The sequence below is a fragment of the Populus nigra genome, chromosome 1 (assembly GCF_951802175.1).
Source record: "Populus nigra chromosome 1, ddPopNigr1.1, whole genome shotgun sequence".
NCBI classification, from domain to species: domain Eukaryota; kingdom Viridiplantae; phylum Streptophyta; class Magnoliopsida; order Malpighiales; family Salicaceae; genus Populus; species Populus nigra.
Window position 1 is genome coordinate 34,395,394 of NC_084852.1, and position 144,179 is coordinate 34,539,572.

At 31.6% G+C, this 144,179-nt stretch overlaps 7 protein-coding genes, 2 long non-coding RNA genes and 1 pseudogene across 11 annotated transcripts in view; 8 read left to right on the forward strand and 2 right to left on the reverse strand.

Moving 5' to 3' along the window:
- Positions 1-21,363: 21,363 nt before the first annotated feature.
- LOC133679219 (auxin-induced protein AUX22-like) lies at positions 21,364-25,263 on the forward strand. Its single transcript, XM_062101751.1, has 3 exons — positions 21,364-21,819; positions 22,338-22,431; positions 24,892-25,263. The coding sequence occupies exons 1-3, from the start codon at positions 21,465-21,467 to the stop codon at positions 25,010-25,012; spliced, it is 570 nt and encodes a 189-aa protein (XP_061957735.1). The 5' UTR covers positions 21,364-21,464; the 3' UTR covers positions 25,013-25,263.
- A 3,438-nt stretch (positions 25,264-28,701) lies between these two features.
- LOC133679208 (auxin-responsive protein IAA16-like) lies at positions 28,702-30,765 on the forward strand. Its single transcript, XM_062101740.1, has 5 exons — positions 28,702-29,055; positions 29,357-29,544; positions 29,646-29,763; positions 30,060-30,121; positions 30,457-30,765. Exons 1-5 carry the CDS (start codon positions 28,799-28,801, stop codon positions 30,492-30,494), a joined length of 663 nt encoding a protein of 220 aa, XP_061957724.1. The 5' UTR covers positions 28,702-28,798; the 3' UTR covers positions 30,495-30,765.
- Positions 30,766-42,577: 11,812 nt separating this feature from the next.
- LOC133672080 (uncharacterized) lies at positions 42,578-43,222 on the forward strand. Its single transcript, XR_009834685.1, has 2 exons — positions 42,578-42,902; positions 43,065-43,222. It is a non-coding gene; the product is annotated as an uncharacterized LOC133672080 (long non-coding RNA).
- A 1,323-nt stretch (positions 43,223-44,545) lies between these two features.
- Positions 44,546-46,804, forward strand: LOC133672069 (uncharacterized). The gene is made up of 3 exons (XR_009834674.1): positions 44,546-44,862; positions 45,029-46,161; positions 46,327-46,804. It is a non-coding gene; the product is annotated as an uncharacterized LOC133672069 (long non-coding RNA).
- Positions 46,805-47,186: 382 nt separating this feature from the next.
- On the reverse strand, positions 47,187-50,819 carry LOC133672043 (D-glycerate 3-kinase, chloroplastic). 2 transcript variants are annotated; one of them, XM_062092603.1, is made up of 12 exons: positions 50,345-50,819; positions 49,390-49,873; positions 49,120-49,199; positions 48,976-49,027; positions 48,854-48,895; positions 48,637-48,715; positions 48,530-48,561; positions 48,377-48,445; positions 47,995-48,069; positions 47,770-47,886; positions 47,628-47,678; positions 47,187-47,529 (listed from the first exon to the last, which is right to left on the reverse strand). In XM_062092603.1, the coding sequence occupies exons 2-12, from the start codon at positions 49,798-49,800 to the stop codon at positions 47,386-47,388; spliced, it is 1,152 nt and encodes a 383-aa protein (XP_061948587.1). In that variant the 5' UTR covers positions 49,801-49,873; positions 50,345-50,819; the 3' UTR covers positions 47,187-47,385. The 2 variants fall into 2 exon arrangements, with proteins under 2 accessions (XP_061948587.1, XP_061948586.1); XM_062092602.1 differs by having other exon boundaries at positions 49,390-49,775; positions 50,345-50,818.
- A 9,986-nt stretch (positions 50,820-60,805) lies between these two features.
- LOC133674653 (pentatricopeptide repeat-containing protein At2g15690, mitochondrial-like) lies at positions 60,806-62,922 on the forward strand (annotated as a pseudogene).
- A 1,229-nt stretch (positions 62,923-64,151) lies between these two features.
- Positions 64,152-72,348, reverse strand: LOC133674638 (cyclin-A2-4). Of its 2 annotated transcripts, XM_062095857.1 has the most exons (13): positions 72,184-72,348; positions 71,846-71,886; positions 70,509-70,857; positions 69,912-70,182; positions 68,616-68,749; positions 68,263-68,355; positions 66,234-66,367; positions 65,933-66,008; positions 65,439-65,515; positions 65,305-65,338; positions 65,055-65,204; positions 64,834-64,968; positions 64,152-64,634 (listed from the first exon to the last, which is right to left on the reverse strand). In XM_062095857.1, exons 3-13 carry the CDS (start codon positions 70,797-70,799, stop codon positions 64,581-64,583), a joined length of 1,449 nt encoding a protein of 482 aa, XP_061951841.1. In that variant the 5' UTR covers positions 70,800-70,857; positions 71,846-71,886; positions 72,184-72,348; the 3' UTR covers positions 64,152-64,580. The 2 variants fall into 2 exon arrangements, with proteins under 2 accessions (XP_061951841.1, XP_061951845.1); XM_062095861.1 differs by lacking the exon at positions 71,846-71,886 and having other exon boundaries at positions 72,185-72,348.
- Positions 72,349-90,388: 18,040 nt separating this feature from the next.
- LOC133672106 (aromatic aminotransferase ISS1) lies at positions 90,389-96,496 on the forward strand. Its single transcript, XM_062092604.1, has 9 exons — positions 90,389-90,733; positions 91,089-91,136; positions 91,844-91,972; positions 92,293-92,352; positions 92,572-92,728; positions 93,705-93,811; positions 93,927-93,985; positions 95,437-95,545; positions 95,787-96,496. The coding sequence occupies exons 1-9, from the start codon at positions 90,671-90,673 to the stop codon at positions 96,237-96,239; spliced, it is 1,185 nt and encodes a 394-aa protein (XP_061948588.1). The 5' UTR covers positions 90,389-90,670; the 3' UTR covers positions 96,240-96,496.
- A 4,284-nt stretch (positions 96,497-100,780) lies between these two features.
- LOC133680807 (katanin p60 ATPase-containing subunit A1) lies at positions 100,781-106,504 on the forward strand. The gene is made up of 7 exons (XM_062103803.1): positions 100,781-101,267; positions 101,396-101,879; positions 103,259-103,453; positions 103,672-103,916; positions 104,225-104,383; positions 104,531-104,618; positions 105,970-106,504. The coding sequence occupies exons 1-7, from the start codon at positions 101,107-101,109 to the stop codon at positions 106,249-106,251; spliced, it is 1,614 nt and encodes a 537-aa protein (XP_061959787.1). The 5' UTR covers positions 100,781-101,106; the 3' UTR covers positions 106,252-106,504.
- A 35,936-nt stretch (positions 106,505-142,440) lies between these two features.
- The window catches only part of LOC133693105 (gibberellin 3-beta-dioxygenase 1-like), a 1,945-nt gene continuing 206 nt past the window's right edge, over positions 142,441-144,179 (forward strand). The window contains exons 1-2 of the mRNA XM_062114229.1: positions 142,441-143,224; positions 143,624-144,179. The exon at positions 143,624-144,179 is cut by the window's right edge and continues 206 nt beyond it. Coding sequence (XP_061970213.1) covers positions 142,737-143,224; positions 143,624-144,179 — 1,044 coding nt within the window. The 5' untranslated portion in view covers positions 142,441-142,736. The remainder of the gene's footprint in view (positions 143,225-143,623) is intronic.

Below are 144,179 nucleotides of genomic sequence, written 5' to 3' on the forward strand. Positions count from 1 at the left end.
CTTATATACCTAAATAGGACTTCCTCTGGTTTTGATACGTTAATTTCCATATTTCTACTGCAAAAATAATTTCCAAGAACACAACTTTGTAATTGTAAACATATGTCTTCACTAATTTTATAGTGCTAGCTGATCTTATTCCATTTAGGTGTTATATAACCTATTGCACCTCTAGTTATCAAGGTTATTTGATTATGCACTAAAAACTTTGCTAGCTCAAAATACTAAACTACAAAGAGCAACAAAAGATTTTGTTTGAAAGGGATTTATAGTCTAGACGATTGTGTTATCAGGTTTACTGATCAGCTATATTCCCATGGCAAATTCATTTCCTTATGGATATAAGCTAAATGCAAAGTGGACTATGGGGATAATTGTGAATGTAAGTTGGAAATGGAACATAATTGAAAAATCAAGTGTATTTCACCAAACTAATTTGGTTGAGTTCTTGTTTCCACATATAGTAAAAATAGTATTAAAAGTAGAAAGGAAGAACTCTAAAGCCATGCAAGAAGGAATGATATAAAATGAGCAAAATAAATACATAAAAGAAAGCTATTGTTTGAGATTTGAGAGCATACAAACTAATTGTTAAATACATGAAAATTCTAGCAAACTTCAAAACTAAAACCATGTGAAATGAATGATTTGTTTACTAATAATAAGAAACTTAGTACAAGTCCTACCATCATAAACCCATTTTTCACGTCTAAAGCAATGCGTAATCTTATTGTCTATAACTTTTCTTAGAGTAATCTAGTATAGTTTTCCACAAAAGTCACTTGAAGTTAAATGTAAAACCTAGCTAGCTGAGTCATTATTTTAACTGCTATTTTATCAAAGTTAAGATTTTCTCAATAAAATTTCATCAACTTGAGTAGAGAAGAAATATGTTCAAGGAGAAAGAAGAGACGAAGAAAGAGAGGGGGGGTGAATATTATATATAGAATATCTTCTTCATCACCGAAACTCATATGAGGCCAAACTGACTTTTCCTAACCATCATAGGTTCTCATTGGTTTTGTATGTTGATTATATACCAGATTTTACTTTGTCCAAGCACTAGCATTTTTCTTTTTTATATTAAGCAACATAAGATATCACTTTTTTAGATTTCTAATAGCGATTTATTTTTTGTTTGAATTTTTGACATACAAAAAGAAAAACATAAAAGCATTAATGTCTGGTTTTATAACTGCCTTTATAGAAGTAAAATTCATTTTCTCTATGTCATTAACCCCACAACAACTTAATAATAGCAACTTTTTTAAATTATATAAATTCTTAAACACAAAAGTATATAACAATAAAGTATTAATTCTTCCAAATACATAATTTACTTAACAAAAAAAAACACCTATCCATGCAATTACTTCCCGAATCGAGGGTGCGAGGTACCTAGAAACACACTCAATGACACACACACACACACACACACACACACTAGGCATGATTAAAATTTACACTTTATGGTAAACAAACAAATTAAGAACTATACTCATTTAATTAAGTAGCTTATCTATAATATATTAATGTCTTTGTCAATCCTTAACTAGAGCATTATTTTCATTAACCATGAAATAATATTCTCAACTTGCCTATTAGTTAGGGCATTATTTTCATTGACCAGAAAATAATTTTTTGACTTGCTGATTCGATGGCATATTATTTTCACTAACCGAGAAATAATCTTTCGACTTGCCCATTCAACAAAGCATTAATTCAATTAACTAGAAAATAATCTTTCAACTCTTTGATTCAACAGGGAATTATTCCCATTATCTAGAAAATAATCTTTCGACTCGCCCATTTAACAAGGCATCATTCCACCTTTTATCTCATAATTTTACACTAAAACTACAATCAAAGAAAATTCCTTCTAAGAATTATTTGAAATAAACTATTAGGTTACTTCAAAATGTTGAACACCTACTTGTTGTCTGTGTATACAAAGAGATCCCCGATTGTTGATTAAGTCCTACAGTCTTCTCTGTACCAACACAAACAACATGTCATTTATCATTTGTAACCAAATGATAAAAATCTCATTTTATTTTTTAATCGGTATGACCTAATGCTAATTACATATTCCTTGATTTAATTAAGTCACATACCCTTTTAATAAGCTTGATTGAATTCCTTAGTCAAGAAGAATAAAATTATCTTTTTTTGATTTTTCATCTATATTAACTCCATAATTATCCAACAATCCACTTAATTCATTTAAAACTACCCACTCATACTATTAAAGTCCAAGTTGAAACCCTTTCCTTTTTTTTCCCCCTCTTTTCTTGCAAAAATCATTATCCATATAATCTATCAACATCAATTATATATAGTTTCATATAGTTTCTAAACAATTTTTATCAAAACTCTAGTGCCCCAATTTTCTTTTTTCTTTTTAGCCGACACCTATACAAGAAAACAAAAAAAATTCTTCTTCTTTCCTTGTAAATACCTTATTCGTTCCATCTATTAATATTTATGAGCTTATAATTTCACACAATTTTCTAAACAGTCATATCAATTTTCAAAATACATAATTTTTTTCTCTTGGCCGAAACCAACAATAAAGGAGGAGGGGTTTTTGTTTCTTCCATTTTGAGATTAGATAATTAACCAATCATAGTTCATAGTTCTAAACATGGTTCAATAATAATTTGCATAATTTAAGTGATTAATACTACAAATCCCTAATTTTGCATAATAACAACAATTGAATTTCTTCTTCAAAACACATAATATAACAATTTATCACTTTGAACATGCTTATTACCTTGGTTGGATAATGATTTAAGGAATGGTTGCAAGAAGAACCCAATTTCTCTTTTTCTCCTCTTTCAAATATGCTTATTATGTTCATCGAAACAACCCTCCAACACTAAAATCACCTCTTGATTGACTAACTAGGTTTTAATCACCTTTAGGACAACTCTTTTGGTGCATTTTTGCAAGAAATTAAGTAGAAAAATCAATTAAACTCCCCCTCTCTTTTGATTCAAATCGCTAGCCAAAGAGAGAAGAAATGAGTTATTTATAGTCTAATTTTTCATCTATTTGTACATTAACCACTTACATTTTTCTATTTCTCTTTTTGCCCTAGTAATCCCCCTTCTTATAAATTTATAACATAACACCTTTTATTTTATTCAATTTCATCCTCCTCACATTACTTAGAATTGTTTTATTTAATCTATCCTGTATTTATTTTTGGATTAATAAAATAAAAATCTCTTTTATTTTCGCTCAGGTTATATTTTAACCAGGTTTTTACAAGTTAATTATAGGTTTTTTTTATTTCTCACTCTCCAACTCCAATACCATTCTAATTGACAAAGGTCTATCCTTTCTCTTTCTTTTTATTTCCCCTTAAAGTTTCTTACCTTTCTTGCATTTTAAATTTTGATTTTATCTTTTTGTTCATTAGATTTCCAGTTACCTAATATAGAAGAGCATAAATCTACTAGAGTTTTATCTGCCACTTAATATGAACCTTATTACCACGTGGTCACGTAACTCACAACAAGATTGATAATGAATCCTGAAAAGCTGAAACAAGTTTGATAGGAGTATGAAACAATAGAACCATGTTCTAAGGCACCAACATTATTGGAATAAGAAACTTCACCCTACACATACTAATTTTAGATAAAATTAGACACAAGACATGCTTAAATGAACAATATTATTATTTGGTTGTCGTGGTTTAGCTTATTGGCTTGTTTAGTTGAATGAGACTTGTATACATTTTGCTTATGTTAAGATTTTCTTATTGGCATTCTTTAGTGAATCGTGAAAATTAGGATAAGAGGTTGTTGATATTTTGATAAAAAAGCATATGAAGTTTGTTGATGCACATATTATATCTTTTCTTAGTAGTACGAGGATTCACTACATATAAGATGCCTATTATTTTGTGTTGTGTCACATCTTCTTTTTCTCGGTTTAATTTAGTTGCCATTTATGTTTGGTTATATTGTTGCTTCAAATTTATGATACATTATGAAATGGATAGTGCCAATATGATCACCATCACCATGCAACAATCATTACTGCATCTAATTCATCTATTTCTGCCAGTTCCATTGATAGAACATTATGACACTAATAGAAGCATTGTTGCTATGAACATCGCTACCATGTATTCTAAGCAGCAGTAGTAACAGCTTGTCAACCCACGCCTACACTATTAAATTTGTCACTACTGTAGAGCTCATCTCAACCTCAAATGAGTTTAGTTAGCAATCAAAAATTGAAATATTTTCTTCTTTTTCTAAAATGATTATACATCTTCGCATTCTTGGTTTTTGTTTGTTTTATCCCTTTTTCCATGTGTTTTGCTTGGATGATGTTGGGTAATGGGATGAAATTTTGATACCCATGTTGGGATCAACTTATATAGTTTTAGATGATAATAAAAAACTTGCAATCTTTGGTGGTACCAAACGCAACTAATAGTGTGAAACTACTGTAACCTGCTAGACTAGTTGGTCTTAGCCACATATATGGACATTGTATTTCAATATCTCAAGGGTGTGTTAATGGTTATGAAGGTTGCAAACAACTATAGGTTTTCAAGTTTTAAAAATTTAGGCATGGTTGCAAAGGACTAAAGCATATGCCTTTTTATGGGTTGTTATTTCTTTATAGTTATTTATTATTAAAGCATAGAGTCATGGAGATTGGAAACCATGTAAGATTGGAGATGGTATAACAAATTGCTCAGAATGAACATCCCTTGTCAAGGCTGCGGTGATGTCTAGGCTACCATGTTAATTGTTTCGTAAATTTCAGGTTGTCTTGTAAAAGAATGAATTGCTAGTTGAAAAGAGTTTAGAGCCCAATTGAGGAGAGAGAGAGAGAGATTGATGTGTCTCCATGCTAGCTATAACCTGTAATTATTAAACTTATCAGTGCTAATTTGAACCCACTTACTCAAAATATGGGATGATGTGAAACTACTTGTAATGAGACCTAAAACTTAATTGAAATAAACCTAAATAATATTGAATGAACCCCAAACATTTAAAAATAAAGGTTTTTTATGCTGTCACAAATAACTAAATGGAAATAAAAGAGATAAGTCTGATTTCCCTAGTATAAAAAGATGTTATAATTGAAATAAAAGAGTTTTCACCTCTAGATGTCTCAAATAGACTAGGAAAATCTGATCTGAATGTGGAATTAATTATGTCGCCTCTTGCGTTTCTTTGTAGAGCTAGGTTTCCTTGTAATACTTGGACAATAATAAATACAAATATCTTTATTTGTTGCTGCCTTATTAGTTTCCTTCATAGATTAGAAGAATCATTAAATAATCTTTCATAACTTATGAATCAGACCTGACCGAAATCTTTCTTTGAATTAATTAAAGATTATTTGCTGACATAGAATCCTTATAACATTAAAAAAATCTTGTCCAAACAAGGCTGCCATAAAGGCGAATATATCATGCATATAGTTAACATGGATTGGGCCTTTCCTGCACTTGGATTAGATGGACTAAAACCTCCTTTTGATGCTACAATGAACCTCTAAAACCAGCCTTAACCAAAAACTTTATAACAAACTCATTCATTGCTTTTTTTAATGCTTTTATCTTCGACCTTGTGATTGGACCAATTGAAACATGTTATGGATCCTTGATGGTGTTTTTCGGCAGAATTGCATCACCACTAATAAGAAAGCTCAATCTTAGAAGGATGATATAATCAAAATGTCATTTAGACCACTAATTAGAAAGAGGAGCAGGGCCAGATAAACATTTAAGTTGATCAGGAAAGCCACCATGTACATTTGATTTAATTTTCCTTTTTCTTTTATTATTTCTTTTGTTGTTTTTTACATGATGTGAGAATATATGCATATACAAAAAGTCCTTGGTAGCTCTTTTTTTGAGTCCGATATTTTCTTATCATGTTCATTATTTATTTTTAAAGCTTAATCTTTGGTGACATTTTTTAGAGTCTTATATTCTATTATCATATTCATGATTTGTTTTTAAAGCTTGGTATACTCTAATGTTTACTCAAAAGGTTCTTAGTTCCTCTTCAATTTTTTTTTCCAAATGTGTTTAAGCCTAGCTTTCTATTTGCCTTCTTGGTTTGTCCAAGTGTTTTGTTTCATGGATTTGTAACTCAATTTGAGATTAAGAAAATTTGACATATTTGAAGTGGTTGATGCCATAATGTTTATTATTATCTAACTGGTAACATAACACAAAAACATGACTAGTTTAATATATTAGAATAAACCAAAAAATTAGTTTGGTCGATTAAGATGAATACAATTTGTCGCACGTGTGCAGCTTTGCGACGATCGCTCGACCACCCTCAATCATCGGTGTGTTATGTTTATCTATTCTGGAAAATATGGTGAGACAAGAAATTCTTTATCTCTTAGAGGTGAAAAATGGAATGGAAGTCGCCACTTAGTATTTTGGTCACTAGGAACCCTAATTGGTTTCAGAGATTGGGTACGGTGACTGGTTGCGTAAAAGGAAAGTATTAGCACCCCAAATATGTCCTATTTAAGGTAAACTGCATTGTTTTATTGTCTGATAAAGAAAAAAACTAAGGTCTTATCATGTTGGTCTGTCTAGGGTTCAAGAAAAGCCCTCCTCAATAAGGAGGTTCTTATCTTATGGGGTAAAAATCTAACCGGCCTAATGTCTATAAAAGAACTACCTTTTTAATATCAGGAATACGTTTTATGTATAAATTCGTAATCCCAAACATTAAAACAAAACAAAATATTTTTGATTTTTTTTGAAATATTGGCCGAGTTCTCGTGACTTTAATAAACTGGTTATTAAAGTCAAAATACATGCTAAAATATTTTTTTTTGAAGTTTTCTTTGTTGTATGAAAATATAATATGATTTTTTTTTAGTTTTGAGAGACTGAGCCGTATGCATAAAAACAAAAAAAAACATTTTTTTGTTTTATCTCAACATTTTGACGAAAATCGGGTATTTTAATACTGGATTTGTATCTTGACAGTATAAAAATACAAGCCAGTATATTAATCAAAATGGCGTAAAAAATATGTGGGGAATCACAATTTCTTTGAAAATATATCATTATTATTATTTTTTTAAAAAATATGAAACTAGGCCGGATCCGGCCCAATTATACGAGCAGGGCCTGCATTGGCCCAGCTACAAGGTTGGACTCAGCCCAGCCACGTGGGTTGGGCTGATGTTCCAGCCCAAAACGAACAAAAGAGCGGATTTCTGGTTACTGTGCTAAGTAACCAGTGAATTATAATTAGGTGGTTACTGTGCTCTACATAGTAACCACCTAATTATATTTCATACTGCATGCAAACGAAAACGAACAAAAAATAGACAGGAGAGGGGGAGGAAGGTTACCTGGAATGAGGGAGCGTGGTTACTGTCTCCGGTGGCTTGTGGTGGCGGTAGCGACGGCTGGGAACCCCGATGATTCTTCTTCCAAACGTGGTGTCTTGTGTGGTGAGGAGCTGCTGTGCCGGTCGATGTTTGTTGTTGTCGCTACAACCGGTGTTTGCTGTCATGTTCTTCTTCTTCATAGTGTAAAGGCAACTCCTGTCTTTTTTTGTTCTTCCTCCTTCCCCAAGCTGACCCACGGTGGCTACTGTATGCTTCTTCTTCTAAGTGCAGAGACACCAATCTCGGTGTCTTCTTTCCCTCTCGTCGGTTTGCTCCTCCTGTCTTTTTTTCTTCCCCGCGTCTGCCTCTCCTCCTGGCCCCTATTTTTTCGTCTGCTTTCTACTCTCTTTTTAATTCTTTTTCTTTCTTTCTCCTTCCTTTTCCTCCTTCTGCTCTACCCGTTTTTATTTCTTTTAGTTTCAACTTCTGTCTTTTTTCGTTCTTCCTCCTTCCCCAAGCTGACCTGCAGTGGCTGTTGTATGCTTCTTCTTCTAGGTTCAGAGACACCAATCTCGGTGTCTTCTTTCCCCCTCGTCGGTTTGCTCCTCCTGTCTTTTTTTCTTCCCTGCATCTGCCTCTTCTCCTGGTCTCTGTTTTTTTTGTCTGCTTTGTACTCTCTCTTTAATTCTTTTTCTTTATTTCTCCTTCCCTTTCCTCCTTCTGCTCTCCCTATTTTTATTTCTTTTCTGCTGTTTTCGTTCCTTTTATCTTCCCCTTTCTATCTCGAAAACAAGTTGTCTGTCTCTCTCTTGGTTTCTCCTCCCTTCTCCTCAAAAAACTATCGGTCTCGCTCTCTCGGTCTCCCTCCCTTCTCCCCCCACTTTCTTCCTTTTGCGACAATATTTATAGGGGTAGGGGGAGCGGGTTTGACCCTGCCCCGTCCCATCGCTGCACATGGGGTGCACCACAGTCCCCCTGCTCCGTCACGGCGCTGGGAGAGGTGGCCAATGGCGGCGTCGCATGCAGGGCACGACTTCTCTACTTCCTCATCATGAGGTGGGTGGCGTCTGTTTTTGGCTCTAACAGAGCACGTGGGAGGGAGAGGAAGGAACAAAAAGAAGAAAACAAAAACTGCTCTTCCCCTGCTGCATGTCCAGGGGAAGAAGAAGAAGAAACAATGCCGCCTCAAAACGACACTGTTTTGTCTCCTTTTTTATGGAAAATGCGTGAAATGGTGTCGTTTTTTTCCAAATCACGCCGTATCATTTAAAGGAAACTGGCGCCAAAATGTCATATTTCAAGTCAGTCCTTTAATTTGCATGATTTTCAGTTTGGTCCTTGGTTTTGGATTTCTTCAATCAAGTCCCTAATTGGTCATCAAACTTCAATATTTATGTAATTAAGCCCCCAATTTGACCAAATCAACTCTCAAAAATTATAATTTGACCCCAAAACTTTAATTTCTTCCAATTAAAATCCAAATTGACTAAAAAACAATTTTTTTCTTGCAATCAACCCTCCATAATTCAATTAAACCTTCAATAAAATTTAATTGAGTCCATAAACATTTGATTCTGCACTTTTTTTCCTCAAATAAAATTTTCTTTATCAATAGGGCTCTCACTGGTCAATGATATACTGTCAAATTTTAATTTTTGTATTTTTGAACCTCCTCAATCAATTTTTGGCCTTTTTCTGGGTGCTATGACATCCTCTTTTCACTGCTATTTTTTTTTATATATATATTTTTTTGATATATTTTTTTCTTTTCTTCTTTTTTGTGCAGGAACCCAAAAATGGGTTACAACACAATTGATTTTTTATATACAACTATGAAGATTTCTGATTCAAACTATGCATGATCACTAAAGAAGTGGAATGATTCAAACTAAGTTGTAGAATTAAATTGGAAGAGAGAGAAAAAGAAAATTCAGCCACACACCACCACTAATGGAGGCAATCTTTGGTGGCCGAAGAAAGCTGCACAAGCCATCATATTATAGTTGGTCCTCTCACACAATGGCACGTGTTCTCCGTGCGCCTGATATTTTTTGTCTATTTTATTCATTTTAGTCCCTACTTCTATAATAACATTTCAATTGAGTCCCAAATTTTATCCCACTTGAGCTTAAGCCATTTTCTTTCAATTTAGTCCTTGAATTCCATCCAACCCTAGGCCAATGAAAATCCGATCAAAAAGAGAATAAGGGAAAGGGAAATAAAATGATAGACAACCAACCCGATTAGCACATTGTGATAGTGCTCATAGCTCGGGTTGTGAATTTGACCTTTAACACGATTCGATCACGGGCGTCCAATACATTATTCTAATTTTTTAAAGTCAATCCATTTTTAATTGGTGATTTGGGTTGCTTTTGGCTCATTAAATTGACTTGGCTACATTATGGGAACTCCAACATGATTAATTTGAAGCTTAAGTTATGTAAGTAATCAGGCTTAAACGAGATTTCAAAATTGAGTCGCTGAACCAAGTTTAATTGGCAACATCTTCTTTTGGATTTGTTTCTATAGTTATCAAGTTCTGACTGTGTTAGCTTTGCACGTTCGAATATCACACCGATTACTTACAAATAAATGCCCATCAGAAATGTTATTGGCACCTCAAAATCATACCCGCATCTAAACACGGGTAACGGAACTATTACTCCCTAATTAAGATGGTGAATGCAAGCATGGCAAACATCGCATGGATCAGCTGCGTTTGCCCAACACAAATCTTAATTTCATGTCAACAAGCGAGACTCCCATTTCATATCTCCATGAACGGTTCTCGACCACCGACGCCCGCGGGACATGAGATGAAGAGGTCCACACCGAAAGATTTTTTATGGCTGGTCTCTAAAATCAATGGACATAATTGGCAGGTGATTTGATATCACGACCCGCTAGCTAGCGATCTGCTCTAAATTTAAGCATATTTTTATGATTTGAGTTTCATTCTCTAGGCAAGATCGAGCCCTAAGACATTGTGACCCAGTGATTTGCCGGAAGCAACTCAATCTCGTGTGCCCTAGTACTGTTGGACCCGCTCCCATCAGTCTCCTTGTCTTGTCCAGCAAAAAGGAAACATGTGCTCGGTTGTGAAGGAACATCTCTCTTTTAACTAATAGTTTCTGAATCAGTCACCTGCCATACATGTACGCCGTATATACATGTATAATACACGGCGGGGTATCAAGTGCAACGACAGCATATGACTGGTAAAAAAAATAGTCTACCAGTTCTCCATGTTATATCAACTTCGATCCGCTATGGAAATTTTTTTTTCTTTTATTAATACACCAATTAAAATATGGATAATTTTTTTTTAAAAAAAAATATTGAGCTCAAATAGACTTTTTTTTTTTACTCAAAATAATTGGGCCAAAAGTATCTGTTTTAAAAAAAAAAGCTGGACATCTATTCATGTATAGGCAGTCCAATAGGATAAAAATATATATTTACATAACAACGTTTCTTAGCAAAAACAATTAATGAATACACTCAAGAATTAAATAATTAAAAAGTTCAACAAAATTTCTATCCATGCCGTTGTTTCTATCAGTGAAGAATTTGTAAACTTTTTTCTTTAATTTGTGACGAAACTTGTTTACTAATTTACTACAATGTGGCCTATACATAATTGATGTATCAAAATGGTTACACAGTTTATTAAATAATAATATAAATTATAGTTTGGATTTCATTTAATAATTTAAGTTTTTATGTTGAGATGATTTTTTAATATAATATCAAAACTTTAATAACTAAATGGTTACGAGTTCGAACCTCACCATCTTCATTAGATTTATTAGAAAATAATATAAATTATATTTTGAGATCTTATCTAACAATTTAAATTTTTACATTGAAATAATTCTTATAACCAAATAATGAAGGCAATTGTGTGAATACATGTAAGTTTATAATTTAAAAAGTTCACTTGAAAAATTATATTAAAAAAATAATATAGTTTATATATTATTTTCAGCTTACGCTTAAGACATAAATTATGCGATGCCATAAATCTTTATAATATTGATGGCACGGAGTTCAGGTTTAAAACGTCTCTAGCTAAATCTTTTCAATGATTCACCATGAAAGCAAAACCGATTCCTGTCTAAACACAATCACCTAAATCTTATATTTTACTACTTTCTTACCAGCATATATATGTCACCCCAAACTTCAGAATCTTCTTTTCATCATAAACCCTAACGAAATATTGATTTAGTTGACTCTTTTATATATATATATATATATATATATATATATATATATATATATATATAAGGAGTCTAGTTCACTCGTTCGCATCTGATTTAAGTCAGATATTTGTATGCTTTCCAGCTGAACCAAGTATCTGATACTGTCCCTCCCTCTTAACACAACTTATCTCTTGTTTCTTGCTGCATATCATGATGTAGTTGGAGTAGCTTGCTCTTGCACATGTGTGTGTTATTTTTGTTTCCTTTGTTACTTAGGCCTCTGACCCTCAGTCCCATAATTATTTTCATCATAAAAAAGAAAAGAAGAAGAAGAAGAAGAAGGAAGTCTCAATTATATGTCACGGCATGAGTATCTACATAAGCACAAATTGAGTCATATGTTTGTGACGAACTCTTTATAATTATGAAGATAACGTTGGCAACTCAAGAGAGAGAAACCGTTGTCTACAGTCATGCCATTAATTTAATCTGCTGTAGTTCTCTGTTGTTTGAAATTTATTCTAGAATAAAACTTTATATTAAGCCTCTATGATCAGTGTATATATGTAATCTCTTAATACTATGTTAGGGTAAATTTATTCATTGAAAACACATCAGATCAAATCTCTTTACTCTTTTCCTAAGGTTAGGTGTTCCCTGGCTGTTTGGGCAACACCAGGCGTCTTTTATATATGTAGGGCATCAATGTTGGACATGATTTATACGCATGCTTATATACTTTTCTTTTTCTAATAACTGTTTCGCGTGCTCCATTCCCCCCCCTAAAAAGCTTCAATCACCACTTAAAGCATGACAGAAGACATGTAAAATGATGTTCTTCTGGTTTTGAAACAGATGGTCCAATGATTAAATTCAAAACTTTCAAATTGTAGGTCTCGGCTTTAAATGTTGGGGTGGATTGGAGAGTAGTATTCGTTATACTAGCATATCACTCCCACAGGTACTGCAGAAGAAAATAAACCTCTGGTTTTATTTTTTTAATTTTTTTTTGGTAAGCCATTGATTAAACAAAAGATGAATCTACCTACATTCTGGCTTGCCTTCCCTAATGGAGCCTCTTATTAATGAATTTACTTGACTTATTAGAAAACCTAAAAATCACTTGATAATTGGCCTTGCTGCATACATAGCGGGTGAGAACATATATTTTTTTAAAAAAAAAACAAATTTTAGACATTGTTAACGTATTTTCTAACTGAGAAGATATCTTAATGCATAACTTAAAATAGAATGCATACATTTAATAAAATAGATTATGAATTATATACTCTAATAAATAAATAGTTAAAAAAATCTTAATTCTAATTCAAATTTAAATGATTAATTAGGTTAAGAAACAAGTGTAATTAAAAATATCAGATCATGTGTTATGAAATTTTTTTTATTTTTTTAATATAATTATATGATATTAATATTGTTTTATGAGTAATAATTTAAATTCCATGACAATATAATTTGCTAGTAAAAATATTTTTTTTAATAATATCTTTGATTTTTTAAAAAATATGTAATAGTTTTTTCAATGTTGATTATTTAATAAGAACTAAAAGCATTTACAAGACATACCAAAAAAATCAAGTCGAGGTGACAGAGGAAGTGACATGGTGATAGGTGGCGACAACAGCATAATATTTAATACTCTCATTTAATCTAAAATCTAAAAGAATGACTAAAAAGCATTTCTTTTTAAAACACGGTCTCGTATAAGGAAAGGAAAAAAATATAATAAAGAAAAAGAAAAAGAAAACAGAAAATCCTAGCCCTAGCATCAGTCGAGGTGACAGAGGAAGTTCCATGGTGAGAGGTGCCGACAACAGCGGAGGAGGATAGGCAATCAGCCACGACACGACGGAGCAACTTCTTTAAAGAGGAAGATCTAAGCCTAGAAACAGCACCAAACTGGAGTTGCAGCTTGGAGCTACCGGGACCATTTCGTGAGGGCTGAACGTTAACAAATCTCTGGGAAACCATCAGCAGAGTCTATAATTTAAATTAATAATTAAAAAGAGTGAGTCTTCTTCTGCCATCGTGAAGTAGTCTTCTCCGCATTTGTTTCTGGTGTGAGTGAATGGAGAAGGGAAAAGAAAGATGGGGAAAGGAATTAGAGGGAGAAGGAAGGGATGGATTGATTAATTAATTAATTAATTAATTAATTAATTAATTTTTAATAATAATCTGGATTGATGAGGAAAAGCTTTATGAGGTGATATGTATAATTAGCTGGCCTGTAAACAACATGTATTATTAGCTCTTTGTTCTGTTTCCTAGGTTGTCATACTCTTATCTACCATCGATATCAACAGATGAAGATTCATATCTAGAGACATAACTAGACCCACGAGCAACTAATTATTTGAAACCATTTTAGACGGTGAAGGAGAGGCTTTGCTGTTCGAAGAAAAAACCGTGCGGGGATTTTTGGGTGATTTTTCTAGTGAGGACTTTGTTAAAATAACTAAGATTAAATACAAAAAGAGGCTAGAATTGTCAATAATCTGTTTATTATGAATGTTTAAAATTAACCTAAATATAAAGAAATTATATATAGGTTAAACTGAAAATACTATTCTACTTTTAATAAATAAGACTAAATCTTCCCTCAAACTCACGATGCAGCAGCTACAAGCATCGAGAGTTTATCAACTAGAAAACGAAAACAAGAAATGGAATGCGTTTTGTTAAAGAAATCTGCAATATGCAGGGAAGAAGAAACAAAAGGCAAAGTAATGGTGTCATGCTTGAGATAATGATGAGTAAGATGACAATCGATCTCAATGTGCTTAGTTCGCTAATGAAAAACCGAGTTGTGAGCAATCTGAATAGAACTCTGACTGTCACAATACATAAGAGTAGGATGAGAAAATAAAACTCTCACATCAGCAAGTAACCAACGTAACCAAACAATCTCTTTGTTAGTAGATGTCATGACACGATATTCTGCTTCGGTGGATGATTGAGAAACAATAAATTATTTCTTGCTCTTCCAAGAAATAAGAGAATCACCTAAAAAGATATAGAACCCGGTAACAGACTTGCGATATGTGGGATCATTACCATGATCAGCATTAGAGTATGTACGCAGCTCCAAAAAGATGTGGATGAAAGTAAAAGACTCTGAAAAACTGTACCATGAAGATATCATAAAATACGAAGAACAGCTGCCTAGTGAATAGTAGTAGGAGAAGCAACAGACTGACTAACAACATAAACAACATATGCAATATCTGGACGAGTAATGGTGAGATATACCAAACTCCCAACAATAGCACGATATAAAGTAGGATCTATTAAAGGTAAACCATCAGAAGAAGAGTACCTTGCATTAACCTCAATAGGAGTATTTATAGTTTTGTTATTAGTAAGTTTAGCCCGCTCAAGAATATCTGCAATATATTTTGACTAAGAAAAAAGGTAACCTCTATAGGTAAGTATGCTACCTCAATACCCAAGAAATATCGAAGAGAACCCAAATCCTTCATTTTAGATCGTCTAGCCAACTCTGTCTTTAAAATTGAAATACAATCAATGTCATCACCAATAATAATCATGTTATCAACATATAAAGACAAAATGATACGACCTGCATCAGTGCACTTAATAAAAAGAGCAAATTATGACCACTAGAAAGAAAGCCAAGAGATGAGATCACAATAGAGAATTTCTCAAACCAAGCATGGGGTGCTTGTTTGAGACCATATAATGCTTTCTTAATCTTACAAACATATCCAGAGTCATGTGAAATACCAAGAGAGGGTGCCATATAAACTTCTTATTGAAGATCCTCATTCAAGAAGGCATTTTTAACATCAAGCTGAGAGATATGCCATTAACAAATCGAAGCCACGACAATAAGAGTATAAATAGTAGTTATTTTTGCAACATGGGCAAATATCTGCTCATAGTCCATACCATATTGTTGAGAGTATCCTTTTCCAACCAGCCTAGCTTTGTATCGCTCAATAGACCCATTAGAATTAGTTTTGATCTTATACACCCAACGACAACCAACAACACTCTTACCAGGAGGTAGAGGAACCAAATCTTAAGTATCTGTCTTATGCAAAGCAGAAAGTTCCTCATCTATAGCTTGTTGCCAAAGCGGATCAAGAATTGCCTCTTTATAAGATGAGGGCTTAAAGAGACAATAAATAGAAGCTAAAACAGAAGTAAATGATGAAGAATTACAAGAATAAACAAAATCTAGTAGTTTTGTGGACTTACGAATACGGTTGGACTGACATAGAGGTGGATCTACAATCTCAGATAAAGCTTAAGGGGCTGTAGATGAGAATGGAGCTTCAGGTGTGCCAAAAATACTGAATGGAAGCGATCTATGACTGATGCTGGGTTTGGGTTTGAAAAGTTCAAGGTTAGTATATACATAAACAATTATTTTTTTATATATGTAATTTGATTAGTTTTTCAATTTTAATAAACTAATTATTTTTTGAAATTAACATGTATAAAAAAATTTTATTGGGAGGAGGTTAACAACGATGTGGCCAGGAGAGTTTAAGAGAATCAAAGCATCATTATGTAAGGTAGCGTGATTTCTTGTACAATGCCAAAAAAAAAAAGCAAGGAAATATGCAAAATATAAAAGTCTTCCAAACTGGAAAGACATAGCCGTGTAGAGGGATTTAAAAACCTCTGCACATCGTGAAGGGTGTATGGAATGCTTATCTCTAGCATATGATGTCAGAGAGTTTCTTGAGGCGGGCATAGTCCGGTTCATAGGATTGGACCAAGGAGGTTCATGGTTCTATAACCACGTACACTAGCGAATCCATTTTGTTTGTTTCACTTGTAAAACGGATGGTATGATTCTGTTTCATATGATAGTTTTTTTAAAAAAAATATATTATATGAAAATATTTAACTAACAATAGCTTTCTTTTGCAAACTATGGTGCTTAGGAAAAATGCAAGACTAGTTAAGTTTTTTGTTGAAACCCACATGCGGAAGGAGAACAAATAGAAAAAAGTGCAACAACTTGTGGGTAGCTGAGCTGAGAATTTCATGGTAAATAGGATTTAAAGATTTTTTTTATTTTTTATTTTTTATTTGATGACTTGTTTATTTCTTTCAGGAAACATATAACACCTGATTGCATGAGAGATATGAAGACAATCCTTCGACTCATCCGAAACTCAATCCAAATTTATAGTTGGAAGCCACTACCAGAAATTCGTTTAATACCAACGACATTACCGACGAAATAATTCTGTCGGTAATTTGCGGTCATAATTACTGACGAAATATTTTCCGTCTGTAATTCAATCGGTATATACCAATGAAATACTTTGGTCGGTATATACCGATGGAATTACAGATAGATTATTCAAAATAAAAAAAAGGGCGGTTCGCTGACATGGAAGTTTTTGCGGACGATTTTACCGATGGAATCTTCGATAGAAGTAGTCCGTCGGTGATTCAATCGACAAAAGTTAATATATGACCACTCTGCCGACCCTCTCCTCCCCAATTTCTCCTTTTTCTTCTCCATCCCAACTCTCCCCTCCCAAACTGCAAACAACCAGCCCCCCCCAAAACAAAACAAACAAATCTCCCTCTTCTCAGCACAAGTCATATTTCTTTAAGTTTTGTGGTCACAACATTTGTGTTCTGATTTACTGACAGATTTTATCATTTTTTGTAAGTAATTCTATCTTTTTTAATTTTAACATTTAAATGTTAATTTTATTATTTTTTTAGTATATGTATTTTGTTAGTATATGTACATGTTTTATTGTTATTTCTCAAACAAACTTATAGTATATAAATGTATAATTTTGTACTTATTATGGTTTGTTTTAGATTTTATAAAATTATATTTGTTTGTAAATTGTTGAAACTTTATTGAATTACCGAATTACATGTGTTGTGGTGAAATAATTAGTAGCTTATTTAACGAGTCCGTTTTAATTTTTATCAATGCTATTGCAGAGTTGTAATTTCTGTAAATTTATGTGTATAAATTTGTATGGACGTTGATAATTGATAATGAATATTTAATATTTATGAGAAGTTGTAATTAATTTGTTGGATAATCTCGAGGTAAACCAATATTTTTTCAAATTTATTTATCTAACATAGTTAATTAATACATGTTGTCATCATAATTTTATAGAGGTTCGATAGAAGTCATGGATGATCATTCATGAATGTATCGAGATTCACCCAAAGGATTGCAGAGGATGGATTATTGTAACGGGGTTCGGGGTTTTATTAATTTTGCAACATCTATTCCCAGAAATTTTTCTGGAAACGGTATTAGGTGTCCATGCAGAAAGTGTCAAAATAGAAAGTATTTGCATCCAGATGTTGTAATGATGCATCTTCTACACAAAGGGTTTATGGAGAATTACTGGCGTTGGTATGCACACGGAGAAATATTTGTTCATAATAAGAGCATAGGAGAAAGGGTGGTTGGGTTAACTTCTAGTGCTAGCAACGTGCATGAAGTTGCAAATGACAACACTAATCCTTACAGGAATATGGTTATGGATGCAATGAGAATGAATCAAGGTAATGTCAGTCAATGTCCAATCGTAGAAGAAGAACCTAATGCAGATGCAGCTAGGTTTTTTGATTTGGTGAAAGATTCTGACAAACCATTATGGGATGGCTACATGAATCATAATAAATTATCGGTTGTAGCAAAGGTGATCACCATCAAGTCAAATCACGGGTTGAGTGAGGCCGGGCATGACAAAATTATTGAATGGGTGAGAAGCATTTTACCTAAAGGGAACAGGTTGAAAGATAACTTTTATACTGCGAAGTCCATGATGAAACCCCTCGGTTTGGGATACCAGAAAATTGACATGTGATCTAACTTCTGCATGTTATACTACCTTAAAAATACTGAGCTGACCGAGTGCATGACATGTCGGCATTCCCGTTACAAACCCAGAACTAGCAAGGGAAAGACTCTAGTGGTATATAAAAAATTTAGATACTTCCCAGTCACATCTAGACTGCAAAGGTTATTAATGTCATCAAGGACTGCTGAGCACATGACATGACACCAATCACATGATGTGGTTGATGGAGTGATGATGCATCCTTCTGACGGCGAAGCGTGGAAACACTTTAACAGTGTGCATCTTCACTTTTCAGCTGAATCAAGGAACGTGCGTCTTGGGTTGTCCATGATGAAACCCCTCGGTTTGGGATACCAGAAAATTGACATGTGATCTAACTTCTGCATGTTATACTACCTTAAAAATACTGAGCTGACCGAGTGCATGACATGTCAGCATTCCCGTTACAAACCCAGAACTAGCAAGGGAAAGACTCTAGTGGTATATAAAAAATTTAGATACTTCTCAGTCACATCTAGACTGCAAAGGTTATTAATGTCATCAAGGACTGCTGAGCACATGACATGACACCAATCACATGATGTGGTTGATGGAGTGATGATGCATCCTTCTGACGGCGAAGCGTGGAAACACTTTAACAGTGTGCATCTTCACTTTTCAGCTGAATCAAGGAACGTGCGTCTTGGGTTGTGTACAAACGGATTCAACCTATTCGGGTCATTTGCTGCTCCTTATTTTTGTTGGCCGGTCATACTTACGGTTTATTAACTTGCCACCAGGAATGGTAAAAAAGATACCGACGAACTCTGAATCACAAACCGACAAAATATTTTTGTCGGTAAAACTGGGAAATCTTGTAGTGGGCTGGATCTATTAGTGGACCCTATACAAATTGAGTTTACAATATCTCTAACACTATGGCCAAAGATATAGGAAAGGGTCTTAGTGTTTTGACCATCAGGACCCCATAATTTGAACCGAGCTAGCAATCATTGGTCGTCCAGACAATTATTTGAGAATACGTTAAAGCTAAGACGGGCCAACTTAGAGTTTAGATGACTTAACTAAAGGATAAATTGAATATCATCGGAGCAATTGCTGGAAACTCTCAATGGTACATGTGCTACACCTTGTTGCCCTTTTGGTTTCTGTGAAGATCCGCCTTCATCTCCTCCTCCAGCTTTTATTACCTAGATAAATTGTGTTTAATAATATTTTTGAATTAATAATACATATAATACCAATGTTTAATTTTGTTATGTTTAAATTTTTTTTTCAATTTTATTTAATTTTTTTTTTGTATTGTTTGTTTTGATTTTTTTTTAAATAATTACATATAATACCAATGGAATTGCTATCAGTTTATTCCATTGGTAAAATACATATAAATGTAATTATCTGATAGATTAATTTTATGGGTAATATGCATATAATTACTGATGGATTTACTAACAGTTTATTCTGTCAGTATCATACATATAAATGTAATTCTTTGACGGATTAATTATGTTAGTAATATACCATATATAATCACTAATGAATTTACTGATAAAATTATTGCCTATAAATGTTCTCGTTTGAGGCAATAATTTTGTTGGTAAATCTACGGTGATTATATTCTTGATAGAATAACCAACAGAATAAAAATCACTGAAAATATATTTTTTGACAATATTTTGATGTCCATTATTTCTTCAATAATTGTACTTCTAACGGAATCAAGCTTTAAACACCAACATAATATTTCCTCCATATTTTGTTATTTTTTGGTAGTGTCTGTTAATTATAATCTTTTACACATAATAAGAAACGGCTTCCATTTGAAAAATGAAAAAATCACATGGAAAATGCAATTATCCGGGTCCTCGGCATATTTGTGTCCATGTCCTAGCATGATTATGGTTTTGTCGATCTTAAGCGATTATCTATGAGATTTTTCCGTAATGCAACCAGATTTCCCGAATTCCACCACATCTCGTTTCGATTTGAGACATCTGCTTTTTGGCAACTACTCCAACATCGGACCTATAAGAAAGATGCCACGCTAAAATAAAATATCTGGATTGGTTCTGAGTTTAAAGATTCAAGAATAATGCTCCAACGATCAATTATATTATAGGTTGATCACTCTTCCGATATTGTTTTCTCTTCTTTATTCACGAGCATAATTGACTATCAATGGTGATGATGCCATTATCTCGTATCAACTAGAAAATAAGGATCTTGAACACTTACAAATACAAGATTCAATTTCTTTTTAAGAAACGTCTTTTCTTAACAAAATTCACTATATAATTCTAGTGGGAGAGACCTACCATATTGTATGAGTGTTGACATACATCATTATTAACGTTGTTTATAGAAACATTAGTTATGTATGACTATCCAAGCCCCTTACCAGGAGACTATAATGATATTACTATCCTACTTTAACTAGGAGACGAGGATCTTAGTCACTTCCGTTTATTTTCAGAATAAAACTTACTATATAGTTCGAGTGGAACAATATTTTTTAGGAGACCTACTATACGGGATCGAGCATACATCATCAAATAGCAACATTAGATGGACATGAGTGTTGCAAAACAAACTCCCCTTGTATCATGCTGAGAATTTGCTGTACATTTTTTGTAATTTATTGCATAAACCCCCTCAATAAGGCAGATCACATGGTCTGTTTTCCTTTCACCAAATCAGACGGCTGAGGCAAATCCTACGAAATCACCTAATACCCAACAGCCATACGATCTGTCCCATATCCAACTTATGGTGCTGGCCTTTAATTCTGTTTTTAGGAGGCAGAGTCCCCACTTGTGCCTCTCATGTGACCGACCGCTAAGCCTTGTTTGACCTGTCATTGCACCCACTATGTCCTTCCTTTGCTTTCTTCTCTATGCTTGTATTAAAAAAATGATCATATATACAAATAAACCTTTTTGGTCACCGAAAATTATAGAGTTAACAAACACTATATAACACACTGAAACCGTCGAGCAAAACCTAACCAAAGTTCCAAAGACGAATATTGCAACCCTTGCCCATCACCAAGAAAAAAAAAATGGCACAACCTCTTGGACTAGAAATCACAGAGCTAAGGTTGGGTCCACCGGGCAGCGAAAATGGACCAAAAAATGAAAAGAAAAGGGTTTTCTCAGAGTTGTCCGGCGAAGCAAACAGCACAACCGATGGGCGAAAAACCCAAACAACGAGTCAAGTTGTGGGGTGGCCACCAGTATGTTCCTATCGAAAGAAGAATAGTTTCAATGAGAAAGATAGCCATGAAACTTCAAAAATTTACGTGAAAGTTAGTATGGACGGAGCTCCTTTTCTCAGAAAAGTTGATTTGGGCATGCACAAGGAGTATTCGGATCTTGTTGTCGCGTTGGAGAAGTTGTTCGGCTGTTTTGGAATCGGTGAGTCCTCTGTCATGTATTTACAGTGCTATTAATATCTAGTTTTTACGCATGGTATGCACATTAAGCTTCCTTAACTATACCTAGCTAGCATTAACTGTGAACGTTTAGCTAGAAGACAAGGTAGGCCAGAGTTTCATACATCTATAGACCATGCAACATTATATGTATGTATGTATGTATGTGAAAGAAATACATACATTGAAAAAAACCATCATTTATGTGTCATGCGCTACAAGAAACATAAGGACCTTGGCCGAGCAGGCAGTCATTATGGTAGTATAGACAAACTGTAGTGGAAATAACTCAGATAATAGTAGCTTGAGAGGTCGTACAATATATGTGAAACCAGCTGGAGTATTACAAATATGTACATGCACACTTTCTACAGTATATATAAGATTGCTCACAAGTAATTTGAAAGTAAATAAGGGAACAAGGTTTATTATTTTATGATCCTTTAAAGAAAAAAAGGTAAATGGCCATTATAATTATTTGTAAAATAATATTATTGGCAGGCAAAGCCTTGAAGGATACAGACGACTGCGAATACGTTCCCATATATGAAGACAAGGATGGGGACTGGATGCTAGTGGGAGACGTGCCTTGGGAGTAAGTCTCTTATCCAACCAGTAGCAACACCGCCCTTTCTTTTTTTTTATTTACTTGAAGAACGACATATAGTAGCATTCAATCAATTAATTGTTAGAGGAGCTGATTGCCTGGTGGCCGGAGCATTTATGCTCACTAGGGATGAAAATCAATTTTTCATATTATTGATGGGAAAGGATAGTGCTGATATCAGGGTTTGTAAGAGGGTGGTTGATATTGAGTTTCAATTTATTTTTTTATTAAAATTTTAAAAAATAATTTTTTTTAGTATTTTTATAAATTTTAAAATAAATATATATTCTGATATATTTTCAAGTAAAAAACATTTTAAAAAGAAATTATATCGTATTTTTAAATATCTCCTAATGAAACTGTTATGGTGAGGTAAATTTATAAGTATTTTTTGATCATTTTAATGCTCTAATATCAAGAATAAATTTTAAAAAAATATATTTTCAAGTAAAAAATATTTTAAAAAACAAACATTAATGTATTTCCAAACACTCAATGGCTGAAACTGCTATGCTAAGGTAAATTTCTAACATTTGTTAAAATATTAAGGGGAAAAAAAAAGAGGAAAAATCACCTCGCCAATATATTCCCTTCAAACAGGTGTGTCGGAAGTAATTAAATGGTTCATCATGACCAGTATTTTCTTTCATTCCATAGCTTTGACTCCCTCTCCACCTATGATTTCGCATCCTAATTATCCCCTCAAGAGTCACATGTGTATTTTTTGCTGCCTGTATATTCTGGAAGATGCCTCCCAATGTTCCTTCTCTGTCTCAACATTTGCGTGAATTACAAGCCAAATTGACCCTGTAATTTGATTTTTACTCTTGACTTCAGCCCTCCTTCATGCAGTCACTGCTCCTTTTTGTCTACGGTGTCCAAAGCAGACGACAACATGTTTGTAATGATATACTTTCTTGAACCTAAGCTCCGCGTGAGAATTTGTATTAATCAACGCCATCAAACTTGACTCCGTGAAATTCACATGTTACCCTACTGCACTACAGCACTTAGGAGAAAGTATATGGAGCCTCATTATTCATATCAAGCCTTTTCTTCTTTCTTCTTTTTTAATTAAGCTTTCCTTTTTCTTTTCTCACATAATTTTTTTAATAATAATTTGTGTTATCTTTAGACCAGTTAAATTGACTAGATAATATCTAAATAATTTTTACATGGTTTAATTTTAAACCCGAGTTATGTAATGAGTCAAGTTAAGAGATTTTTTCTTTTAATTTCAATTTTTTTTAATTCCATCCTCAAACTTTTTTACTGGTCACTCGAGTTGTCTTTGGACTGCCCAAGTCCACTAGGTTATGTCGGGGCTACTCTTAGATAGTTTAATTTTAAATTTAGATTAGACAAAAAGTTAAATCAATAGATTTTTTTTTGTCAATTTCATCCTTTGATTTTATTACCAGTCGACCGAGTTACCTTTGAACCGGCCAAGTCGATTGGGTCACCTCGAGTCAATTTCCACACAATTTAATTTTAAATCTGAAGTAAGTAAGAAATTACATCTAGAGGTTTCAAAATTAACCTACTAAGTTAGGTTTAATTACAATACTAAATACTCCAGAGTTTATATTTATTTGTTAAGTTGAAGAAAAATGTATCTCGCCCATAAGATTTTACATAATTTTACATAAGATTTTGCATCTCTGCTGGTCATAACTAAAATTATAATTACCCGTACTTGTTGCCTTAGAAAAGAGATGAACACAAGGAAGAGAGAAAAATGAGATTTTTATTTTTTTTTCATTTTCTTGGTGTGATTGTGATTCTCTGTGTTATTTCTCTATTTTACTCTTCTTTATCTCTCTTCTAATATCGTAAATATTGATAGTTACACTATAAAATTAATTTGTATTGAACTATATATTGAAGTAAAACTCTTGTTGCCATTGGAATCTTTGACTCTGAATAATTTCTTAATTAAGTGGATTGTTTATGGTTAACTACTGTGAGCAATGTTGCTGTTTTTTTTTTTTTTTTTTTAAGATTGTGAATTTGAAAACATTTGTAGAGAGAGATATAATGGCGATTTTGGCATTCAATGAGTCTAGCAACTTGCAAGTAAATGTAGGGTTTTTCTTTTGAAATTGTTGGGCCACATACTGCCGACAAACGCAACTTCCTTATAATTATGTTGGGTAGATGGCGATGATGTCCATAGTTAATGTCAAGGCATCGGTCATTATTATGGAGTGGTTCTTGCAACATTTTCTTTCATTCATGATAATTTATTCTTAAAGTTCTACAATAATTTGTTCTTCGCTTAGTTTATCGATCTATGTCAATTTTATGCCAATGTATTAGCCATATATATTCCAAGAGAATATACCAATTAGTTACGAATAATTAAATTAAGGAAGCTGCTCTATCGAAGGATGGTGGGATTAATTTATTTTTCCTGCGATTTATTTATTTATTTATTTATTTTTACAGGATGTTTATTGAGTCTTGCAAGAGGCTAAGGATAATGAAGAGGTCAGAAGCCAAGGGTTTTGGACTGCAGCCAAGAGGTGCTCTTCAGCAGGGAAATATTTCAAAAGATGATCGTGACTGAGAAACCACACAAAATATTGAATTCGGAAGAATTTGACTGGACTGCCTTCTTCGTAAAGAAAATTATTTCTGTTTAATTAGTGATGGTCGATTAAGATCAAATCATGGTTCATCATCCAGTTATAACTGTGAGGCCTATTTTTATATATGTTTAAATCCGGAGATAAAGAACTCTAGATAGGAAAGACAAATCTGCTTGTTTATGATCATAAATTCATGCTGTTATATTTGCTGCTGACATTTTTTCCTAAATCATGAATTGCTGCTTCTTTTCTTTTCTTTTTTTCTAATTCCAGGGAGACTTTCCTTTTCTGCTATTATTTATAATTAACCTTGTCGCCTATCAATCCCATTGTTCATATCTTCCCAATGGCACTCATTTTCATCAAAACCAATCATAAAACTTAATTAGATATGCTAGAATTGTAATTATACATGGGTTTTAGGTACACATTTTCATCAAAATCAATCATAAAACTAAATTAGATATGCTAGAATTGTAATAATTCATGGGTTTTAGGCACTCATTTTCATCAAAATCAATCATAAAACTAAATTAGATATGCTAGAATTGTAATAATTCATGGGTTTTAGGCACTCATTTTCATCAAAATCAATCATAAAATTTAATTAGATATGCTAGAATTGTAATAATTCATGGGTTTTAGATACTCATTTTCATCAAAATCAATCATAAAACTAAATTAGATATGCTAGAATTGTAATAATTCATGGGTTTCAGGCACTCATTTTCATCAAAATCAATCATAAAATTTAATTAGATATGCTAGAATTGTAATAATTCATGGGTTTTATATTTTTGTAAAGTAAAGGGTATACTCTTAAACATACCAATAATTTCTCATCATTCAGGCATCAAACATCATTTGATTTATATATTGTGATTAAAGCACTGGTCAGCATAATCCAGGACAGAAATTCAAGCTCAATAGCATAACTGAAAAGAACCTTATGCAGCTAAGCTAATTAAGGGGAGCATTTCTAGAACAAAGGCCCATGTTCTCATGTTCCGATACATGAATTAGTTGCCTTCGAGAAGATTAGAGCACATGATTATGTTTCTTGTCCATCCACCAATATAATATAATCTTTGTTCTGGGTACAGAATATATCTAATATATGCATTCTCACATAACTAGATTCTCTTAATACAGTTAATTACTAAATTAACTTACTAATTAATTATGGTTCGATTCCGACACATATAAAACATTCAAATGTGGACCATGTGGAGGTGATCAGTTTGGTTAAGGAAGTTGAGGGTCTTGGATATTAGTTAACTACTACACTTATATATGTATATATAAAGACACACACACACACACACACACACCCGTTGTCTGTCCCTATACTTTTCCTTACACTTGTGAGTTCTTAATCGACTGCGCAGAGATGGTTTTTTGCTGGGGCTTTGACCGTCTCCTTGCAATGAATTGAGCTTTCCAATATATGAAAAGAAGGAAACAAGGAGTAGCTTTTTAAGGCTTTCGTGCGATACTTTGCATGAAGTCTCCTGTAGTTGATTAAAAGAATAGTTGATGCCTGCCAATTTGTAAAGTGTGTTGCTTGAAGTAATGGGTAACGTTCACTTTGCAATTTCCAAAAAAATTAAGAAGAAGAAGACGTTCGCATTGTTTATTATAACAGTTTAATAAATTATGGAGGACGTATGTATAACAGTTTCATGACTAATTAAGTGGCCAGGAGAACTGAAAGACATGACAGAAAGGAAGGTCTAAAAACTAAACAAAATGATGAATCAAGTTCAAAACAGTGAGATCACAATGTTTACGAGGAAATCTGGCAATGCTTGATTTCCAAAAGTGCTCAAGGAAGATGAAGTGGGGGAGCAGAAACTGGTCTGGGTGCCCATGCAACTTGCGGGCAGATCAAAAATTGATTCAATCATAAAAAAAATATGGGTGATGTGAATTTAATTTATTTTATTTTTGTTGATGATGATGAAAAATATGGAGTGTGTATTAAAAGATTAGTCAGTATATTCAATAAAATTAATTAATCATCATATACATTAATAATTGTTAGAAAAAGAGACTAATGATAAATAAAAACTAAACCAGACTCCAGACGACATATGCATGCAAAGAGACATGATGTTGCGACGTGTCATGTTACATAGCATCTTTATCTAATTAATTTTTTTAAAAAAAACAAATAAAATAAAATAAAAAATCTAATTTATTTACTTTTATCTTTGACGTGGTCCCTTGCATGATTTGAGTTTAAAATAAAAATTTCAATTCATCATTAATGTTTTAACTTTTATCTAACCTTGTGAGGCTCAACTGTAAAAGAAAAAATTGGAGCAAAACAATTATAAATGATACAATAGAAAAGAGTCGTGTATTAATCTCATATCTAGCTCAATAATTACGCTAACTTGTAGATATTTCTTTGTCTGGTTGAGCGTTCTTGTCAATCTAATTACTTTCATTTCTGTTCAGTACTGCGTTTTAAATAAATTCTGAAAAAATAATTTAAAAATAACTTTTTTATATTTTATATTATTTTAATAGACTGATATCAAAAATAATTTTTTTAAAATAAAAATATATTATTTTAATATATTTTTAAACAAAAATTACTTTTAAAAACAATCACTCATGTGATCAACAATCTCAAATATCAATCCTGAATGGTAGCTTAATTGATGAGGTCTTAAGTTTGTTCTTTAATATTCACGAGTTTGAATCTCCTTAAAATCATTAGAGATTTACATAACCATTAATTTTAAAATTTATAAAATTACTCAAGATACACATAATTTAATTCAAAAATCAATATTAAAAAAAAATTCTCAAAATACCACTGCAATCATCTATAGACTTGATGTATGAATCTATCAAAGAAAAAAAAAAAGAAAAGGAAAAGGAAAATGGGGCCCAGTATCAACAAAGAAGAACATGACCACATGGTTGTTTGCGGGACCCACATCCTAATTTTGATATTTTTGGGCGGGTCTTTCTTTCATTTCTTTTCCGGTGGGCAGCACATGGACTTCTCTCGAAGAAAAGTTGGCTTCAACTCTAAGAACCCAGACATATGGGTCCCATGTTCCTCCTTTTGAACGACCTTCCTCGCACGAGCGAGCGAGCGAGAGCTCAGCCCTGAAGGTGTTGCTTCTGTACATGCAGATTAATGACGTCTTCCACTTACAAACACCTTTTTTTTAGTGCTAAAGGCTAAAGAGCTTTAAATTCTGCCTCTCCTTCATCTGTGCCTCGCCAATACCATATATACCCTCGATGATGGTTTGAGGAGGGTATTCTTGTCCTAAGAATTTCTTTTTTATTTAATCATAGGTTAAAAAACTCTTAATAACACAATTATGACGAGATTAAGCTTTAACTATTTTATCTAATTTCCCGTTTTAATCAAGTAAACCACAATCAACATATATATATATATATATATATATTAAAAAAAAAACAAACCTGAACTTGACAAATGAAAACGACCCGGTCGGACCAACCGACCACACGGCCCAAACTTTAATGCACTCAAAATCACAGGCAATCAACTCGTATATATTCTGTCACCTACCTAGATGGACAAATCGCAACCGCTCTTTCTTAATACACGTGTCAACAAGAGAGTGGTTAGATAATCGTGCCGGCCAGCTTCCTATATTAACCCACAAGTGCCAAAGTTGTTGAGTCACATAATTTAGAAGTGCCCCCCTTTTCATTTCAACACGTTAAGTGCCCTCCTAGAATTCATCATCGCGGATAGTAGCGTACAGAAAATGTCACCGGAAAATGGTTCAAACTTGCTGGAATCCGATGCGGCCAACGTGAGTTTCAAGGAGACAGAGTTGACCTTAGGGTTGCCTGGTGAGTCTCGTGGGCTAGCATTAATAGAGAAAACAAGTGGCAAGCGTGGGTTTTTGGAGACTGTTGATCTAAATCTTGGAAGTTCATCTAATGTTGATTCTGATCATAACAAATATTCTGGGGAGTCCGAAACGGATGTGCCAAACACGGCTAAGCCTCCGGCAGCAAAGTAAGATATAAAGATTATTCATTATTACATCTCTCCTTACAGTCATATTATAAAGTAAATCAGAGCTAATTCATTTTTGTCCCGTGGAATCAATAAAATCATGTAAATCCATTTTTTTAGCTGCATATAATGAGGGGCGTGTTTTTTTCTTTAATATTTTTGAATTCTTTCTCGATTGCACCTCATAAATCCCTGAAGTCACCGAACTATTTAGAGACAAATACATACATATATATATATATATGGTAAATAATTAAGAGTAGTTAAGTCTTGAATTGATTATGGGTTGATTTAATTATAGAGCACAAGTGGTGGGGTGGCCACCGGTGAGGGCGTATAGGAAGAACGCAATGAAGAGCTGTAAATACGTAAAGGTGGCTGTAGATGGAGCTCCATATTTGAGAAAGGTTGACCTGGAGATGTACAACAGTTATCAGCAGCTCTTGAATGCCCTCCAGGACATGTTCTCTTGCTTCAGCTTCACCATCCGTATGTGCTCCATGAATTAATAATTAAGATTCAGTATTTTTTTTTTTTTTCATTTGCAAAGGGCATTTTAGTCATTTACTTTTCTTGAATTATTGTTGCAGGCAACTATTTAAATGAGAGGACAATTATGGAAAAGGAAGTGAATAATGGAGTAGAGTATGTACCTACTTATGAGGACAAGGATGGCGACTGGATGATGCTGGGGGATGTACCATGGAAGTAAGTTTCCCAAAGTGCCCTTGAAAATATTCATAGCAACTTTATAGAATAGTTTTCTCTTGGGTCTTATTATTTTTTTTATATATTTTTAAATTATTTTAATGATTGATATTAAAATATTTTTTAAAAATAAAAAAATATTATTTTAATATATTTTCTGATCAGAAAAAAAAAAAAAACTCTCAAAAACCCTAAAATAACCATTCTAGTATATAATCAAGATTTTTTTTTTAACAATCAATGCTTGAATTTCTATGTATTTATGTTTAACAACTTTTTATTATTATTATTCACAGAATGTTTGTTGAATCATGCAAGCGTCTACGGTTGATGAAAAGCTCAGAAGCAACTGGATTTGGTAATTTATGAATTTCCTTGTCTTTCTAGCTAGTTGCATCTATTAATTATTTTGTGCATTGAGAGTATACTTCATGATTTTGGAGCACGCATGATCAACATGATTTATTTACTTTTTATTGATGAATAAAATCATAATTTATAATTGTTAAAAACCAAATCAAAATAATTTTTTTGACATAATGAGATCGCGTGATATATATATATATAGAAGTAAATAAATTATTGAAGTAGGAAAACATTATTAATAATCAAAGTGAGATTAACCCATGTTTTGTCTTAATCTTATAGCAAACCTGTAAAGTAATCCTTTCTTTAATTTTATTATTGTTACAGCTCCAAGGACACCTTCAAAATGCTCAAGCTCGAGTTGATGATGAAGCCAGTTTTTATAAGAACATCCTTTGGAACCATGATATAATTGCTGTACAGAGGCTTTTTGTCTTCGTTTTTACCTTATACCATTAGGTTCTAGTTGGAGGTTTTCATTAGAAATAGAGAAATAAGAGAGACCAGCCAATACATGAATTGCATTATAGTCTTGGTGCATGAAATTGATGATGTGGACTCTCCCAATTTTCAATATTTTGCTATACCTTTTCGTTGAATGCATATAATAATATAATATAGTGTTTTTTAGATCAATTTGGATTCTTGTTACTGCTGTTTCTGTTTCTAGTTAATAAAATAAAAAATAATTTCTTAAAAAATTGCTTATCAATTTATATGAAACCTTTGTATGATCTACTATTTTAAACATATTTTATTTGATGAGAGAAGCTTGATAATGATGACTTTTCCCTGTAAAAATATTTGAAAAAAAACATGAGTTTTGTCTCATTTTTTGGGTTTGAATGATTTTGGTTTTTTTGAATGATCTTGAGGTATTTGGAGGTTAGTAGGTGGTATAGAAAGATTTATGGTTTTTATTAGGTGTTTTTGAGTGAAAATAAATTTTCAACTCAAAAAACTCTACCTCATGACTTTTTAACCATCACAGTAGTGGTTGAATTTTGAGTTTGAACATAGCAAGGAACTAGTTTTTTGCCAATGTATCACATGTTTCTTTATTTTAAAAAAATTAATGAGCCGACAATATGGCCATGCATGCAAGCCTAAGTGGCCTAGCCTTAAAAATACCTCGGTTGTGTGGGTCTAGATCAAGCATGCATTACAATTACACCCCTCAAAACACACACACAATAACCGAAATTGATTTAATATGTTAACGTCAAAATATTTTGCTATACCTTTTCGTTGAATACATATAATAATATAATATGGTGTTTTTTAGAACAATTTGGATTCTTGTTACTGCTGTTGCTGTCTCTGGTGATTAAAATGAAAAATAATTTTTAAAAAAATTGCCCATCAATTTATATGAAACCTTTGTATGATCTACTATTTTAAACATATTTTATTTGATGAGAGAAGCTTGATAATGATGACTTTTCCCTGTAAAATTTTTTGAAACAAGACATGAGTTTTGTCTGATTTTTTGGGTTTGAATGATTTTGGTTTTTTTGGATTATAACGATTTTGGTTTTTTTGGATGATTTTGAGGTATTTGGAGCTTAGTAGGTGGTATAGAAAGATTTATGGTTTTTATTAGGTTTTTTTGAGTGAAAATAAATTTTCAACTCAAAGAACTCTACCTCATGACTTTTTAACCATCACAGTAGTGGTTGAATTTTGAGTTTGAACATAGCAAGGAACTAGTTTTTTGCCAATGTATCACATGTTTCTTTACTTTTAAAAAATTAATGAGCCGACAATATGGCCATGCATGCAAACCTAAGTGGCCTAGCCTTAAAAAAGCCTTGGTTGTGTGGGTCTAGATCAGGCATGCACTACAATTACCCCTCCTCAAAACACACACACACACACTAACCGAAATTGATTTAATATGTTAGCGTCAAAATATTTTGCTATACCTTTCTGTTGAATACATATAATAATATAATATGGTGTTTTTAGATCAATTTGGATTCTTGTTACTGCTGTTGCTGTTTCTGGTGAATAAAATAAAAAATAATTTTTTCAAAAATTGCCCATCAATTTATATGAAACCTTTGTATGATCTATTGTTTTAAACATATTTTATTTAATGAGAGAAGCTTGATAATGATGATTTTTCCCTGTAAAAATATTTGAAAAAAGACATGAGTTTTGTCTGATTTTTTAGGTTTGAACGATTTTGGTTTTTTTGGATGATTTTGAGGTATTTGGAGGTTAGTAGGTGGTATAGAAAGATTTATGGTTTTTATTAGGTGTTTTTGAGTGAAAATAAATTTTCAACTCAAAGAACTCTACCTCACAACTTTTTAACCATCACAGTAGTGGTTGAATTCTGAGTTTGAACATAGCAAGGAACTAGTTTTTTGCCAATGTATCACATATTTCTTTATTTTTAAAAAATCAATATGGCCATGCATGCAAGCCTAAGTGGCCTAGCCTTAAAAAAGCCTCGGTTGTGTCGGTCTAGATCAAGCATGCACTACAATTACCCCTCCTCAAAACCCAAACACACACTAACCGAAATTGATTTAATATGTTAGCGTCAAAATATTTTGCTATACCTTTCCGTTGAATACATATAATAATATAATATGGTGTTTTTTAGATCAATTTGGATTCTTGTTACTGCTGTTGCTGTTTCTGGTGAATAAAATGAAAAATAATTTTTTAAAAAATTGCCCATCAATTTATATGAAACCTTTGTATGATCTACTGTTTTAAACGTATTTTATTTGATGAGAGAAGCTTGATAATGATGACTTTTCCTTGTAAAAATATTTGAAAAATGATATAGTTTTGTCTGATTTTTTGGGTTTGAATGATTTTGGTTTTTTTGGATGATTTTGAGGTATTTGGAGGTTAGTAGGTGGTATAGAAAGATTTATGGTTTTTATGAGGTGTTTTTGAGTGAAAATAAATTTTCAAATCAAAGAACTCTACCTCATAACTTTTTAACCATCACAGTAGTGGTTGAATTCTGAGTTTGAACATAGCAAGGAACTAGTTTTTTGCCAATGTATCACATATTTCTTTATTTTTAAAAAATCAATATGGCCATGCATGCAAGCCTAAGTGGCCTAGCCTTAAAAAAGCCTCGGTTGTGTCGGTCTAGATTAGGTATGCACTACAATTACCCCTCCTCAAAACCCAGACACACACTAACCGAAATTGATTTAATATGTTAGCGTCAAAATATTTTGCTATACCTTTCCGTTGAATACATATAATAATATAATATGGTGTTTTTAGATCAATTTGGATTCTTGTTACTGCTGTTGCTGTTTCTGGTGAATAAAATAAAAAATAATTTTTTCAAAAATTGCCCATCAATTTATATGAAACCTTTGTATGATCTATTGTTTTAAACATATTTTATTTAATGAGAGAAGCTTGATAATGATGTCTTTTCCCTGTAAAAATATTTGAAAAAAGACATGAGTTTTGTCTGATTTTTTAGGTTTGAACGATTTTGGTTTTTATGGATGATTTTGAGGTATTTGGAGGTTAGTAGGTGGTATAGAAAGATTTATGGTTTTTATTAGGTGTTTTTGAGTGAAAATAAATTTTCAACTCAAAGAACTCTACCTCACAACTTTTTAACCATCACAGTAGTGGTTGAATTCTGAGTTTGAACATAGCAAGGAACTAGTTTTTTGCCAATGTATCACATATTTCTTTATTTTTAAAAAATCAATATGGCCATGCATGCAAGCCTAAGTGGCCTTGCCTTAAAAAAGCCTCGGTTGTGTCGGTCTAGATCAAGCATGCACTACAATTACCCCTCCTCAAAACCCAAACACACACTAACCGAAATTGATTTAATATGTTAGCGTCAAAATATTTTGCTATACCTTTCCGTTGAATACATATAATAATATAATATGGTGTTTTTTAGATCAATTTGGATTCTTGTTACTGCTGTTGCTGTTTCTGGTGAATAAAATGAAAAATAATTTTTTAAAAAATTGCCCATCAATTTATATGAAACCTTTGTATGATCTACTGTTTTAAACATATTTTATTTGATGAGAGAAGCTTGATAATGATGACTTTTCCTTGTAAAAATATTTGAAAAATGATATAGTTTTGTCTGATTTTTTGGGTTTGAACGATTTTGGTTTTTTTGGATGATTTTGAGGTATTTGGAGGTTAGTAGGTTGTATAGAAAGATTTATGGTTTTTATTAGATGTTTTTGAGTGAAAATAAATTTTCAAATCAAAGAACTCTACCTCATAACTTTTTAACCATCACAGTAGTGGTTGAATTCTGAGTTTGAACATAGCAAGGAACTAGTTTTTTGCCAATGTATCACATATTTCTTTATTTTTAAAAAATCAATATGGCCATGCATGCAAGCCTAAGTGGCCTAGCCTTAAAAAAGCCTCGGTTGTGTCGGTCTAGATTAGGTATGCACTACAATTACCCCTCCTCAAAACCCAGACACACACTAACCGAAATTGATTTAATATGTTAGCGTCAAAATATTTTGCTATACCTTTCCGTTGAATACATATAATAATATAATATGGTGTTTTTAGATCAATATGGATTCTTGTTACTGCTGTTGCTGTTTCTGGTGAATAAAATAAAAAATAATTTTTTCAAAAATTGCCCATCAATTTATATGAAACCTTTGTATGATCTATTGTTTTAAACATATTTTATTTAATGAGAGAAGCTTGATAATGATGTCTTTTCCCTGTAAAAATATTTGAAAAAAGACATGAGTTTTGTCTGATTTTTTAGGTTTGAACGATTTTGGTTTTTATGGATGATTTTGAGGTATTTGGAGGTTAGTAGGTGGTATAAAAAGATTTATGGTTTTTATTAGGTGTTTTTGAGTGAAAATAAATTTTCAACTCAAAGAACTCTACCTCACAACTTTTTAACCATCACAGTAGTGGTTGAATTCTGAGTTTGAACATAGCAAGGAACTAGTTTTTTGCCAATGTATCACATATTTCTTTATTTTTAAAAAATCAATATGGCCATGCATGCAAGCCTAAGTGGCCTTGCCTTAAAAAAGCCTCGGTTGTGTCGGTCTAGATCAAGCATGCACTACAATTACCCCTCCTCAAAACCCAAACACACACTAACTGAAATTGATTTAATATGTTAGCGTCAAAATATTTTGCTATACCTTTCCGTTGAATACATATAATAATATAATATGGTGTTTTTTAGATCAATTTGGATTCTTGTTACTGCTGTTGCTGTTTCTGGTGAATAAAATGAAAAATAATTTTTTTAAAAATTGCCCATCAATTTATATGAAACCTTTGTATGATCTACTGTTTTAAACATATTTTATTTGATGAGAGAAGCTTGATAATGATGACTTTTCCTTGTAAAAATATTTGAAAAATGATATAGTTTTGTCTGATTTTTTGGGTTTGAACGATTTTGGTTTTTTTGGATGATTTTGAGGTATTTGGAGGTTAGTAGGTTGTATAGAAAGATTTATGGTTTTTATTAGGTGTTTTTAAGTGAAAATAAATTTTCAAATCAAAGAACTCTACCTCATAACTTTTTAACCATCACAGTAGTGGTTGAATTCTGAGTTTGAACATAGCAAGGAACTAGTTTTTTGCCAATGTATCACATATTTCTTTATTTTTAAAAAATCAATATGGCCATGCATGCAAGCCTAAGTGGCCTAGCCTTAAAAAAGCCTCGGTTGTGTCGGTCTAGATTAGGTATGCACTACAATTACCCCTCCTCAAAACCCAAACACACACTAACCGAAATTGATTTAATATGTTAGCGTCAAAATATTTTGCTATACCTTTCCGTTGAATACATATAATAATATAATATGGTGTTTTTAGATCAATATGGATTCTTGTTACTGCTGTTGCTGTTTCTGGTGAATAAAATAAAAAATAATTTTTTCAAAAATTGCCCATCAATTTATATGAAACCTTTGTATGATCTATTGTTTTAAACATATTTTATTTAATGAGAGAAGCTTGATAATGATGTCTTTTCCCTGTAAAAATATTTGAAAAAAGACATGAGTTTTGTCTGATTTTTTAGGTTTGAACGATTTTGGTTTTTATGGATGATTTTGAGGTATTTGGAGGTTAGTAGGTGGTATAGAAAGATTTATGGTTTTTATTAGGTGTTTTTGAGTGAAAATAAATTTTCAACTCAAAGAACTCTACCTCACAACTTTTTAACCATCACAGTAGTGGTTGAATTCTGAGTTTGAACATAGCAAGGAACTAGTTTTTTGCCAATGTATCACATATTTCTTTATTTTTAAAAAATCAATATGGCCATGCATGGAAGCCTAAGTGGCCTAGCCTTAAAAAAGCCTCGGTTGTGTCGGTCTAGATCAAGCATGCACTACAATTACCCCTCCTCAAAACCCAAACACACACTCACCGAAATTGATTTAATATGTTAGCGTCAAAATATTTTGCTATACCTTTCCGTTGAATACATATAATAATATAATATGGTGTTTTTTAGATCAATTTGGATTCTTATTACTGCTGTTGCTGTTTCTGGTCAATAAAATGAAAAATAATTTTTTAAAAAATTGCTCATCAATTTATATGAAACCTTTGTATGATCTATTGTTTTAAACATATTTTATTTGATGAGAGAAGCTTGATAATGATGACTTTTCCCTGTAAAAATATTTGAAAAATGATATAGTTTTGTCTGATTTTTTGGGTTTGAATGATTTTGGTTTTTATGGATGATTTTGAGGTATTTGGAGGTTAGTAGGTGGTATAGAAAGATTTATGGTTTTTATTAGGTGTTTTTGAGTGAAAATAAATTTTCAACTCAAAGAACTCTACCTCACAACTTTTTAACCATCACAGTAGTGGTTGAATTCTGAGTTTGAACATAGCAAGGAACTAGTTTTTTGCCAATATATCACATATTTCTTTATTTTTAAAAAATCAATATGGCCATGCATGCAAGCCTAAGTGGCCTAGCCTTAAAAAAGCCTCGATTGTGTCGGTCTAGATCAGGCATGCACTACAATTACCCCTCCTCAAAACCCAAACACACACTAACCGAAATTGATTTAATATGTTAGCGTCAAAATATTTTGCTATACCTTTCCGTTGAATACATATAATAATATAATATGGTGTTTTTTAGATCAATTTGGATTCTTGTTACTGCTGTTGCTGTTTCTGGTAAATAAAATGAACAATAATTTTTTAAAAAATTGCCCATCAATTTATGTGAAACCTTTGTATGATCTACTATTTTAAACATATTTTATTTGATAAGAAAAGCTTGATAATGATGACTTTTCCCTGTAAAAATATTTGAAAAAAGACATGAGTTTTGTCTGATTTTTTGGGTTTGAACGATTTTGGTTTTTTTGGATGATTTTGAGGTATTTGGAGGTTAGTAGGTGGTATAGAAAGATTTATGGTTTTTATTAGGTGTTTTTGAGTGAAAATAAATTTTCAACTCACAGAACTCTACCTCATAAGTTTTTAACCATCACAGTAGTGGTTGAATTCTGAGTTTGAACATAGCAAGGAACTAGTTTTTTGCCAATGTATCACATGTTTCTTTATTTTTAAAAAATCAATATGGCCATGCATGGAAGCCTAAGTGGCCTAGCCTTAAAAAAGCCTCGGTTTTGTGGGTCTAGTTCAGGCATGCACTACAATTACCCCTCCTCAAAACACAAACACACACACTAACCGAAATTGATTTAATATGTTAGCGTCAAAATATTTTGCTATACCTTTCCGTTGAATACATATAATAATATAATATGGTGTTTTTTAGATCAATTTGGATTCTTGTTACTGCTGTTGCTGTTTCTGGTGAATAAAATGAAAAATAATTTTTTAAAAAATTGTCCATCAATTTATATGAAACCTTTGTATGATCTACTATTTTAAACATATTTTATTTGATGAGAGAAGCTTGATAATGATGACTTTTCCCTGTAAAAATATTTGAAAACAGACTTGAGTTTTGTCTGATTTTTTGGGTTTGAATGATTTTGGTTTTTTTGGATGATTTTGAGGTATTTGAAGGTTAGTAGGTGGTATAGAAAGATTTATGGTTTTTATTAGGTGTTTTTGAGTGAAAATAAATTTTCAACTCAAAGAACTCTACCTCACAAGTTTTTAACCATCACAGTAGTGCTTGAATTCTGAGTTTGACCATAGTAAGGAACTAGTTTTTTGCCAATATATCACATGGTTCTTTATTTTAAAAAAATCAATATGGCCATGCATGCAAGCCTAAGTGGCCTAGACTTAAAAATGTCTCGTTTGTGTGGGTCTAGATCAGGTATGCACTACAATTACCCCCCATAAAACACACACACACTAACCGAAATTGATTTAATATGCTAGCGTCAAAATATTTTGCTATACCTTTCCATTGAATACATATAATAATATATTATGGTGTTTTTTAGATCAATTTGGATTCTTGTTACTGTTGTTGCTGTTTCTGGTGAGTAAAATGAAAAATAATTTTTTTTAAAAATGCCCATCAATTTATGTGAAACCTTTGTATGATCTACTACTTTAAACATATTTTATTTGATGAGAGAAGCTTGATAATGATGACTTTTCCCTATAAAAATATTTGAAAAAAGACATGAGTTTTGTCTGATTTTTTGGGTTTGAACGATTTTGGTTTTTTTGGATGATTTTGAGGTATTTGGAGGTTAGTAGGTGGTATAGAAAGATTTATGGTTTTTATTAGGTGTTTTTGAGTGAAAATAAATTTTCAACTCAAAGAACTCTACCTCATAACTTTTTAACCATCACAGTAGTGGTTGAATTCTGAGTTTGAACATAGCAAGGAACTAGTTTTTTGCCAATGTATCACATGTTTCTTTATTTTTAAAAAATCAATATGGCCATGCATGGAAGCCTAAGTGGCCTAGCCTTAAAAAAGCCTCGGTTGTGTGGGTCTAGATCAGGCATGCACTACAATTACCCCCCCTTAAAACCCAAACACACACTAACCGAAATTGATTTAATTTGTTAGCGTCAAAATATTTTGATATACCTTTTCGTTGAATACATATAATAATATAATATGGTGTTTTTTAGATCAATTTGGATTCTTGTTACTACTGTTGCTTTTTTCTGGTGAATAAAATGAAAAATAATTTTTAAAAAAATTGCCCATCAATTTATATGAAACCTTTGTATTATCTACTATTTTAAACATATGTTATTTGATGAGAGAAGCTTGATAATGATGTCTTTTCCCTGTAAAAATATTTTAAAAAAGACATGAGTTTTGTCTGATTTTTTGGGTTTGAATGATTTTGGTTTTTTTGGATTATTTTGAGGTATTTGGAGGTTAGTAGGTGGTGTAGAAAAATTTATGGTTTTTATTAGGTGTTTTTGAGTGAAAATAAATTTTCAACTCAAAGAACTCTACCTCATAAGTTTTTAACCATCACAGTAGTGGTTGAATTCTGAGTTTGAACATAGCAAGGAACTAGTAGTTTTTGCCAATGTATCACATGTTTCTTTATTTTTAAAAAATTAATGAGGCGACAATTTGGCCATGCATGCAAACCTAAGTGGCCTAGCCTTAAAAATTCCTCGGTTGTGTGGGTCTAGATCAGGCATGCACTTCAATTACCCCCCTCAAAACAAACACACACACACACTAACCGAAATCGATTTAATATGTTAGCGTCAAAATATTTTTAAAAAACAAATGTCAACTTCAATTTAAAAAAAAAACAAAATATCATTTTTTTTCAGCCATTCAAGTTGCTTAACCTAAGCTCACGTGCTTGACTTTTTTTAAGACCTTGATACGCTGGGCCACTCAAGCATGTGCACTGATCTGACTTTTTTTAAACCTTCAAAATTGAGTTTTTAATGGATTTTTTTTTTCAATTATATCATTTAATATTGGTGTTATTGTCTTTATCTTTTATCATAAAATTAAAATAAAAACTTTTAGTGAACCTATTGGAATCCATAACTCAGGACACAAGTTTGGTGAATTAACTCAGGTTAGCTAGAATTGATCCAATACATTATCGTCTCAATATTAAAAAAAATATTTCTAGAAACCCGGACTTGGCAAGAACTTGAGTTAGGAGTTTTAAAGTTTGATTTGTTAAACTAGATTTAATAATAATATCAAATAACTCCCCGCAACTTAGATATGTTTTTTTTTTTTTTATGTTCAAGAAATTTTTTGTCCAACTCACGAGACATAATGCTTAAACTAAAGTAGTCTAATTTAAAAGACTAAAACTACCTTTTATTTAATATGACATTCTATACATGTGAATTCTATTGAAAAACTACCCTTTCTTTTTCCGTTTCATGTTAGCTATTAATTGATCATTCAAAAAAAAAATTATTTTCGATTGAAACAATTGATCCACATTTGAGAATTCTTGAATGCAATCGACCAAACTTAAGATATATAAGTTGTCATATTAATCTAATATTAATATCGAGAGAACTTAATATTAGATTTACCATGTTATCGAGAGAACTTAATATTAGATTTACTTGTATCAACTTGAACTTGAGTTAACTCATCAAATATATAATATGAGTTATGAACCCCAATGATCACTAATATTTTTTATTTAATTTTATAATAAAAAATGATTTAAAAATAATTAAATATTAAAGAATAAATAGAGTACGCGGCTTTGTCTCGAGGTCAACTCAAAGACAGAATTGGAAGATTACAAGCATACAAAGCGTCTTTTCCTGCTCCCTAAGATATGTGATATCACTATCGAAATCCAAAAGGACTTTAAATTGGAGTAATCTTTGGATTCATCTACTACTGGTAACCACGAAATGAATGAATGCAGCTTCGTAGGTTAAGCTCTACAAGACTACAAACAAAGCATAGTTTCACACCATACACTTGGAAAATGCCTGGTCAGTGATCACCCTCGTTTCATTATCATGTTGTTTAGAAAGGATTTTTAGAGAAAGGCAATCGTGCACGCGTCTGCTTAGGTTTGGGTTTTTTAGCTATGAGCATAATCTAATAAGAAAAAAACCTGAAAAAATCATGAAATTAAAGGTTTAACAGTTTAATATCAAAGAATTAATTTAATTTTTTTTAAAAAAAACCTAAAATAAATCAAAGTTAAATTACACTAATTTTTTAAATTTATGATTTAAGTTACAAGATCAAATTATCTCATAAAAACAAAAATTCAAAAAAAAAACCAATATTAAAAAATAAAATTTTTAAAAAAAATAGATTAGGCGAGCACGCCTAGACCTTAAGAAATCTCAGGCACATGGTCCTGGGGCAGGCATAGAATCCTTGAAAGTATTTAGTGTTTTTTTTAAAGGATGGATGACATGTTATTCACTTTTAATTTTATTTTTTTAAAAAAAACTGGCGTATTGCCTACTACTACCCAACCAAGAATTTGGTCACCATTATGGAGGTTGAAGAATTGAGGGGTGAGGTTTTTTGGGTTGAAATTTTTTTTTTCAATCTATTTTTATCTAAAAACACCTAATTAAATACCATAAAAACCTTCAGAAACCACCTATCAACTTTAAAAAAACTCAAAATCACTCGAAAATAAAAATCAATCAATTCAAAAAAATGAAAATTAATAAATTTAAAAAATTCAATTTACTTTTTCAAGCATGTTTATAGAAAATAAACCAAATATTAAATAATAGAATTTGAAAAAAAAAACAGACATGCATGCCTAATCCTCAAAGAATCCTAGGCACATGAGCCTAGGGCAGGCTTGCAGTCATGGACAATATTTTATTGTTCTCTTTTAAGTGTCATTTGCTTTTTTATTTTTCAAAACATGAAAAAGAAAAAGAAAAAGAAGAAATAATTGACGCATCGCCTACTACTACTATCCAGCCCAAAATCTGGCCACTACTTTGGTGGGGGGATTTGGGTTGAAAATTCATTTTTTAACCTATTTTTACCCAAAAACATGTAATAAACACCAAAAACAAAAATCAATTAATTAAAAAAAATCAAAACAGAACTCGATCTCCTTTTCCAAGCATGTTTATAGAAAAAAAATCACCACCATCGAATTCTCCTAGTCGAATAGAACATATTGACACTAAGAACGACAAGTTTCATTACTGAAAATTGCAAAAACTAATGACTTTCTCTCTCGTAGCCTTTTTCAAACGACTTTCTCACTCTTCTCTCTAATTCAAGAACTAAAATATTAAGAAAATGAACTTTCAAACCAAAGTTGGAATTTTAGAAAATAGAGGGACTCTGGAGGAAGAAAAAGAAAAGTATGAGAGGGAAGAATAACTTTTCCCTTTAATTTTAGATTGTCCATGATTTTTTTTTTGTAACATTTTGATCTCCTTGTTTTGAATTTTGTTCATTCTTAAACAAATTAATTATCAAATTAGATATAAAAAACTTCAATTAAAAAATAAAAAACAAAAAGTCAAGGACAGAAAAAAAAAAGTTTCTCAGATTGAGGGGGAATTAATCAGTGCCTCACAACCATTGGCATATCAACATTGACCCCGCGGGATAGAACATTAAACATTATCATGTGGAAGACGGCTCTTCTAAGAAGATTGACTAATATAGCTGGATTTTTTTGAGATTATTATTAGAAAAATATTGAAGAGGGGCCGTCCAAATTCGCAGTCCCTTCCAAATTCGCAGAATTGTGTGTTCTTCTTCATCCAATCATCAGCACATAAGAGATCGGCACTGCAGAAATGGATGCACCATCACAGCAAGAGATGTCATACTATGATCACGTTAAGAGACGCCACGAGGACAAAGGCTGCCTCTATGCCTTGTCAGTCTATCCATCTTCTTTCGTTTTCTTTCTAGCACCTTTTTTTTTCTTTTGTTCTCTTGACTGGTTCGTATCCAGTGTACTGTTTGATTGGTTTTTTTGTCAGTATATCTTTACTTATTCATGGATTTTGATGATGATGCTGTTGTGCTTGTGATACAGCTTCTTCGCTCTATGTTGCTGCTGTTGCTGCAGTGAAACTTGTGACGGTGAAACTTTCAGTAAAACTTTTGAGTACTGTGTGCATCTGTGTGCAGTGTCGCTGCTGTGCTTAGATCATTAGTCCAAGGAATGGAAGTAGTATGAACTTTTCCCCTGAATTTTAGATTGGCCGTGGTTTTTTTTTTTTTTTTTTACATTTCGATCTCCTTGTTTTGAATTTTGTTCATTCTTAAACAAATTAATTATCAAATTAGATATAAAAAACTGCAATTAAAAAATAAAATGTCAAGGACTGGAAAAAAAAAAGCTTTAGCTTTTGTTATAATAACTATTACTATAATTTGCCATTTTAATTACTTGTTAAGCAAAAAGGGCAAGAATGAATGAAGAACCTCCCTTCAATTCATGTGAAATGGAGAGCAAGTGGAGCTTCTTCACCAAAGGAGTTGGAAGCTCATTCTCATTCTAGAATATCTTTTCTCTCTCATGTTGATCCTCCTCTGCAAAATTTAACTTTGAAATGCCTTGATCAGCCACTAATCTATCAAGCAGGCATTGTATAAGCTCTCTCTTTTTTAATAATAAATTGGAAAACATTTTTCCCTCTCTAATGCTAATTTGTTATCCGTTAATTGGTATTCTAAAGTGATGCTCAACATTAAAAAGTCGGGGAATTAATCAGTGCCTGACAAGCGTTGGCATATTAACGTTGACATATAACTGCCTGCGGGCTAGAACATTAAACATTATCACGTGGAAGAAGGCTTAAGGCTTTTTGAAGAAATTATTTTTTAAATTTTTCTGTGTTTGTTTGCTATTAAAAAAATTGATTAATGAAAAATATTTTTCAGTCAAAAAAAAATTTAGTTTGGTTTCCATGAAAGTGTTTTCCTAAAAAATTTGGGCGGAAAATACTTTCTAGAAGTTGTGACAAATTTAGATCCTCAAACTTTTGATTGATATATATATATATATTGTTTTGAATATTTATTTTTGAATATTTATTTTTTAAAATTTAATTTTTATATTAAATTTGGTCCTTATTTTTATAATTGTTATTTACTTTTTCCTTATCATTTTTTTATTGAAATTTTTTATATATCAAATTTGGCCCTCATTCTTTTGATTGTTACTTATTTTATTTAAAATAATTTATGAAATGTTAATTATTATTATTTTAATTTCTTCATCTTTCATTTTTTTAAAATTTGATCTCTATTATTTCGATTATTATTTATTTTATTTGAGATAATTTATGAAATTATTATTTTTTCAATTTCATTCTCATTCAACTTTTTAATTTGTAAGATTTGTTCCTCATTATTTTAATAAACTTGAGAAAAATAAAACATTAATAAGTTATTTTCTAACTCATTTTTCATGACATAACCAAATACTAGAAAGTATTTTCCAATTTATTTCTCATTACACTGTCAAATATCAAAAAAATAATTTACTTTTCTATAATTTAATTTTTAAAAGGGACTTCATTTCTCCGATATAGCAGGATTTTTTTGAGATTATTATTAGAAAAATATTGAAGAGGGCCCGTCCTAGCTACTCTCCACCAACTACCATAATAAGGTGGATAGGCAAGTCTCAGACCCTCTATGTTAATTACTGCCTATATGTATTTTGGAGTCCCTTCCAAATTCGCAGAATTGTGTGTTCTTCTTCATCCAATCCTCAGCACATAAGAGATCAGCACTGCAGAAATGGATGCACCGTCACAGCAAGAGATGTCATCCTATGATCACGTTAAGAGACGCCACGAGGACAAAGGCTGCCTCTATGCCTTGTCAGTATATCCATCTTCTTTTGTTTTCTTTCTATCACCTTTTTTTTTTCTTTTGTTCTCTTGACTGGTTCATATCCAGTGTACTGTTTGATTGGTTTTTTTGTCAGTATATCTTTACTTATTCATGGATTTTGATGATGACGATGCTGTTGTGCTTGTGATACAGCTTCTTCGCTCTATGTTGCTGCTGTTGCTGCAGTGAAACTTGTGAGTGCTGTCGCCGCAGTGAAACTTGTGAGCTCCGTTGCCTCAGTGGAACTTGTGAGTGCTGTGTGCAGCTGTGTGCAGTGTCGCTGCTGTGCTTAGATCACTAGTCCAAGAAATGGAAGTAGTATGAACTTTTCCCCTGAATTTTAGATTGGCCATGGGTTTTTTTTTTTTTTTACATTTTGATCTCCTTGTTTTGAATTTTGTTCATTCTTAAACAAATTAATTATCAAATTAGATAAAAAAAACTGCAATTAAAAAATAAAATGTGAAGGACTGGAAAAAAAAAAAGAGCTTTAGCTTTTGTTATAATAACTACTACTATAATTTGCCATTTTAGTTACTTGTTAAGCAAAAAGGGCAAGAATGAATGAAGAACCTCCCTTCAATTCATGTGAAATGGAGAGCAAGTGGAGCTTCTTCACCAAACGAGTTGGAAGCTCATTCTCATTCTAGCAAATCTTATCTTTCTCATGCTGATCCTCCTCTGCAAAATCTAACTTTGAAATGCCTTGATTAGCCACTAATCTATCAAGCAGGTATAGTATAAGCTTCTTTTTTCTTTTAATAATAAATTGGAAAACATTTTTCCCTCCCTAAATGCTAATTTGTTATCCGTTAATTGGTATTCTAAAGTGATGCTCAACATTAAAAAGTCGGGGAATTAATCAGTGCCTGACAAGCGTTGGCATATTAACGTTGACATATTAACGTTGACATATAACTGCCTGCGGGCTAGAACATTAAACATTGTCGTGTGGAAGAAGGCTCTAAGAAGATGGACTTCATTTCTCAGATATAGCAGGATTTTTTTTAGATTATTATTAGAAAAATATTGAAGAGGGCCCGTCCTAGCTACTCTCCAACAACTACCATAATAAGGTGGATAGGCAAGTCTCAGACCCTCTATGTTACTGCCTATATGTATTTTGGAGTCCCTTCCAAATTCGCAGAATTGTGTGTTCTTCTTCATCCAATCCTCAGCACATAAGAGATCAGCACTGCAGAAATGGATGCACCGTCACAGCAAGAGATGTCATACTATGATCACGTTAAGAGACGCCATGAGGACAAAGGCTGCCTCTATGCCTTGTCAGTATATCCATCTTCTTTTGTTTTCTTTCTAGCACCTTTTATTTTCTTTTGTTCTCTTGACTGGTTCATATCCAGTGTACTGTTTGATTGGTTTTTTTGTCAGTATATGTTTACTTATTCATGGATTTTGATGATGATGATGCTGTTGTGCTTGTGATACAGCTTCTTCGCTCTATGTTGCTGCTGTTGCTGCAGTGAAACTTGTGAATGCTGTATGAAGTGTTGCTGCTGTGCTTAGATCACCAGTCCAAGAAATGGAAGTAGTATGAAGATGAAAGTAATTCAATATTTTCCATGTTCCGTAATTTTCCAATTGTGTGAAGTCTCATCAGCTTGTTCGCTCTATGTTGCTGCCGTGAAACTTGTGAGTGCTGTGTGCAGGGTTGCTGCTGTGCTTAGATCACTAGTCCAGGAAATGGAAGTAGTGTGAAGATGAATGTAATTCCATATATTTTCCATGTTCCGTAATTTTCCAATTGTGTGAGTCTCATCAGCATGTAAAAAGTTGGTTCTTTTTCATGTTAGTTCTTTGAAACATTAGCTTCGTGATCCATGTGAGATGTGTTCGATCACCAGTTAGGTCTGTTCGTTGATTGTAGTATGTGTTTTCGGGGATAAACTGCGGAGTTTTTTCTTATAATTCGTAAAACAGAGCAGGAAACGGTGGCCAAAATTGTTCCAAAAGAAAATCTACCTCTTGAAATTGTGAGGAGCAGTGCCAACCTGCCAATTGTTTGTTTGAAGTGAGATTACCACTTGTTCCATACAGATGAATGTTTTCACCAGGAGAAATAAAGATGTTACAACGACTGTTCACGTTTTACCCATTGCACTTGGTGAAGACGGAAAAGCTTCATTTGTAGACCTACCAGAAGCTTGATGACTAGGCAAATTCATGGGAAAAAAAGTGATTTCTTGCTGCCTTGAGCAAAGTAGGAATTCTTGGTGGGAACTGCGTGCCATCCGTGGCATATTCTGCCAATTCCATAGACAACATGATCTCAAGTCCAGACAATAACACGAGGCTTAACAAGATTTTCCATTCATTTGAGCAACCATGTTATGTTACATTGTACAATTAGATTACATTTATGCATTTACATATGAATGTTCCCCTTAATGATACAGACAAAAACCGACGCCCATGCAAAAAATTGCATGACACCACTTGAAGAAATCAAAATTGGCCCTTCAGATCAATCTTCGCTCTGAAATAGTCATCTAATTACCTAGGATAGGATTTCTTCCTTCATCAATTTCGATGAGGAGGAGATTCTCTGGATGTGAACCCCTGGGTCCTTCAGCATAAAGGGTGGGAAGGTAAGCCTTGTATGCTGGCAGGTAACGAGAAACGAAATCTTTGACCTGCACATGAACACCATAAAAAGCTTCAGCATAGAACACGGACTTCACTTTAAAATCTGTCAAAATAGTTTATTATGTTAATGGAAATGAAGGCATACCTCTTCATCAGTCATCCCAGGGTTGCCTGCCTCCCTCATGGCAATCTCTGCCTGCAAAACCCCATGACATTGGTCAAAGATGCAGCTTATGAGATGAGTTCTTTGATGGCAGCGTGAAATCATGTTAGATTTAACAAGCAACCTGCAAACGCCATTGGTAGACACAACTAGGGTCCTGAATCTTGATGACTACCCATGCCTTAACGAACTTGTCCCATGCATCATAATAAGCTTCAAGATTCTTATTTACGATCTCTAGCTGTCTCAAAAAAAAATATAAGCTTAAGCTACAATTAATGGTCAAATACCATAAGAAGAAAATGACCTGTATAAAGAGTATCCTGAGGCACTTGTAAATAAAATTAACCTGAGGATCAACTGCTTGGACGACTTCCACTGGAAGTGGTTTAAAACCAAGCATCCAACCTTCAAATAGAACCACCTACAGAATTATCCAAAGCACGTGAGAAAAGGATCATTTACAGATTTCCCGTCTTCAAAATAGAAATAAATAACGAACTAACCACTTTGGGCTCTGTCCCACCACCACACCAAAATGCAATCTTACTTCTAAACCCAACTGCTGTTGTTAACTTGGATTCAAAGCTATTTTAATGATGAATATATTAACAACCAATTTGACATAGTCAGGGTGCTGTATGCTCTATGTTTTCTTTTTTGAGCCAGTGAAAATTCATGCCAACTCACAAGCACCTATTTTGCCAGCTATAAATTCAAGATTTTCTTACTGTTAATGGTTCTTCAACCTCTGGCCATGTTGAAGGATCAGCTCTGTCACCTCTTCCACTGTATGCAGACTACAAAGAAGAACAACCTATCATTAACAACTCTAGGCTCAATTAATCGAGAACAGAGCAAAACTAACACTACAGTAAACTTACTTTATCATATCGAGGCAGCTTCATGTTCATACCTGAACACTTGATATGGGTACCAAATCAAAATAAGATAGCAAAGTGCAAAGAAGATAACTGAAGCAAACTCTTACCTGCTTTCTTCAGTTTGCTTAAAGCAGACAGCGTTTCAATTGAGAATGGAAGATCATGACTCCCAGCATTTCCTCGAAACTGGAAATAATCAAAATAAGAAAAGAAAAGAAAAGATAAAACAAGACAGAAACCAAATTGTTTGGTTTTCTGATGATTAAAAACATCTCATTAACTTCTTTTATTTGACAATTTTTTATAAAACATGTTGATTGCTACCTCTAGAAGCGCATTTCCTGGATTGGCTTCTCTTAGATTGGCCTGGAATTCATGAAAATTTGCGTCAGCAACTAAAACATGAAGATAAAGCAAGCAAATGCAAGGAAGTCCCTAAAATTTACCTGACCCTCTGCCGTTAAATAAAAATCATCTATGGATAATGTTGCGGACTTCCTGATAGGGGAAGGCGACAACTTTATTAAGAACTAACTGACAATTGAGAAATAATTTACAGCTATTACACATACTTGTATGATAGCATGTACCTGCCAGTTGTCTGGAAGAGATAACTAAGAGCAAAGACAAGTGTGGTCTTTCCACAACCTTGTGGAGCACTAAAACCAATCTACACCAAACCAGATGTCAGCATCATGAGATGAAAAGAACTGCATAGCAACTAGCATTCTTTGCAGCATGACTGCATGGCTTAATAAATACCCTGCGGCATTTCTTTCTGAAATATGCTAACGGAATGAGAGCTAGTGTAGGCACTTGCATCAGAATTGAAAACAGTTACAAGGAAATTACATGCGTACCACTAAAGGAGGTATATGTTCCGAGTCTTTGAACTGGGACACGTGCTTGGAAATCTTATCTTCACACCATACAAAGACCGGTATATAATAGTGATAAAACCTTGCTTTCTGAGGAGCAGTAAGGTACAATTCATTAAGCTGAAACAATCGGCACAAGCGCGAGCCATGTGATAACCACTTGTCGATGGAGTCAGCAATCCTTTCTGAGGTCAAACCCAACTTGCTTATAAGAGGACCCGAGCAAATAAATTCGTAAAGGTCCTCCACAGAAGAGACTTGTGCAGGTGTTGAGGGAAACACCGAACACAATGGACCCTGCATCCTTTTATTGCTGGAAGTTGAGTTCTGATGCACGGAACTGCCTTGAATCCAGGAATATCCACTGCCTGCACACAGCATTAGAAAGATCATCGCATTTTATGATATTCTTCATGCAAAACGTCAACCAAGAAAGAAACCCCATCTGTCCAAACAGCTCTACAATCTGACCATTCAAATGCGTAGACAGTTAGTAAGCCAACAGCATCACACACGACATGCAAAGAATTCATGTTGCATTTCCTTTCTCTTTTTTTCCTTGTGAGAATGCTACATGGAAATGAAATCCTTGCAAGTTTTAAAGAGACAGAAGACAGAAAAGGGAGTGACACTATGTATATAGAAACCTTAACCTTGTAACATGCAAACTAGATTGGATTAGATATTGTAAATTTCCGCAAATATTGAGGTAAACAATCACTTCTTTCGACATCAATGACTTCCTCTCCTAAAATTTTAAACTGGGAATCATCTTTAATTTAATAAAATAAAAAAACTAATGACAAATCTTCTTCAGTTTCTAAGCTTTAATAAAAACTAAAATAAAAAATAAAAAACAGAAGCCCATTATCATAATAAAACGGTATTTAAAGTATTAAGTGCAAAAAAGAAAAGGAATGGAAGGTGGGAAATTAACCTGACTTGGAGAAGAAATGGGTATCCATTTCAGAGAGCTCTCTCTTTGAAGATGATTTTGATTTGGTTTGAGAAGAGACAAGAGAGAAGTGATAAACACGAGGGGTTGGGAATTTTTTATTACTGTAATAATTATTAGAATAATAATAATAACAACAATAACAATAATTGTTAAAATAATTATTAGAATTAAAAAAGAAGAAGAGGAGGAAAGAAATGAGAAGGTAGCGCCGGCGCCGGCGGAAGTTGATAAAATATTGAAAACCGCCATTCTCTCTCTCTAAAAAGCTGCGGCTCAGATAACGTAGTCAATCTTTTAATTTTTAGGAGCACCGTTACAAAACCCATGCATCCTTTATTTTATCATTTATTTCTAATCCTGTAAGTTTTGTCATGGTGTGCACGGTGTTTAGTGCTCGGAACTAATCCTGTATGTGTTGTCATGGCGTTCACGGTGTTCAGTGCTCGGGTTTTCCTTCTCATCAATGTTAGTTTTTTTAAAAAAAAAATGTATTGAGATAAATTTTAAAATTATTATATAATATTATGTTCACTAAAAGAAATTTAATAATTTATAAAAATTTAGATAAAAAATTAGTTTAACATAAAAAAAATTTGGCTTGATTTTATTTTTTAAATTTAATTTCTATTCATTATTTTATTTAATGTTCAAGAAAAGTCTTTTAGTAAAGAGTTTTCTATCTTGTGTTAAAATCTAATTATTTTAAAGTTTAAATTTTAATATTTATTTATTTTTACTTTGTATAGATATGCTTTACAGTGTAATTTTATACCCTCAAATATTAAAGTCTATAACTAATTCCTAACATTTTATTTTGTTAATTCATTTTATTTTGTAATGGGAATATGCATTACATTGTAAAATTCATACCCCATATACTAATTAAACAAATTAGTTTTTGTGGTGTTTTTGAAATGTTGATCAAATCCTTATAAATAATCATAAATTAATTATGATACTCATTGATTGATTTTTTATATTTTTCAAAGTATGATGAAAATTTAATTTTTTATTTTTTTATAAAATATGCATGAAATGTTTTTTTAGAATATAGTTATATGCACATAAATAAAAATAAATGTGTTTTTTAACTAAGGAATTGTTTTGATTTTTTTGTAATTTTCTGAAATTTTGAAGACAAACATGTATATTTAATATCGAGCCTATATTTTACAATATAAATTTACATCCAAATATTAAATAAAACGGTTGAGAAATATGCGAGGGACTCATAAATAATTTTAAAATGATTTCTGAATTTTTTTAGAATTTTTAAAAATCATTTGGGGTTTATGTGAAAAAACACAAAAAAAAATAAACATTACTGGAAAATTAATAAGACATGTTTGTCAAACATGTCCTAAAAATAATAATAATTAAAAAAAAAAGCATTTTTCTTCCTTGTAAATTTTCATTGAACCAAACACAGCCTTAGGCAATAAAAGGGCTCAGCCCAGCCTCTTCCAAAGAAAAACGTATGGCCATCTCTTTTTAAACAAACAAAAAGCCTTGATCCAGGAAAAGAAAACGACCCAAAATCTTTTAAAGCTGAACCTAAACAAAAATTAAGCATGAGTTTGGCCACAATAGATCAAAATGAGTGATTCTGCAAACAAAAACTAAGATCCTCCATATCCTTTGGAAACAAACATTTCTGTGCCCTTTTAGGATACTAGTTTAATCAAGGCACAAAAAAGAAAGAGTTATTTTTAAAACCCTTTTCATGTCAAGAAAACCTGCATACGAAACTAAAAGAAATTAAACCTTTTGCCTCCAAAGCTTTAACAACAAAAAAGGTCAGCGGGTTTGACAATATTCTTGGTTAGAGTAGATCCTAATGCCCATGGATGGATCATAGGTCACGGTGCAACTGCTGAAGACTTTGTTGATGGAATTCTCGTCCACAACGCTGGTGCAGAAGAGAGGAGATCACGACAGCGAGCTAGAGGAGGAGAGTCAGTGCTGTGGAGATGAAGAGTTACTGGACACTGCATGGGGTTGGATTGAAACTGACCCTCTGCTGGCAATGGGAACCTCTGCTGGACTGAAACTAATTATCCGCTTATTAATGGCGTGATTCCACTAGAGGTGCAGAGAAGGTAACACCGCTGGAAGGAGGAGCTGTCATGGCTGGTGCCAGTGCAAGGAGATGCTGCTTGCTGGAATGAAGACTCTGCTCACGTTTGAAGCTGCTGGAGTGGTTAAGGAGGTCACGGTGGTGCTGGGGAGAGGCTGGTGGTGGTGTTGAGGAGGAGTGCACAGCTGCTGAAAAGTTCTGGGAGAGAAGATTTTTTTTTTTTCGTTCCAGCACCGCCTTCTTAAAAAACAATGGCTGAATGGTTTGTTATTTCACAGGTCAAACAGTACAGTATATATACAAACATAATTTTCTATCCAGAAGCCATGATCCAAAATTAGCGGGATATAACTCTGCTAATTTTGGGCAAGTAAAAATATTACTAATATTTACGAAGATATTTCTTAATACTTCTCTTCAAGTTGGAAGAGTGAATATCATGAAGTTCCAACTTGTTGCTGCGCAATGTCACAAACTGATCCTTCCCCAGTGCCTTCATAAAAATATCTGCCAATTGAAAGCGTGTAAGTATATATAAAGGACTAATCATTTTAACTTGTAGTTTTTCTCAAACTATATTACAATTAATTTCAATCTATTTTGTACGGTCATAAAAAACAGAATTAACTACAATATGTAAAGCTGCTTTATTATCATAGAATAATGGTGCAAGAGCTGTCTGTGGAATTTTTAAATCCTATAGTATAAAGAGTAACCAAGTCAGCTCTAAACATGTGTTGCCATGGCTCAATATTCAGCTTATGTTAATGATCTTGAAACATTGGCTTGTTTCTTGGATTTCCATGAGATGAGTAAATTTTTAAGAAAAACACAATATCCTGTAACCGATCTCCTTGTTGCACGACAACCTCCTCAATCTGAATCACAAAAAGCCTTTAATGTAAGATTGTTGGTGGCAGAAAATAGCAAACCCTGACCTGGAGTCTCTTTGATGTATTTAAGACCCGTATGGCGTCATCCCAATGAGATTTGCATGGCTGATGCATGAATTAACTTAACATTCGAACAGGATACACTATATCAGGCCTTATGACAATAAGGTAGATCAATCGACCAACCACCTAGTCTCATGTATTTAGATAGATCATCCAATAATTTTCCATCTATAGGAGTGAGTTTCAAATTCTGTTCCATTAGGAACTTGTATGGATGTACAGCTAGAAGTCTTAAATCTTGTAAAACATCAAGTACATACTTTCTTTGAGGCATGAAGATACCTTTCTTGGAACAAGAGAATTCGATGCCTAGAAAGTATTTCAAATCTCTGAGATCTTTGATGCGGAAGCGATTGAGAAGGAACTTTTTGAGACATTCCATTTCTTGAAGATTATTTCTTGTGAGAAATATGTCGTCAACATAGATCAGAACTACAGTATATAAAATGTCTTGAGCCTTGGTAAAAAAAGAATAATTGGTAGCCGGCCTGTTGAATGGTATATGAGAAGGTGGAAAACTAGTTTCTAAAAACTTGTTTGAGGCCATAGAGTGACTTTTAAACCGACACATAATATTTTCTCCCTGTCAGCGAATACCAAGAGGAGGTTCCATGTACACCACCTCATGTAAAGCGTTATGGAGAAAAGCATTATGGACATCTAATTGGTGGATGAACCAATGACAAGCAACAACAAGAAGACAACGTAGTGTTGTGAGTTTGGCGGTAGGGAAGAAAATCTCCTGATAATCAATACTCTCAACTTGAATGTAGCCTTTAGCAACAAGTCGAGACTTATAGAGTTCAATGGTTTCATTAGACTTGTGTTTGATTTTATAAACCCATTTGAAACTGATTAGTTTGTGACCAGTAGGCAATGGAACCAAACTCCAGGTGTTATTGTGTTGCAAAGCTTCTAATTCTGCAGTCATAGCATGATGCTAATTTGGGTCAAATCTTGTAATATTCATAACTTAAATAATCATTCTAGCATTTCCATATCGAAGTCAACATTTTGATACTCTCCTTTAAGTATTTATTATTTCAGCATACTCATCTCAGTTGTCAATTAATCTAGCATTCACATTTGAAAACCAATGATATGGTATTACTTAACGTATATCAATCAATCCAGCCAACATCTTGGTTGCCAATCAATCTGGAATTCTCATTCGAAAGCTAATATTATGGTATTCCTTAATGAATATCATTTAATCTAGTCAACCCATCTTAATTACCAATCAATCTGTCATTCCCATTTGGTAGCCAATAATCTGGTATTCCTTAATGAATACCATAGTTTTGAAATCCGACTCGGTGATTGACCCGGTCTAATGATCGGGTCATGGGTCACGTGGGTTGACCCGGGTCAACCCGGGTCAACCCAAAAAAAATTAACTTAACAGATAAGAATATCTCTAAGGGCCACTTCTTTTCAGCTTTTCGTTGATGGCATCATAGCAAGAAAGAGCTCCAAAATTAGAATGAAGGGAAAAACCTGTGAAGGTTTCAAGGTAGTGTATAGAACTCCTCACTCCTCACTCCTGGTGTCTTGACTAAAATATCTGAAGCTCTCCCACCAGTGCAGAGTGATAAGAGTTCTCTTATTTTCAATAATGGGAAATGTTGATTTATGTTTGTAGTTTTTTGATTTTTTTTCATAACAAAAGGTGGAAATTTATACATAAATTTTTCCATAATAAAAAATAAGAAATTTCAAGATATTTTGAAGATATAAAAACAGCATAAAAGTTTATTTTCAAAGTATGGTAAATTTATTTTTAAAAATAATTTTTATTTAAAAATATATTAAAATAACATATTTTTTATTTTTTAAAATTTATTTTTAATATTAAAATCAAGATAATCTAAAAATATATAAAACATTAATTTAAAACTAAAAATAATTAATTTTTAAAAAAAATACAATCGAATTGCCAAACAAGAAAAAAAGAAAGAAAAAATAACCGAGAACTCTAGATGCTATTGGATAATCCACGTGTCAAATGAAAACACTCCACGTGCACCCCAAAGTTCTCGAAATTTCTTGACGTTTCTCATCTCACAGAAACCGCTCTTATTTTGATCCTCATCTATTCCCTTCCCCACCGACACTCGAAAACTCAATTCTTCACTTCATTTCCCACGCAAGAAGATCGAAAACAAATCACATTTTCCTTCACTTTCTTGCCATCCAAACACTGCACGGCCACTAGTTCATAACTAAAAAAAGAAAGATTTGCTTAGATGTGGGCACAGCCGTACAGGAATACAATAGACATCAAAATACCATGTTTAACTTGGAGTTCATCATCGTACTAGATAGAAATAAACAGAGACGGAGATGGGCCTTACTTACACCTCTGAAATTCATGGCAGCTTATAAAGGGTTGAGAGAATTGTAGCTGAGTTACAAGGTAAATGAAGAACAGCAACGAACAGCACCGCCGCTTCAATTCTAGCCGGGTCTCAGTCGGGTTTGCCCGGGTCGATCGGGTTCCGGGTCGACCCGCCGGGTCGACTGGGTTTCGCCGGGCCAACTTCCTGGCGGGTTTTTACTTAGACCCGGACCGGTCTCAGGCCCGGATCAACCGGGTCCCGAGTCAACCCGCCGGGCCGGTCCGGGTTTCAAAACTATGATGAATACCAATCAATTCTTTCAATTTACGTATCTTTCTTTCCATATACACTATCAATATCACTATTTGTATATTCATGGATTTATAATTCATAAGTAAAGTTTGTGGGAAAATTATAAAGAAAATTACTACAAGGTATGGAGTACTTACTTGATGTCTGACAATGAGTGACTTTTTAGCTAGCTGAATCACTCCAAAAATCTCTCTTGCATTGACAGGTTTTTAAATCAATTATTATTGTATCCATAAATATTCTTTATTCATCGTAGCATCTATTATAACTCCATTCAGTTACTTGTCCACAACTAAATTATTTTCTCTTTCAATTTATTTGATACAATTCTGATTTTCATATAATTATTCAATATCTAACTCTTTCTTACAAAGTTAATCATATCATTCTTGAAAAAAAAAGGTATATGTCCCTTTCTAATCATCATTCATATATCCTAAATCATTAGTTGAACAAAAATCAATTTAGTTACAGAACAATTCACATTTATTTTTAATTCTTCATTCACTTTTAACAATATCCTCCTTTAATTCACATAAAAGTTCTTATTACATTGAATAAACATAAATTCCATTTCATCTTGCTTTAATCTCAAGAAAAACCAAAAACTCACTTTTAATTCAACCAAAAATTCATATTTGTCACATGGAATTAGAATCATTCATCAAAACCCTTATCCATGCATTCAACTATCAAAATTATAATAAACTTACAAGAATAACATCATTGCATTAAACCTCTATTTTTTCCTCTGAATGGCCGATCCCTAGAGCTTCTCTACCCATCTAAATTTCTTTGTTATTTTAACATGAATTCACTTTCACAACAACCTACAAAGATCATAGAAATCTAATTTCTAAGAAATGTACTTTCCCCTAACTTTATCTCAAAAACCCTAATTCAATTTTGATTAATTTTCTCAAAATCATTAAACTCTTGTTAGAATTGATACAAAAGAGTTTCAAGCATCTTACCTGGTTGCAAAATGTATTTTGAAAGTTGACCTGTCAAGATTTTTCCAAACTTCTTTCTTTTCCATTTCTTTCCTCACTTTCTCTCTCTAATTAAATCTTCCCTCTCTTTGATCTTCCTTGATTTTTAGTTTGAATGTGCTTTTCTCTTTTGAAATTCTTTCTTTTCACTCCTAACCAACACTTTCTAGTCCTTTAAGGTGAAAGGAAAGAAGCAGAAATGAAAATGCTCTTATTCTCCCTTAACTGCACCTCATCAATTTTAAAAGGGTAATAGCTAAAATAGTTTGATCAATTTATTAAAAAAACTTGACCATTTTTTATTCTAGAAAAATAGACATTTTTTGCTAGAAACTTTTCTTCTTTTATCTTCCTAACTCCTTTTTCTTTTCTTTTTCTTATTTCATCTTATTACACCATAATTTCTATTATGTTATTATTTTCAATTTATCTCAGGGTATGCATCTTCTCTTACAATAAATTGGGCTTCAATTAAGCATGTTTTGGTCGTATCTTGATGATTAATTTGGGGAGTTCTGTTGTAAAGATCAAGAAAGAAAACCAAATGCTGAGTTCAAAGATATCTATAATGTTATGGGAAAAGAAACCTAGAAGTTATTATTATTATTATTATTATTTTCATATTTAATTGCTGAGTAAAATCAATGAAGGTTATTTACTTGTGACTTATATTAAAAAAAAGGATGACTTTTAGGGATTTGTTTATAGAGGATTTGAGAGGAATAGTTTAGTCATTTCATTAAATTTAATTTTTTTTATTAACTAGGATGCAAAATATAATTTTTCAAACTATAATGAATAATCATAATTTAGACAAAATAACATGATATTACAAATGTAATTTTCCCTTTATGTTTTTATCATTATTTTAAACCGATATTAATTAAGCATGTAAAGTTATATTTTCTTAAGTATAAAAAAATTGTTATCATTATAGGATATAAGGGTGAGCAAAAAAATTGAAATACTAATTAAATTGAGAAAATTAAAAAATTAACCGAAAAAACTAAAATGAGAAAAAAAACCAAATCAACCAAATCAATACTTGAAAAAAAAACAGGTATGGATATTTTTTTCTAACCTTAAACCTAAATCAATATTTCTTAAGACAAAATCAGTTGCCCCTTATTTTTGCTCTTTGTGTCTCTCTTCTCTTTGATTTTCCTCTATGCTCCAAAACTATTAAGCTCCATGCTCTTTAATCCTTCTAATCAAAGGCACGCCCTTGTTTACTTTTGCTTTTAATTTTTTTTATCCTTTTTTTTCTATTTCTCACGTAACCTTAGTGAGGACAACACTTGGGAATTGGGTTTGGTTATTTATTAAAGAGACTGAGTATAAAAACACCAGGCGCTTGATGAATAGTGAAGATCTATGTAAATTATTTGTAATTGGTTTCCTCTTGTTCAAATAATAATATTTTAATGGTTTTACATTTCAATAATAAATATTTTTTATCTTCCCTTTGTTTTTTTTCAGTCAAATGCATAGTTTTGAAACCCGACCCGGTCATCGACCCGGTCAAGTGATCGGGTCACGGGTCAGATGGGTTGACCCAGGTCAACCCAAAAAAAAACCTTTTTAAAAAAAATATTTGCTTTTAAAGTTAAGGTGTTCCAAATAGCTAAATCAATGATGCATCTGGAAAACAAGTTCATGCAGAATCACACTTAAAAGGAAGCCTAACTGTATTCGCAAATATATACAATCCAACTCCGATATACTTGAAGACAATTGGATGTTCAATCAAAACGACAGTACAATTGGATGTTCAATCATCCGAGCAATACAAAGCACAAAAAGAGGGGACTGCCTATATATGAGGGAGATGGCAAATGCAATCAAAGACGAAGCAGGCTCAGCATTCACTAACATGGGGGACTACCTTTCCTACACCACAAACAGACATTTCTTGCTCGTTTTTACTACCTTCAGCAATCATGCGAAGGTCAAGCATCCCTAACATATGCATATGTCAATTATATCTGGTACCTAAACCAGAAAGCAAGATTGTCAATAGAACACAGGGTTATTTACGGCTCATGAAGGGAAAGATCAAGCAATGCAGAGCTCAAACCATCAATAATCACCAAACTTTAAAAGCAAATGTTAGGGATGCTTGTTCATAAACCAAAGCAGGTGCTTGAAATGCTACAAATATAGTTACAAACACTCACACTATACCTATATGATCACAGCTACAACGTAGAATATATTTTCGCGAGTGCTGATTGATGGCCTCAGACTCTTTTCTATCAATCTTAACCTCTGTTATCCATTAAACTTCCTTTGTAACAAGCTAGCAACCTTTTTTGACGTGTAATTCAACACAATTGTAACAAACTAACAATCCAATTCCACATAATACACTGTCATAATCTTGTTCATAAAACAGTCATAAACATTAAACAGCATAATCTTTACATATATTTTCAAATTATAAGCTAAACCTTACAATCTTTAGACACCTCCACACAATGTTTTTTCACTGCCAAATCATGGTAACACAGTAACAACATCAAAAGAATCAACGAACAACGAATCGGGCTAGAGAGTTCAGTAACAACAAAATCAGTAACAGCATTCTAGAGTTCATCATGCAAACAACAGAGTTCTTATTTTTTTGGCAGAAGTTGAAATCGGGCTAGAGAAATTGAGTTGATTGGTAGAAGAAAAGACAGAAATCGAGCTAGAGAAACATACTTGAGGTGACTGGGCTGTGAATGAATCAACGAAAAATGAATCGATGGCAGTGATTGGGCTCGATGGCAGCAGATCAGTTGAGAGTTCTGAAATTGAAATTGATGCCAGAAATGAAAAAACGATCAAGAATAAAAAAAACAAAGAGTGAAAGAAGGAGATTCAAACCTTTTTCGCGATCAATGGTCAGACGTCGATGTCCCCTGCTCCTCAGCTGGGTTTCAAAGAGGAATTAGGTTACTAATTTAATGATTTTGCTTCGTTCTTCTTCAGTCTTTCTTTAGTCTTTAGCGTTTTGTCATTTTAGAAAGCTAAAAACGACGTCGTTTAATGACAGTCAAAATAAAAAAAAATTGACCAAGTCTCACCTGGGTTTGACCGGGTAGCCCGGGTCCCGGGTCGACCCTCCAGGTCGACCAGGTTTTCCCGAGCCAATTCCCGAGCGGGTTTTTACCTTCACCCGGACCGGTCCCAGGCCCGGGTCGACCTGCCGGGCCGGTCCGGGTTTTAAAACACTTGGTCAAATGACTTCTTTTCTTCCATTTTATTTTGTGTATATTTTCGTAAAGTTTAATTTTTGAGCAAGGATCTAACAAAAAGAAAATTGAGATTGAATTTCTAGATATCATGCATACATAACTGACTTAAGAAAGAGTTATGTTTGTTGAGAAAGCCAGGATGTTTTGGAAAATAGATTAGAGATGAGAAAATAGAAACAAAACAAAAATAAAAATTCTAAAAAATATGGCAAATGAAAAGGCCTAAAAAAAGCATAATTAAAATAATTTTGATTTGAGTCGGTTTAGAAGAGAAAATATCAAATCTAATTGATTTAAACTGGTTTTTAATTTAATTAAAAAAAATTTTAAAAATAATTTTAATTTAATTATTTATTTTAATGTAAAATTAGATTGAACGAAAAATGCTCCGCCCTAATCAGATATTTTCAGTAATTTTCCCATAAAAAAGTTAACACTCGTTATTTTCTGGTGGTTCGGAGAAAAATCTTGTCGTTTAAGACAATTGAATAGTCTTGACACGTCGTTTACCGCTTAATCTAATCTGCCCACCATAAAAGGGTCTCCGCCTTGAAAAGGTAAGAGAAGAGAAGGGTTTATCTCTCTGCAAGGGTTTTGCTGGATTTTCTTCACTTCAAAGAAATAAATCGAAGAAGATGGCTTCTTCCATGGCAATCCGTTGTTCACAGCCACCAAAACTGCTTTTCTCTCCACTCTTCAAGGTACGCTCCCTTCAACACTTGAATTACAAAACCCGAATCCTTCCTAAAACCGTCTCCACTTCGGCTATACCAGATGTCTATCAAACAACACTGCCTCCATCACTTCCATCTCATTCTTCTGATCAAAGATTTTACAGAGACGACTTGGGAAACCCTCCTTCTTCATCATCATCATCAGTCGACCCCACAACCTGGAAACTTCATTCTCAATCAACGGACCCAAAATCAGCAATACCCTCCTCCAAACCATTATAATTATCCAAATACGGTATACCCTAATCAGGGTTGTGCCTATCCAAATCAAGAAGGATATCCTCAACAACACCAGCACCAGTATCAAACCCCTAATCCATGGAATCAGAATTATCCTCAGCAGGATAATCAATGGAATCAAAATTATTCCCAGCAACAAAACCCTCCTCAGGTTAGACCTAATGTTCGGGGGAATTATGGGCAACCCGGAAGTCCAAATCGATGGGACAACCGAATCAGGGATACCCACAACAGAGAAACACTGATCAATGGGCCCCACGTGTGGGTCCGGACAATCGACGACAGGATATGAATGTTAATGCTAGTATTAATGCTCATGCTAATGTTCCAGCTCCGCCTTCGCCTCCGCCTCGTTCGGTTTATGACTTGGCGCGTTTGTGTCAAGAGGGTAAGGTTAACCAAGCTATAGAGTTGATGGATAGTGGGGTTAAGGCCGATGCTGATTGTTTTTATATTTTGTTTGAGATGTGCACGAAACGTGAGGATGCCAAGAAGGTTCCTGATTATTTTTTGCAGTCGACCTTCAGAGGTGATGTTAAGTTGAACAATAACGCGATTAAGATGTATGGGAAATGTGGGAGTATGACGGATGCAAGGAGAGTTTTTGATCATATGTCCGGCAGGAATATGGATTCATGATAAATGGGTCTGCAAATAATGACCTGAGAGATGAGGGGTTGCTGCTGTTTGAGCAGATGAAGAAGTTGGGGTTGGAACCCACTGGGGAAACATTTTTTTGCTGTTTTGTCTGCTTGTGCAAGTGCCCAGGCAGTGGAGGAAGGGTTTTTATATTTTGAGGAAATGAGCAAGGAGTATTAGTCCAACTCTTGAGCATTATTTGGGGGTTATAGATGTTCTTGGAAAGTCCGCTTATCTTAACGAGGCTGAGGAGTATATTGAGAAACTTCCATTTGAACCCACAGTGGAAATTTGGGAGGCCTTAAGGAAATATGTTCAAAATCATGGAGACATTGATCTTGAAGACCAGGCTGAGGAATTGATCATTTCCCTTGATCCATCAAAGGTTGTTGCTAATAAAATCCCAACTCCGCTAATTAAACTGTGGTATTGAGAATTCCCTTCAAGTGCAAAGAACAGGGGCCAGTTCTCTCCTTTGGCAGATTTGTTGTACATTAGTAGTTGTTTCTCTCCTTTATTCAAAGCAATTTTTTTTTTTTTAATTGAACAGAATAAATCATCTGAAAGAAAGTGGAACATTTAGGAGAACTATGTAGTAATTTCTTTGCAGTCTTTTCCTTTTAAAACAGATTGCAGCACTTTTGCTGTGAGTTAACTTAATGCTCCTCTATGGTCTCTGCAGGTGTCGATGCTTGATGGTTAGTTTTCAATTGGAAAATTTGCATGGTGTTTTTGGTGGTTTCAAATCCTGTTTCCATGCCTTCCCTGCTTGAAGGTAGTCACAAATAGGAAAAATCTCTCTGGTAAACAGGTAACATTTCTCGTGAATTGATGGGGGAACTTGTTATATAAATGTGGTGGGAAGGGAATGTAAGGACCAAGGAGGATTATTTGAAGGTTTTCTCTGCTTTGATGTAATTAGCATACAGTATTTTATGATTTCTTTTTTATTGATTTGAAACAAGTCTTAACTGTCGATGAAAGCAGTGTTCGATAAAGAAGAATAATCCATTATTTTTGGCCTTCCTATCTGAACAGAACTTATTTCGAGTTTCACATTATATTTACTTGAAGACTTAAAATGAAGTGTAAATTATTTATTTATTTTCTCCCCTGGGATTTGCTTTTACGCATTCATGAAGCTGTGAGAGTGGTTTATTTACTAAAAACAAACAGTTTTGCCTTTCATTACAGGCCACAATGAGAGTGGTTTTTTTCAGTCTGAGCTAAGCCAGTAGAGAAAGGCTAGACATGGGTCCTGGGGCTGTATTTTTTTTTTTTTTGGGTAAAGAAAATATTTAGATGACATATAACGAAAAAGAAATGAAAAGAAAACAAACAATTCAGCAAATAACGTGTAATAACATGTGAGTCAAATAGAGTAAACCCATAAAACTCATGTTTTAGGTTATGAGATTGGGATAATTTGATAGAAATAATTTTTAAAGAAATCATAAAGCTAATTTTTTTTTAAAAAATTAATATCAAATAATGAAATCAAAAAATAAAATAAACTAAAAATATATCAACCTGCATTATCTTTTTAAACCCTCGATATGAGTTATTAGGTAAGTACTATATATAGAAAAACTACAAAGTCTAATCTCGAACAAATCAAATGCTGAAGGATGAAATCAAGAAAAAAAATCAATTATACAAAAGGATCTAAAAAATAGCAATTAAAAAATTAAGAGTAAAAATCAAAATAAAAGATAAATTAGAGCACAATAATTGTTTTTTATTAGAAGGTTAAATTGAAAAGAAAAATAAATCTAAAAAAATCAAAATAATAAAAATCAAATTAGAAAAAAAAAAAGGATATAAATCAAAACGATCAAATTGGAAAAACTTATACATGACAAATTAGAATTGAAGGATCCAATTAAAAACAAATAAAATTTTAAATCATATTCCTAAATAATCCTTTAATAATTAAATCATCGTGTAAAAAAATTAAAAATTAAAAATTAAAAAATATGGGTCAGCTAAGAAACCAACACCTTGAACGAACCAGGAAAGACAGAGAAGAAAGAGGTATCAAGAGTAACAAATCCATAGAAAATTTTCAACAAGGCAATTGGAATCCCTAATACCAAAAGCAAAGCCAGCCTTGTTAGCATTTTCTGATTCAAAGTAAAAGATGTCTGATAATAAGTCCAGAAGTAACAACCACAGACAGATATCAAAATAAGCTCTGCCATCCAGTAACTAACAACAGACAACAAAAGCATCCCAAGGAAATCATGCTAGCAAGCTACTACTTCAAAGAAATAATTAACTAAACTGGGGCAAAGGCTGCCGAAGTTACATTTCACCAGTTTTGCATCATGTCTTCCACTATTTACAGTCTAACAAATAAATTATCTGTTGATAAGAAGCAAGAGAAAGTAATATCGATGGTTTTACTGAAATCCATAGTAGCATGACAGCCCTGGTTTTAGACTAGATATATCCTTAAAATTACCCGAGTTGGAAACACCAAAACCTGATAAAGATCATCAAAATCTATACACAAATTTAGGGGACAAAGAAAAAAGGATCAGAATGTATATATTGAGTAAAAAGGTTTCGGATTATATATCATATACAATCTCATGAAGGATATGATAAAAGCCAGGAGGAACTTCTTTTGAGATGTGTGTATGTTAGCAACCACTTTCAAAAACGTGGAACCAGTCTGTTTATCTTCAGAATAGTGTTTCAAGCAGTTTCGGAGAAGGCAAAGCAGACACAGATTTGAACTGCCATGAGAACAACTCGATTAGCATTTGGAATGAGATCAAACCACAATGCAAGTGCATTTACCATGGAGCCTGATATCTTGTAAATTTTGTAACACAAAGGAAAACACGTGAAGCTGACACAGAAGATGCAGAAAATAAATAGAAAGGTAAAATAAAAAGCAATCTAAGTCCCTTGAGCAGTACTCTTAGTTTATACCTTCGGTTGCCTATACTTCATGCGTATGGCATTCAGAGGACACCCACTGGTGTTCAGTTGTAAATCTTGCATTGCAAGAACTGTAGTTTTAAGATCTGACGCCTTGTAAGAAGTATATTTTTCTAGGGTTGGACTCTGTCAAATACACAAAAAAAGTCAGGCTCCAAATGCTTAATCTGAAACAATATCGAAACACAGTTGATAGGAAGGAGAATGCAGACCCATGGATGGCTTGTCTGATCCAGAGTCCACCTGGCAAGAAATACAGATGATGCGGCAATGACAGAAGGAAGAAAATTCAAGAAACTGTAGTCAACTAATGTCAGTTCTGCTAGGTAATCAGCCAGGTACTCTAGTTCATAGCTAGGGCTCTGCAAATGTGCAATTACATATGTAAATGTCACTTTTTAATTAACAGAGGCTAGTATCTTCTGAAACAAACTTGGATATGAACTAAACCAACCACATTACCTTGTATGATGCCTGTGCTGCACGTAAAAATCTCCTGAAAACAAAGAAATTTGCAGAAGCAACTGCATTATTGATACTGAAATGATTTCTTGTAATCATAAATAAAAAGGTGAAAATTCGATTTGCTGAAGCACCTCAGAAACGTTTTTGCAGTGGGAGCAAATATTTGAAAGCCAAAAAAATTTAACACTTGAGTCTCCATCCTTAGCACCTGCTCCAGACTTTGGTCAGGACCAACACCAAAAATATTCCAACAGGGAGGCAAAATACAAAAAAAGAAAGAAAGAAAGAAAGAAAGAAAGTAAATGTCAACTCGTATTATACAAGGGTTTTGTATTACTGTTTTACATTTTTTAATCCAATCTCAAATTTCACATGTTGTTTAGTCATTTTTCTTCCAGACCACCAAATCAGCACACAAATGAAGGAGAAACTGACAGAAACAGGGTTATATATGATTCTTCATATCAATTTGTAAAGAGCTAGCTAAGGTACGCAAAATAAGAAAGGACTGACACATGTGATAGATTTGAATAGATGGAAGACATAAACTAAAAGGAAGACGATATTCGCTTCACAGCTTCAGTAATTCATGCACTCATTTGGCAAACAAACAATTATGACATACCTCAAGGCTCGTGTATGTGTTGTCAGTGATGAAGCAAAATTCTTCCACTCGCGGCGAACAAATCTCTTCATATTTGCTTCAGGACAGAGAGTAATACATTTAACGTCAAACTAAACAAACCAATACCAGGTAATTTACGGCTCTGAATAATAAAATATTCTCACCTCTAGAATGGATATTTCAATTAGCTCCTAAACTAAGAAAGAATTTTTTTTTTTTTGCTATGTTGCACCCAGCCTTCCATTAAAATTTCATGTTACCGTTATGTGCACTGAACATTGCAAAAGATATGAGAACTTACGAAGCTATTAGCATGCAAGTGATACCAAGTAGTTGAAGTCTCTGTCTTTCAATGTAATTTTGAGAGAGAAACCTATCTATGAGATATACTGTGAGGTAAAGCGTGTCTGGCACTAACTTATATTCCTCAGACACCTGAAAGCAAGTTCAAACAGATCTGTGAATTATTTGTTTGGAATTCATACTTCATATAAAAACTATATGAGTTTGGTGCTGCAATAATAGGCTTATAAACTGTTACAGTACATTGAGAAACTATAAAAGGTGAAAATTAAGATAAAAGAGTTTGTTTCCATAGAGTGCATTCAACACAGAAATGAACTATGAATGATAGTTACAGTTCAAATGAAACATATTTATAAAGAATAAAAAACACAAAGCATACAGCATCAAAATACTTTTCCACATAAACAGATATAATCTGCAACAACTTTTCCCAAACATAGTGGATGCCTAACTAAAACTTTTGCAATAATATTATTTCGTGGAGAGTGGTCAGTTTCATCTAATTGAAAGGAAAAAAAAAGCATATGTCAAATACACAAACGTTTACATACTACGTTACTAACAGCTGTTATAGGGTCAACAATTACATTGATGCTATTATGGTTTCAAATCCCTGTAAGGGTAGTTCAAATTAATCTGAAGCTTTAATCGAATATAGTATTTTAAAAAGAATTAAAAAATGATAACTTGTCAAATTTTGTTTTTATTTTTTTTGTCACAATCTTCTTATGAGAACTACCTTTGTTTCTTTGACATTCAAGGCACAGACCTTGGATATGCATTATGCCTCAATGAAAAATTGACTACTTGAGTTTAATTTAGCTTGAGTTTGAGGGAGTTGGACATCAAAATTGCACCTGCTGATGAATCTAAACACGCATGCATGCAAGTACACACACATTCATACCTACATATACATGTGTGTGTGTGCGTGTATAATCCTGAAGTGTCACATTGAGGATTTTCCTGCTCCATGCACAAGAGAAATAAGTGGAAATTCTGATACAAAACACTGACACTCGAAAAATGGTTGCCTATCTAGGAACGATGCACGCAAGTACACCCACATTCATAAATATAATCCTGAAATGTCACATTGAGGATTTCCCTGCTCCATGCACAAAGAGAAATAAGAGGAAATTCTGATACAAAACACTGACACTCGAAAAAATGGAAAAATGGTTGCCTATCCAGGAACTATGGTTGAAGGATCTAGAAGACATCATGAAATATACATTGAAAGGAAGACTTGGGAACTAAAACAAGAGTTGCTGCATCTAGAAAAAAAGAAAAAGAAAAAAGACTTAAGAAGGGCTAGAAAAATACAAAATAAAACAAATATGAGAAACTGAACTAGAACATGAGTATGTTAACAGATTTTTTTTTTATATGAGAAACAAATATTGCTTCTTCATTTTGAATTTTCAGTCAATGAATGGAGAACTCTCTGGATCATGAGATATCACTTCATGCTTGGTATAAAGATAATTAGGTATAAAAATATAGATCAAAACTTAAAAGGATTGGTTTTCTCCTCATGAGTAGACTGTGTCTTCCTTCCCGTAAGAGTATGCCTTGGAAGATCCTTTACTAATTCTAATTAAAATATTCTCTGTTATCTAAACCATCTAGTGAATGAGAATTAATCCATTGAATATGATGGATTAGAAAAACCATAAACAATAAGTTAGACAAAGTAAGACTTAAACTGCAAAGAAATAAATGTTGTCCTAGATCTTGAGTAACTTTTGATTAAGCTAAACATTCATCTAGATTGAAAGGATAAGCCATGTTATTTATCCTTAACGACGAGCTTAATTTTTTTACTTGAATATAGATTATAATAGTTTTTTTGTGAGAAAGATGTGCATCTCTGCAAGCACGAATAGAAGTATAGCATCAATGATGGTATAACAAACAATCTTTTCTTATCAAATAACAAACAGCCAATGTAAATTGCGAAGTCAAAGCAAAACATCTAAGAGCATAACAAGAATAATCTCAGGCAATGAAATTACACTGACCTCAACAAGCCAATCAATTAAAATCCCTCTCATACTTTGAGTGATGTCTCGTTGCACTGTTTCCATAAAATTAGGAAGAGACCTTCGGACAAGCTGCAGAAACAGAGTAATAAACAATAAGCTAACATCAGTATCTTACCAAGAGGGAAAAAAAAGAGAGCTAGTGAATGTTTCCTCTTTCAAAGTCTCCACATATGGCATTAAAAACATGGAACATGCATGGATAAAACCTTTTTGTTGAAAAAAGATATGTGTTTGCATTCACAGAGAACGAAATTATGAAAAAAAAAAAAGAGTAAAAAAAGGAAGGAGTAGATAAAGAATGAGAATTTTTTTGCATATAAAGTACAAACCTCAGCAACACGTAAATTGCTATAGATATCAGCAGCGTAGAGGCTGCAAAGTTGAGGATCCTTGTGATCGCTATCAATGTCTATAAATTCTTGATCACGTGATATCTTCTGATTCTCCGAAACATTACATTTCTCTGCCATGACCATTTGAGAGAAAAATATCATTACCCGTTGCATGCATGCATACACAACAGAAGAAAATTTGGGGAACATTACTTTAAGGTAGCAGTTTATTCCCGTAAGTTTGTGTGACTCGTGATATTCCATTTTAGCAACTTCTATTGAATAATACAAACTAGGAAGTCTTACCTAGCAACCAGTGACCCAAAATGGATTTGACCTCATAAATTCATTAGATGCATGTGGCTGAAGAAGAGTGTTACTATTACGATAACTGTTTAGCTTTAAGAGGGTAACAATCAAATTCCTCGGTACCGTCTTTCTAAAGAAAATCTTTGCATTTAAACTTTGCGGATCAGCTGTTCTAAGCATGACGGGCATAACACAGTGGTAGACAGTATGCAATAAAGTTAAAAGAGTTAAACAATGGTAATTGGCTTAAGCGTTCCTGCCAAAGTTCTTCTTCTTAGCCACATTTATTTTTAATAGATACCAAATTTAATGTTTTTATTTTGAGACCTTGAACTCCATGCAGCAGCTACTGCTATAATGAACTTAAGCTTTTAGAATTGGGATTTGAATTGTTGCTCTAATTGCATGCCATAGATTGCCTGTTCAACAATTGATGGACACCATTACATAAGCATCCATTGCTGTAAAGGAGGAAACGACCAGACTTTGATTGCAAGACTTCCTCTGTCAGACCCTAAGAATTTGTTCACATAACCACTTTGTCCTCTGGGCTCTCCATTTGACAAAAGCCAATGAACAATAGTACCACGTAACAGCTTTTTGACCACTTTTCACTACTATAACGAATTTCACTTGTTCCATTTTTATACAACTCTGCTTGCTGCTTGGTCCTATGAGCTCTCAATTTGACAAAAACTCATGAATAATACTATAACTGTACCACATAATAGCCTTTTCACTACTATAATGAACTTCATTGACTGCATAGTATCTCATTTATATAGAAGTAGGTTCAAAGAAATAAATAAGAACAATGTTACATAACTTGAAGACTGCATCAATGGACGTTGAAACAGGACACCGAGTACACAAACCTCCAACCAAGATGCACCCCTTTGTTTTCCCTTTTTATCACCAAGTTAAAAATGAAGGTATCCATCAAGATTGCCATGTTTAAAGCGAAAAGTTTGAATAGAATCTGACCTTTCTTTGGAGAATTATGGGGATGTGAAGGCACTCTCGAACACTGATTAGGAAGCTGAGGATCATCTATGCCAACCCCCCTTATGCCACTGGGTTGAGAAGATACATCTTTTTCTTGAGTACTTGAGCATACAATTTCAGAGTAAGGTACTCTTTTTACTTCTTGACAAATAATTTTTTTCTTTGAATTAGCTCTAAGATGTCGGTGTTCTAAGGCAACTGAAGGGGCAATTTTTGATACTTTGAGCTGACCCTTTTTAGCTATCTTAGCCTGACAAGCAGCAGAATTAAAGAAGAAAATTTAAGATTCTAGATTTAGGAAAAAAGAAAGAAACGAATTCATGACAGATGGGGTCTAATTTTCAGGAAATGCAGCAATGTAGTAGACATTTTCACGTGAGCAAGAAACCATATCCTGTTCATTTAGCCCCTTATATTACAATCATGAAAGAGAAGTAGGTACTAATTTTTCATTTGCTAAGCCAAATTTTGTCCTCAACATGTCCTTTTTTTTTCTTTGCAGCATACAAGATCGATTTAGTACACAAGAAGGTCCAGAATAGACATTAGCAATGCACAAAAGGACAGCACATCCACCTGAATTTTAGTTGCACTGAAGCAACTCGTATACGAATTCTCACAGCAAACATTTGTGACATCCTGAAGCACTGCTCTCCTCTTACGTTGATTACCCGCATTAGCAGGTCCACTAGTGTTGTTCTCATCTAAGGCTGCTCTTTTTGGATTTGCTCGCAAAATCCTTTTCTGGTCTTGTTTTGAGGATGCCTTTAAAGGTGGCATCTTCCCAGAAGCACGCAAGGCAGCTGCTCGTGTTACTGGACCATTAAGTTGCCTAAAATTAGAAGGAAGTATGTTTTCCTTCTTCATATTTACAAGCCGTAGATAAGAACAACACAAAGCATTAACCAGAAAGTAGGCAAGTAACCTGCAATAAAACGACCAAATCAGCACAATCATCAAGATATTCTAAGCCAAGAAACTCTACATATTGAGGCATCACTTAGATAATCTAGAAATTATGAGCCATAACTTATAAGCAATGGGAATGCACTTCAGAAGAATAAGAAATATTTGTTCCAAACGAGACATCAAGGAATAACCCCACTCGCCACTTTTACTATAGGCTCATTAGAATTTGCATCAAAATTATCTATAAATCAGGAAATTTCCCTCAAATAGATACCATCGTCAAGAAACAAAACCTGCTATTTTGTGTGCATTTCTGAATAAAAAGAAAGAAAATAGAATCTGGCATAATTTTTTATAATGTGCATCTGAGCACTTTATCAAACATAAACCGAATTGCCAAATCACACAAAAAGATCATAAAACCTTTAGATCTACACAGATCAAGTAAAAAAAAAAGTCCGACTCCAGTTGCATGGAGAAATATTTTGTGAAAAGATCATTAACAATTCAAATTTCATGGATATGTATCTGGAGTTCAAGTTGAAAATTCTCAATGTACCCAAAAGTTCTATCTTCTTGAGAAAAACTTGCCCTAAAAAAGATTGAGACTGCAATCACCAAGATACAGAATCAACAAAATTCACATACATTGCTTAATAATGGGATATAAATCTTATACATTACTTAATAATGGGATATAAATCTTAGTGGCAACCATGAAAATAAAGGCAAAGCGTTCTTTCCTTGAAAAATCTTGAATCCCAAGATTCTACTAAGCAAGCTGGTATCTGAATCCAAATTCCAAGATTTTGAATCCGAATTTCAAGACTCCAACTTGTAACACACAAACAAGAAACAAATAAACCTTATGTTTCCAAAAATAAAATTCTGAATCTCATTGTCTTCTCTTTCCTTTTCTTTATTTATTTTGGACACCTTGGCCATTTCCAAAAATAAATACAATTCCTAATAAAAGATATCAACTTCTTCTTCTATAAATTTACCTGCAAGAAAACACTCAAATTTCTTTCACTTCTCCAGACTTAGAGGAAAAAAAAACAGAAAATGCTGGTCAATAAACAAGCTGGTTGTGCCCCAAGAACCCCCCCAAAAAAAAGCCTATCTTTAACCAAAACCCATGTCCAAAAACCTTCAAAATTCCACAAATTGCAAATAACCCATTAAACCCGTATAAATCTAGCAAACCAAAAACCAGATAATCGCCAAAAACCCGAAGAACACAGAAAAAGACTACACACGCCGGCAACAATCATATGCATCGTGGTGAAAATGTAAGCTAACAAACTCACAAATGTGAATGTATAGATTAAAAAGGAAGAGACCTGCAGTTGTGTGCTATATCTTCACAAAGCAAAGGATGTAAGAGAGTAATGAAGAAGAAGTCAGGGCGGGACAGTGTTGGGTTTAAAAAACATGAAAAATGGCATTCTAGTTTCTCCGAAATGATGTAATATTTTAATGTTGTTGATGTTCATTTATTACTCGCAAAAAATATTAACAAGATATCGTTATTATTTGACTGAAAAAGTAAAGTCCGAGAATTGTTGATTTTAATTTGACTGGATTATGAGAAATTCCTTTAAGAATTTAATTAGCTGACCTTTTGAGATTTTGAATTTAATTTGTTAATTACTTTATTGTATTTTGAAATTAAGTGTTTTCATTATTTACAATTTTAGGTTAGATACAGAATAATAACATATTTGATACTTTATAGTGGTTGTTTTTTAAAGTATTTTTTTAATATATTAAAATAATATTTTTTTATTTTTAAAAAAAATTATTATTAATATAACACATTAAAAAAATTCAAAACAATAATTTAAACAAAGAAATAATAATAAATAATATTTTTACCGCAATACCCAACATCCCTAAATGAGATCATGAAATCATAATATTGATGATGATGATTTCGATTTTCTTAGCTGGTGGTTTGACAATAGAGAATGGCGGTGGGTGGTGATAATAGTATGAGTTTTTTTAAAATGATGGAGAAAAGGCAAGGACTGTTTTTGGAGCCGTTGAAAGATATTTGTTTAAAAGCGAAGCTTAAAAATGCACTTGCATTTTAAAAATGATGTAAGAAAGAAAAAGCAGCACATAAACTCCCTCCCTCCATAAGCTCTTCTAACCCTAGGGTTTTCTTATAGAATTATGTTACTTTCATTTAGCAGAAATTAAAAATAAAAATAAAAAATGATTATGTTGTTATCGTCAACAGTATAATTTGATATGTAATTTTTTTAACAAACAGAACAATGGTGTTTATCAAAAATCCGGTTTTAATTTAGTATGTGTTTTGTATTATAATAATTTTTGCAGCTGAGGTTTAAAAAATTAGGTGTTATTTTTAAGATATAATTTGATATGTAATTTCTCTTTTCTTTTTTCAATAATGGAACAATGGTGTTTATCGAGTATCTGATTTTAATTAGTGTGTGATTTGTATTGTAATAACTTTCATGGTTGAGATTTAAAAAATTAGGTTTTTTAAAAAATGGTTTTAATTTCAGTTTAAAAAATATAGGTTTTTAAATATAAATTTAGTTAAAACTATTATGTGATGACTTTTTACATGTAAAATAAATAAAAAATATATATCTCTATGAATGAAAAATAAATTATTTTAACTTTTACAAACTAAAATTTAAAATGTAATTATATATGAGATCCAGTATTAGAAAATAGGAATTATTTGGTATATCAAACTATTTTTTCTTTATAATTGAGAGGTTGTGTTTTAATATTTTCTAATTATTTTAATGTATTAATATTAAAAATAAATTTTTTTAAAAAAAATCTTTTAAAAATATATTTTGCCACGATAGCAAAACACCAAGAAAATAAAAAGGAACATAATGGCATTGCATTTCTACCTGTGTTTGAATATTTTAATATTTTCTGATTATTTTAATATCCTAATATTAAAAATTAAAAAAAAGGAAGCGTAGAGGGAAGGAGGTGGATCGTTGAACTCAAGGGATTCAAAATTTGAAATGGCAACGGGAGTTTTTATTACAAACAAACACGTGAACAACCAGCTTTATGCATTATTAATTAATGTCTTCGACGTGAGCTGTCCCCCACATGATGGGTGAGAAACCTTTGTCGTTAAACCCTTTGGAACTTTTAATTAAAAGCTCACTCTTAAGTAATAATATTTTATTTGTTTTTGTATTTTAAAAAAAAATTAAAAGTATTTTAAAAAAATTAAAATTTATTTTATTTTTTTTCAAATTAATATTTTTTTTAGTATTTTTAGGTTATTTTGATATATTAATGTCAAAAATAATTTTAAATAAATAAAAAAATATTATTTTAATATCTTTATAAATAAAAAAGCACTTTAAACTGATTGTAGAATTTATTAATTATAGGTATTTTTTTTTAGAAAAATATATAGTAATTTCATTAATACTAAATAAAATACAAATAAACTATTTTTTTCTATATATATTCATAGATATTATTTGTTATTTGAACGATTTTCAAGACAATAATTAGAATCCTTTCAATTATTTAAACGATGAAAAAATCCTTTGAAATTCTTAAATTGTGGCTCTCTATGTAAAAGATGATTACACGATGGATCGCATTACTAGATCTCAGTTGAGATAATATTACCTTTATTCAAAAGAAAAAATAAACCTTGACGAACAACAGATTACAACACATGATCATATAGATTTAAATAAAAAATCTAGATCTATAGACACAAAATAAAAAATACTAAGAAAAATTAAGGGATGTGATGATTGTTTCAGAAGAGAATAGGTTTTATATTTTTTTATATAGAAAAAAAGGATATATTTTTACTGAAAATGAAACTATCTTAGAATCTCAAGATTTAAGATCTAATATATCGTGCACCGATATTTGTGGTCCAATGATTTTGACAAGGTTTTTTTGTCTCTACATCCTAGATTCAAGCCTCAGCATATACACTTATCATTTCCGTAATGCCTTAACTACTTATTGAACTTGCAGGGTGTTTAGTAAATTCAGAGATTAGTTGTAGTGCGTGTAAGCTAATTCAAATACCCCAAGTTATATATATAAAAAATCTAATATATCGTATAGTTATACGCTTTATAATAATTAAATATCATGCATGCTTTAGAAGTAAGTATATTTTTTGTCACTTCCATGGCAACTCAAGGATTATAAGCTTCCATGTCACAAAAAGTAAATCGAGCCACTTGAAAAAACTGTAGCCACCATGATTGCACGGCCATTGAATTGTGATCGTTATTTGGTCATCGGATCCGTCACAGATTAGGGTTTTCAGGTGGAGGAGAGGGGGCAGTTTTTCGTGTATGAAGAATTGCTGCACTTGATTGATACAATCAATAAAGTCCAAACACCACTCATGTGAAGAACCAATTCAAATCTATCTTCAAACTTTAAATCATATGCATTTTTCTCCGGTCACTAATTTTAATTACTTTATTTTTATATTTAGATGGTATTTAACATTGCAATCCAATCATACTTTACAAAAAATTGTTTTTTTTTTAGTTTTAAATCATTATTTTTGTATTTTTAAATTATTATTTTTATATTTTTAAATCGTTTTGATATTCTGATATCAAATATAAATTATATAAAAAAAGTATTATTTTAATACATTTTCAAATAAAAAAATATTTTAAAAAATAATTTTTATTATACTCTCAAATAAATATTTAATATGAATTCTTAATTAAGACAATACACACAATAATATTCATGAATGTATGCTGGTATGCCATGGAAGTATATAGTAAATAATGACTTGATGGGAGCATATAGTGTCAATCGTAAAAATAATATGAGTATATAGTTTGAATATGTTTTATTGAATTTTGTGACAATTAAAATAAAATTTAGTAAGAAATCCAATGATTTAAATTATGGAGAGAGAAAAAAATTTAGTTAAAATTCCTTTTTTTATTCGTGTATTTCTTTTTATTTTGACAAAAAAAAATCTCTTGTTACCAGCAACATGATTTTTGAATAAAAACTTAAAAACATTAAGTTAAATATTTATACGAATTCCATTTATTTAAATTAAGGAGAAAAAATATATTTTTTTAATCAAAACTCTCTTTCTTTATTCATGTTTTTTTTACAAAAATATTTTTTTTATTAGAAGCATGATTTTTTAAATAAAAACTTCATGAAAACAATTATAATAAATTGTATAGTTCAATTTTTATACCAGCATAATATATTGTATACACGTTATAAGCAGAATAATAGTAATAGTATAATAAAATTAAATAACTTAGCATGCTCATGAACTAAATACAAAAGAACTAAACTAGATGGCATAAAATACAATAATTATACTTACTTATATGTTGAAGAAATCCGGGAGAAGAGGTATATAGCTCAAATAACAAGCAACTAATTTGATCATCTTGAAATTAGTTTTTTTCACTTTGTTATCAATTTTTCCGTCAAATAAACCTGCCAGGAAGAAGCTCTGAGTAAATTTTTATTGCAAATTATCATTTCCATTCAAATACCCAGTCACAAGCACAAGAACCCCGCCATTGTAAGACTCTTGTGAATTGACTGTAACAATTTATGCCATGACTACCAAGAAGATCACCATGGATGTGGAGGAGGTGTAAGGTTTTCACACGACCATCAAGCCGTCTCAGATTGCGAAGATAATATCATATAAAAACAGGTTTTCAAGCGAAGGAAATGTCATAGCTAGGAAGTCAATTTCCACCCAAAATGCAGCTAACTCGAAAGGTGTAAAAGACATCAGCAATGGCGTGAGTTCATCATCTTGAAAGGGCTAAATCTCAAACCTGAAATGCATACCTTATGATTAAAATGAAAATAATCATATGATCTCGTCTTCAATACATACATATGCATTCACACTTCAGAATAATCGACTAAATAAGCAAGGTTGTGCTTTCAGTAAACAGCAACTGACTGAAAACAACGTTGGCTGGAATGCCCATTGAAATCTAAAACAGACAAAACCAAGAACTCCTTTACCCATTTCGGGGAAAAGGGTAAGCTGTTCCACTTTGATGACAGAAACTCCAGTACTTTCCATAGCAGATTTTGTTCCTCCTGTTGAAACTATAGAGTACCTTCAATTTACAAAAAAGACCAAACATAAAATACACTAAAAACCGACATCCTGAGAAAAAAAAAAAGGCCCCGTTCACTTCATAAACACAAATTTATGAGGATTTTGAACGAAGAGACAGCTAAGTTTTGATGGGTTGGTGGTTTGAACAATGTAGGAGTAAGATGAGAATAATCACTCGGGTACCGAATAACGAATTTAGGTCATCTTCAGATTAATTGAGATACATCGGTCTTTTTATATATTAATCATAATTATTAAGTAGGTGACTCAGTAGTAAGAATTTATAATTAAAGAGTTTGTTTTCCCTGTAATTTCAAGTTCGAGCCCTATGGTTATTAATATTGATGGTTACTGGATGCTTACTTGGTCGTTAACTTCAGGACCTGTGAGCATGGTTGTCAAAAACGCTTTTTTAACACGACACGGAACATATAATATAAACTCGACTCGTAAACTCGAATCGTAAAATCGAAAGTAAAATTTTTTAACTAAAAATCGTAAAAGTGCAAGTAAAATATTTTAACTAAAATCGTAAAATCGCAAGTAAAATATTTTAAACAATACAAATATCCAAACATCGCGCAAGTAAAATATTTTAACTAAAATCGTAAAATCGCAAGTAAAATATTTTAAACAATACAAATATCCAAACATCTTAAAATACATAATTCAAATAAATGTAAACTAAACAATACAAATATCCAAACATCTTAAAATACATAATTCAAATAAAAATTCATGCATGTCTATAGTATTTTAGTAACTAAAAGTTAACACACCTAAAACAAACAATCTGTAGGTGTGTCATGTAAACTAAACACACCCTCATTGCCTTTGTCTCCCTCATTATTCCTAAAACAGTCATCAAAATCATTACCATCTAAAGGAACATTAGTGCTAATACTAGTACCAGCACCAATATTAGAAACATTAGTGCTACTACTAGTACCAAGACCAACACCAATATTGTCAACAATATTTAACTCCAAGTTCCTTGAATTATCTGGATTGACATCATTCTGAATCTCTAAATCATCTTCAGTTTTATGACACTCCATCCCAACATCATTAAGATTTTCTTCATCATCACTTTCATCTTCTTTACCGTTTTTCCTTCGTGTTGCACTATCAATGACACCAAGCAAATCAAAGTTGGATGAACCTTCATGTTTCTCTCCCTCGATTATCCAGTCATCATCAGATGAGAGATGATCAAAAACTTCACCAAAATCATTAGCTTGCTTTTTGACTTGGTTATCATTTAATTTCAGATTGCACATTACAAATACCAAGTCATTCATTTTTTTCTGGTGCAAATGATTTCTTTGTTTTGTATGAACCTACGTAAGCAATTCAAATTAATACCATATAAGATTCTTATAAAATATAAAAACATTAAAATTAAAAAGGAAAAAACTTACCATCTCAAATGCGCTCCAGTTTCGCTCGCATCCAGATGAACTACAAGTCAAGCTTAGAACTCAAATTGCAAATTTTTGTAGCTCTGGACATTCATCCCCATAAGAATCCCACCATTTAGCTAGAGTCTTTTTATCCCTTGTTATCTTGGCAATCTCAATACCGAACAACCCACTTGCATCCTTGAATGAATCAAGTTGCAAGTCAATTTTACACCTTGCACTTGCATCGGGCACCATCCTTTCTAAGCATTGATATAATCCAATTTTAATGTTGGCATTGACTTTAAAATTAGAATTATAATGATAATGAGGATTCAAATAATATGTTGTTGCATGTAAAGGTCTGTGAAGTTGAAGTTCTCATCTTGCATCAATGATATTTCATATAGGCATATAACTACAAAATAAAAATAAGAATATTATCATCAACATTACATGACCTAGTTGGTAAACATTATAATCAACTAATAGTAGTAAATAAATAATTAGCAAGATATATAATCAATATCTTTTTTTCACAGAACCAAAATTCACTTGTATCTTCTCTTTTGCTTGATCCATTGCTTCATATATAAAACTCATAGTTGGTTTCTCATCTGAATCAACTAATCGAATAACTTTTATCAGAGGATATGCTGCCTTAATACATGTAGTAACATCATGCCAAAACTTGATGTCCAAAACACAACTTTAAATTCGCTTCCCTTCTTCTGTTTTTGAAAACCTACATGACCTCCATTGGATAGAAGTAAACATTGTCATCAACTGTATCTTACAATCACTCAAACATCCAAGAGTTAAGTATGCAATAGCAAATCTAGTGGCAGCAGGCCTAATCAAATCCTTTCATTTTATAAAGTGTCTAAGCATGGAAATGAGAATAGTTCTTGAATATATGTATGAGGTGATTCTCCTCCAATTAGCAATAGTTACTTGATGGACCTCTAGTTTCTTCTCAAAATCTTCCAATATCAAGTCAATATAATGGGCAGCACATGGTGTCCAAAACAATCCTTTTCTTTTCCCCATCAACAATTGCTATGCTGCCTTATAATTTGCAGCATTATCAGTGACTACTTGCACCACATTTTCCTCTCCAATCCTCTCCATAATAGCATCCAACATCTCAAATACTTTATCAGCAGTCTTGGATATATTAGAGGTATCTACTGATGATAAAAAAAATTGTCCCTTTAGGACTATTAACCAAAAAGTTGCAAATAGAACGCCTTTTCTTATCAGTCCATCCATCAGACATTATTGAGCAACCTGTTTTTTTTCCATTCTAACTTGTACTCCTTAAGCAAGTTGATCGTATGATCTACTTCTTGCTTCAAATACTTCTTTCTAATATCATGGTAGGATGGAAGCTTAAAACCTGGCACATGCTTTGCAACCAATTCAAATGCCTTAACAAATTCAGGGTTTTTCATACAGTTAAATGGAATTGCATTGGTGTAGAAAAATCTTGCAATTTGTTGACATGCTTCTTCTCTAAGATCCTTTTTTAGCAGCTGATTGATGGTGGTTTGTGTACTTCCACTCCCACTCGCTACTCTCTTTCCTTTGTCCACTAAGGTAATTTCATTCCCTTTATCATTATCTTCATCTTTTCCAATATATTGGAAATCCTTTCTTTTCTTCTCAAATGCTTCTTGATTTTTCACCAGAACATTCAAAATTATCTTCTTTACATCTTCTGGTACTTGCTGGCATGGCTCAACATCCTTTCGAGTGCAAGTCAAATGATGCTTGAAACGGTAAATGCCTCCACTAATAATTTTCTGACAAAACTTGCACTGCACTCTTTTTGAATTCTTGTCAACATCTATACCATATTGCCATCCCACGTCAAATCTATTGCCACTTGTAGTTTTTTTAGATGCCATATATTCTACAGTTCAAAACCACTCTTGCTATAATATTGGACATAATTAAGATTATACATTCACACACCACTCTTATGAGGAAAATTCAAGCAATCTGAACAGTAGACAATAAAAGTTCAAGTATAAGCATGCCTAGACAAGCCTAAAGGTTATATATCACTAGGTAGATCAGGACAGTGATTAAGAAGTTTCCAAAGCCAACAACTCCATGTATCAAGATCAAGCCAAAAATGGCAGTGGAATGGGTGCACATTTGCATGATTTGGCAGAACAAAGGAATAAGAAAGCTAAAGGAGACTAATTGCATTACTTAAAATGATTGTTCATCATATTTAACTGATTGATATACTGGCAAAAAATTTATTGTTCATCACATTTACTTAAAATGCATAAAGCTTAATGAAATGCCTCAATCACTGAAACAAAAACTAGTGTAGTAATCATCAACTCGTAGCATCTAGGTTATATCTTGGACACGATTCTGACAAGGAAATATGAAAGAACAAGTGCAATGCCAAAGCATGCAAATGGTTACACGGTTACACAGTTACACTCTCTCTCACGAAAAAAGAAAAACAGAATACACTCAATACAGTGCAAACCAAATATCACGAAATCAAAGCCTTGCAAGATGATACCATTTGAGAGATGCAGTCCGTATTAAATTGCTATCCAGTAATACACAAAAAGCCTAAATAAATTAAATGCAAAAGGCATTCCAAACAGGAGCATCAATTACCCTAAATTTTGCAGTTTTTGGATTTACAAAATACCTGCAATCCTGGAAATTGGAATGCTTTGTTGCTTCGTTGCTTCCTTGCTTCACTGAATCTGCAACACCAAAGCAAACAAGATCAAACAGAGCATAGGTGTGAGTGTGAGGTTTCACAGAAGATAAACAGTGAATTTCACAGCATACCCAAATCATTTTTTATCTCTAATCACCACCATTAGATAGAAAAAAACAAAGCTTGGAATTGAGAATCAATTCTTACCTTCGTCTCGCCAAGAATGCTTCGAATCGAGGGGAAGTGATTTATGAATTTGCTGGGGAAAGGGGAAAGGGAAAAGGGGAAGGGAGTCAGGGTCCTCAAAGAGACTGGGAGAGTGTGAGACAGGGAGGGGAGGGGATGATTTGATGAAGTCTAGAATCAGGGAGTGTGAGACAGAGATGAAGTCACTGGTAGGGTGAGGGTGGTCACCTGGTCGGGTGGGAATTGGGAAAGAAAAGAGATTGTGAGACAGGGACGAAGTCAAAATTTTTACTTTTCTAATTTTGCATTTGGTCAATTGGTCTTTGGTCCGGTGACATTTAGATGAAGTCGTGAAAACGTAACGTTTTTAACGTTTTTACGAGTTGTTACGATTTTATGCGATTTTGAATAGGTTTTATGCAATTTTAATGATTTTCGAGTTTTGCCTCCGTTTCTACACGTTTTATGGGTTTTAACTCATAAAATCATACGATTTTATGAGTTAAAACGCATTTTTAACAACCATGCCTGTGGGGATTAATCAATGTGCGTGCAAACTGATCTGGACACTCCACGTGAATAAAAAAAAGTAACGATTAACTTTCATTATTTAATAAATAATTTTCAAAATCTATTTTGAACTCTCGATGAAAAAAAATTCATTTATAGAATTATTAGAGTAATTTTTCCTAAAACAACACTTCTAAAGAAAAAAATATATAACTATAATTCAAAGAAAAAAAATAATAAAATGAAAAAAAATACTAATTTGATTCTTGTCATGCTACGCCGATTCGAGCAGACACTTGTAGTTTAAAACTAAAACCCACTTAGCCATAGCTCTCTTCCCTTTAAAAGTCTTACTCTACAAACCCAATTTTAACTTTCTCATTTCGTGTACAAGACATAAGATACTTTAGCAATTTTTCAATGTGAGATTGATTTTTTTAAAAAAAAATAGTATCTTTAAAATCAAATTTTTATTCATCCATAAATAGTTTGAAATATCTTAATGCTCCATGTTAAATTACTTGTGATGGTGAACAGTTTTCAACAAAGTCTTATACTAAATTGTGAATAGACTGCACATTTAAATTAGCTTTAAAAGTGCCTATTAGCCATATTTTAAAACCAAATTTCTAAAATCCTTCATATGAATGAAGATTATTTAACTAGTATATAAAAACCTAAAGATTTCTAGAGAGAAAATGAATTGGTAGATTACTATATCATGATAGTTAGTTTTTTTCTTTAAACTTTTCTTAATGAATTAGTATTGGATTTACTTGGCTAATTAGTAAACGTAATATCTTGAATTATTCAGCCTTTCATTTAGTTCTCTTCTTAAATTTTTTTTTTCTTTGTTTTTCATGGTTGTATTTAGTTTAGCCATGAACAACTTTTTATTTCATGAGTATTTTAAAGAACTCAACATTTTAAAATTTTAAAAGAAACAATCACATTTCTCACATAAATATATGATATTTTATTAGAAATATTATGTTATACTCTACTTTGTAAACGAAGATATGAAAGTCATTCAGAGCATAATTCACTTTTATCTCGTTACAACTAACATCTTTTTAATCATAGGAATGAGCAGAAAATTATTATTTATGGGTGCTCTTGATAATGATGTATGACTTAGTTTTTTTCTTTGAACCTAGATTTAAGGATCTCTAGTCAGGTAGGTAGAGTTACCATCATTATAATCTTTCATCATTAAAGGCAGACATCCTAGAATTTTTTTGTCCAATGTTTGATATTTGCAACACTTAAATCTTCCATATCGAATTTAATAGGTAACATTTTCTTTATAGATTTGATTGTGCATTCAATTCTGCCTAAAATTAACATGTCGTTCATATAAAGATATACAATGATATGATCCTTGTGTTTTATTTTATATAAAACATATTTATCAATCTCAATGATTTTAAATCTATTTGACAATATTACCTTGTTAAACTTTTTATATCATTATTTAGGTGATTGTTTCAAACCATATATGACTCAACAAGATTAAAAATTATATTTTCTTTCCCTTTAACAATAAACCTCTTGGGATATTTCATATAAACTTCTTAATCTAGGTTTCCATTTAAGAAAGTTATTTTTGTATTTTGATAAATTTAAAGCATGTTAATAATTGTAATGACTATTAATATTTATATGGAATTTATCCTTTACACAAGTGAGTATGTATCAAAATAGTCCATAATTTGTTGTTCTTTGAATCATTTGATAACGAGTCTCCCTTTTTATTTATCAATAGTTCCATCAACTCTCATCTTCTTTTAAAGATTCATTTATGGTCTAATGGTTTAGTTCTAGGTGGAAGATCCACTAGTTCCAATGTATTATTTTACATGTTAGATTTAATTTTACTATTGAATACCTCATTCTAATAAAAAGCTTTAAAATAAGACATTGCCTATGAATAACTTCAAGGTTTATTTTCTAACAAATAAATTAGAAAATCAAGCCAATTTTGTTTTTGTTATTTTATACTATCTTACTATTTCTCAACTCAATTTCATCATCTTATATTTTATGAGACTACTTATGCTTTCCTTCCTTCATCTTCTTAGTGGAAGAATTTCTTATGCTTTTTTAAAATGAAACACATCTTTAAAGAATACAACATTATATATGATCTATAATTTTAGATTTTATTTTGACCTTTTATAATAAGGCATTGCTACTTTTATAAGAAACCCTCATACTTTAAGTATTTATAAGAATGTTTTCTACTTTTTATCAACTTACATGATGTATGTTCTAACTTCTTGTGAAGTACTATGCTAAGTATATAATTGGTAGTTAAGATTATCCCTCTCTATAAGTTGTGAGGTGCTCTTAAAATTACCATCATACGCGTTCATAGTTTCTTTTAGAATTTGATTCTTATATTAAATAATACCTTTTTTTAGATGAATAAAGAGTAGTAGTTTGATGAATAATACCATTATAAGAACAAAATCCACCTAAAGATGCTTCGTGTTCTCCACATTTATTACTTCTTACTACCTTTATCCTTTTTTTAAGTTGATTTTGAACTTAATTGTTGTAATGTTTAAGCATTTCAAGAATATCATCTTTTCTTTTTAACAAATAAGTATAACAATATTTTATGCAATTATCTATAAAATTATTATAATATTTTTCTCACCTCTAGTTCGTATAAATGTTTAATCTCCAATATTAATATCAACCCATCACTGTTTACAATTATTAATCAAGTTGACTTTGAAGATGACTATAGATAAGCTCATTTTTTACACTTCATATGAGAGGTTATCAACTTTAATGATATTGGCTTGAGCAGTCATTTCTCTCTTAAGGTTGTCTTACTGACTCTTATTTATACAATTCTTATCTTGTTGTTTATTCTTGTTGTAGATAAAACATTTACCATTAAATGTTTTGGCAATGCCTTTTTCCTTCACAAAAAGCTTATTTATTTATTTCTTTTAATTGGTCTTTGTCATTTGTTTAACAATGTTTGCTTTAAGGGCTACAAATAAAGAATTGGCTCTCATTTTGAATAACTTATTATTCTCTTCTAACCTCAACCTGGGAATGAGATCTTCAATTCCTATTTTATTTTGCTTAAGATTAAGATAGTTCTTGAAGTCTTTTAAAATAGTGGTAATTTATCAATAATAGTAGCCACTAGAAAAGATTCATTCAAAACCATCCTTTCATCATGAATGTTATGGAATGTGAGTTGAAACTTTTGAACTTGAATCATTATAATTCTTGAATCAACCATCTTAAAATTAAGAACTTCACTAATTATGAACTTTTTCATATCAGCTTTTAAGATCCAATAAAGCCTTATACTTCCAATCTAAAGCTTTCCATATAGCCTTTACATTATTGATTAAATTATACACATTATATCATGTGTTATCCAAACCATTCAAAATTAATATAATTCTTACGCATAGAATCAATGTACATTTATGTATCCATAACTACAATAATACTGGGATCATATTTATCATCCGATAACTTTGATGCATCTCTAGTAAAAAACTTTGCCAAATTTAAAATAGTTAGATAGTATAATATTTTTGTTGTTGTCATTTTCAGTTTAAATCATTAAACATTTCAGGTTTTTCATCATACACTATAGATGGTGATGATGAAACCTTCTCTACCAAAGTATTATTTGGTAGAAGCAATATTTTTTGTAGAAGACATTATGATTTTTTTTCTATAATAATAGCCAAATATAATTTTTGGCTTAAAACATGGAAATAAAAAAAAGTACCAAGATTATACTATAAAATTTATAAATTAAATAATATCATAATGTATTAAACAAAATAATTAAATAAATAAGTTAATTTAGTCCTAAGATTGGTAGGAGAATTTACAATAAAACTATAGAGTTCAATTTTTATATGAGTATAATATATTGCATACAAGTTATGATCAAAATCATATTAATAATATAATAAAATTAATTATTCTAGCATGCTCATACACTAAATATAAAAGAACTAAAATAGGTTGCATAAAATATAATAAACAAGTAAATACATTTTACTTATTTATTGAGACAAAGAAATATAAGTATTGTTGTTAAGAATTCAACCATTTTTTTTTAAAATTAAATTGCGGTGCAAACAATCTTTATATAATTAGTCTCTTGAAATTTCAATAACTTCACTTTAAAAAGTTCCACTACCTTCCAAAGTCTACGATAAAAAAAAGTCGATTTTCTCTCTGCAACAAAAGATCTTATAGCTATAGGTATTGAATGTAAAAAAAGTAAAAAAAAAAGAAGTAAAAAAGACACAACCACCATAATGCAAGAATACATAATTACAATGCAACAAAAAAAAACTTGAGAAAAAAAAACTTGTTTGATTCTTGTTATCCTAGACAATCTTTATTTATATAGGAACTATGGCTGCCATGATTAGTTTTGAATTTAAAGAATCAATTCTAGAATTTTAATCAATTAAAAAAATATTTGAGACTTTAATACAAATATTTAAAATTTTACATTGTCAATGAATTAAATAAAAGAAATTAATTGGATATATTCAATAAATCTTAACATGTATTATTTATGGACTAGAAAAATAATTTTTTTATGTCAAAATATTAATTTACAATAAATTTAAACACATAATCAAAATGGGCTTATGTCACATTGAGCGAATGTGAATGATTTAAGCTCAAAGTCTATTTAGCTTAGGGCTTCCTTCATCTAAAAGATTTAGGGAGCGTTTGAAAACACGGATTAACCTGTTTTTTTTTTAAAATAATTTTTTTTGTTAAATTTTTTTATGTTTTGAATCGTTTTGATGCGCTAATTTCAAAAATAATTTTTAAAAAATAAAAAAATCATTTTGATATATTTCAACATGAAAAATATTTTAAAGAACAACCGAAACCATACTTCAAAACAGGCTTTTAGTGCTCTAAAATTTCAATTTTAACTTTTCAACTTCTCATTATATAAATCACATGAAATTCTTGTAATTTTTAATGTAAGAATGATTTGTATTTTTTTTTGTTTGTAAAAGTTTGCCAACCAATCGATGTTAATGTGCCATGTTAAAGTGTTTGTTTGGAAAACAATTTTTAACAAATTCTTGACTACAATCATAGTACTTTGTTTGGAGAATAATTTTTTATCAAAATCTTGAACAAAATCGTGAGTGTATTTAAATTGGTATAAAAAATGTATATTAACTATGTATTAAAACCAATTTGTTAACAAATTTATTATGAAGTAAAAAACAAATTTCAATAAAAACAATATGCCTTTATAATTTTTACGTGACTATATATTAAAAAAGAATAATTAATTTGAAAAAAGTATATAAATTTTTTTTAATAAAAAATAGCAAAGGAGATATTTTATTTTTGTTGAATATTCATGATGAATTATATATATATATATATATATATATATATATATATATAAGTTATTTTATAATTATTCATAAATTAAATATTCATACTACAATTTATTTGAAAATCCTGGCAGATGATTTTTAAAATTTAATTTTAATAATTTTGTTTAAAGAGAATTTTATTATAAAATAAAAAATAAATAAATAAATGAATAAATATAGGTAAAGTTCAAAAAGAATCCAGCATAAGCACTTTTATTGTTTTTTTTTTTAATTAAACAAATGATATGTCATTTGCTTAATTGTGTTAAATGAACGAATGACATGTCATCTACTTGAATATATGACGCGTTTTCTCTGGTAACAAACATCCTACAATGAACTAATCAAATTAAATTAAATTGTCTAACCTACAATTTAGATCATGGCTCTAGTTAGTTTTAATAACATTGTTTTTTAAAATTAATTTTTTATTTAATTAAATGATTATAAAAATAAACACTTGTATGAAAAACAACGAATAAAATTATTGAGGACAAATGTATTTTTTTCAATCTAAACTTCATTTTCTTATTAATGCATCTATTTATTGTTTTAATGAAAGCATATATTTTTTTTAACCACAAGCATTGGTTAATAAATTAAAACCTATCATGATCACAAAAGCAAGTTTTTTTTTTTTTTAAAAAAATATTTTCATATTTTATATCTTATTAAAGAGAAAAAAAATAATAACATTATATAAAAAATCTATTGAAAATTTAAAAAAGATAAATCTTATTTTCATTAAATATCTACGAGCAATTTGTTTTTGGCATATTAGGCACATAATAAATGAAAAGAAAATTCTTTACATTCCTATAAAACCCTTAATATTATTTAAGAACCATAACAAAATTGAATAATAATGTATATATCATGTCAAGCTATATTTTGTGGTGCATTTTAATCAAAATCTTAAAAAAAATCTTGAAAAAAAAAACTATAGAAAAGAGTTAGGTGTCAAGGTCAAATAGATAAGGTTAGTGTGTTTTGCCCAATAAAAAGAAGGCCTTGCGCTTATGGGCTTGCAAAGTTAAGCTAATGCACTTGCTCTTTTTTTTTCTTAAGGTTGAATTACATGTCATTTACTGTTTAGTTTTATTTTTTAAATAATAAAGTAGACATTGTGTCATGTGTCTAACTAGATTTTGAACACCGGAGAGGCGACTTGAAAATCAAATGGAGGTGTTTTGGATTAAAAAAATATTTTTAATCTATTTTCACATATAAATACCTAATAAATACCCTTAGAGTCTTAATAAACCAATTTCTCAACTCAAAATACTTCTAAATCAATTCAAAAATACAAATTTAAAATAAAAAACTTAATCTTGATCTAATTTCTTCAGTAATTTAGAAGCTCAAAAACACCTTAAATACACTCCTTCGTTAAGAGCAATATATTGACACCAAATTTGCCTTTTTGGTTCAAAGAATCTTCCTAACCAATCGCTTTTTTTCTTGTTCTTTTGTTTTTTACGACTTTCTCTACTCTTTCAAACTCAAGAATTGAAATGTGAATAAAATAAGATTTTGGACCAAAACATAAAATTTTCAAACTAAAAAAATAAAAAAAGAAAACTAAAATTTTTAAAGGCCAAGATTTCGCTTCATGAATAGTTTGAAAAAAATCATCCATTTTCGTCTAATAGTCAAATTTGGTCCCCCTATTTCTTTTATATATAACTAATAAATTAATAATAAATAAATAAATATAATTACAATAATGTTTGTCTTCACTTGCATGACAACAAGACAAAGAGAGCAGAATAATTAACCATTCATCCATGCTAAGAGAAAATCTGCTCCTTTTCTTTCCAAGAGTTTTTCCTTAACATTGTGAGAATCTCATGAAAATGCAGATTAAGCAAACCATGTCATGAGCCAGTAACATGAAAATGATGAAATTAATTTTTTTTTTGCTAAAAACAGTATTGTGGATTCACTATTGTAATCCCAGTTATGAATATAGATACACAGTAGTTTTTGTTACAGGAATTGTGTTACTTTTATAGTTTCTTTTATATAAAACTAATAAATTAATAATAAATAAATAACAATAATGTTTGTCTTCACTTGCATGACAACAAGACAAAGAGAGCATAATAATTAACCATTCATCCAAGACGAGAGAGAATCTGCTCCTTTTCTTTTCAAGAGTTTTTCTTCAATACTGTGAGAATCTCATGAAAATCTAGATTAAGCAAACCATGTCATGAGCCAATAAAATGAAAATGTTGAAATTAAAAAAAGAATTTATTAAAAACAGTATTGTGGATTTATTATTGTAATTCCAATTACTAATATAGATATACATTAGTTTTGGTTACAGAAATTGTGATACTTTTATAGTTTCTTTTACATATAACTAATAAATAAATAAATATAATTATAATAATGTTTGTCTTCACTTGCATGACAGCAAAACAAAAAAAAGCAGAATAATTAATTATTCATAGAGAGAATCGGCTACTTTTCTTCCCTCCCGACAATACAAAATCCAAGAAGTTACCTTGTCTTTTTGGCAAGGCTCTGATTTCATTGCACCCAAAATCCTCACTCCACTCCTCCACACATTTTTTTTATACTTTTTTGTTTCCCGTTTATTTGCAACTCTCCTTCACTTTCTCATTTTTACTCTCTCAAATCAAATACTCGAAATTCAATTCCCAACAAAAAAGAAGAAGAATAAAACATCATCCAAATCCTTCTCTCGTCTCTATTTTTTATTTATCATTAATTCCCTTAATTATATCCTTTTAATTTGAATTTCTTAAAAAATAAATCTCAGGGAATTATTTTACAGGCACGTTTATAGATCCTCTGTTCTTGTTAATTGTAACCTGGGAAAAAAATAATTTTTAATGAATTGACAGTTCAAGCGTAGTTGTCCCAGATTCCTGGCTCAATATATATATATATATTGTTAATTCCTCTGTTCTTGTTATTCGTATATATATATATATATCCGTATCACTAAAATACGAATAACATAGAGATTGTGATAAGTCCAAATCTGGGTATTTTATACTTAAAAGTAGAAAACTTGTTTTTAACGTACCGTAAATGCTGGGTTTTGGCTGGCTGTGACAGAGTATACTGATTTTTGTCAACGTTTAAAGTGGTAAGAGGAAAAAAAAAATTACTTGGCCCAAAAAGCGTTAATGCTTTTTGGCAGTTAGTTGTGGAGTATTATTCTACAAGAGTACAAACTACGAAGACTTGAGTAGAGAGGATGGCATCTTTTGTGTTAGATAATAGTTGGTTGTTGAAGCCTGCCTAACTCATCTTCATAACCCAATCTTTTCTTTTTCTACCTTATAAAAGCAAAACCCATCTTTCTCCCTTGGCCATTTTATAAGAAAAACGTTGACAAATTTGGGGGTGTTAGAGGGATTTGGGGTTGGTGGTTGTAGGAGAATTGCGCTGAATCAGAGTTCATTTGTGGGATTTTTGTGAGATATTCTTGGTTGGTTCTTGTCTGAAAGGGTAAAGGAGAGATGGGTTCCTATGTAAAGCTTGCTAAGAGAGCTGTTGAGACTGAAATGCCTATCATGGTTCAGGTATTGATTTACTACTATCTCTTTTGGATTTCTGGGTTCCTTTGGTTCTTGTCAAAACACAAAGATAATTACCTATGTGATTCTGTCTGGTTATAAGTATGCACACCAGCACATACATGCTAATTTTGCATATGAGTGTGTTGTGTGTTGGGGACAGTGTTTTTATAGCTTGTGCGAGAGAGAGAGATTTGTTTATGCTATGGACACAAACGTCGGTTATGTATATATGCGTGCTAATGGTGGTTTGGGTAAATTATTTTGTTGGTGTTATATAGAAAGAAAGAGTGAAAACCTTGATGGTGCAAGTGGGGAGATTATACCTTATGCATAGATTTTCATGTTATATGTTTTGCAGATACAGGAATTGGTCCGAGGAGCGAAAAATGCTGTGTCCTTGGCCCAGGTCTGAGTTTCCCTTTCCTCATGTTTCTTTATGCTGCTTTTTTTACACTGTGTAAACGTATTGAAATAGGAGAAGAAATGGTCAAATTTTGGTTTTTGATGCTAGATTGCCACATTGTTTTTGTTTGTCTCTTAAGTGTTGTATAAATGAAGGTATCGAGAATCGGGACCAGTGAATTTTCTTCTTCAAGAAAGAGCTTGTTTAGTGCAGATTTTAAGGACTTTTCTATATTTTAAACAGTAGAGCGAAGATTATGCATAAATTTGTTTGACAATGCATCTAGGAAGACTTTTCTCCTACAAAATATAGGACAAAATCTGATCTCATACTATGAAGTGAAATCATGACTATTGGAATACCACTTTGTAAAAGTTCTCAATCACATGCAGCATTATCGGATAGTCAAACTCAAAGCCTTTTGATATGCGATGTGCTCTGTATTCTTCATGTGCTCAGCATAGATTGCATAGTCAAATTCTTTTTGCCAAATTGCTAGGAAGGCAGTTTCACATTTAGAAATGTGTATCAATGATGTATATTTAACTTTAATTTAAATCTATTTGTTCATCAACTAAATTGTGCTACTTTTACTTGTTTGTGCCTTCATCATTAATAAGGACTAAATATAAATGTTTTTTCTTCCCCTCATTGCATTAGACACAGAAAAAGTTCTTTGGTGATCAATTCATTTGTTTCATGTGGTACAGGGAGTAGTTTATTGGCAACCACCCAAACAAGCATTGAATAAGGTGAAAGAACTTGTATGGGAGCCTTCAATTAGCCGTTATGGAGCTGATGAAGGTATTCCTGAACTTAGGGAGGCATTGACACAGAAGGTATATAATTCAGTACATTCAGCATGTTTCCAACTTGAAAGGCAGGCAGAGTTCATTTGATTCTCTCAGTGCTGCATTTCAACTGTTTATACTCATATTGTAATTATTAGATATGTAATTGTTTTTGTTATATGGTCATTTTCATCTGTTATCCCTTCTCTATCACTTTTGTAACTTTACTTAATTGATTTTGCAGTGGAATCGTTTTCTTAGTTGGGCACTTGTATTTCTGGAGTCATAATAATCTTACCAAAACTTACATGCCCTTCTCTTGGAAATTTGTTAACACATTATCCATGCTTTTGCTCTTTGCTTTGCAGTTGCAAAAGGAAAATAAGTTGGTGAAATCTTCAGTCATGGTTACTGCAGGTGCAAATCAGGTGTTTCCAACTATGACATTCTTAAATATACGTTACTCATTCCCAAAAGCATTTAGGTTTAGGAGAAGAGGACAAAGTTAAAGATGTCCATAAAACTTTATTTTCTATTCTATTATTTAATTGACTTGTAGAAAATAGCTATTCTTTCTGTTCCATGGCAAGATGTCTCAGTTCACATATGTTCAAGAATATGAATTATTTTTACCTTCTCAATTGCAGGCATTCGTAAATCTTGTTCTTGCATTATGTGACGCTGGGGATTCAGTGGTTATGTTTGCTCCATACTATTTCAATGCATACATGTCTTTCCAGATGACTGGCGTCACTAATATACTGGTGGGTCCTGGCAACCCAGAGACACTTCATCCCGATGCAGGTGAAGTTCCGTAAACTCTCATTGCATAGAACCTGACTTTTTGTGATAGTAACATAGAGCTCTTGTTTTAATGGTGAACATGGGTATTTTATGTTAGAAATATTTGTCACTCATTGGAAAGGTGCTTCATAGTATCCTGTTACACTTCTGTAATTAAGAAGTAATGTTGATCACTTTTGGAGTTGAGCTTCAAGGAGGTGTGACTTTTTGTGACCGTAGGTACTGATTGATGTCTGCTCTTGAAGTCTATAGCAGTACCCATCAAGTTTTACAAATGATTTTCCTTGCTTGCATTTTCATTATGAAAAATTTGAGTTGTGATTATGAAAATTTAAAACCAGCTATTACATTTGTGAAACTTCAGTGTGATGCATGTTTCCTTATCTTTCTAATCCGCGTGAATCATTTCAAGATTCTGGCTATATTCCCATACCAATACTCTACACCATTATGACATGAAACCACAAAATTCCACATGGGAGTTATTGAACATTAGTTTGGGTGTAGAAATCTCTCTATCTATACATAGTTTTTTGAGGGTGTGCTTACCCTGTTTTAAAAGGCGTTTTAGAATTTTGAAGTGCGTTAAAGTCCTGTCATTCAGTATTAATGTTTTAGACATATTTCAGACAGAATGCTAAAGATACATGGATTGTGCTCCTCACCTGTTATATATTTCAAACAAAATTTAAGGATGCCTAAGTTTTAAGCTGTGGTAATGTTCAGTTTTTACTCCATTTCATATGTTTCTTGATTGTTATTGTCAAGTAATACATGTCCTAGAGGAAAAGTATGTCAATGGCAGCTGACAATATTAGAATATTTGAGAAAGAAATATATGAAATTGATGTGCATTTACAGAAAAGTCATGAGTAAGCACCTCTCTCTCTCTCTCTCTCTCTCTCTCTCACACACACACACACACACACACACAGCATGTTGGTTGGTCATTCATCGGCATTTCTTTGAATTTCAGACTGGTTAGAGAGAACATTATCAGAAGCAAAACCTGTTCCGAAGGTTGTCACAGTTGTTAACCCCGGTAACCCAAGTGGGACCTACATTCCAGATCCCCTTCTTAAGGTTCTGTCTCTCTGGAAGATGATCTTGATCATGCGTTGAGAACACTTTTTCTTAATCCTGTTGCTTTTAAATTGTTCAAATTATTGCTAAGTGGGACCTTTTTTGTTTTGAGCAGAGAATTTCAGATCTATGCAGAGAAGCTGGATCCTGGCTTATTGTAGATAATACATATGAGTAAGTCTTTTCTGTTTTCATCAATGCTTTTGATTTGATTTAAAGGTGATTTTTGTCAATGTTTTTGTTGTGCTTGAATATATCCGAATGAAAGTTAGTTAGAGGAAGTTTCTGAATTCCTAATTGGCATTGAATTTCTTTGAAACATGATTATTATATTTTCTTTGAGAAATGGTGCATAATACAGCTTATCGGCACACGTTGTTTGTATGTTTGTCGGTTTCCAACTAGAAGAAAAGTGTAGGAAATAGGAATAGCAATAACTTGGTAATTGACCGATGAAGTTTTCAACATTTCATACTTACGGACTGGAGAATATTGATCTTCTCTGAAATGTATTTAAGAAGTCCATATTTTCTACTTATTATGCCAGGAAAAAGCATTGGTGTGCTTTTTAATCCCTCTCTCATCAATTTAACCTGGCCTGTGTTTAGCATTTGGAAGGATGGACTGGTGTAGAAGAGTGTGTTCCCCTCAACTAGTAAGGAGACTAGTCGAAACTGTATGTTTCAATACTTCCAATTGTAGGAAAAAAAGAAAAAACAGAGGATGAAAACTTGGTGAGAGGAGGAATACCCAAATGACACTTTAAGTCAAAATGGGGAAGGATGGAAAATCTTGAAAGCAATTAAGACTTTGAATTTTGGGTGACCTCATCAGTGAAGAACTAGACATCAAGGATTGAAACAAGAAGAAAAGAAGGTTTCATAGGCAGTGACTTCCCTGAATTTCATGTCATGCTGCATGCTCTTGCTCAAGGAAATCCATTTTAAATTTCTTCTTTACAGTTGCAATTGGTTCAGTTTTTATTTCCTTATTGATACATTAATTTTTTTGGGAAAATAAATATTTTTCCTAGTTATTTTTTTTCTATTCTTTTTATATTTTTTTCTTCTGATTTGAAAGGACAATATTACCGGGGTTTTCTAGTTTATATATATATATATATATATATAAAGGGTCATAATAGTTTTTTGACAAGTGAGACAAAAATGAATAAAATTAAGTATTTTGAAAGTCTTCCTATGGTTATGATGTTTGACTCCTAACATATCCCGTTACCCTCTCCTCTGTCACTTATATAGTTGTTTGGTATGATTGTCTGCAATGATATATGGTATCCTACTTTTACCTTGCAACCTGCTCAGCTAATGGATCGTGGTGTGGTATTATAATCTAATGTAGATATGAAGGGTTTTTCTGGCCTTTTATTTCACGAAGAGTTGTTAGGATGAAGCATGTAAGCTTGAGTTCTTCGTGTATAGGTCTCCACAAAACACTGTCAACTATATTTGTTGGTATCATGTAATCATATAATGTTATACACTGTTTAGAAGCAGTCCAAAATTGATGTGAGATTCTGTACTTCCAAATCAAAGTTATCGTCTTTGTTTACCTGTGCCAAGAAGTTTACGGTACCATTTATGAATGTTAACGGCTTTTCCTTGTAGGTATTTTATGTATGATGGTCTAAAACACTCGTGTATAGAAGGAGATCACGTTGTCAACATCTTTTCCTTCTCAAAAGCATATGGAATGATGGGATGGCGAGTTGGATATGTAAGTAATGCCCAGTATCTCTCGTTGTTATCAATTAAGAATTGTTGTACAATAGTATTATCATTGTCTAAAAACTCTGAAAAATTTGATTTGTTATAAATGAAGTTTTATTTTTCCTTTTTATGACTCTAGTTTTTCTGAAAATTGGAGTATTACTACTAGACAGCTCTTTTGTAGATGCTTTTTTTTTGTCACGAAAAAGACAACTGTGCCAGCTAAATTACGTAATGGCTGCATGCAGATAGCATATCCATCAGGAGTGGAAGGCTTTCAAACTCAACTTCTTAAAATTCAGGACAACATACCAATCTGTGCTTCAATACTGTCACAGCACCTTGCTCTCTATTCCTTAGAAATGGGACCTGAATGGGTGACCGAGCAAGTGAAAGATCTCGTCAAGAACAGGGATATAATTCTGGAAGCACTCTCCCCTCTGGGCGAAGGTGCAGTGAAAGGTGGAGAAGGAGCAATTTACCTGTGGGCAAAGCTTCCAGAGCAATACGTGGATGATGATAAAGTTGTTCGCTGGCTTGCTACAAGGCATGGTGTCATTGTGATTCCAGGAGGTGCGTGTGGATGTCCCGGGCACCTTAGGATCTCATTTGGGGGCTTGACAGAGAATGACTGTAAAGCTGCTGCAGAGAGACTAAGGAGAGGACTGGAAGATTTGGTAAGCAATGGGATTGTGCAGTGACACTCAGCCCTTTTCTTCTCTGAATACATTAAAAATGGAAGTCAGATGGGGCAGATTGGCGCAAGGTTTTACGACGGGCGTTTGTGCATGCATTGGAATAATAGGAGGGTGGTGAATTAATTCTATGTTTTTAGGCTGATAGTTATGTTGTGAACAAAGGGAAGGTACTTTATCGGCGCCGGCACATTGGCCATTCATGTTTAAAGTAACAGTCGCGGAGTGGTTTTTTATAATATATAGCAATACTACTTGGTTAAGTACAGCGTTACGCTCCTGCAGATTGAATTTCAAATTAATTTTTAGCATGATAATTCAATATGAGAATTTTTAATCAAGAATTGAAAAGGTTATGTTATGTTGAATTCAAAACTATATGATAATAAAAGGAGTTAACTACAAATTAAGAGCTGTTTATCTTTATTGTAAGGAGCAAAAATACGTTTATATGTAAGTATTTTATCTATTGTCTCGGGGTGCTCTATGAATTTTTTTAATTTAGTTATATCTCAATAAAATAGATTTTTATAAAAAAAATTAATGATTTAAATTCCATAGATTTTTTTTTAGTTTAAATTCTTCTTTTCTTATTAATGCATTATAAATCCAATAAGAAATCAAATAAGAAATTTTTAAAGAAGCATTATAAAAAGAAAGGCTAAGCGTGTCTAGGTTAGAAGAATAGAGCTACATGCTTGACCCATAATTATAAATCCAAGAGCATCTATTATTTTTTAAAGGGTGGATGACATGTCCTGGTCTAGATAGGCAACACATCATCCGTTTACAACTATTTTTAGTCACTGAAAGTTGCTCTAGGAACTAAGTTTTTACCTTGGAAACCAAGAATTGTATCATTTTCATTTAAAAACATTAAAAAAAATCTATGGACCTCTAAAAACCTATTTATAATAGCAAAATACATTTTAATCAATCTCAAATGTAAAATCATAATATTTGTTTCTTAAAAAAACAATTTTGAGATCTAATCTACTTTGTCTCACGTGATCAAGTGGATAGAAAACACCTCCATTGAGTTATATTTTTAAAGTTAAATTCTTAGACATTGAAATCAAATTTATTCGACTAGTCATGAGTTTTATCTCTTCTTAAATTTTTTTATTTATCTTTTATTTTTTTTTTAACCGTCAATAACTTAAACGTGACAAAAATAAAATTTCTGATGAAAATAAAATAACTTGGGATGAAATATACAAAAATAGAAACTCAAGAGATCAAATATAACTTTTTATTTACATATATACAAGTGAGGAAAAGGGAGGTGATAAAGATGGAAGGTGGAGGAGGAAAGATAAACAGTTGGAATCGTGGAAAAAACTTGAAAGTGATGTTCCAATCCAATAGAAATATTGAAGAAGTAAAGGAAGCATCATGAGGACCGATGATAAGAGATATTTCCATGTTCTTCCAACTCATTCCTTCACGTCAAGAAATTGCTTTTTTTGAAACATTTTAATGGCTACAAATAGCCATTATTCTTTTTTTTTTTTTTCATTTTAGTAATTTTTAAGGAAGAAAAAGGAAGGAAAAAGCTAGGAGGGACTGGAATTTAAAAACCTTGGGATGGATACATGGGTTTTTTTTTAAATTATAGTGCAATTAAAATAAATATTCATCATAAAGTAGAGTAAATGATTTAAATTCTAAAAGAAAAAATGCATTCCTGCAATAAAAATCCTATTTCTTATTTATGCATTTATTAATAACATATTTTTTTATATAAAATTTAAAGCTAGTTAAAAGGAATATTCGCTAGAGTTTTAACAATTTAAATTGAGGGAAAATATGCATTCTTTTACTAAAAAACAAATCTCATTTCTTATTTATGCTTTTTGTTTGTTTTGATGAATATATGTCTTTTTTCTTAATTATTAAAAGCATGTTTTGTTTTGTTTTTTTAAAAAAATCATTATGATTTGGAAAATAAGTTTTTAGATAAAAATAAAACATGTCTTCACAATTTGACCACAACCATTTGAAAATGCTAAAAGAATAATTAATGTGAGAAAACTATAAAAAAATGACAATGAAAAATAAAAAAAAAATATTATTTTTTCATTAAATATTCATGAGTAATGTTTTTTTTAAGCTTTGGATATTAGGTTAATTTTTATTTTCTTATAAAGTAATTATTAATGTTATCATAAAAGCTATAACTTTAATTAAAAATTATAGAAAAAACAGATAATTATTGAAATATTATTTTATTTAAAGAATATTTCATTATAATTATAAAAAAATAAAACAATTATAAAACAAATAAAAAAAGAAAGAAGGTTTAAAAAAACCAGATCAAACCATCGTGCATGGCATGTTAAAATAAACCAAACACTTATGGAGCTAAAAGGCTAGCCATACATACGTGACATATTAAAAAAGGCTCAAATGACTCTTACATCTATTTATTTTTATGTTTTAAAAGTAGTTTTTATTTTTTTTATTTTTTAATTTAAATTAATATTTTTTTGGTGTTTTTAGATTATTTTAATATGCTGATATTAAAAATAATTTTTTAAAATAAAAAATATTATTTTAATATATTTTTAAATAAAAAAATTTTAGAAAATAATCGTAACTATATTTCCAAACAAATATTTAAACTTTTTCTAAAAATTATAAACAAACAACATTGTATGTTGGTGCTATTATTAAAAAAACATTAATGGATGACGAACAACCTATCATCCTGTTCAACTAATTATGGCAACCTACGGTGGCTTAAAAAAATTTGAGGCAATGGTATATTGGATTTCAAAATCCAAAATTGAACACATTTTTATAATTACAATACCTTAAATACATAAAATGAACCTCAATAATCCAATTTAGAACTCCTATAAAGCTATCTAAAAATATAAAATTAAATTGAATCTAAACCAACTTTACAAGTTATAATCTATTTTTTTCGGCATGATTAAAGGACCCATCAAAATTCTTTCTTGAATATAAAATTATTTATACCAAGATTGATATTTTTTTGCAATCAAAATATAGCTGACCCAAACATTTCTATCTCTACGGCCTTTTTGACGACTTTCACTCTCTTTCTTTAGTTTTCAATGACCAAAATTATTGAAAAATAATGTTAATGACAAAACAACACATCATCCACCTTTTTTTCTTTTTAATAATGTGGAAGATGTGTCATATTCTTGCAATTATTTTTTTATCACCATAGTTTGCTCCAATGATGAAAAAAAATTAGAGTTTAAGTTTTTAGACTCAAAAACCCCTAAAACCCCATTCGTAACCACAAAATAGATTTCAAGTGAACAAAAAACTCAAAATTATAATAAAATTAAAAATATTTTTGAGTCTTGATCTATCTTATCGGGAATAATTGTTGGCAAAAACAACCTTCAATAATTTTTTTTTTTAAAAAAAACTCAATAACACCAAAATCATTGTATTTGATATCCATAAGTAAAAAAGAAGTATTGGCAAGAGGAGTTCAAGTTATGTATAAAAGTTAAAACTAATATTTATACAATTGCCATAAACTTGTTTATGCAATTGTCAAGAATTTATTTCAAAGTTGAAACTTTTTATTACATGATTTGTATGATGATATCCTTAGAATTACTAGAACTAAGAATTATAATATCTTTATGAATTAATTAACATTATCAAAATTATGTTAGACACTAATATGTCTATTTAATAATATGATTTGTGTAGATTTAATATTTATTTTATTAAATTATTAGAATATTTATTGGAATATTTCTTGAATTTTGTTTCTCAACGTTCCAATGCAAAGACTAATTTAATTGAAATTGCTTTAACAAATATTTATTTTTATTTATTTTTCTCAACAAATATTCAATAAATAATTAATATGAGACAAATTTATTTATATATTCTTTAAAATTTTTATATTTTATATAATTTTAAATAAATATAAGAGTCCTTATAATTAAAAAAAATTCTTGTAACAAAAAGAAATGAATTTTAAATTAAGAGCAAAATAATCAAGATTGCTAATTCAATTTATTTTTATATGTACTTTAAATTCTAAATAATATAATTTAATTCAATTATACTGTTTAGTATTTTTTCTCAAATATAAAAGAATTAAAATAAATTATTAATTGAATTTAAATTTATTTATGAATTGAATTAAATTCCACAAGTTGATTACAAACAAATACGGACTAAATATGAAACAAAGTGAAAATTGAGAAATTAAAGTGAATTTGTCCGTGCCTTTCCGGAAAAGCAACAGAGAGAGGTTGAAGGAGGAATCGGTTCTGATTTTTCATCAAATATCAATTCGGTCCTTGAGATTTGAATTAATCTTTTAAGGACAAATCAAAATTAAAGTTCGCCCATCTGTTTTCAATCTAACGTCAGAATATCCAAGGAGAAATCGAGTATTCGAGAGCACACAAATAAAAAAATCCCAATAAATTGTAGGGATGAAATCGAAAAACAATAAAATTCAATGATGGAAGTGCAGCAATAGATAAATAACATTTTCTTCGTATCTCGGAGTTAATTTGATTTCTCGTTGATCCCACCCCATCGTCTCCGATATCTCCACAACACAACCAGCGAGAAACGACCCCGTTTATTATGCTATCTATAACGGTAATGATTTTTTTGAGCTCACCTCACCTCACCTCACAGCCAGTCTCCTCCTCCTCAAAACTATACAGTATTACTACTCCAGGACTACAAGAGTCAACTAACCAACTAACCGAGCAGAAACAAACTAGAAGGAGAAGCAAAAGCAATTGAGTGTTTCTCTGAGATCGATCGCCCAAACTAGCTGGAGGCTTGAGGCAAGAGGTAATATGAAAGGCTAGCAATTAGGGATTCTATTGAATAAAAAAAAAAGGGAGGAAAAATGGTGGGAAGTGCGAGTGGGAGCTCAACAGCAACAGCAACAGCAACGGCGGCGTTAAGTGGGTTGCAAGATCACTTGAAATTGGCAAGAGAATACGCCCTTGAAGGCCTCTATGACACTTCCATTATCTTCTTCGACGGCGCCATTGCTCAGATCATCAAGTACCTAAAGCCCCACCCCCCTTTCTGTTCTTTATATATAAATGGAAAATTTATGGATCTAAATTAGTAAATTGTTACTATTATTATTAAATTGAATGCTACAACGGTATTTTTATTTATTTATTTAGGCACCTTACCACGCTTGACGATCCATTAATTCGTACCAAATGGATGAATCTCAAGAAATCCCTTTCCGAGGAGACTCAAGCTGTCAAAGAATTGGATGCTGAGAGGAGAGCTCTTAAGGAAGCTCCTGCTTCCAGGCGCGTTGCTTCTCCCCCCATTCATCCTAAATCTTCCTTTCTTTTCCAGCCTTTGGATGAGTACCCTTCGCCTTCTGCTGCTCCCATCGATGATCCTGATGTTTGGAGGCCCCCCAGTCGGGACACTGCCAGCAGGAGGCCTGCCAGGTCTGCTCAAGCGGGTATCAGGAAATCTCCCCAAGATGGGGTCTGGGCTCGTGGTGCTTCCACAAGAACTTCTACTACTGGACGCGGTGCGAAAACGGGTGGTTCGGGTAGGGTAAACTCGGGAGTCAGAGCATCGACAACCGGAAAGAGAGGCACTTCCACTTCCACTGTCACTGGAAAACCGGGAAAAGGAGATTCAGCTGTAAGTTCTCCTATCCGTGGTAGTAGAAGTATTTGCAACATTCTTCACTATTTATTGCACAGAAAAAAAGAAAGATTATTTACTGGCAGATTCCTGCATTTAGAGTTTGCAGATTCTTTTCCATATGATGTTGCGTTATAGACTTTTGTTGGATGCAAATAGGCGAAGGCCGTAGAGGGGGCTATGGTAAAGGGCTGGAAATGTATTTTTGTACTTGCTGCATGTGTAGACACTGGATCAGACAGTAAAAAATGACCTTTATATTGTGTTGTGATTTTAATTTGATGTTTAAATTTATGGCTCTATCATCTGGAAATGTCTTTCATCCCAGCTTAATGTGGTAGAAACTCTATATAACTATTAAGCTTTTGGATGGTCCTGGGGATATGTTGTGTTAGATTTGGAACTTCTGTGGTGATAATATATTTGAATATAAATAACAAATATAGGCAAGTAGGAAATAATACTTGTGGTAGAAGAGAATTTGCTTAATTTGTTGTCCTTTTGTCTTTTACTTATTTTTGGATGGTCTTTATATCCCTCTCTTTTTCTTAAGTAAGGTCTCGAATTTAGTGAATCTTAGGTGATCTGGAGCGGAGTAGAAGAGTTTTTATTGGTCTCTTTTGTGGGGTTTGTAAGGATGAAAGATCATAATATTTTATGGAGATGTGCTGTTTGTACAATCATCAATCATTTGGTGCATTTTGATGGAGAGGAATGAGAGGATTTTAACTACCATTTCTCATTAGAGCATCTGGTGTGGGATACAATAGTCTTCTTGGGTTCTTTGTAGTGTCATGCTTTTGATGGCACTTCTTTAGCAGATATACATAGGGATTGGGGTGCTATTATTTTGAACTAGGTTAACGTTTCTTTTTGCTATTCGGGACGTTGTCTTATTTTCTTTTTGTGTATTATTCTTTTCCATCATTGTAATAATAAATTTTGTTTTTAATCTAAGAAAAAGAAAAAGAAAAATATATGTGGTTGTATTCTGTTTAGTTTTATCCTAAGAGGAGTTGGTCTTCAAATGTTTCTCAGGCATCCATGTTGCAGTTCTCCACAAATGCAATGCTCTTTTACTTTATACCTTTTCAAACAAATTTAGTTTTGATTTCAGATGTTGATAATGCCTTTTTTATTATAATCAGATGGATTGCACTAATACCTTTTCATGGGGTCTTTTCTCTTTTCACTTAATTTTTTTTATAGGATTTGTGGAATGTTTAGTCTATATCTTTTTTTTCACTTGGTGTCACACATGGTGATTTAACATAAGATTCCAAGTAATAAGAATGATGTGAATTATACTTTATCATTGTTATTTCATGTCTAGATTGTTTTCATCATGTGAACTAATCTGCAAGTGCAATTGTTAGAATGGTGATGCTGAAGATGGAAAGAAGAGGCCGCAATATGAGGGACCCGATCCTGACTTGGCTGAGATGCTTGAAAGGGATGTCTTAGAAACTAGTCCTGGAGTAAGATGGGATGATGTTGCTGGACTAAGCGAAGCGAAACGTCTTCTGGAGGAAGCTGTTGTCCTTCCTTTGTGGATGCCTGAATATTTCCAGGTATTCTTACATGGTTGAAGCTGTATTTCAATTGTAGTTTGCATTCTCATCATGTGTGGATTCTAGGTTCTTTATGTTATTCCACTCATCATGTTTTCTGGAATTAAGATGATATCATACCATATGCTGGAAGATGGTCCTATCGACATAGATCGTTTGTCTAAACAATGTTGCTGGTCTTTTCATTTCTAGTTTTAATTATATTTTTTTGTGGGCAGGGAATTAGGAGACCTTGGAAAGGTGTGCTTATGTTTGGCCCTCCTGGTACCGGGAAGACATTACTTGCTAAAGCTGTTGCTACTGAGTGTGGTACAACATTTTTCAATGTTTCATCTGCGACATTAGCTTCAAAATGGCGTGGGGAGAGTGAACGAATGGTTCGATGCTTATTTGATCTAGCACGAGCTTACGCACCAAGTACAATTTTCATTGATGAGATTGATTCTCTATGCAATGCCAGGGGGTGAGTTTTTCATCCATTCTCATGAAGGTTGAAGTTTCAGTAGACTGTATGATTGTATGTTATATACCTACATCTTTCATCATGTTAGTGTTTGTGTCTTCATTAAATTCTTATATTCCTTCTATGTGCATTAACCTCTCCCTCTCTCTCACACACACTCGCGCGCGCGTGCACACTGATTTCTTCCTTCTCACGAATTCAAATTCTTGAAGTTGTTTGCTCTGCTTTGAAAAAACTGATTGTTAAATTCATATTTTTTTTTTCTATTATTAGATTGAATGTGGTTTTGTATGATTTCAATTGTTCAGGGCTTCAGGGGAGCATGAATCATCTCGAAGGGTCAAGTCTGAACTTCTGGTCCAGGTAGATGGTGTAAACAATGGTTCCACTGGTGAAGATGGCAGTCGGAAAATAGTGATGGTTTTGGCAGCTACTAACTTTCCTTGGGACATAGATGAAGCACTAAGGTTTGTCGATTGTCTTCTCATAAATATATTTGAGATTTTTTGCCTTCTGAAATTCTTAAGATTTATGCTAAATGGCAATCTGCCCAAGATGTTATACAGCATTGTCATTACACTGGCTTTATCTAATGTGATGTAAATGCAATGCAGGAGGAGGTTGGAAAAACGTATTTACATTCCACTTCCAAAATTCGAGAGTCGTAAGGAGCTTATTAGGATCAATTTGAAAACTGTTGAGGTAATTGACTGTGCCAACTGATATTATATTTTGCCATATTGTTAGATTAAGTTCTTTCTCCATTTCAATTCTTGGTATATATTACAGATCCTGAATGAAGGTAATTCATTCTTTATGTTGTTATGGTTCGGCCAGACTTTACTTTTTCACCTGGTGGTATTGATCTATGATATTTTTTGCCCTTTCCTTTGTTCTGTTCCCCTTTTCTGTCAAGAAAATGAAAATTGTGAATATAATACAACATTACCTTTTGTGATATCAGAATGAGAGTAGGTGAAATTCACTCCAACACCATGAATAAACTGTAACATGGAATTCACTTATTTCATTTTATGTAGTAAAAATCTGTATTATGGGTTTGAAGGAAATTCCTTCACTTGGTAATAAACCATGTAATTGAGCGAACACTGGGGTTAAAGTGCCATGCTAAGCACCATAAGGTGGGAAATGGAAACTAAAGGTGGACAATAGCTGAGTGGGGTTTTGCATAATTCCAATTTGAATTATTTATAAGTGAAAGTTTTGGTTCTAGTTTGATTTTATTGAGAAAAAGTAGGATATAAGTAAAATCCGAGGTATACAAATAGTTTGCCTGATTTACTTGTCTGGTGCCAATTTCACTCAATTGTTGTGAATAATGAAGAGCTGGAGTTGAATGAAGGGCTGTAATTTTAATGATCTACATAAAGGCCTCATAATAATTTTATTTTTATTTTTTGAACTTGTCTTTTATGAGAATCTCAAGATAGCATTCTCTGGCATTTGTAAATGTTCTGTGAGGATATTTGTTACTAAAGAGAGTGTCGAGCCAGAAGGTGCAAATTGATTAGCCATTTTAGATTTATTGCAAGAATTTCTGATCAATGTCTTTAGGCTACTCATTTAGATGCTCTTGACTTGGGGTCATAAACATGTATTGTATCCAAACATTCACGAGAGCATATTTGATCTATCTTCATAATTTCATGCGACAGCATTGATGCTACGGCAACCATTATGATGATTTTTGATTGTGCCTTGATTATAGAATGCCTTCATATTTTCATTTCTTGATCATATGATCTGCACTTCAAGACTTATCTGGCTGAATCCCAAACTCATCCTGTCTGCGTGACCTGTTGTGATTTTATTCAAAATACATTAAGTTTGCTTTCCAGGAATAAGATCCTTGATTTATGTAGAGCTCCAGTCGGTGCTTGGGTTTGTTTCCTTTCCCTTGTTGTGCTGTGTCTGGTGTTGTTGTTGCGAAGTTTCCTTGCAAATGACACTCTCAACCATGCTAGTCCATATTATGCCTTCACTCTGGAGTGTGGAGAAAAGTGCTAAATTGATTAACAATGCTATCATGCAGGTGGCAACCGATGTAAATGTTGATGAAGTTGCTCGCAGGACAGAGGGATACAGTGGAGATGATTTAACGAATGTTTGCAGGGATGCTTCTTTAAATGGCATGAGACGCAAGATAGCAGGAAAGACACGAGATGAAATTAAGAACATGCCTAAGGATGAGATTTCAAAGGATCCTGTTGCGATGTGTGATTTTGAAGAGGCCTTGCGGAAGGTTCAGCGCAGTGTTTCCCAAGCAGATATTGAGAAGCATGAGAAGTGGTTCTCGGAATTTGGATCAGCGTAAGGGCGATGAAACCCATCGTGAGACTCCTTCTGGTTGGTATTTTCATCAAATGTTTTTCACTGGAGGTGATAGTATTTTGGCATTGATTTCATTGATTGTAACCCATTTGTTGGAAAGGGCTGATATCATTTTGCTATTTTGCAACTGTAACCTCCCTTTTGTAATGTAATCGAAATTCCTTACCAAATATTTTTGCCCATTTGGCAAGGATTGATTGCTGATATAACCAATGCACTAAAATCATGCTTAACTACTTGACAGATGCTCCTTCCTTGCTGCAGGTTGTGCAGCATTCCTCTTCGCTAATTAAACAGAAAAACTGTCGTGCATGCATTTAAATTAGATGAATTTGATAACTGTGAAAATTTATATGATGAACTTGTCAAAGAATCATTTTAATCCAATAACTTAAGCTGTTAGGTGAGGTTCCAGGATATGATTTATATTATTTTCTAACACACCTCCTCAAGTGAAAGCTTTTTGAGCTTGGAACTTGTACAAGCTCACATTACATTAAGACTTTAATATCATGTTAAAGAATCATCTCAATTCAATAGTTTAAATTGTTAGGTGAGGTCTCAGAATATAACTTATATTATTTTCGAACTAAAACATTATCATGTTACATAATATTTTTTAGCAATATGCAGAAATGTCAGAAGATGGATCTCCCAAGAAGGGATTTGAGTAGTTAAATACAACTTTATGCTCCATCTTGTCGCGGCACATAATTTGGATTATTTGTTTATATCATAAGATCATTGTTCGTTTGTATCATCATAAGAGCATTGTAAAGGGAAAATGTGCTTAATAATTATCTACATGCCTGTGGAATTATCTAATATTTCCATCCAAAAAAATCTTTCAAAAAATTATTTTAATATATTTTTAAATAAAAAATATTTAAATTGCAACCATTGTTAAATTTCCAAACAACTGCCTGAATATATATATATATATATATATAAAGGGGATTGATTGATTGCCTGCAAGGATTGACTGCTACATTGGTCCGGAACGATATTCTCAATTATTTTAGCCTTTTCATTCACAGAATTTGTCTCTCCTGCGTGGCTAAAATCGACGTAGAAAGACTACTCCCTTCCCTGTATTGCTTGTCTCGCCTGTAGACATTGGTCTCCCATGACACCATGTTGCCACACTTGTCCCAAGTGCAACACATTAAGGAAAAGTACAACTGCTACAATAATAAACTTGGGCAGTTTAACATAAATCATCGAAATTGGGAGTTTAATTTCATTTTTAAAAGTATTGCAGGGAGTTATCTCATCGAATCATTCGAAGGTCCAACCATCTTTAGCTATGAAGGGACATCAACAAGATTATGTCTTAGATAATTTTCAACTTGAAGTTTTTTATTAAGTAAATATAATTTTTGTTTCATAAAATATAATAAATAAACATATTTTGGCATGAGGACTGTTAAATTCTTAAAGAATACAAAAATGGTAAAAAGCATGCCTGAACCCATATAATTCTGAAAAACACAAGCTAATATAGCAAAGAAAATAAATAAAAAAGGATTCGCTGAAAAGGACTAGAATGCCCCAAGTTTAGTAGAAGAATAGGACTATAGTGAGTTTATCAATGCTTTTATATTGGGAAAACCTGCTTTAAATACTCAGAAGGCACCGCCAAGCTCTTTCCATATTCCAAAACATGGGTACATTTAAAATCCATCTTCTCCTCTTTTTCCTTATGGCTGTGACAGTAAGTAGTACATTACAAGGTAATTCATGCTCATGCAACGATATGTGTGTGTGTCAGACCTTTTTTCCCCAAAGAAATTCAGGTTATTTGTGCAGTATTGTGTTGAAAGTTTTATTTGTTTTGGTTATGGAATTACTTGTGGTTTAAACGTTCTGATTGATTATATACTGATGGCGGTGATGATTTTCTCCCTTCTTTTTATGTGTACAGGTGATGTGTGTGCATTGATAAATTGTGGGCAAGGAACATGCAAGGCTTCTAATGCTTCACTGCTAGGTTTTGAATGTGAATGTAATTCTGGTTGGAAGAAGATAGAGATTGGCCCTTTGACCTTTCCCTCTTGCGTTATTCCCAACTGTGAGTTCCTCTCTCTCTCACTCCTATCTGTGTGTGTATCTTTGAGTGAGAGGTGCTGATGATCGTTTGAATGATGATGGTAATGTCTGCGTCAGGAAGTAGAATTTGTGCTTGTATACCATGGATTTTTAAGTACTTGAAGAGTTTATGAGCTGTTCTCACAGTGTCATGCTTGGTTTTTATTTATTTTTGTTTTTCGATTCCATAGAGACTAAATCCCAATCCCATATCTGTTTATGAATTTTTATATGGCAAGATAGGAGCAACAACCAGATGACTGTGTATATACATGCAGGCACAATTGATCTTGGATGTGGCAATGGAGCTTCACCTCCACCTGCAGCTTCTCAACCTCCACCGTTCAATCTCTCAAACCGTAGATATCATTGAACGTTAGCATATTTGTCACTGATTTTGTGACACTACGGATCTTAAACCAAGACATTCTGTTTTGCAGCCTGTAACCTTGTTTGGTGTGGTGATGGAACTTGTGTGGCTAATGGAACTGGACATATATGCCAGTGCAACGAAGGTTCTTCAAATCTCCTTAACGAGACAGACTTAGCTTGTTTTAAACAATGTAAGACACTTTCCTTTCCACCGTAAGTGGCTGAACCTATGCTCTGGCTTCTTTAAAATACTGTATGTGTTTGCTCACAACAATTTAGAAACCAAGTTCTAAATTCTGTATGCCAGGCTTCCCTTGGCAACCAAATTATGTTATCATCTTTCAACCATTGTTAAACCATGGTGGGTCCATGTGGTGATTAACTTGCCAGAGAAGGGAAAATAATTTCGAATCTCGCAATTATCATTATCAAGTGATTCGGAGATTTAACATTGACCTTTCTGTGGGGAAGTGATGCGATAACTTTGTTGTGAGGCTCCATGACTATAATTTTGAACATTAGATTATAGTGGCCTAACACTTTAATTTTTCTACCAGGCTCTTTCGGAGAAGATTGCATTGGTCTTCTGCTCGGCATGTTACTATCTCCACCTTCAGTGCAACTGCCACCGCCAACGCCAGTGCCGCCACCATCACCACCTAGCAGTTCAGCCTCGCCAAAAACTAATGGTATCATTCATCATTATATAATCAATTTCCTTTATTTTTTATTTTTGGCTCCACACAATTTCCAATTTTTTTCGACAGTTACAAAGCATATGGGCTCTCAGACAGGTATCAAGAGTACTTAAGAAATCACCACTAGATTATCATACCGAAGCCATGAATATGAAAATGAAAACCAGCAACGTGCTCTTGATTCGTGCTTATCTTATTATGAGGTGGAAATGTTATAACTTTTTTAGCTGTTTTCAATTAAAACTGGGGCAAAGGACCTGAGATGCATCATGCATCTTAGATATGGGTAATTCAATTATTTTGCTGATATACCCGCGTGTATAAAACATGTGCATAATCATGAGAGTGGATTGCTCTTTAAATTGTTTCTTTTTCTTGATATGAACATCTCAAACACATTATCCATGCTATTCTTATTTTCTATGACTAAACTGAGCAATTAATGTGACAGGGCCAACAGGCTCGACCGGAGCAACGAGTTCCTTGAGGAATCTTCATGCATCATCAATGATATTGTTAGCAGTAACTTTGCTAACATGGCTAGAGAGAAAATAACAGATGCTCAGCATGATCAAAACATTGTATACGGAAATAATGGCTGATCGATTAGGCAGCTTGTCAAGGCATCATAACTGATATCTAAACTGTTAGGAGGAAGCAGTGGCTGTTGTGCTCTTATTGCTAGTCGTGTTCGAAACATCATTTTTAAACACAATATTTTTACCATTTTATAGTTGCTCAGGATCTTTGAACTTTAAAAGCTAAAGTTCCATATTGCCAATCAATCAAAATCCCAAATATCAACTTCCTGTGCTGCATCAATTTGATTGCTTTTATTGTGGCTGCTGGGGTCTGTTTGATGATCTGGAAACCTCCAAAATGCAAATGCAAATGTTGTACCTCATCTTTACAGTGGTGATCAGTAGGAATTATATAGCGTTTTCACGGGAGAGGTTCATGGCTACGTGGAACTCATAGTTCTAGCTTATGAGGAAATTGACTAGTCTGATTGTAGAGCTCTTTGATTCTTTCCATTGAGTGATTCTCCCTTCACCTTCTTGTTTAGAAATCTAGCATTCAGCAAGACAAAGACTGAGCTTGGGCACGTCTCGAAGGAGAACAGAAGAAGGGATACCGATGAGATCATTATCCTACGTCGATTAGGAAACAAGGATCTTAATTGCTTATATAGCACTAAAAATATCTTTTTTTTATTATGAGGCACTTTTTAAGAGATAAATTCACTGGAAGCCATATGAGATAATATCTTGTGGTGGGCCTACCATGCTGCGGATATGAACACTCCTCATCAATTGACATTGTTTATGGGAACGAGTCATGTGCTCTACCCAGACCCCTCGTTTGGGAGCTCTGATAAAACCATTATCTCACATCAGTTAGAAGACGAGGACCTTGGTTGCTTATATGACACCAAAGTCATCTCTCTCATTGCGACAAGACATCTTTTTCATTGCGAGACGTCTTTTAAGGAACAAAACTCACTAGAAACCATGTGAGACAATACCTCATGGTGGGCCTACCATGCTGAGTCCTACATGTGGCAAAAAAATGAAGTAATTACTTATTAAATAAATAAACATATGAAAAAGAGAAGTTAAAAAATAATTTTAAAATATTTTCGTTCTCATAATTTCAATAACTAAACTAGCTACCCCGTTTGTTTGTTGAAAAGTAGTTTTTTTTTGGAAAGTGAATTCCGAAAAAGTGAATTATTTTCTGATGTTTGGTAGTGTAATGAAAAATAAGTTGGAAAACACTTTCTAGTGTTTAGTTATGTTATGAAAAATGAGCTGAAAAATAACTTATTAATATTTTATTTTTCTCAAGTTTATTAAAATTATAAGGAACAAATCTTATAAATTAAAAAGTTGAATGAGAATGAAATTGAAAAAAAATAATATAATTTCATAAATTATCTCAAATAAATTAAATAATAATCAAAATAATAGAGATCAAATCTTAAAAATAAAAAAAATAAAAGATGAAGAAATTAAAATAATAATAATTACAATTTCATAAATTATTTCAAATAAAATAAGTAACAATCAAAAGAATGAGGATCAAATTTGATAGATAAAAAATTTCAATAAAAAAATGATAAGGGAAAAACAAATAACAATTATAAAAATGAGGACCAAAGTTAATATAAAAATTAAATTTTAAGAGATGAAATTGAAAAATAAATATTCAAAACAAAAAATATATAACAATCAAAAGTTTGAGGACTAAATTTGATATAATCAGCAAATAATATGACATTTATAAATTTTTCACAACTTTCAGAAAGTGTTTTCCGCCCAAATTTTCCAGGAAAACACTTTCCTAGAAACCAAGCTAAATTTTTCTTTGACTGGAAAGTGTTTTCTATTAACCAACTTTTCTAATGGAAAACAAACACATGAAAGTTTGGAAAGTGATTTCTTGGAAACCACTTTCCGGGAAATAAACATAGCCTAAACTAGAAAATCATTTGCTGAAAATACAAAAATCATATCTCCCCACCTTCCCTGCAAATTTCATCTCTTTTGATTTTTTTTATTTATAAAATATATATTATGACTAGGAGTCTAGCAGAGACTATAAAACATATCCTCTTATCTCAACCCACTTGTATCAATATTTATTAAATAGATAAAAAAAATAAGAGAAATAAAAATATTTTTGTTTTGATGATTTTAATAACTAAACTAGAAAATTATTTGCTCAAAACACTCAAATCTTCTCTCCCCATCTTCCCTTCAAGTCCCATCTTTTAAAAAAAAACATATTATAACCGGGAGTTGAGGAGTAATATACATTCATTAAGTGAGCCGATTACCTCTTTTACTATATTTAGAGAGGCTACAAAGCATCATATCCTCCTATCTCAACTCACTTTGTAACAATACTCATTTAATAGGAAAATGTAAGAGAAAAAAGAGAAATAAAAAATATTTTTGTTCTGATATTTTTAATTACTAAACTAGAAAATCATTTGCTTAAAACATAAAAATCATCTCTCCCGACTTCCCTCCAAATATCACTTCTCTTTTTTTCTAAACAAAAACTTATACTATAACTAGGAGTCTCCCTCTCATCTCAACCCACTTTCTACCAATACTCACTTTATAAATAAATTGAAGAAAAAATAATAATAATAAAAATATTCTTTTTCTGATAATTTTAATAACTAAACTAGAAAATCATTTGTGTAAAACACAAAAATCACCTCTCCCTACCTTCCTTTCAAATCCCATCTATACTAGGACTAGGAGTTTAAGAGTAATATATGTTCTTGAAGTGAGTTCATTACCTCTCTTTTTATACATTAACAAAAACCTAAAGGAGATCACTAGAAAATTATGGGCCAAGATACAAAACACTATGTATTGAAATAATATAAATATTTTTTTTGCTCTTCTCAACAAAAACCAATGACCTTACTATTGAGGATAATATGGTCTTTTCTGCATGATCTGGTCATCATCAGATTAATTGGGATAAATCAGTCTTTTCACATCTTCTTAGCATGGTAAACTTACTTCATTACCCTTTAAAAAAAAATCAAATCAGCATCCAGGGCTTTATAATATTTTTTTAAGCACAATAAAATAACTTAATTACCCTTAAAATTATAAGGATTAAGCCGGTGTCTAGGGATTTTTTTTTTGTATTTTCAACATGTTTTTTTTGTTATAATAAAGTTGATAGAGAGGAAAATTGGTATTTTAATAAATATAAATATTATTTAGAAAATAAAATTGGTTGCACGTGCCAACAAGTGGAGTTATCTTGGTCTCATATCCCGAGTCGTGGATTAGTTGAGTCAACCTGGGTTGACTCAAGTTTTTTTGATTTTTTTAATTTTTTTTAGTTTTGCTTTTCACCATTTAGTTTGCTTGAGACTTGAACTCCATTATTTTATTTAATTTTTTTTTGTATGAGGTTATCCTAACCTCACAATCAGGCCGTGAATTTAGCATACTGACTTGAGTTAGATTTTTTTTTAAAATTGATTTTTTCTAATTTATCTTTCAATGTTTGATTTATTGTTGATTGAACTTTGAGTTTTTTCTTTTTTTTTTATGAAGTTATCTCATTCTCATTTGATTTTTTGCTTTGTTATCAAATGACATAATTGAAACCTTTTAAGAATATCTTTTTATAATATTGACAAACATTAATTTTTATTTGTTAGTCATTGTTGTTTTTTCTAATTATTGTTGTTGGTTTTTTTTATAATCATATTATTAAATTAATTGAGCTTGTTAAACCCATTCAAATCAATGACCAAGGTCCCAGTTTTTTGTTACTCTTTTAAAAACGCTATCATCACCTGAATATCCTTTTTTCATGGTAAAGAAATTTGACCTGGACTGTGGTGTATCACGAGACATCTATATAGTAGAGATTACAAAGCATCTTACCCTTTTATCTCAACCCACTCTATACAATACTTGGTAAACATAAAAAAAGAGAAATTAAAAAATGTTTTTATTTTGATAATTTTAATAACTAAACTATATCACTTAAACACAAAAATAATCTCCCTAGCTTAATTCCAAATACCATCTCTCTCTCTCTTTCTCTCTCTCTCTAAAGACATCCTGCTATAAATATTTCAAACACATTATCCATGTTATTTTTATTTTCTATGATTAAATTGAGTAATTCATGCTAATAGGCTTGATCGAAGTATCAAATTCCTTAAGGCGTCTTTATACACCATTAATGTTATTGTTAGCAAGAACTATGCTAACATGGCTATAGAAAAAAATGAACACTACTAGAGAATTAGAAAAAATAAAAAATAAAAACATCAACAAAAAATATTCTATAACTATTTACCAAAGAAAATAGCAATGATGAATTTGCATCAATAATATGAAATGCAATTGAATTTAAGAATTTGACCTTTTTATTTTGTTTCGTAGGAGATATATAACGCCAACATAGCTGTGAAATTTAGCGAAAACACTTTCACCCATCATCCTTACGATCCTCAATTGTGGTTCGAGTTTTCTACAACGAACGATCTCGATAAGAGTTAGGTTTATGGTATGCTTATGGTATCGGTCCGATGAGAGTGGGCCGAACTATTTTAATTGTAAACACACCATATTTCAATTCAAATAAAGCATCACAAAACTTTGATGAACTAGTCTAGAAAACGGTTTAGGAGCAACTATTAGTTGAGATGCAGAATATAAGAACAAAAATGAGAGAGGATCTGCTAGCAGAAATGAGAGCAAAGCTCTACCAAAAATTAGGAATTATTTGGATTAGATGAGTGCATTATGAGTATACCTTTTTGTCCCCGACCTGGACCTTTTGGTTCAAGATCTTAGAAATTTTAAAGTAATGTGAGCTTTGTATAAGTATATTTTGTTTTGGACATGCAATTTTGTTATGGTTTATTGTGAATTATGGTTATGGTTTATTAATTGTTGTTGTTGTTGAGTATTTATGTGAGAATTGCAAGCTTGAGCACTATAACAACTAAAAACAAAAAGGTGAAAACACCGATGGATTCATTAATGAATAGATAATTTCATTAGAATCTTTCCACCTATTTTAGAACTTTTGAAAAACATACATGAAGTTTAGGGATTTTTGACATAATAGACAACAAAAACTTTTGTTGGCAAATTAGTTACCAACAAATTTTTCTGCAAAAAATAGTTGCAAAATCTGATTTTTTAGTGGAACTATTCCATTGCATATTTCGTTGCTTTTCTCAATTGCCAACGGAACTAAAATCTCTAATGAGATATTTTTTTATGACAATTTCCCATTGGCTATGAAAATACCAATGAACATTTTGCCTAAACACAAATGAAATATTCCATTAGTGTTTTCTAATTTTTAGGTAGTGGATAATTGCTCATCATGATAATATTATTGATATAATTTTCATGTCCAAAATATTGTAAAAGAAAATAACGGTTGATCAATTAGGTAGCTTATCAAGGCATCATTATTGATATCTAAACTGCTAAAAGAAAGCAATGACTATTCTATATTTATTGTCAGATGTGTTTGAAACTTCATTTTGAAACACAATATCTTCAATTTTTTTAGTTGCTCTAGCTCTTTAAACTTTAAAAGCTAAAGGTCCATGTTGCCAATCAATCATCTTTGAATTCTCAATCTCAAATATCAACTTTTAGTGCCGTATAAGTTTGATTGCTTTTATTGTGGCTGCTGGGGTTTGTTTGGTGCTATGGAAAACCTTTAAAATACATATGTAAATGTTGTACCTTTTATTTATAGTGATAATCAGTTGGAATTACATAAGTGGTGATGAAATGTATGTTGCGACTAGGTTTTGAAGTTAATTTTTAACATATTAGAAGAACACACAAATGTTACGATGCATTTTATTATATCATGCTTTTTATAATTGAAAAATGTGAAAATTCTATTCATGCTTAATAAAATAAAATTTTAAAAATAGATGAATTGATTAACTGTGAAAGAGTTGTTAATGCTAATTAAATACTAAATTATGAAGCCAAATAATTAATATAAAATAAAACTTAAAGCCAAAATTTACACTAAATTCACTATGCATACACACACAAAACAATATGGATTGCAAGATTTTTTTTTCTTGTTATTGCAAAAATCTTAAGACAAGGAAGGAAAAAAGAGGGATGGAAAGAAAAGGTCATCAAAGCCAAATTGTGAGTCCAACAATGACACATGCTGCCTTGAAAGAAAGATATTGACAAGATAATGCCAATAACGCTAAATAAGACCACCATTTGGTCATATAGGTGACTGCACTATGGACTGTAAGAAGTTTTTTTTTCCTATTGTTGCACAAATCTCAAGATAAGGAAGGTAAAATGAGGGAGGGAAAGAAAAGTTCACCAGAGTCACATTAGGAGTCCAACGATGACACACATTGCCATGGAAGAAAGAGCTTGACAAGATAATGTCAACAACGTCAAATAAGACCACCATTGAGTCACAGAGGTGGTTGCACGCACCACCTTAACCTCAACGGTCTCCTCACATGCTGGCTTGTGCAACGCACACCCACACAATTCTTCTTAATTCTTTTCTTTTTTATTTTGTTGCCCCATTTCTTTTATGCCATTTCAATATGGTCTAAGATTTAAGATTTTTTTTCTTTTGATTTGATCCCCAAAGTTTTGATAGCTTTATAATTTAATCCTAACTTTCATCCTTTTTAAATTTTTTATTTTCCCTTAATTCTTTTATTCCATTTCGCTTTAGTCACAAATTTAAGCTTTTTTTCTTTTTATTTGGTTCATAATCTTTTGATAACTCTGTAATTTAATCCCGAATTTCATCTAACCTAAAACTAATTAAAGGAAAGAAAAAGAAAGAGACAAATTGTTCAATCAGGTTAACTCATTATGTTCGTGTCAATTACTCGAGTAGTAAATCTTGCGGGTTAACTCGAGTCAATATAATATGTCATTGTCTTTTCATTTCACTCTTGAAATATTTTTTATGAATTAATACTTAAACAATCCCTTATGTCAAGTTTAAGCTTGATAGGGTTAGGTAGAGGTTGCCTGAAATTTTGTTTTTTTAACCAGATCACCATTTGAATGGAGCTACCAATTTGTTTTTGACCCGCTAGGTTAAACAAGCCATATTAACCTTTTCGTTTCAAGACTTTTTAATGGTTGTGGTGATCGATTAATTTGTTCTAATATACTGGTCAAGTTTGAAATCCTCATTTTAAATATTTCATTGCCTGTAGAAAAAGCAACGACACTTAGTTTTTTATATAATAATTGACTTTTGATCTGGCTCGCAACAAAGTAGGGGCCTTGATCCGGTGCACGAGCCTACTATTTCTTCTGAAAGAAAAAGACACATGAGCATGCAAATACTTAACACCCACTTTTCTTTGAATTTATGTGTTTTTAGCCTTTTTTTTTAATTTATCTTTGAAGTTATTTTATCATGAACAAAAATAAAATGTTTTTTTTATATATATCATACAAATACATTTACCTATATCAAATATAAAAAATATAAATATAAATTGCAACAATCTCTTTGAAACATTATAAAAATATAAAATATTTTTAAAAATAACTACTATTTGAAAACAAAAAGTGAACAAAATAATTTGAAAAAATTGGAGAAAGAAAGAGGGTATTAATTTAAATTGAAATAAAAAATTAATAGAAATTAAAAAAAATACATATAAAAGAAGGGGCATTAATTACAAATTTTGGAAAAAAAGAAGAAAAGAGAGGCTAGGTATTGTTAGGCCTAAGAGGCCAAGCTTGCGTGCATGACCAACTACTCGATCCTAGGTGTGCTTGGGCTTAGAAACCTAAGCCCCTATGCCAGGGCTTATTTTTTTTTCTATATTAAAGGGTATATGAGATATCATTTGCCCTTTTTTATTTTAAAAAATAAAAGTAAACGATGCATTATTTGTTGCGACAGAGAATGCGTTGTCTACTGTCCAGGTTTAGGCTATCAAAAGATTTAAAATGAGTTTCTAGGCCAAAAGTTGAAAACACCTAAAAACTCATTTTAAATCATATAAAAAGCTAAAAACAAAACTCATTTATGACTTTAAGATAGCAAAAAAGGTTAAAAAGTCTAAAAAACAACTCAAAACCATAAAGCTTTCCAAGCCCTGATAGACTTCTTCCAATAAATTAAAGGAAAAAAAACCCAGTATTGAACTCCACTTGTTGAATGGAACCTTTGATACCAATGTTGGCTATTTTGGTTGTCAAAATTATGGCCACTGAAAATTTTCTTTCTTTTAAGTTTTTTTCGATAACTTTCTCTTTCCTCTCTCAAACTTAAAACTAAAAAATAAATAAAATAAACTTTTAGATGAAAATAAAAATTGAAAATTTTTTGGGATTAGCCATGCATTTTCTTTATGTTTTACATTTTAGTTCTTTATATTTTAATTGATCTTTTCATCACAATTTCAAGCTTAATCTCATCTAATTAAATTCTTAAAGGATTCAATAGAAAAATACAAAAAAAATTCAATGATAAAAAAAAGATAAAAAATGAAAAAAAAGAAGTTACTTCATTATTCAAATAAATAATGAAGCACCTGGGATTTTACCCAAATCTTTTAGTATATTAGTAGATAGTAAATGAGCACTCCTTGCATCCCTTTACTTTCCAACATTTTTCTTTCTTAATTAAAAAAAGAAAAGAAAGTAAACCCTACTTATCTGTTACCCACATTCAAGATGTTGCCCACATTCAACATTGCCAAGATGGTGGCCCATGGGCCTATCTGTAAACAAGAAATCAAATTGTTTATTTTTAGCCCAAAAGATCATCTTATCTTTAAATAAGCTACTTTTTAAATTTTATATTTTTTCTCTATAACTTATTTATTATTTATTTTATTATTAGTCGTATTTATTTTTATGTTTTAAAAATATTTATTTAAAAAAATATTTTTTTTATTTTTTTACTTCAAATTAATATTTTTTTATATTTTTAGATTATTTTTATATATTGATATCAAAAATAATTTTTTTTAAATAATTTTTTTAATATATTTTTAAATAAAAAATATTTTTAAAAATAACCATAATTACATTAAACGAAACTATATTCAACGTGGGCTGATTAAATAAATAAAATTGAAATTAATTGAAATTGAATCGATGATCATTTATCTCTTCTCTCTCTCTCACTCTGTCTATGATTTGATGTCACAAGCAAACCTGTTAAAATTGAAGGCTTTTACCGAGCTCTGGTCGAGGGTAGTGCAGGTGACAAGGAGCCTGCAATAGAGCAGGAATTTGACAGGATTGGAACACAAACCGCGCACACACACATCAACTGATGGAAAAAACAGGCGATGGCGGTTATAGGTCAATAATTTGTCATCATAGACGCTGAAGGAAGAATCATGTGGCTCATGGATTGGGAAGGTGCTTGAGATCTTTGACGGTGAGGAGGCTTCAGTATATACAGTGTCTTCACCGACAAGGTTTTAGGCTTCTTTGGAGATATGGTTTTTTAAATTATAATTTTTTTATTTAAAATAATTATTTTATGTTTTAAAATTATTTTGATGTGTTGATGTTAAAAATAATTTTTAAAAATTAAAATATTTTATTTTAATATATTTCTAAACAAAAATTACAATTTACAATGCTCCCAAACTTTGTTCCTATCTAGTTAATTTATAAGCCTGCAGGCAAGGCAATTGCTGTCGGCAAGCGGCAGTTCACTTCAGCACCACTTCTTTTTTTTTTTTGTTTTTTTATTCAAGCAAGTAAAATAGTATGCACTTCGACCACTGAACAAGGTGGTGGCCCATGGCCTTATCCGCATTGTTTCAGACATGAATTCAAATTGGCCCATGAAAATCTTTCTGTTCTTAGCCAAAAGGCTATCTGATCATAATGGTAATAAAAATCCCTCCGAAGCAATTAGTTTTTAAGAGAAATTAGAATATAATGATCACCATATTCACAATTTCTTATAGCAAACATTGATGCTCTAATAATTTGACATTAAATTGATGTTTTTCTTATATTTTCAGCAGCAGGTAGCATGGTTACATCAACGAAAGTGTAATGTAATAAAAAATCTAATCATTGCATAGTTTAAAGTGGGGTCTTGAGCCATCTTTATTTTATATTCTAAGCTTTTTATTAAGTACAGACCATTTTTATTTTATAAAATATAATTAATAAATATACAAGTTTTTATTATTGCGTCGGTACCTTGAATCAATGTCAAAGTTATCCATATATTCTGGTCGGCTATGAAACCAAGCTATCCAAAATAAAAAGACAAGGAAATTTGAATCTTTTCATAGTGGACCAATCTTAACCATGCTGAACTGGTTGGACAAAAACAATCAATGGAGGCTTGAAGTGAAAGTACAAGCAGCACTAACCAAACAAAGTACGTGTGTTGCCTTGGCTACTACCAGTGGACGGGACATGTGCCCGAGGAAGACCCCCTTCTCTTGCCATTGACCCAAAAAAAAAAAAACCCTAACAATCTCTCTCTCTCTCTCTCTCTCTCTCTCTCTATATATATATATATATATATATATATCAGCTTACACACCCATCGATTAATTATTTGAAATCTTGAAGTTAATTATTATGTAAGTTTCTAGTGACTCTAAAATTTATAACATTCAAACTAATGATCTCTGAAAAATAAATTTAGAATTTGACTAGTTAAGTTGTATCTTTTATGATTAAATTTTAAATATTTTTTTTAGATTAATATGAATATCTAAACCAGCTTACACATATTTTTACTAATTTTATAAATTATAAAATTAATAATTATATAAATTTTTAATTATCCTAAAATTTACGAGATTCAACTGGAGGACTATATGAATCTTCACAATATCTTGCAACCAAGGGAGGTGGCTCTTCCTATGAAAGCAGTATTGTGCAATGTCTTTACTTAAACCTGTCAAAATCACAGTTCCGTGATGTGGAAATTGATAATGGAAATACAACTAAGTAACCTGTGGAAGAAGATTTGTGAAATATACTCTTCTTTGGTTTTTATCTGATACATCAGTCTTGTGGAGGCCTATATTCCGTGCAATCTCAATCTCATAGTTATTAACCCTTCTTTTGTATGCTTCATTAAATAATAAATAACGAAAATATATTCTAATTTAACAAGTAATATTTCTCTTAATACATTTGGTATGAAAATAAAAAATATTGACAAATTGATATAATCTCATTAAAAGTGATGAGCCAACAAGTTAGCCGTTTTATAGAGTCAATGTTGGCAAATTGTTATAGAGTTATATGAATAATTATTACCATGAGAATAGACAATTTAAGCCTAATCACGTAAATCAGGTATTTTTTTTTTCCTCTTTAGTATACACCTCATAAGAATATCGGTTAATCTTGTACTTAATTTCCCAGTATAATATATGTCACCACTAAAGCAAATGAAGGTAACAGCTTGGAACTAAAAAGTTTATTTTTTATGTGATCTCAAGTTTGAATCCCGTGGTTGTTAATATGATGATCACTAGAGGCTTACATGGTCGTTAACTTCAGAGCTCGTGGAATTAGTCAAGATACATACAGACTGACTCGGACATCTACGTTAATAAAAAAATAAAAAGAGAAACAAAATTGAGAGTTGCCCCTTCCACAGTTCATTTTTATTATATATAATGTCGAATCATATTTGTTTATATGTGAAGTATTGAGGTGATTAATGTTTTTAATAGTATTTTTTGTTTGAAAATATTTAAAAATAATTTTTTATTTTTGAGATTAGTATATTAAAATCATAAAAAATGAATTTAATTCATTTTTAAAATGCACTAAGAAAACAAAAGTGTAACACTCCTGGAAAACTTGAGCCTAAAAATTGCCTTTCACTAGGGCTATATAAACCAAACAATAGACCATAACGCAAAAAGGTGGAACATTGTCTCTAGAGCTGCCATTTTTACGAGAATCTAATAAATTAGAATTTGATAAAAGATAAAGGTGAGAATTAACAGTTTAAAAAAGATTATGTTTCATATGTGCTCATAAAAACCCAGATATAATGTAGCATGATAGCAAGGTTAATTCTGGAAGTGTCCTTGGGATTTTTCATAATTTATCTTAAACTCTATCTAACTTTAGTAAGAACTACATAGGTAGTTCTCTACCAAGCCATGCTCCGAGTTATTTTTTTTAATTTAAAAAAAGATGTTTAAGCGACATCATCATTTTTTAAAAAATAAAAATAATTTAAAACCTGGATCAAATTAAGGGATTGCTTTAAAAATTTAAAGGTCAAACATAAAAATTAAAATGAAGAGAGAAAAAAAGAAAGAAAAGGTCATCAATGTTAAACTTGAGATTAATAAGCCACACGATCATCCATGGATGTAGGGAACGCCGAGAGGATTTGAATTGCCATTGTGAAAGACATCGTTTGGTCACTAAACATCCCCTCATGCACTGTAAGAATAGCGTGAGCACATTTCATATGCTTGTGCATGCAACATGTGCCAACTAGTTTGATATATTTATTAAAATATCAAATTCTTCTTCATTCAATTTGATTATAACCATAAAACTAGGATGAAAAATGCAAAAAAAAAAAAAAAAAACCCTTGAATGCTAATTAAATAAATTTTGCTTTTAAATGTAATTTAGTCAAGATTCAAAAAAGCCTCTAGATATGAGTTAAATAAAATTTTTTTAGGGTAATTTAGTTATTTTACTGTGTAATAAAAATATAAAACAACCAAGTTATCCATGATTAATCTAATAAAGACTAATGGACACTGTAAAAAAAAATTATATTATTCTTAATAGTAAGTTCATTAATTTTTGTTATGAAGGGAAAGTTCATCATTATATTGTTGCAATTCATAATTAAATATGTCTGGACGTACTATAAAAGATTGAACACTCTTAGATTTTTTTTTTAAAAAAAGAAGAAGTTGTGATTCTTGGCAAGAGCATGGAGTAAAAAACACTTATTTTCATTTTTCCATGATTTACCTACATTTGTTTTTTCTTTTTCGCAATATGAAAGCTCAACCTGACCTTTAATGAGGGAGTGCATGTAATTGGGTTACAAGTTTCATAAGTATGATTATTTCTCTTATAACATGCACACATTATTTGATTATGAAAAAAAAAGTGTACGCTTTTTTAATATATATACAAAGTATATATATTTTTGTGCTCACATGTACACATTTTCCCATGATTTAGCTATATCTATTTTTATTTTTGTTTTTATATATGTATTCAAAAGACACAAAGCTAAGCAATGAAGGGTTGCCCTTTCACTACTCTAAATAACAAAATCCCAAATTGCACACAAATCTAACTCACAACATCCACAGGAAGCTATGGTTTGCCTTTCTTTTCTATATTTTTGTGATTATATATATATGGTAAAAGACAATATAGCACAAACTAGAAGCAATCAAGGGAAATATAGTTAAAAAAGCACAGCATTGTCTCATTGTTTGTAATATCTTGGTGGTTGTGGTGATGAATGATGTATGTTAAAACAAATGCTAATTGATTAATAGTCGGTTTGTTTTATTGTGAGGATATATTTAAAAAAAAATATTTTTTTTTGTTTTAATTTTTAAATCATATGACAAAATCATAACCATTTTATAGGTGGCATAGTGGTAAAAGTTTAGAATTAAGGGATTTATTCCCTCTGTGTTTTCAAGTTCGAGCCTTGTGGTTTCTAATATGATAACCACTGAAAGTTTACATGATCGTTAACTTTAGGGCCCGTAGGATTAGTCGAAGTGCGCGCAAACTGGTTCAGACACTCATATTAATAATAAAAAAATATATGACAAAATCGTATTTATTATTGATTAAATGATCAATCATTTAAATTAAATTACACCACTCAATTTAAATAACCAGACAATAATATGGATAAAATAGTGGTTTACCAAATCCTTCACACACATAAAGTCTTTATCTTTGATTGCTTTCACTTGAATTGCTTGGACGTATATCTCAATCAACACATGTGCAACTTGTCCAATGATAGCTAAATAGTTTGTCTTCTTCAATGGCTCTAAACTAATTAATGACATTAGCTTTGTACTATGTGTTGTAATTTTGAAACCGGAATCTATCCAAGTCCTGATATGATAAGTATTTTCTCAAATTAGCAAAATGAACAAATTTATTTTTCAAACTATTGTAAATAAGAAAATAAAAATAGTTGTGATGCATGTAGCACAAGCATAACTAACAAATTATCATTCCTTTCCCAAATAATTAACCCCAGCAAAAATCAATATGTATTTTTATGAAGATCAAATGGTATGAAAAAAAAAAGAATCTAATGGTTAGAAAAAAAAAATGACATAGAAAAAAAAAACATAAAAGGAAAGAGAAAAGAAAAAAAGAGAGAAAAATAAGGCAATGAGATTCAAAACTCTCCTAAATCGCGTTTAATACTTATATTAACACTGAAGGAGGTGAGTTGGAATCCGAGTTATTGCCATGGGAATAGAAAATTTAGCCAAATCGCGTATTATATGCCCCCCCCCCCCCCCCCTATTTTCCTCTCTTTAGTTTACACCTTGTAAAATTATTTGTTATTCTTGTACTTAATTTCCCCGCATAATACATGCCACCAGTAAAGAAAATGAGAAAGAAAACTGAGAGTTGCCCCTTCGACAGTCATTTGTTATATATAATGTCAAATAATACTTGCAAGTAGCAACATTTAAGGCTAAAAGGTGGAACATAATGCAAACAATATGACCTTAATGCAAAAGGTGGAACATTGTCATTTTGAGATTCCATTTTTATGAGAATCTAACAATTTAGTATTAGAAAAAAGAGATAAAAGGAGACAATTTTAAATTTAGAAAAGATTATTTTTATATGTGCTAAAATAACACCAAAGATAAAAAATAATTCAGCAAGTGTCCGTGGATTTGAGCATCATTTATCTTAAACTCTATCTAATTTTTAGAAGTGTTTGAGATAGTAGTAGAAGCTATTTTTCAAAATATTTTTTATTTAGAAATGTATTAAAATAATTTTTATTTTTTAAAAATCATTTTTTGACTTATGCACACCAAAATTATCTAATTTTTTTGAAAACTTGGCAAAACAATGATTGCACTGTTGTACCGAACGATACCTTAGTATGAAAGAAAAAGTATTTCTGACAATAAGAGAGAAGAAAACACTTCTTCTCATTTTCCTATGATTTAGCTAGAATGTTTTTTCTTTTTTGCAATAAGAAAGCTCAACCCGACCTTTTATGAGGGGATGAATGTTGTTGGGTTACAAGTTTCCTAAGTTTGACTATATTATTTCTCTTTCAACAATCCAAAGAAATCAAGAGAAATACAAAAATAAGAGAGGAGGAGGCTAGAGTTTCATTGATACTGCATGATGTGATCACAAATACTCTAAAGGAATACTTTTAACCTAAATACAAAAAGATTATATATATACTAAAGTAAAAAGAATATAAAAATATTATTCTATCCTTAATAAATAAAAAAAAACAACACCTTATTTCTCAACATCTCCCCTCAAACTTCGGCAGCTAAAAGTATCAAAAGTTTGCCAACTAGAAAATTAAAACGGGAAATAAAATGCGACTTGGTAAAGAAATCTGCAATCTACAAAGAAAAAGAAACAAAAGGCAAAGTAATGATGCCATGCTTGAGATGATGACGAGTAAGATGACAATCGATCTCAATATGCTTAGTTCGTTCATGAAAAATTGAGTTGTGAGCAATCTGAATAAAACTTTAGTTATCACAATACATATGAGTGGAATAAGAAAGGGAAACTCTCATATCTGCAAGTAACTAACATAATCAAATAATCTCTTTAGTAGTAGATGCCATAACACGATATTCTGTTTTGTTAGAAGATTAAGAAACAATTAATTATTTTTTGCTTTTTTAAGAAATAAGAGAATCACCTAAAAAGATACAAAAATCAGTAATAGATTTGCGATCTATGAGATTACTGCTATGATTAACATCAAAGTATGCTCACTACTCCAAGGAAGATGTGGATGGAAATAAAAGACTTTGAAATACTGTACCCCGAAGATATAACAAATTACAAAGAAGAACTAATCAATGAATTGTAGTAGGAGAAGCAACAAACTGACTAACAACAGAAACAACATATGCAATATCTAGATAAGCAATAGTGAGATATACCAAGCTTCCAACAATAGTACAGTATAAGTAGGATCTAACAAAGGTAAACCATCAAAAGAAAAATACTTTATGTTAACCTCAATAAGAGTATCTGTAGTCTTATTATCAGTATGTCTAGCCCGCTCAAGAATATCTGCAACATATTTCGACTGAAAAAGAAGATAACCTATGGGTGAGTAAACTACCTTGATACCCAAGAAATATCGTAAAGAATCCAAATCCTTCATTTCAAACTGTCTAGTTAACTCTGTCTTCTAAACTGAAATACCATCAAACTAGTAATAATTATGTCATCAATATATAATGATAAAATGATATGACCTACATTAATATACTCAATAAAAAAAGCAGAATCATGACTGCTAAAAATAAATCCAAGAGAAGAGATCACAGCAAAAAAATTTTCAAACCAAGCATGAGATGTTTGTTTAAGACTATATTTCGCTTTCTTGAATTTCCAAACATACCTAGAGTCATATGAAACACCAAGAGGGGACACCATTCAAGAAGGTATTTTTAATATCAAGTTGAGAGATATGCCACTGACAAATCGAAGCTACTGCAATAAGAGTAGGAATAATAGTCATTTTTGCAACAAGAGCAAATATCTCCTCATAATTTATATCTTACTATTAAGAGTATCCTTTTGCAACTAACATAGCTTTGTATCGCTCACTAGACCCATCAAAATTAGTCTTGATCTTATACACCCAACAACACTCTTACCAGGAGTTAGAGGAACCAAATCCTAAGTATCTGTTTTATGTAAAGCAGAAAGTTCCTCATCCATAACTTGTTGTAAAAAAGGATCAAGAATTGTCTCTTTATAGAAACAAGGCTCAGAGAAATAATGAGTAGAAGCTAAAAAAAAAGATGAAGAATAACAAGAATAGGCAAAATCTGGTAACTTTATGGACTTATGAATGCATATGGATTGATATAGATATGGATCCACAATCTTAAACGGAGCTTGAGGGACTATAAAAAAAAAAGAGCTTTAAATGTATCAGAGAGTAAAATATCAGTACCTGCAGAATAATCAGTACGAATTGGTTGAACATGAGAAGAGTTATTTGAAGTACTAGGAACCTGAGATGATAAATTATCAGAATAAAAAAAAAAGATTTATACGGATAAGATCAGATCTAGTCAAGCTATAAGTAATTGATGGAATAGAAAAAAAATTGTATATGCCTGAGAAAGACAACATGACAAGACATATAAAGTTTCTGAGTTATTGGATTAAAACAATGATATCCATTTTTACCTTCACCATAACCAAGAAAGACACAAATAACATATCGAGAGGATAACTCACTGTGTTTTACATGAGAATGAAGAATGAAACAAGTACAACCAAAAACTCTAAAGAAGGAATAATAAGGGGTATACCTATATAACTTTTTGAATTGAAAAAAAAAACCTGAAATATAAGAAGATAAAATTGTATTAATTAAATTTATAATAGTAAGAACAGCTTCTCCCCAGAACACATTAGGAATATAAGCAGACAATAAGAGAAAATGAGTAGTTTCAATAATGTGTCTATGTTTTCTTTAAGTGATGTCATTTTGCTTAGGAGTATCTGTACATGAAATTTGATAAATGGTTTCATATAAGGCAAGAAACTCATAAAATTTATTAGAAGTGTATTCCTCATCCAAATCACACATAAAACATTTGATAAAGCAAAATATTTAGTTTTGACAAGAGTTTAAAAGATTGTATATATCTCAAAGAATTCAGAATGATGTTTCATTAAATAAGCCTAACAATAACGAGTATGATCATTAATAAAGGAAACATAATATCGAAACCCTCTTTTTGTGGCAATAAGATAAGGTCCCTATACATCAAAATGAATCAAATCAAATGGAGAAGAAGAAGCAGAAATACTTCGATTAAAAGGTAAAGTGAAAAATCTTACCAGTTTACATCTACTACAATCAGAAATATCACAAATTTGTAAATTTCCTAAAGCTTATATGGATACCAAAAATCTTAAAAGAAAAGACGAAACATGACCTAGATGAGAATGCTGTAAATAAAAACTAAAAGAAGAATGACTCAAAAGAATAGATACAAATCAACACTAGTAGCAGCTGCGGCAGTAGTAACTGACACTTTTAACTCATCCAAAATATATAGTCCCTTCTTCTACGACCTGTCCCAATCAACTTCTAAGACTGCAGATCATGTACATAATTAAAAAAAAAAAGGAAAAGATGACTAAATAATAACTAGAATCATATAATTAACCAATAGAAGCAAGATTTAATGTGTGTTTCGGAATAAGATAAACATTAGGAAGAGACAAGTGAGGTGTGACAATAGAACCAATACTTACTAAGGGTATGAGAGTGTCATCAACAATCATGACAAGAATAGAAGGTGAAAGGGACATATAAACAAAATATAAAGAATCTAGAGACATGATGTGAAGCACCAGAATCCAAGACCCATTCAGAATATAACATACCTGAAGAACTATGAGGCAACCGACTTATGAAAGAAAAAACAAATATAACTTGTGGTTGCAAGGAGAGAAACTTTTGAAATTGCTCAGCTAGAGTACTAGGATCAATGAAAGGACCTGATAAAACTACTACTACAGTAATGTGGGTGGTGATTTGTAGCCCTAATATGGTTTATGAGCATTAAATTTTGACTAGCTGTTAGACTTTCAAGCTTGATTTTGTTGTCTCAACTTGGGACACCGAGTCTTGCAATTACTATTCTGCGTACAGAAACTGCACTCGTTAAAGGCAACCCTTGTGTAAGGCTTATTCTGATTATTAGAGAATGACTTAGAACATACTGCTAGCACAAAAAGATTAGAAGTATAAAGAATTTCTTTTTCAGAATAAGACTGAAGATGTATTTTGAACTAATATCTCATTAATAATTGAGTCAACAGAAGACAGTGGAGAACGATGCAAAATTAAACCTCCAAGTCCTTCAAAATTACTACGAAGTTCCGTTAAAAACTGTACCAATCGTTGCTGCTCTCTATGAGCAATATAGGCACCATATGCCTTTAATTTTGCTGATTCTGTAATAGTCAATTGATCCTAAAGGTCTGTCATAGCATAATAAAACTCTTATTTTTCTGGTGAAGAGCTCGTATGTTATTCTCTAATTGATACTATTTTACAAAATTTGATTGCGTGAATAACCTTTATTATCTCATACTTCGTCACCTGTGTATTTATGGAATGATCAATAGAATTGTTAATCTTAGTAATAATCTTTGCATTGTTTGCTTTCCAAGCATCTATCAAAGCAGCATAACCCTCATCAGTATTCTAGGTGTCACAAAAGTTGTGTTTGAGATTACACCTCATTCCATGAAACCATGCTCTAATATCATGTTAAACAATAAAAATAAAAATAAAAATAAAAGAGAAATACAAAAATAAGATAGGAAGAGGCTAGAGTTTCATTGATATTGCATGATGTGATCAAGAATAATCTAAAAAAATAGGTTTAACCTAACTATAAAGAGATTATATATAGGCTAAACAAAAAAGAAAAGAAAAATATTATTTTCCCTTTAATAAATAAAACAAAACAACCCTTTATTTCTTAACAAATTTCACCCAAGTCCTTTGAGAGTTTGAACTAAATTTTCACTCAACTCCTCTTTGAGTTTGAACTAAATTTTTTTAATGATGATTCTAAGTATCTCACACCCAGTGAGGCGTATTCTTGGGAATTTTTTTTTAAATAATACTAATAAGCCCCCAACTTATTATGAGTTTTCTTTGTTAATTTTTAATGTGTTAATTTTTTAGAATACGCTAAACTTATCCTAGTTTTAATAATTTAGTCCCAACATTTTTTATCTGTTAGAACCAATTTGTTAAAACTAAGATAGCAAATTGTGGGGACTAATTGTTAACATTAAGATAAGTGTGTTCTAATTAGAGAAAAAAAAAGTGATACTTCAAGGACTGAATTATAAAGCAGAAAATAAATCGAAGGTTGATCTGTAGTTATTGGTTTTTTTTCCCCTTTGATTTTGAGAGGGGATATAGAGGAATGAAAACTGCTTCTTTAAAATCACATAGAAAAAAGACTAGTGTTATTTGACGTAAAAACTGCTTTCTAGATGTATCTCGAGTTCCTAGCCATCAATGAAAAGAATATTGATTATTATTTATTTTGGGTTCATGATTGTGTAACGATTACTGTACATAGATGCATGTATTTGCTTCTTCGATGAATCTAGGTTGGATGATTAGAGATCCACTAATTTGCCTCCCTTTTTTGGGAAAATGTTGCTTTAATTCTAAATTATCAAACAAAAACGAAAACAAAAACAAAAACAGCGGCGGATAGCAGAATGTATCGAGCAGAAACATTTGTTCAGGGACATGATATTTCAATTGTTTTTTCTTGAGTCGAAGCATCACCAGAGCGGCAAGAACCATGAACGAGTTGAAGAAACAAAACTGCAGTCTCTGTTCTTATTTTTCTCTTTATACGTGTACTCAAAAGACACAAAGCTAAGCAATGAAGGCTTGCCCTTTCACTACTCCAAGTAACAAAATCCCAAATTGCACACAAATCTAAACACAACATCATCCATAAGAAGCTATATTTCTATATTTTTGTGTTACTTAACATATATGCTATTAGAAGCCATCATTTTCGGTTCGGTTTGATTTTTATATAAAAAATAACCAAACTAAATTTTTTTAAAAAAACCAAAACCGGTTCAACCCGACCGGTTTCGATTCGGTTCGATTTTCTTAGAAGAAAACCCGGTTCAAATTGGTTTGGCTCGATTTTTTCCGGTTTGCGTTCTGTTCAGTTTTTTCAGTTTCAGGCTTATAAAAACCGAAATCGAACCGGTCAGTTTTTTTAAAATTTTAATTGGATTTTTTTACTGTTCGGTTTTTTCAGTTATTTTTTTTAATTTTTTCGGTATAATTAATTTTTTAAATTTTTTATTCATCCCTGTATAGCATAAGAAAATACAGCACAAACTAGAAGCAATCAAGGGAAAGCTGGCACAACCTTGTCTCATTATTTATGATATTTTAGTAGTGGTGATGAATGATGATGTATGGTAAAACAAATGCTATTTTTTTTTTCTCTTGAAATCCCAATTGATTAAATAATTAGGACAATGTATGGCTATAGCTATGTCTAGTACATCCCATGAAGTGACATGAATACATCACGGTTTTTAGTCAACAAAATCGCCACACCCTGCACACATAAAAGAACCAAAATTGACCGCTCAATTCCAATAACCAGACAACAATGTAGATTAAATATTAGTTTATCAAATCCTTCGGCTAAAGGCGGTTTAGTAATAATTGAGTTTTAAATTATTTTTTATTTAAAAATATTTTATAAATTTATTTTTAATATCAATATAATTTAAAAATATTAAAAAAATAAATTTAAAATAAAAATAATAAACTTTTACAAAAACACCTTTTAACTACAAAAATAAACCATGTTGTGTAAATTAAATATTAGTTTATCAATCATTCACGTGCATATTAAGTTGGTTTTGCATCGAAGTAATAATTAGTTTTTAAAATATTTTTTATTTAAAAATAAATCAACATGGTATATTTTTTTAATTTTTTTAAAATTTATTTTTAATATTAATATATCAAAACATTTAAAAATATAAAAATAATTTTGTTTTTCCAAAAACATTTTCTATCTGCAAAAATGAACAGGTGTGGTGTCGTCTTTATCTATGACGTAGATCTCAATCAACACATGAGCAACTTGATCAATGATAGCTCAATTAGTTTGTCCTCTTCAATGGCTCTAAACTGATTAATGACATTAGCTTTGTAATTTGTGCTGTAATTTTTTAAAAATGACAGAAAAAAATAAATGAAATTTCGTGAATCAAGAAGAAATAAAATATAATAAATCAAATTATGATGAGATACGAATATTTCATATTTCCTACCATGTGCATGTAAGCACGGTTGCTTGTCTTATTGCTTATAATTTTACTGGTTCATGGCCGTCTATTGCTTTCCAACAATCCTTGTCGCGAGAGCAGACCTTGATAATATAGCGTCAAGCCTTGTACCGAAAGTTGCAAGAATAAGAACATGGGAGCAACTTATGATTGAAAACGATGCTGTCCAATTAGGTCGAGAGCAGGAGCCTCTTGTTTTTTCATGTTTATGCTTGAAAAGAACCATTAGGTCTCTAACTAGAAAATCAAAACAAATTAAGTCGAAGGCTAATAAACTAAAAGGAATCCACAAAGATCCTGTTTGAGAGTGTGATACAAGTTATTTTTTAAAGTAGTTTTTACTTAGAAATATATCATAATAATTTCTATTTATTTTTAAAGATTTATTTTTGATATTAATACATCAAAATAATTTAAAAACACACGAAAAAATAATAATTCATAACTAATTTTTTTTTGAAAAAGTACGGTTGAACCATAATATCAATTAGAGCCAAAATACTATAGCATTTTCATTGTAGCATGCACAGTTGACACATACATATTTTATTGCTCACGTCATCATTCATTGCAAAAAAATTCCAATTTAATTTTTATATTTTGATTATTGAACTTAATTGTTTTACAATTTCATCCTTATAAATCATATTAGTATGATTTTATTTGTTGGGATTGATTTTGCTTTGCATGATCTCATGTATGCGAAATGCTAGAGTATTCCAAAGTTAAATTAAAAATTAATATTATGAAATAGAATTTAAAATTATATTTAAAAAAATTTAAAAAATCAAAATCAAAATTTACACAAAAAAGTGAGTTGATTTTCATTCTCACTATTTAGAAGGTATGCAAAACTTTAATTTGATCCTTAAAGTATTGATTTATGCATATTTGCTCTCTATTATTTTAGGATTTAACATTTCGATCATCAACTTTTTTCTCTCTCATTGTAGTCCTTAAATGCTAAGAGGTAAGAGATAAATTTATCAGAAAAAAAGGGTTTGGATGGTCACATTTTAGCTAAAAAAAATTTGATCATAATATCAATGGATTCGTTTTAAAAAAAAGAGTTCAATGAATATGTTTTTATTCTTCAAACATGCTAGAAAAAATAGATTAGAGCCGGTGAATTTTGGTTTACTCAATTTGATTTTTATTTTTTAACATGATTATAGGGTGTTTTAGGATGAAAGAAATTGGAAGTCCCTGAAGTGTCCCAAAATTTGGAAATTGATCATTAAAGTGAAAATATATCATATTTGTACTAATTTGTCTTTTTTTTTATGTCGTCAATTTAATTTATTAATAAAAAAGGATGATTCCAATATTACAATCAATCTTTCTGTAGATGACATAAAAAAAAAACTAAAAGTTAGATTTAATTAGATATAAGTTGCAAGTTCAGGGGAAGAAATGTAATTCTTCCACTTTCTTCTTTTCCTTGCAGTTGCTAGCATTTTTGTTGATATTATCACGACAACCAATTATTTTATTTTTTTTATAATTGTTTTCCAGCAATTTGTTTTTCTAACTTAGAGACTAATAAATAAATAAAATAAATTTTTAAACAAAATAAAAATTATTGTGAATTTAGATGAGCTATGTATTTTCTTTGTTTTTAATTTATATATAGTTTAATCTCAAATAATTACACCATATGCAAGGTTGGCTGTTCTTGTAAACGCCGGCAGACCTTCTACTTTTTTAGTTTTTGTAACCAGTAATGATCCGACCACCATTTTTGCTCCAGGAGAATGCATGTAGAAGGACTCTTGTGCGTGTGTGTAGGTGGTGATGACAAGACTATGTCCCGTTTACGATGGTCATTAATTACAAATTAAAGGGATATCATATATGACAAATTAAATGTTACCTCACAATCTTGTTTGTATTGTGCTGTGTGACTATACCAACCATATATATATTAAAATAATTGAAGGGGACAAATGAAAATCGTGGGCGTGGTTTGTGAGTTGCTTTTCCATGGATGTTAACTAGAGAGAAAAAGAATCTCATTACACAAATGCTATGCTTCTGGTAAATTCCAAGGTGATAGCTTAGGGTTTGGGAGAGCCCACATTAGACAAAAGAACGCAAATCTAAGTGCAAAATACCAAAGTAAGCTTTACTACTTTACATGGAAGCCACCATTTAGCATAGGAGCCTTCTTTGTTACTTCTTCTTTTCTTTTTTCTTTTTTTTCGAGGGATAATTGTGCCCTTTGAGATGAGCCATACAAAGTTGCACGTTCGATTCTTTCTGAATCGGTACATATAAATACACCCTAAACTATTATAGTTTTTTCATTTATTTATTTTTTATTTTTTTCATTTCACTAGTGGGGTTATATATTTTGCCATTGAAAAAGACACATTTTCTACAAATTCCCTAGAGTTCGTATTGGCAACAAACTCCTCCTGCCATCCTCTAATTGCATTGAGCCAGCCAATCTCGAGGAAAGAAATGACTTTAACCCTGAATTTAGCATCATAGTCATGGAACCTTGAAGAAGGCCCAACTTTGTAGCTCGGCATCAATTGACTAAAAGCTATCGATAGTTGTGCAAATCATTGAAACTGCCACAAATATGAATTGGATTCGGTGAAGGGAAGATGGGTAACAGGAAGAAAGAGATGAAGATCTGCAAGTTGCTGCCTGTCTTGTGAATTTTATCCCTAACTCAGCATGGCGCCGTTTACAAGTTCATTAAAAAAAAAAGGGGGGGGGGGGGGGGGGGGACGGAACAAATGGAACAAAATCGAATCATTATGGCTGGAATTTGAATAAGAAATCTAGATTGATTTATATTTTAAGTGAGATAAAATTTATTTTATTTTAAATAATATGAAATGTATTAGTCATTTCAATCAAAATAAAATGAAATTGACAACCACTCGAAGAAAACATGATGATCCTTTAATATTTTGTTCCTTTTCCTTTCGAATGCCAAAACAACAACCTCTCCTTTTATTTCTTGTATCCTCGACTCTCCCCCTAGTACCACTTAACTCTCAAAAACATAAATTACAATAAACAAATAAATAGAACACACACCAATCTCCTTTAAAATCTCATATTTGATTTTGGATCTATTTGGAAATGTGATTGTGGTTACTTTTTATTTATAAATATTTCAAAATAATATTTTTTTATTTTTTTAAAAATATTTTTGACATTAACTCATCAAAATGATAAAAAAAACACCAACAAAAATTAATTTGAAATAAAGAAAAAAATAAAAATTTTAATTTTTTTTCAAAAACATTTTTGAAATGTAAAAACAAATAAGGTCTTTATCATACAATCATCATCTTTTAACCCATTTTGTATACATCTAATTCAAAATAAAACATATGATTTCTAAACAATATAACCATTTATAAAAAATTCTTTAAATTGATATCACAAGTGATGATTTGAGAATCCTACAATGGATTATGATAAAAGAAAAAGAAGAAGAAGTAATCGCTATATTAATTTCTATGAAATTTTGTATAGTTTTCTTTATTTTAAACTTCGATACAATCGAATTATTTAAATGTGTATCCTTATGTAACAAGTTATATCTTTTCCTTTCAAGCACTACTAATTTAATTTATATAAATTTTATTATCTTATAACTTCACTTCTTAAAATGACTAATATACTATGTATATTTGACACAAATTATATAGAAGGAAAACATATTAATTTCTATGAAATTTTGTATAGTTTTCTCTATTTTAAACTTCGATACAATCGAATTATTCAAATGTGTATCCTTATGTAACAACAAGTTATATGTTTTCCTTTAAGCACTACTAATTTAATTTATATAAATTTTATTATCTTATAACTTCACTTCTTAAAATGACTAATATACTATGTATACATCTAATTCAAAATAAAACATATGATTTCTAAACAATATAACCATTTATAAAAGATTCTTTAAATTGATATCACAAGTGATGATTTGAGAATCCTACAATGGATTATGATAAAAGAAGAAGAAAAAGAAGTAATAGCTATATTAATTTCTATGAAATTTTGTATAGTTTTCTCTATTTTAAACTTTGATACAATCGAATTATTCAAATGTGTATTCTTATGTAACAAGTTATATCTTTTCCTTTCAAGCACTACTAATTTAATTTACATAAATTTTATTATCTTATAACTTCACTTCTTAAAATGACTAATATACTATGTATATTTGACACAAAAATCCTTTTAATTTAGAATAAATAAACATTAGTAAGATGCTGTATAACGCATTCAAAAAAAGTTAAATTGTGAAAATAACAAAATTAATCACACCTTTACCCTCAATCTATAATCTAGATACCACTTAATTAACCATTTTTTTTAATAAAAAAAAATCAGTTGTATTCCAACGCGTTTCTATTGAGAAATTTTATGTTAATTCAAAAGTAATTACCAATACTTATTAAATAGATAAATATAAGAAATTAAAAAGAATTAAAAAATATTTTTGTTTGAATTATTATTTTAATAACTAAAATAGAAAATGATTTACATAAAATGAAATATCATTTGTCTCCAACTTTCTTCCAAATCCTTTTTTTTTTCTTTCTAATTATCAATATTTATTAAAAAGATAAATATAAAAAGAGAAATTAAAAATATTTTTGTTCAAATTATTATTTTAATAACTAAGTTAGAAAATCATATACTCAAACACAAAAATCATATATCCTCACCTTCCCTCCAAATCCCCCCATTTCTCCTCCTCCTTAAAAAAATATATACTAGGAGATAAATCCACGTGTAATATATATTTATGAAGGTGGCTCATTACCTCTTTCAACATAGAGACTAGAAGGCATAATACTCTCTTATCTTAACTTTTTGATATAAACATGAGAAAAAGAAGAAAAAATAATTACAAAATATTTTTTTTATGATAATTTTAATAACTAAACTAGAACGTCATTAGCTCAAAACAAAATTCATATCTCCCCACCTTTCCTCCTAATCTAGTCTTATCTCTCTCTTTGTATATAGTAACTAGAAAGAATCATATATTCTTAGCATAACACACTCTCTATCAATACTTATTAAATAGATAATTAAATAGAAAAAATAAAAAAAATAATTACAAAATATTTAGTTCCGATAACTTTAATAACTAAACTAGAAAATCATTTGCTCCAAATTCCATCTCTTTTTTTTTCTTTCTTAAACAAACATATATTAGAACCAGGAATCTAGAAGTGATATATAATTCATGAAGTGGACCCATTATCTCTCTCCATATACAGCAACAACAAAGCATCAAACCTACAAAAATCATCTCTTCTCATATTCTTCTCCCCATTTCCATCTATTTTATTTTTCCCTAAAACAAACATATATTTGAACTAGGAACCAAGAAGTAATATATATTCATGATGTGGACTCATTATCTCTCTCCATATATTACAAAAAAATAAAAATAAAAAACCTAAAAGCCATTAGTAAACACTATAGCTATATACACATTTCATTGTATATTGAAAAAGTGAAACGACACTTATACTTTTAGACAAAAATACTTAAGAAGCTTACAATTAGGGGTAGATTATCTTTTACAAGGGATCAATTAGTCATTGCAAAATTGACTGAGGAAAAATTGGTTATGGCACCTTTTGTTTATCGCAAAAAAATGACTCTTTTGCTCTTAAAAGAAAGAAAATATTAAGTTTTTGGTCATGGGCTCTTTCATCTTTTCAGAAACAAAAAGTACATTAAAGTTATGGTCATACCCTTGGGAGAAAAAAATAATAAATATGCACAAAGGGACTTCTTCATCTTTTCTATTTTTTTAAATAGTACATTATAGAATTACCCTTGAATAAAAAAAAAAGGTTGGTTTCAAGGGCATTTTAGTTTTTTCATTTTGTTTTTTTAGCTTTTTTTTAATGTAATTAGAGACTGTTTGATAATTTTAAGTAATTAAGTATATATTATTAAAAAATTTTGCTAACGCGTGCGCATGATAACTATTACGCCTTTTAGGTCACGCATGCAGAGCCATACAGTTGCCAAAATCCTTCATCCTTGGCGGTGTTAGGAGAGGCCAATTGTTCTTTTTCCAGGCAACGTGGTGTGTGCTCACAGCGGAAGTCTGGTTGGGTTGTGGTGGGGTTTTTTCTTTTTGTGTTCTTTAATGCTGTTGAAATTCACACCAGTCCTGCCAAAAAACAATTATGTCCTCTAATTTGTAATTTTATTGATTTTGATCCTCAACTTTTAATTACTATTTATTTTGCTTTTAATTTTTTTAAAGTTTAGGTATTTTTGAATTTTATCCCTGGGTATTTAATTCTAGTATATTTTTATATCTGATTTGATCCTTCTATTTTGTATTGCTCTTTTTATGTGTTTTATATACTTTTCTTTATTATTATTATTATTTTCTAATTTTATCCCTTACCATTTTATTGTATTTTTAATCTAATTTTTATTATCATTCTTTTGATTGCTATCTTCTTATCATTTTCTTGATTTATCATTTTTTTATTTTATCCCTCAACATTTTATTTCACTTTGTTTTTTTAATCCAATTTTGGTCTTCATTCTTTCAATTATGTTTTTTTTATCCTTTTCTTAATTTATTTTGTTTTTCAATTTAGTCCCTAATTATATTCTTTCATTTTGTTTTTATATCATATTTGGTCTATATTGTTTGAGTTTAAAATTATTTTATGATTGAAAATTTTACTTTATTATTTTTTAATGATTGCCTTCCTACAAGGTAATCTTTGTCTCATGACCCGGACCCGATTAAGTTTGGTTTTTTTTTGGGTCGTTTATTAAAATATTGAATTTTTATTTTTCAAATCCATCATTTAACATTTGACTATTAGGCCCTTCTCTTAATTGTTTGTTCCACTTTTTTTTGCTTGAGTTATCTCGATCTCATATCTTGGTTAATAGGTTAGTCGAGTTAAAATAAGTTGACTTAAAGTTTTTTTCCTAGATTTTTTTATGATGTTGATTTTTTTTTTCTTTCAATTTCATCATTTGACATTAAATTATTGGCATTTGAGTTTTATGATTTTTTTGGTTTTCTTTTTGTTTAGTTATCCTAAGTGCAGGTTAATCAAGTTAGTCTAAATTAGCTCGTTTTTCTTTTCTAATATTTTTTTTTATTAAAATTTAGTTTTTTGCTAGGTCCTTCTTTTGGAATTTAAGTTTTTTTTTTATTTTTTTTATCTTGAATCTCATGTCATTGATAGCGAGTTAGTCGACTTAACATAAGCTGACTCAAGTTTTTTCCCTCATTTGTTTTCTAAGACATTGATTTTTTTTTTAATTTTATCATTTGACATTAAATTATTGGCCTTTAACCTTCTTCATTTTTAACTTTTTTTTTTCTATTAGGTTATCTTAAGAGCGAGTAAGTAAAGTTAACTCGGTTTAACATGTTTTTTTATATATTTTTTTTATTGAACTTGGGTCTTCTTTTTACTAGGTCTTTCTTTTGAAATTCTATTTTTTTTTTCTCAATCTCATATTAGGAGGCGTGGGTTAGTCAAGTACTCCGGGTTGACTCGAGTTTTCTTCTTCGAAGTTATGTTTTTGAAATTGTTTTTTTTATTTTGTTTCATCCATTGACATTCAGTTATTAGGGCTATGTTTGTTTCTCGGAAAGTGGTTTCCGGAAAATCATTTTTCAAACTTTTCTGTGTTTGTTTGCCATTAGAAAAGTTGGTCAATGGAAAACACTTTCCAGTCAAAGAAAAATTTGGCTTGGTTTCTAGGAAAGTGTTTTTGTGGAAAATTTGGACGAAAAACACTTTCCGGAAGTTGTGAAAAATTTAAAAATGTCATATTATTTGTTGATTATATCAAATTTGGTCATCAAACTTTTGATTGCTATATATATTTTGTTTTGAATATTTATTTTTTAATTTCATCTCTTAAAATTTAATTTTTATATTAACTTTGGTCCTCATTTTTATAATTGTTATTTGCTTTTCCCTTATCATTTTTTTTATTGAAATTTTTTATCTATCAAATTTGGTCATCATTCTTTTGATTGTTACTTATTTTATTTGAAATAATTTATGAAATGTTTATTATTATTATTTTAATTTCTTCATCTTTTATTTTTTTTATTTTTTAGATTTGATTTCTATTATTTTGATTATTATTTATTTTATTTGAGATAATTTATGAAATTATATTTTTTTCAATTTCATTCTCATTTAACTTTTTAATTTGTAAGATTTGTTCTTCATTATTTTAATAAATTTGAGAAAAATAAAACATTAATAAGTTATTTTCCAGCTCATTTTCCATGACATAATCAAACACTGGAAAGTGTTTTTCAATTTATTTTCCATTACACTACCAAACATCAGAAAATAATTCACTTTCCCGGAATTCACTTTCCAAAAAAAAACTACTTTCCAGCAAACAAACGGGGCCTAGGTCTTGAACTTTGCAATTTATTTTTGCTTTTTTTGTACAAGTTATTTCATTTTTATATCTCGAGTCGTGTGTTAGTAGTTATGAATTTTTATTTTACATTAAAAAAAAATTAACTCGGCACACAACACAGTATGGACCACCTATCTAGTAGCAACTACAAAACATCATACATTCTTATCTCAACCCCACTCCATGCTGATATTTATTAAAAAGATAAACATAAGAGAACTAAAAAAAATATGCTGATAATTTTAATAACTAAACTATATCAGTTGCTCAAAACACAAAATCATATCTCCTCACCTTCCTTCCAAATCCCATCTTTATTTTCTTTTTAAAAAAGACATATACTACAATTAGGAGTCCATAAGTAATACATATATATATAGTAATTTAATTAACACAAAAATCATCTCTCCCTACCTTACTTCCGTGTCCCATCTTTTATTAACTAAGTGAAATGAATGTTATGGAAAATCTTACATGAGCAGTCATTTGACTCTCATCCAGGCCTCAATCAGTCTTGGTTTTACATACAATAAAATGTATCTATTCCATATCGATCGAAGATGTTGCAAAAAGACATGTATCATTAGGTTTTTTTTGGGGGGGAAACAAACTATCCGAAGTGGTCTCACAACTTCGTCTGATAAGTTGGTAAAAGAATCAACATCTTTCGAACTTCAAACAGACATATCAGAGCAACGTCCCTTTGTTAGCCCGGCAAGAGTGAATTCTCTTATGAAGACTAGCTTGCCAACGGGCTAAAGGGGATAGTTTGTCAAAAGAGATGTTAGGCCTGCTAGCCCGTTGAATACAAGCACTTGATCTGGTATTTTTATTGATTCAGTCCCGGAAGCAACGGCAGGGACGGCAGCGGAGCTATAGTAAAAGAAGCCGCGGGATAGGGTCGAGAAAGATAAGTAAACAACCCCACGCCTCTTTCTCGGTGGGAACAAGCAACTCAACAAGAGGCCAATGTCTGTTTTTCGTGAAAAAAATAACAATTTGGAAGAAATTCCTAATTTCGGTGGCGGCCAACTTGGAAGAATTTCCTTCAGCTGGGGGAACCATAAATACTATCCGAAATATTGAAGAGTGCTTGATAATGTTCCGTTCTTTGAAAGCCGAGGATAATCAATGATCTACTGCTTTTCCTAGACATGCTATTTGGTTAACTGGATGTGTGTTTAGAAACGTGGTTAAAATTGTATTTTTAAAATTTTTAATTTTTTTAAATAAAAGTATTTTTATAATTTTAGATTGTTTTGTTATATTAATATTAAAAATAATTTTTTTAAAAATAAAAAAAATTTATTTTTAATATATTTATAAATAAAAAATACTTTAAATCATCATCTTTATCCCAATTTAAAAAACACTCCACCGCCTTGACAGAGTCGAATTTCAAGTACAAGTAGTAGTCTACACTTGAAAGCTTTCTTGTCTTCACTAATAAACATTCAGTTTGGCCTAAGATTTTCCTAGTCCGATGTCATCATGGGTCCATCACCATACAAATCAATTAGAATATATTTTTGTTCTGAATAATTTTAATAACTAAACTAGAAAATCATATGCGAAGAACACAGAATCATCTGTCCCCACCTTCTTTCCAAATCTTATCTCTTTTCTTCTTAAAAAGACATCTATATTAGATGCTCAAAATACAAAAATCATTTCTTTTTTTTTTCTCCTTAAAAAGACATAAACTACAATTAGAAGTCTATGAGTAAAATATATTCATGAAGTGGATCCTTGTCTATCTCTATACAGGATCTAATTAATAACTGTCTGAAAACACAACTATATTAGTTGCTCAAATCACAAAAATCATCTCTTCTCAACTTCCTTCTGAATCCCATCTCTCTTTTCTTTTTAAAAAGACATTTTTCACAGTTTGGAATCTGAGAGTAATATATATTTATGAAGGGGACCCTTATATCTCTTTATAAATATCTCTTTATATATGTAGACTACTAAGCATTGTACCCTTCTATCTCAACCTCAGTCATCCTCTGCTTTCTTCGGTGGAGCTTGTGTCTTGGGTTAACGTCTGAAATTCCCAGGGAACACTTTTCTTCCCTCTCATCTTTCTAAAATTCTCAGGGAACTCTTTTCTTCCCTCTCACCCTTTCTCTTGTGTTTCTTATTTAGGGAGAAAAGCACTCTCTCTTCCTATATCCTTTCTCTTTCTAGTGCTGGAGCACAAAACTCTCTGTCTCAATATATCTGTCCCTCTAATTACTCTCAATATGCCTTCAAGATCGTTATTAGCAGACGCTTTTAGAGCCCACCCTGTCCATGTACACCAAAAGCACATTGACTTTGCCTCTCTTCAAGAAATACCTGACTCGCACAAATGGACTCAGATCGATGATGAACAGCACCCTTTAGTTGACCCCTTAATCACTGAATCCGTACCCGTTATCGATCTGTCAGACCCTCATGTCCTTCAAAATATAGGCCATGCATGCAAAACTTGGGGTGTGATTCAAGTCACAAACCATGGCATCCCTACCAGCCTTCTTGAGAACATTGAGAGTGCTAGTAGGAGCCTTTTCTCTTTACCTATCCAACAAAAACTCAAAGCAGCTAGATCACCCGATGGGGTTTCAGGCTACGGTGTCGCTAGGATTTCTTCATTTTTCTCCAAGCTCATGTGGTCAGAGGGATTCACCATAGTTGGCTCTCCTCTTGAGCATTTTCGCCAACTTTGGTCTCAAGATTACACCAAATTCTGGTACTTACTAATTTCACATGCTAGCGAAAAAATTATATATATTTTTCATGATTTTGATACGTAGTAGTACTGTAGCTACTCCTATTGTTTTTATTTATTAGTGCATGCTTTCATATATGTAAGTATTATATAGTAATTAAGTATTATTGTGGTAATGGTGATCAAAATTTGTCCTAGACCACAAACTCCATTTGCTTTTCCTTAATGCAATTAACAAAGGCAACAATGAAAGCTAATGGACCCACGCGGATGATTTGGAGTGATATAACTAGCATCAACAGAAAATCCACTTGTTGCTGCTGTTTACTTTATTTTATATCCATAACAATAGCATCTTTACTATTTGACACAGTTTTTTTTTTTTTTTCATCTTTTTCTAATTTTCAATTTTGTCTCCAGTGATATAATTGAAGAATATAAGAAAGAAATGCAAAAGCTAGCAAGGAGGTTGACATGGTTAATGCTGGGCTCATTAGGAATAACAAAGAAAGATCTCAAATGGGCTGGCTCAACAGGTGAATCAAAAAAGGGTAGTGCAGCCCTCCAACTGAATTACTACCCGGCTTGCCCGGATCCAGATCAGGCAATGGGTCTTGCCGCCCACACAGACTCCACCCTCCTCACCATTCTTTACCAGAGCAACACCAGTGGATTGCAGGTGCTAAAAGAGGGAATTGGGTGGATCACTGTCCCACCAATCCCCGGTGGGCTTGTTGTGAATGTAGGGGACCTACTCCACATCTTATCAAACGGGTTGTACCCGAGTGTGCTCCACCGAGCGGTGGTTAACCGGACCAAGCATAGATTATCCATTGCTTTCCTATATGGGCCACCATCAAGTGTTGAGATTTCTCCTTTACAAAAACTTGTAGGTCCTAATCATCCTCCCCTCTATCGGCCAGTCACTTGGAACGAATACCTTGGCACTAAAGCTAAGTATTTCAACAAAGCACTA

Bases quoted from the DNA above. Each gene is read 5' to 3' on its own strand.
- LOC133679219 (XM_062101751.1), top strand. From the start codon at position 21,465: ATGGCACAACCTCTTGGACTAGAAATCACAGAGCTAAGGTTGGGTCCA. The intron at 21,820-22,337 runs GTGAGTCCTCTG...TATTATTGGCAG, and splicing joins GTTCGGCTGTTTTGGAATCG to GCAAAGCCTTGAAGGATACA. The intron at 22,432-24,891 runs GTAAGTCTCTTA...TTATTTTTACAG, and splicing joins GTGGGAGACGTGCCTTGGGA to GATGTTTATTGAGTCTTGCA.
- LOC133679208 (XM_062101740.1), top strand. From the start codon at position 28,799: ATGTCACCGGAAAATGGTTCAAACTTGCTGGAATCCGATGCGGCCAAC. The intron at 29,764-30,059 runs GTAAGTTTCCCA...TATTATTCACAG, and splicing joins CTGGGGGATGTACCATGGAA to AATGTTTGTTGAATCATGCA. The intron at 30,122-30,456 runs GTAATTTATGAA...TTATTGTTACAG, and splicing joins CTCAGAAGCAACTGGATTTG to CTCCAAGGACACCTTCAAAA.
- LOC133672043 (XM_062092602.1), bottom strand. From the start codon at position 50,372: ATGGATACCCATTTCTTCTCCAAGTCAG. The intron at 49,200-49,389 runs GTACGCATGTAA...GGTTTGGTGTAG, and splicing joins AACATATACCTCCTTTAGTG to ATTGGTTTTAGTGCTCCACA. The intron at 47,530-47,627 runs GTATGCCTTCAT...GTTCATGTGCAG, and splicing joins CTGGGATGACTGATGAAGAG to GTCAAAGATTTCGTTTCTCG.
- LOC133674638 (XM_062095861.1), bottom strand. From the start codon at position 70,799: ATGAAGAAGGAAAACATACTTCCTTCTAATTTTAGGCAACTTAATGGT. The intron at 70,183-70,508 runs GTGGATGTGCTG...GCTGCTTGTCAG, and splicing joins TCAGTGCAACTAAAATTCAG to GCTAAGATAGCTAAAAAGGG. The intron at 65,339-65,438 runs GTGCTTCAGCAA...CTTTGTTTTCAG, and splicing joins ACTGCAAAAACGTTTCTGAG to GAGATTTTTACGTGCAGCAC.
- LOC133672106 (XM_062092604.1), top strand. From the start codon at position 90,671: ATGGGTTCCTATGTAAAGCTTGCTAAGAGAGCTGTTGAGACTGAAATG. The intron at 93,812-93,926 runs GTTCTGTCTCTC...TGTTTTGAGCAG, and splicing joins TTCCAGATCCCCTTCTTAAG to AGAATTTCAGATCTATGCAG. The intron at 95,546-95,786 runs GTAAGTAATGCC...GGCTGCATGCAG, and splicing joins TGGGATGGCGAGTTGGATAT to ATAGCATATCCATCAGGAGT.
- LOC133680807 (XM_062103803.1), top strand. From the start codon at position 101,107: ATGGTGGGAAGTGCGAGTGGGAGCTCAACAGCAACAGCAACAGCAACG. The intron at 101,268-101,395 runs GTACCTAAAGCC...TTATTTATTTAG, and splicing joins GCCATTGCTCAGATCATCAA to GCACCTTACCACGCTTGACG. The intron at 104,384-104,530 runs GTTTGTCGATTG...AATGCAATGCAG, and splicing joins GACATAGATGAAGCACTAAG to GAGGAGGTTGGAAAAACGTA.